General features: G+C 53.0%; 2 protein-coding genes and 1 pseudogene across 2 annotated transcripts; all 3 read right to left on the reverse strand.

Annotated features, from left to right (window-relative positions):
- Positions 1 to 17946: 17946 nt before the first annotated feature.
- serinc4 (serine incorporator 4) lies at positions 17947 to 66418 on the reverse strand. The gene is made up of 12 exons (XM_072492701.1): positions 66209 to 66418; positions 62175 to 62342; positions 56408 to 56586; positions 42569 to 42648; positions 37202 to 37295; positions 33455 to 33666; positions 32768 to 32863; positions 31701 to 31827; positions 24495 to 24567; positions 24029 to 24065; positions 21150 to 21294; positions 17947 to 19573 (listed from the first exon to the last, which is right to left on the reverse strand). Exons 1-12 carry the CDS (start codon positions 66233 to 66235, stop codon positions 19408 to 19410), a joined length of 1404 nt encoding a protein of 467 aa, XP_072348802.1. The 5' UTR covers positions 66236 to 66418; the 3' UTR covers positions 17947 to 19407.
- Positions 66419 to 67733: 1315 nt separating this feature from the next.
- Positions 67734 to 80897, reverse strand: LOC140404323 (huntingtin-interacting protein K-like; annotated as a pseudogene).
- Positions 80898 to 87242: 6345 nt separating this feature from the next.
- mfap1 (microfibril associated protein 1) lies at positions 87243 to 107159 on the reverse strand. The gene is made up of 9 exons (XM_072492702.1): positions 106976 to 107159; positions 101977 to 102193; positions 101252 to 101381; positions 95285 to 95472; positions 91666 to 91774; positions 91048 to 91208; positions 90484 to 90643; positions 89707 to 89796; positions 87243 to 87710 (listed from the first exon to the last, which is right to left on the reverse strand). The coding sequence occupies exons 1-9, from the start codon at positions 107055 to 107057 to the stop codon at positions 87528 to 87530; spliced, it is 1320 nt and encodes a 439-aa protein (XP_072348803.1). The 5' UTR covers positions 107058 to 107159; the 3' UTR covers positions 87243 to 87527.
- Positions 107160 to 143204: the final 36045 nt, after the last annotated feature.

Consider the following 143204-nt stretch of genomic DNA (forward strand, 5'->3'; position numbering starts at 1 on the left):
ATACGATCGGATTGTATGAAGTGTTCAGACGGAGTGGGTCTGAAATTCCTGACATTACAGGAGCTTCAGAACTGAGATTTCAAACCCCCGATCTATCCAGAGCCTCACTGGGAATGAAGAATGATGTGTTCCTCCTGACATAAACCTACCTGGAGGTTTGCAAACTACAATCCACCACAAGATGTTACTGCTCTATATTCAGTGACACAAACTGCTTGAGAAGACAATGGCCACTTTTGACCTTTCCCTCTCTATTTCTAGCCAATACTGCAATTAGTGCGTGCGTCTACATCCAGCCTAGCTTATTGGCACCTCTGTCAGAGGGTCAGTACTGAGGGAGTGCCGCACTGTCAGAGGGTCAGTACTGAGGGAGTGCCGCACTGTCAGAGGGTCAGTACTGAGGGAGTGCCGCACTGTCAGAGGGTCAGTACTGAGGGAGTGCTGCACTGTCAGAGGGTCAGTACTGAGGGAGTGCCACACTGTCAGAGGGTCAGTGCTGAGGGAGTGCTGCACTGTCAGAGGGTCAGTGCTGAGGGAGTGCTGCACTGTCAGAGGGTCAGTACTGAGGGAGTGCCGCACTGTCAGAGGGTCAGTACTGAGGGAGTGCTGCACGGTCAGAGGGTCAGTACTGAGGGAGTGCTGCACTGTCAGAGGGTCAGTACTGAGGGAGTGCCGCACTGTCAGAGGGTCAGTACTGAGGGAGTGCTGCACTGTCAGAGGGTCAGTACTGAGGGAGTGCCGCACTGTCAGAGGGTCAGTACTGAGGGAGTGCCGCACTGTCAGAGGGTCAGTGCTGAGGGAGTGCTGCACTGTCAGAGGGTCAGTACTGAGGGAGTGCCGCACTGTCAGAGGGTCAGTACTGCGGGAGTGCCGCACTGTCAGAGGGTCAGTACTGAGGGAGTGCTGCACTGTCAGAGGGTCAGTACTGAGGGAGTGCCGCACTGTCAGAGGGTCAGTACTGAGGGAGTGCCGCACTGTCAGAGGGTCAGTGCTGAGGGAGTGCTGCACTGTCAGAGGGTCAGTGCTGAGGGAGTGCTGCACTGTCACAGGGTCAGTACTGAGGGAGTGCTGCACGGTCAGAGGGTCAGTACTGAGGGAGTGCCGCACTGTCAGAGGGTCAGTACTGAGGGAGTGCTGCACGGTCAGAGGGTCAGTACTGAGGGAGTGCCGCACTGTCAGAGGGTTAGTACTGAGGGAGTGCTGCACTGTCAGAGGGTCAGTACTGAGGGAGTGCTGCACTGTCAGAGGGTCAGTACTGAGGGAGTGCTGCACTGTCAGAGGGTCAGTACTGAGGGAGTGTTGCACTGTCAGAGGGTCAGTACTGAGGGAGTGCCACACTGTCAGAGGGTCAGTCCTGAGAGAGTGCCGCACTGTCAGAGGGTCAGTACTGAGGGAGTGCTGCACGGTCAGAGGGTCAGTACTGAGGGAGTGCCGCACTGTCAGAGGGTCAGTCCTGAGAGAGTGCCGCACTGTCAGAGGGTCAGTACTGAGGGAGTGCTGCACGGTCAGAGGGTCAGTACTGAGGGAGTGCCGCACTGTCAGAGGGTCAGTACTGAGGGAGTGCCGCACTGTCAGAGGGTCAGTGCTGAGGGAGTGCTGCACTGTCAGAGGGTCAGTACTGAGGGAGTGCCGCACTGTCAGAGGGTCAGTACTGAGGGAGTGCCGCACTGTCAGAGGGTCAGTACTGAGGGAGTGCTGCACTGTCAGAGGGTCAGTACTGAGGGAGTGCCGCACTGTCAGAGGGTCAGTACTGAGGGAGTGCCGCACTGTCAGAGGGTCAGTGCTGAGGGAGTGCTGCACTGTCAGAGGGTCAGTGCTGAGGGAGTGCTGCACTGTCACAGGGTCAGTACTGAGGGAGTGCTGCACGGTCAGAGGGTCAGTACTGAGGGAGTGCCGCACTGTCAGAGGGTCAGTACTGAGGGAGTGCTGCACGGTCAGAGGGTCAGTACTGAGGGAGTGCCGCACTGTCAGAGGGTCAGTACTGAGGGAGTGCTGCACTGTCAGAGGGTCAGTACTGAGGGAGTGCCGCACTGTCAGAGGGTCAGTACTGAGGGAGTGCTGCACTGTCAGAGGGTCAGTACTGAGGGAGTGCTGCACTGTCAGAGAGTCAGTAATGAGAGAGTGCTGCACTGTCAGAGGGTCAGTACTGAGGGAGTGCTGCACTGTCAGAGGGTCAGTACTGAGGGAGTGCTGCACTGTCAGAGGGTCAGTACTGAGGGAGTGTTGCACTGTCAGAGGGTCAGTACTGAGGGAGTGCCACACTGTCAGAGGGTCAGTCCTGAGAGAGTGCCGCACTGTCAGAGGGTCAGTACTGAGGGAGTGCTGCACGGTCAGAGGGTCAGTACTGAGGGAGTGCCGCACTGTCAGAGGGTCAGTCCTGAGAGAGTGCCGCACTGTCAGAGGGTCAGTACTGAGGGAGTGCTGCACTGTCAGAGGGTCAGTACTGAGGGAGTGCTGCACTGTCAGAGGGTCAGTACTGAGGGAGTGCTGCATGGTCAGAGGGTCAGTACTGAGGGAGTGCCGCACTGTCAGAGGGTCAGTACTGAGGGAGTGCTGCATGGTCAGAGGGTCAGTACTGAGGGAGTGCCGCACTGTCAGAGGGTCAGTACTGAGGGAGTGCTGCACTGTCAGAGGGTCAGTACTGAGGGAGTGCCGCACTGTCAGAGGGTCAGTACTGAGGGAGAGCTGCACTGTCAGAGGGTCAGTACTGAGGGAGTGCCGCACTGTCAGAGGGTCAGTACTGAGGGAGTGCCGCACTGTCAGAGGGTCAGTACTGAGGGAGTGCTGCACTGTCAGAGGGTCAGTACTGAGGGAGTGCTGCACTGTCAGAGGGTCAGTACTGAGGGAGTGCCGCACTGTCAGAGGGTCAGTACTGAGGGAGTGCTGCACTGTCAGAGGGTCAGTACTGAGGGAGTGCTGCACTGTCAGAGGGCCAGTACTGAGGGAGTGCTGCACTGTCAGAGGGTCAGTACTGAGGGAGTGCTGCACGGTCAGAGGGTCAGTACTGAGGGAGTGCCGCACTGTCAGAGGGTCAGTCCTGAGAGAGTGCCGCACTGTCAGAGGGTCAGTACTGAGGGAGTGCTGCACGGTCAGAGGGTCAGTACTGAGGGAGTGCCGCACTGTCAGAGGGTCAGTACTGAGGGAGTGCTGCACTGTCAGAGGGTCAGTACTGAGGGAGTGCTGCACTGTCAGAGGGTCAGTACTGAGGGAGTGCTGCACTGTCAGAGGGTCAGTACTGAGGGAGTGCTGCATGGTCAGAGGGTCAGTACTGAGGGAGTGCTGCACTGTCAGAGGGTCAGTACTGAGGGAGTGCTGCACTGTCAGAGGGTCAGTACTGAGGGAGTGCCGCACTGTCAGAGGGTCAGTACTGAGGGAGTGCCGCACTGTCAGAGGGTCAGTACTGAGGGAGTGCCGCACTGTCAGTGGGTCAGTACTGAGGGAGTGCCGCACTGTCAGAGGGTCAGTACTGAGGGAGTGCCGCACTGTCAGAGGGTCAGTACTGAGGGAGTGCTGCACTGTCAGAGGGTCAGTACTGAGGGAGTGCCGCACTGTCAGAGGGTCAGTACTGAGGGAGTGCCGCACTGTCAGAGGGTCAGTACTGAGGGAGTGCCGCACTGTCAGTGGGTCAGTACTGAGGGAGTGCCGCACTGTCAGAGGGTCAGTACTGAGGGAGTGCCGCACTGTCAGAGGGTCAGTACTGAGGGAGTGCCGCACTGTCAGAGGGTCAGTACTGAGGGAGAGCTGCACTGTCAGAGGGTCAGTACTGAGGGAGTGCCGCACTGTCAGAGGGTCAGTACTGAGGGAGAGCTGCACTGTCAGAGGGTCAGTACTGAGGGAGTGCCGCACTGTCAGAGGGTCAGTACTGAGGGAGAGCTGCACTGTCAGAGGGTCAGTACTGAGGGAGTGCTGCACTGTCAGAGGGTCAGTACTGAGGGAGTGCCGCACTGTCAGAGGGTCAGTACTGAGGGAGTGCCGCACTGTCAGAGGGTCAGTACTGAGGGAGTGCCGCACTGTCAGAGGGTCAGTACTGAGGGAGTGCCGCACTGTCAGAGGGTCAGTACTGAGGGAGCGCCGCACTGTCAGAGGGTCAGTACTGAGGCAGCGCCGCACTGTCAGAGGGTCAGTACTGAGGGAGTGCCGCACTGTCAGAGGGTCAGTACTGAGGGAGCGCCGCACTGTCAGAGGGTCAGTACTGAGGGAGTGCTGCACTGTCAGAGGGTCAGTACTGAGGGAGTGCCGCACTGTCAGAGGGTCAGTACTGAGGGAGTGCCGCACTGTCAGTGGGTCAGTACTGAGGGAGTGCTGCACTGTCAGTGGGTCAGTACTGAGGGAGTGCCGCACTGTCAGAGGGTCAGTACTGAGGGAGAGCTGCACTGTCAGAGGGTCAGTACTGAGGGAGTGCTGCACTGTCAGTGGGTCAGTACTGAGGGAGAGCTGCACTGTCAGAGGGTCAGTACTGAGGGAGAGCTGCACTGTCAGAGGGTCAGTACTGAGGGCGTGCCGCACTGTCAGAGGGTCAGTACTGAGGGAGTGCGGCACTGTCAGAGGGTCAGTACTGAGGGAGTGCCGCACTGTCAGAGGGTCAGTACTGAGGGAGAGCTGCACTGTCAGAGGGTCAGTACTGAGGGAGCGCTGCACTGTCAGAGGGTCAGTACTGAGGGAGTGCTGCACTGTCAGAGGGTCAGTATTGAGGGAGTGCCGCACTGTCAGAGGGTCAGTACTGAGGGAGTGCTGCACTGTCAGAGGGTCAGTACTGAGGGAGTGCCGCACTGTCAGAGGGTCAGTCCTGAGAGAGTGCCGCACTGTCAGAGGGTCAGTACTGAGGGAGTGCTGCATGGTCAGAGGGTCAGTACTGAGGGAGTGCTGCACTGTCAGAGGGTCAGTACTGAGGGAGTGCTGCACGGTCAGAGGGTCAGTACTGAGGGAGTGCCGCACTGTCAGAGGGTCAGTACTGAGGGAGTGCTGCACTGTCAGAGGGTCAGTACTGAGGGAGTGCTGCACTGTCGGGTGTGTCAGTGCTGAGGGAGTGCTGCACTGTCAGAGGGTCAGTACTGAGGGAGTGCCGCACTGTCAGAGGGTCAGTCCTGAGAGAGTGCCGCACTGTCAGAGGGTCAGTACTGAGGGAGTGCTGCACTGTCAGAGGGTCAGTGCTGAGGGAGTGCCGCACTGTCAGAGGGTCAGTACTGAGGGAGTGCCGCACTGTCAGAGGGTCAGTACTGAGGGAGTGCTGCACTGTCAGAGGGTCAGTACTGAGGGAGTGCTGCACGGTCAGAGGGTCAGTACTGAGGGAGTGCCGCACTGTCAGAGGGTCAGTACTGAGGGAGTGCTGCACTGTCAGAGGGTCAGTACTGAGGGAGTGCTGCACTGTCGGGTGTGTCAGTGCTGAGGGAGTGCTGCACTGTCAGAGGGTCAGTATTGAGGGAGTGCCGCACTGTCAGAGGGTCAGTCCTGACAGAGTGCCGCACTGTCAGAGGGTCAGTACTGAGGGAGTGCTGCACTGTCAGAGGGTCAGTGCTGAGGGAGTGCCGCACTGTCAGAGGGTCAGTAATGAGGGAGTGCCGCACTGTCAGAGGGTCAGTGCTGAGGGAGTGCCGCACTGTCAGAGGGTCAGTACTGAGGGAGTGCCGCACTGTCAGAGGGTCAGTGCTGAGGGAGTGCCGCACTGTCAGAGGGTCAGTACTGAGGGAGTGCTGCACTGTCAGAGGGTCAGTGCTGAGGGAGTGCCGCACTGTCAGAGGGTCAGTGCTGAGGGAGTGCCGCACTGTCAGAGGGTCAGTACTGAGGGAGTGCCGCACTGTCAGAGGGTCAGTGCTGAGGGAGTGCCGCACTGTCAGAGGGTCAGTACTGAGGCAGTGCCGCACTGTCAGAGGGTCAGTACTGAGGGAGTGCCGCACTGTCAGAGGGTCAGTACTGAGGGAGTGCTGCACGGTCAGAGGGTCAGTACTGAGGGAGTGCCGCACTGTCAGAGGGTCAGTACTGAGGGAGTGCTGCACTGTCAGAGGGTCAGTACTGAGGGAGTGCTGCACTGTCGGGTGTGTCAGTGCTGAGGGAGTGCTGCACTGTCAGAGGGTCAGTACTGAGGGAGTGCCGCACTGTCAGAGGGTCAGTCCTGAGAGAGTGCCGCACTGTCAAAGCGTCAGTACTGAGGGAGTGCTGCACTGTCAGAGGGTCAGTGCTGAGGGAGTGCTGCACTGTCAGAGGGTCAGTACTGAGGGAGTGCCGCACTGTCAGAGGGTCAGTGCTGAGGGAGTGCCGCACTGTCAGAGGGTCAGTACTGAGGGAGTGCCGCACTGTCAGAGGGTCAGTGCTGAGGGAGTGCCGCACTGTCAGAGGGTCAGTACTGAGGGAGTGCTGCACTGTCAGAGGGTCAGTGCTGAGGGAGTGCCGCACTGTCAGAGGGTCAGTACTGAGGGAGTGCCGCACTGTCAGAGGGTCAGTGCTGAGGGAGTGCCGCACTGTCAGAGGGTCAGTACTGAGGGAGTGCCGCACTGTCAGAGGGTCAGTACTGAGGGAGTGCCGCACTGTCAGAGGGTCAGTGCTGAGGGAGTGCCGCACTGTCAGAGGGTCAGTCCTGTCGAGAAAGGGGGTTTGCCCACAGCCAATAATTATCTCTCAAATAATAATCTCAAACGGAGGATGTCATGGTGGCACAGTGGTTAGCACTGCTGCCTCACGGCGCCGAGGTCCCGGGTTTGATCCCGCCCTGGGTCTATCTCCGTGTGGAGTTTACACATTCTCCCCGTGTCTGCGTGGGTTTCACCCCCACAACCCAAAGATGTGCAGGGCAGGTGGATTGGCCACGCTAAATTGTCACTTAATTGGAAAAATAAAATAATTGGGCACTCTGAAAAATAATCTAACACAGATGGTCTGATCGTTATCACATTGCTGTTTGTGGGAGCGTGCTCTGAGGAGATATGCTTCAATGTTTCCTGCAGTGACTGCGTTACAGAACACTTTGAGATGCACAAGACTCAAGTTAATAAATGACCTCTGTCATGATATTCAGGTGAACATCATGGTGCAAACATACATACACACTGATGGACAGATCAACGGACCATCAATACACACACAACATCACAGCCAATCACAGTCAAGAGCATACACACTATAAAACGGGGAGCACGACACTTCCCGCTCATTCCAGCAGGAGACAGCTCAGGGCACAGAGCTCACAGCAAGCTACTCAGACATCCACCATGTGCTGAGTGCCACTCCAAGATAGTGTTAGGGATAGGTCCACAGATTCAAGGGTAATGAACGAACCTCAGTAACCAGTTTACCATTGTAAATATTGTTAGTAATAAAACTGAGTTGTACCATCCGCAACCGTGTTGGTTTGTCTGTGTAGCAGAGTACCCAACACAACAACCTCCATTTAAGGGGCAATTTAAAAAAAAAAATTTAGAGTACCCAATTATTTTTTCTTCCAATTAAGTGACAATTTAGCGTGGCCAATCCACCTACCCTGCACATCTTTGGGTTGTGGGGCGAAACCCACGCAAACACGGGGAGAAAGTGCAAACTCCACATGGACAGTGAGTCAGGGCCGGGTTTCGAACACGGGTCCTCGGCGCCGTGAGGTAGCAGTGCTAACCCACTGCGCCACCGGGCTGCCCTAACTCATAAACATTTACAAATCAAAGTTAGGACAGTTTACCTTGAAGAGGGAAAGGCTGAGAGATTTGATCGAGGTATTCAAAATCACGAAGGGTGTGGGCGGCGGAGAAAGGGGCAAACCCTTCCCATTGCTGAAAGGATCAGGAACGAGAGGGCCCAGGATTAAAGTGAGGGACAAAAGAAGCAAATGGGACACCAGGAAAATGTACTCCAGCCAGGAGGAGTGTGATGGGGGCAGGATCAATCGCAGAATTCCAAAATGAATTGAACTGTTATCCCGAAAGGAAGACTGGACAGGGTTACGGGGAGAAGGTGTGGGGAATTGCACAGAGGGCCAGCACTGACATGGTGGGCCGATTGGCCTCTTTCTGTGAGACCAGGAGGGGAAAGGCTGGGATCGGTGGCAAATCGCTGTTGAGGAAATCCTTCAACCTCACGTGAGCAGTGAATGCTGGGCTGGTGAAGACTATTTTCTAATCGTGTAATGTCCACATTGGTCTATATGGAACATGACTAAAGCCACATCCCACTGACCTGGCAGAAATGCAGTGAAAGCAGAGTAAATAACCATTAATATCTGTGCTGGGGGTGATGGGACGAGTCAGGGAGGGAGTGCATGACTCGAGGAGCCACAGGGTGAACCATCCACAGGACGAGTGCAGACTGACCATTTTAGGGATGAAAACCAAATTTATTTGCTCAAATGTTAAACTGCTAACTATCACAAAAACAGTGACTGCTTTGGCGTGGGGTCATTCTGTATTCGAAACGGAGAGTACAAATCCCTATTCAGATATCCGTGCACAGTTCAAATTATATCAAAGTATTTATTGGGGCACATACTTTATTTCAGTAATTGGATTTAATCGCGTTCATTAAATCTGAGAGAAATTCAAGCGATGGGCAGCTGGGGGAGGGGTGCAAGGCAAGGGAAGGGTATAAGAGGAATGGGGGGGGGGGGGGTGGTGGTGCAGAGGGGGGCTGGGAGAGGTGAGGGGTCCGGGGAGCTGCTGAGGGGGCTAGTGCGGGGCAGGAAAGAGGCAAAGCCACATATCAGGGGCTTCCTGGGCTGAGCGTCTTGTGGCCAGTCTGAAATGTGTCAACAATGCTGACTGCAGCAATTGGAACCCCATGTCTGCCTTGTAGCCAGCAAGAACGAATCCAATAAATATATTAGATTTTTTAAAAGCCTTGTTTCTTTCCCTACTGTGCATATTCTGTAGTGAGGAATAATTGCCTGTAAATAGCCCATTCTGCATCATTACAGACAAACATGTGAACATACGAATTAGGAGCAGGAGGAGGCCATTCAGCCCCTCGAGTCTGCATTCAATAAGATCATTGGCTGGTCTGATTGTATCCTCAACAAGACACTCCTGTCAACCCCGATAACCTTTCACCCCTGGTTAATCAACAATCTATCAGCTCTGCCTTAACAATATTCAAAGATTCACGGCGCCGAGGTCGCAGGTTCGATCCCGGCTCTGGGTCACTGTCCGTGTGGAGTTTGCGCATTCTCCCTGTGTTTGCGTGGGTTTCGCCCCCACGACCCAAAGATGTGCAGGGCAGGTGGATTGGCCACGCTAAATTGCCCCTTAATTGGAAAAAATGAATTGGGTACTGTAAATTTATAAAAAATATCCAAAGATTCTGCTTCCCCTGCATTCTAAGGAAGAGTTCCAGAGAGTCGAGGCTCTCTGGGAGAAAACAAATTATCCTCAGCTCCGTCTTAAATGAGTTGTCGTGTTGGGTGTTCCGATGCACAAATGATCCAACACGGCTGTAGATGGTACAACTCTGTTTTATTGTCTAATCAACGGTAACAACTAACTGCTGGCTTGGGTACGTGCTTCACCAGCTAACCTGTGGACTCAGCCCTATCACTATCTTAGTGATATTAGTCTGGTAAACCTTCTCTGAACTGCTTCCAATGCATTTACATCCTTCAATAAGGAGACTGATACTGTCCACAATACTCCAGATGTGATCTCACCAATGCCCTGGACAACTGAAGCACAACCTCCCTACTTTTGGGCTCCATGGTGGCACAGTGGTTAGCACTGTTGCCTCACAGCGCCAAGGTCCCAGGTTCGATTCCCGGCTTGGGTCATTGTCTGTGTGGAGTCTGCATGTTCTCCCCGTGTCTGCGTGGGTTTCCTCCGGGTGCTCCGGTTTCCTCCCATAAGTCCCGAAAGACGTGCTTGTTAGGTGAATTGGACATTCTGAATTCTCCCTCTGTGTACCCGAACAGGCGCTGGGGTGTGGCGACTAGGGGATTTTCACAGTAACTTCATTGCAGTGTTAGTGTGAGCCTACTCAATTCCCCTCATTAAATTATAATGTATTAGCTTTTCCTAATTACTTTCTGTAACTGTTTTATTGAGATCCATGCACTAGGACACCCAAGTCGCTACATTCTCCCCCCACGTCATCCTGTAGCACGGCGCCTTGGTCAGTCAGCTCGCCCAGCCTGCAGCCTCCATCCCTCATCCAAACCAGCTGGAAGAACTTCAAACCTGTCGGACAATTGCTGAGGGTCTCTGGGCCCTGTCACCTGCCTCAGCTGCAGTCACACCCTCCTGTCCCTGGCTGCCTGGCGAATCAGAAGACTCTGGGCGGGATTCTCCGATTGCCGACGCTGAAATCGCATTTGGCGATTGGCCGGAGAATCCGTTTTTCCGCCGAAATTGGGTGGGGGGGGGCGGGCGCCGTTTTTATGGGCAGTACGCCGTTCGCCCTCCCCGATGCTCCACCCGCGATGGGCCGACTTTCCGACGGCATCGCTCGCGTGTGCTCACACCGATCAGGGACTTCGCGTGGCAGCTGCGGACTGTGTCCAGCGCTCCACAGTCGGGGGGGGGGGGGGGAGCTGTCCCACTGGCCGGGGAGGGGGGGGATCTTCGGTGGGGGCTGGAGGGACATGGTCCAGGGGTGGCAAGGGGGGTTACAGGGGGGGCACTATCTGGCAGGCTGGGTCCCCGCACGGCCATCGCAGGTCGTCAATGTGCGTATGCGCAGCCCTGGACCGGGCAATTCTCCATCCATATCTGCAGGTGAAGCTGGGGGCTGCTAGTCCCGCACCGGGCGGAGCAGGGTTGGGCGCCAACGTTTTGGTCGTAAGACTAGACACAAGCTCCGGACATAGCCTCGAAATCAGAGAATGCAGCACTCTCTGTCTTATGGGGTGTGATCACCTCCTGATACCAAGCATCCAGGTGATTCTTGGCCTCCCTGTTGTGTTGCAGTGTTCCCAGCTCAGCCTCCAGCCCATTGACCTCGAGCCAAAGCTCCTCAAGCCGCAAACACTTACTGAAGATGTTTTCTTTGCGGATCACACTGGTATCCAGGAGTGCCCACATGCTGCAGCTGTGACACCTCACCCGTCCTACCACACTTAGTGCTTCAATTCATTGCTTCATTATTTTATTGATCTATTTATTTTCTTTTATTAATCTTCATAATTATAAATCATTATTAATCTTATCACAAATTCCGGTACTATTTTAAATCCCGGGAATAGAATAGACTTGATCACTTACCCGATTCTCACCAAGTCCTCACCACTCCCCCGCACATCGAGCAGGAAGCAATTCCGACCGAGTGGAAACAGTGTTTTCACAAAACAAAGACTTTTGTGACAGTGATTTTAACAGGTTGAAAAATAACCTGATTTTCCAATTTCTTTCCAAACTGTGAGGGGCTGAGACTAACAACAGACAATCGGTTTCTAGCTCAGGAAAGTAAATTATTTTAAACTTAATTCTTTAGCGGTTGACACACAAACAGGTGGTGAACACGGTGTAGAAACAGACAGCTGTTTGTGTAAAACAGTGTATGTGTCTGTCAGCTTATCTGTGTCAAAGTATTTGTGCCTGTCTGCCTGTTTCAGTTTGTGTCTGTCTGTTTCAGTGTGTGTCTGCCTGTTTCTCTGTGTGTGTCTGCCTGTGTTTGTTTCAGTGTGTGTCTGCCTGTGTTTGTTTGTGTGTGTCTGCCTGTGTCAGTGTGTCTGTCTCCCTGTGAATGTGTTTCGATGTATCTGCCTGTCAGTATGTCTGTCTGCCTGTGTCAGTGTGTGTCTGCCTGTTTCTGTGTGTGTGTCTGCCTGTGTTTGTTTCAGTGTGTGTCTGCCTGTGTCAGTGTGTCTGTCTCCCTGTGAATGTGCTTCGATGTATCTGCCTGTCAGTATGTCTGTCTGCCTGTTTCAGTGTGTGTCAGTCTGTTTCAGTGTGTGCGCGACTGCCTGTGTCAGTCTGTTTCAGCGTGTGTCTGCCTGTTTCAGTGTGTGTCTGCCTGTTTCAGTGTGTGTCTGTCTCCCTGTGTCTGTCTGTTTCAGTGTGTGTGCATCTGCCTGTTTCAGCATGTGTCTGTCTGCCTGTGTCAGTCTGTTTCAGTGTATGTGTGTCTGTATGTTTCAGTGTGTGTGACTGCCTGTATCTGTCTGTTTCACTGTGTCTGTCTGCGTGTGTCTGTCTTTTCAATGTGGGTGTCTGCCTGCGCCTGTCTGTTTCACTGTGTCTGCCTGTGCCTGCCTTTTCAATGTGCGTGCCTGTCTGTGTCTCTCGTTTCAATGTGCGTGTCTGCCTGTGTCTGTTTCAGTGTGTGTCTGTCTGTTTCAGTGCGTGTCTGTCTGCTTCAGTATGTATGTCTGCCTGTCTCAATGTGTGTCTGTCTGTTTCAGTGTGTGTCTGTCTGCCTATGTCTGTCTGTTTCAGTGTGTATGTCTGTCTGCCCGTGTCAGTCTGCCTGTATGTCTCTGTTTCACTGTGTCTATCTGCCTGTGTCTGTCTTTTCAATGTGCGTGTGTGCCTGTGCCTGTCTGTTTCAGATTGTATGTCTGCCTGTGTCAGTCTGTTTCAGTGTGTGTGTCTGCCTGTTTCAGATTGTATGTCTACCTATGTCAGTCTGTTTCAGTGTGTGTGTCTGCCTGTGTCAGTCTGTTTCAGTGTGTGTGTCTGCCTGTTTCAGATTGTATGTCTGCCTGTGTCAGTGTGTGAGTGTCTGCCTGTTTCACTGTGTCTGTCTGCCTGTGTCAGTCTGTTTCAGTGTTTATGCCTGCTGGTCTGTCTATGTCAGTGTGTGTCTGTCTGTGTTTTTCACTGTGCCTGTTTATCAGCGTGTCGCCCTCTGTGCCTATCTCTGTGTCGGTGCCGATGACTAGTTTGTCATCTTGAACTGGGTGAATCCTTAAACGCGAAGGGTTCCCTAAACAATCTGCAGGCTTTGTCCCCCAGGTTTGGTGTTGCCGTGCCAACAGCAGCCCAGGGCACAGTGCGGTGTTCGAGTGTGGAGCGTTATTCTCACTCCAAGAGGCTGCAATAGGCTCCGGGTTATCCTCAGCCTCAAGCCAACCCAATGTCCAGACATTTGGGGAATGTGGAAGGTAGATCATTTCACAATTGAGCAGTTTAAAAAGTAACCAGCAGTGGCTTTTATTGGCAAATTGCGAATATTTATTCTCTGACGTCGATTTGTGTTACGTGGCAGAGGGGAAATCAATTACAGTGCCCCTCCCTGCGGAAAGCTGGAGATTCCCAGGAAATGTGAGGGGAGGAGCCAATACTGAAGCTCAGTTAGAGTCAACAGGAGACGGCAGCATGGTGGCACAGTGGTTAGCACAGCTGCCTCACGGCGCCGAGGTCCCAGGTTCGATCCCGGCTCTGGGTCACTGTCTGTGTGGAGTTTGCACCTTCTCCCCGTGTTTGCGTGGGTCTCACCCCCACAACCCAAAGATGTGCAGGGTAGGTGGATTGGCCACGCTAAATTGCCCCTTAATTGGAAAAAATGTAATTACCTATCTCGTGGATGGGGTTAGTTGCCAGTGTATGGGGGTCAGTTGCCAGTGTATGGGGGTCAGTTGCCAGTGTATGGGGTTCAGTTGCCAGTGTATAGGGGTCAGTTGCCAGTGTATGGGGTTCAGTTGCCAGTGTATAGGGGTCAGTTGCCAGTGTATGGGGGTCAGTTGCCAGTGTATGGGGGTCAGTTGCCAGTGTATGGGGGTCAGCTGCCAGTGTATGGGGGTCAGCTGCCAGTGTCTGGGGGTCAGCTGCCAGTGTCTGGGGGTCAGCTGCCAGTGTCTGGGGGTCAGTTGCCAGTGTCTGAGGGTCAGCTGCCAGTGTATGGGGGTCAGTTGCCAGTGTATGGGGGTCAGTTGCCAGTGTATGGGGGTCAGTTGCCAGTGTATGGGGGTCAGTTGCCAGTGTATGGGGGCCAGTTGCCAGTGTATGGGGGTCAGTTGCCAGTGTATGGGGGTCAGTTGCCAGTGTATAGGGGTCAGTTGCCAGTGTCTGGGGGTCAGTTGCCAGTGTATGGGGGTCAGTTGCCAGTGTATGGGGGTCAGTTGCCAGTGTATGGGGGTCAGTTGCCTGTGTATGGGGGTCAGTTGCCAGTGTATGGGGGTCAGTTGCCAGTGTATGGGGGTCAGTTGCCAGTGTATGGGGGTCAGTTGCCAGTGTATGGGGGTCAGTTGCCAGTGTATGGGGGTCAGTTGCCAGTGTATGGGGGTCAGTTGCCAGTGTATGGGTGTCAGCTGCCAGTGTATGGGGGTCGGTTGCCAGTGTATGGGGGTCAGTTGCCAGTGTATGGGGGTCAGTTGCCAGTGTATGGGGGTCAGTTGCCAGTGTATGGGGGTCAGTTGCCAGTGTATGTGGATCAGTTGCCAGTGTATGGGGTCAGTTGCCAGTGTATGGGGGTCAGTTGCCAGTGTATGGGGTCAGTTGCCAGTGTATGGGGGTCAGTTGCCTGTGTATAGGGGTCAGTTGCCAGTGTATGGGGGTCAGTAGCCAGTGTATGGGGGTCAGCTGCCTGTGTATGGGGGTCAGTTGCCAGTGTATGGGGGTCAGTTGCCAGTGTATAGGGGTCAGTTGCCAGTGTATGGGGGTCAGTAGCCAGTGTATGGGGTTCAGTTGCCAGTGTATAGGGGTCAGTTGCCAGTGTCTGGGGGTCAGTTGCCTGTGTATGGGGGTCATCTGCCAGTGTATGGGGGTCAGCTGCCAGTGTATGGGGGTCAGCTGCCAGTGTCTGGGGGTCAGCTGCCAGTGTCTGGGGGTCAGCTGCCAGTGTCTGGGGGTCAGTTGCCAGTGTCTGGGGGTCAGTTGCCAGTGTATGGGGGTCAGTTGCCAGTGTATGGGGGCCAGTTGCCAGTGTATGGGGGTCAGTTGCCAGTGTATGGGGGTCAGTTGCCAGTGTATAGGGGTCAGTTGCCAGTGTCTGGGGGTCAGTTGCCAGTGTATGGGGGTCAGTTGCCAGTGTATGGGGGTCAGTTGCCAGTGTATGGGGGTCAGTTGCCTGTGTATGGGGTCAGTTGCCAGTGTATGGGGGTCAGTTGCCAGTGTATGGGGGTCAGTTGCCAGTGTATGGGGGTCAGTTGCCAGTGTATGGGGGTCAGTTGCCAGTGTATGGGTGTCAGCTGCCAGTGTATGGGGGTCAGTTGCCAGTGTATGGGGGTCAGTTGCCAGTGTATGGGGGTCAGTTGCCAGTGTATGGGGGTCAGTTGCCAGTGTATGGGGGTCAGTTGCCAGTGTATGTGGATCAGTTGCCAGTGTATGGGGTCAGTTGCCAGTGTATGGGGGTCAGTTGCCAGTGTATGGGGTCAGTTGCCAGTGTATGGGGGTCAGTTGCCTGTGTATAGGGGTCAGTTGTCAGTGTATGGGGGTCAGTAGCCAGTGTATGGGGGTCAGCTGCCAGTGTATGGGGGTCAGTTGCCAGTGTATGGGGGTCAGTTGCCAGTGTATAGGGGTCAGTTGCCAGTGTATGGGGGTCAGTAGCCAGTGTATGGGGGTCAGTTGCCAGTGTATGGGGGTCAGTTGCCAGTGTCTGGGGGTCAGTTGCCTGTGTATGGGGGTCAGCTGCCAGTGTATGGGGGTCAGCTGCCAGTGTATGGGGGTCAGCTGCCAGTGTATGGGGGTCAGCTGCCAGTGTATGGGGATCAATTGCAAGTGTATGGGGGTCAGTTGCCAGTGTATGGGTGTCAGTTGCCAGTGTCTGGGGGTCAGTTGCCAGTGTATAGGGGTCAGTTACCAGTGTCTGGGGGTCAGTTGCCAGTGTATGGGTGTCAGTTGCCAGTGGATGGGGGTCAGTTGCCAGTGTATGGGGGTCAGTTGCCAGTGTATGGGGGTCCGTTGCCAGTGTATGGGGGTCCGTTGCCAGTGTATGGGGGTCAGTTGCCAGTGTCTAGGGGTCAGTTGCCTCTGTATGGGGGTCAGTTGCCTGTGTATGGGGGTCAGTTGCCAGTGTATGGGGGCCAGTTGCCAGTGTATGGGGGTCAGTTTCCAGTGTATGGGGGTCAGCTGCCAGTGAATGGGGGTCAGTTGCCAGTGTATAGGGGTCAGTAGCCAGTGTATGGGGGTCAGTTGCCAGTGTATAGGGGTCAGTAGCCAGTGTATGGGGGTCAGTTGCCAGTGTATGGGGGTCAGCTGCCAGTGTCTGGGGGTCAGCTGCCAGTGTCTGGGGGTCAGCTGCCAGTGTATGGGGGTCAGCTGCCAGTGTATGGGGGTCAGTTGCCAGTGTATGGGGGTCAGCTGCCAGTGAATGGGGGTCAGTTGCCAGTGTATAGGGGTCAGTAGCCAGTGTATGGGGGTCAGTTGCCAGTGTATAGGGGTCAGTTGCCAGTGTATGGGGGTCAGTTGCCAGTGTCTGGGGGTCAGCTGCCAGTGTATGGGGGTCAGTTGCCAGTGTATGGGGGTCAGTTGCCAGTGTATGGGGGTCAGTTGCCAGTGTATGGCGGTCAGTTGCCAGTGTATGGGGGTCAGTTGCCAGTGTATGGGGGTCAGCTGCCAGTGTATGGGGGTCAGTTGCCAGTGTATGGGGGTCAGTTGCCAGTGTATGGGGGTCAGTTGCCAGTGTATGGGGGTCAGCTGCCAGTGTATGGGGGTCAGTTGCCAGTGTATGGGGGTCAGTTGCCAGTGTATGGGGGTCAGCTGCCAGTGTATGGGGGTCAGTTGCCAGTGTATGGGGGTCAGCTGCCAGTGTCTGCGAGTCAGTTGCCAGTGTATGGGGGTCAGTTGCCAGTGTATGGGGGTCAGTTGCCAGTGTCTGGGGGTCAGCTGCCAGTGCATGGGGGTCAGCTGCCAGTGCATGGGGGTCAGCTGCCAGTGTATGGGGGTCAGTTGCCAGTGACTGGGAGTCAGTTGCCAGTGTATGGGGGTCAGCTGCCAGTGTATGGGGGTCAGTTGCCAGTGTATGGGGGTCAGTTGCCAGTGTAAGGGGGTCAGTTGCCAGTGAATGGTGGTCAGTTGCCAGTGTATGGGGGTCAGCTGCCAGTGTATGGGGGTCAGTTGCCAGTGTCTGGGGGTCAGTTGCCAGTGTATGGGGGTCAGTTGCCAGTGTATGGGGGTCAGTTGCCAGTGTATGGGGGTCAGTTGCCAGTGTATGGGGGTCAGCTGCCAGTGTATGGGGGTCAGCTGCCAGTGTATGGGGGTCAGTTGCCAGTGTATGGGGGTCAGTTGCCAGTGTATGGGGGTCAGCTGCCAATGTATGGGGGTCAGTTGCCAGTGTATGGGGGTCAGCTGCCAGTGTATGGGGGTCAGTTGCCAGTGTATGGGGGTCAGTTGCCAGTGTATGGGGGTCAGTTGCCAGTGTATGGGGGTCAGTTGCCAGTGTATGGGGGTCAGCTGCCAGTGTATGGGGGTCAGTTGCCAGTGTATGGGGGTCAGTTGCCAGTGTATGGGGGTCAGTTGCCAGTGTATGGGGGTCAGTTGCCAGTGTATGGGGGTCAGTTGCCAGTGTATGGGGGTCCGTTGACAGTGTATGGGGGTCCGTTGCCAGTGTATGGGGGTCAGCTGCCAGTGTCTGGGGGTCAGTTGCCTGTGTATGGGGGTCAGTTGCCAGTGTCTGGGGGTCAGTTGCCTGTGTATGGGGGCCAGTTGCCAGTGTATGGGGGTCAGCTGCCAGTGTATGGGGGTCAGTTGCCAGTGTATAGGGGTCAGCTGCCAGTGTATGGGGGTCAGCTGCCAGTGTATGGGGGTCAGTTGCCAGTGTCTGGGGGTCAGTTGCCTGTGTATGGGGGCCAGTTGCCAGTGTATGGGGGTCAGTTGCCAGTATATGGGGGTCAGTTGCCAGTGTATGGGGGTCAGTTGCCAGTGTATAGGGGTCAGTTGCCAGTGTATGGGGGTCAGCTGCCAGTGTATGGGGGTCAGGAATATGCAGGAATAGACTCCACTGTGAAATAGAACAAATCTGATAAATAACCAAATTTGACAAATATAAAGCCTATTTGAATCAGTGTCAATGAAAAAATGAGAACAACATTGATGAATGGAAGGTGGGAGAGGGATAGTCAGCTGCAGTGATCTGAGCCCGTGTTGAATAATGTGAAATACACAAAACTGATGCAGCAGGTTTATCGAACTTGACAATGTTCAATTCATTGAACTCTCCCAGAGAATGTGTCCAGATGGGAGAGCTCTCCTTAAGGACATCTAATTGACTGGGTTCCCCTGGAAACACAGAGCGCCGTCACCCATCACCCGTTGTCTGGATTTGTAATGTCGAATGATTCCAGCGATGTTTGGAATGTCGTGTCGGGATACTGTATCGGAGTCCAAGCTGCTGGATCTTATGATGAACCATCAAAGTGATGGGGGCATCGGACAGCGAGGGTCCAGGGCCAACATCTCCACAGATTCCGCAAATCCCTAACTCTATCACAAATTCCCATTGTTGTCTCCTTGTTGCCCTGAGGACAGGCCTGTAGCTTTCATAGCACGATAGCTCCAGATGGAGACCACTCATATCTGTGCTGGCTCTTTGTAAGAGCTGTCCAGTGAATTCTGTAGTTTTTTTCTCCTTTAAGTGTTTATCCAGTTCCCTTTTGAAAGTTCCTATCGAACCTGATTCCACTCCCCCTTTCAGACAGCACCTTCCACAACACCCCAATCGCCGCGTAAAACATGTTTCCTCGTCGCATCTCTGGTTCTTTTGCTAAGCTCCTTAAACCAGACTTCCTCTGGTTAATAGTAATACCAAGCCTCATAGCTTTAAATTGAGGGGAGATAGATACAGGACAGATGTCAGAGGTAGGTTCTTTACTCAGAGAGTAGTAAGGGCGTGGAATGCCCTGCCTGCAACAGTAGTGGACTCGCAAACACTAAGGGCATTTAAATGGTCATTGGATAGACATATGGACGATAAGGGAATAGTGTAGATGGGCTTTAGAGTGGTTTCACAGGTCGGCGCAACATCGAGGGCCGAAGGGCCTGTACTGCGCTGTAATGTTCTATGTTCTATGTCCTGCCTGTACCTCCTTATTTACTCCATCCAAACCCTTCGGAACGTCCTTTTCCCTGTTGTGTGTGTACAAGTTGTTCAGTTGCTTCACAGGACGTGTAGGGTTAACACACACACACACACACACACACACACAGGGGACTGCAGTCACATGGAGGGCAGGCAGGATGAGAAGGGTAACAATTTCCCTTCGCTCGCCGATACTGATCAGCTGTTGGGGTTTTTTGTGCTACAATCCAGCTGATTTTTCTGGGTTTATGGTTTTGCTCCCGGCTCACCGAATGTCAGAATTTGGTCTCAGCTCGTCCTGGTGGGATTTGAACTCTCTGAGTTTCTCGACCAGTAACAGAGTCACAAGGCCTTCGTACCCGTTTCTACGGGAGAGCCAGCTGCTCTTTGCGATCTAAAGGTTCATTTCCAATCTGCCTCTCCGGGTCGTGTTGTGTGGCCCATGTCACCTGCTCGCCCGCAGGGAGAATCCGCGAGTTGACGCTCCCCGATTACTGGAAGATTCCGCCCGCCTCACTGTTGCCGCTAAAAGCGCTCAGTCCCGGTGAGCGGCTATTTCACATGGACCGAACGCCGCCTTTCACTGTCCACACAGCAGGGGGGAGCCAGGAGGATGAGCAGGTACAGCAGCAGGCACAGCCAACAGGAACAACTCTTCACCCAGAACGTCGACCAGCTGCCCTGTGAAAACACTGTCTCCAGGGTTGCAGATTCATAACTGGAGAGGGACAGGGAGAGAGACAGAAAGAGAGTCAGAGACAGCAGAGGGAGAGGGGGAGTGAGCGAGAAGAGCAAGATAGAGAGCAGAGAGAGTATTAACAGTGAAACAAGCCACCGAGGAAATCAGAAATGCTCCATAAACTGTTTCAAAATGTTACATAGAATCATAGAATTTACAGTGCAGAAGGAGACCATTCGGCCCATCGAGTCTGCACCGACCCTTGGAAAGAGCACCCAACACCCTATCCCCATAACCTAGTAACCCCACCTAACAGTTTTGGACACTAAGGGCAATTTAGCATGGCCAATCCACCTAACACATCTTTGGATTGTGGGAGGAAACCGGAGCACCCGGAGGAAACCCACGCACACACTGGGAGAACGTGCAGACTCCGCACAGACAGTGACCCAAGCCAGGAATCGAACTTGGGACCCTGGAGCTGTGAAGCAACTGTGCTAACCACTGTGCCACGGCGCTACAGCGTTACGGTGAGGTATTGACCTAGACCTTTGACAAAGGGTCATCTGGACTCGAAACGTCAGCTCTTTTCTCTCCCTACAGATGCTGCCAAACCTGCTGAGATTTTCCAGCATTTTCTCTTTGGTTTCAGATTCCAGCGTCCGCAGTAATTTGCTTTTATTCATTGACCTGGTCTGTCAGTGTCTGGTTTACACACTAAAAATGAAGAACAGGCACTGACCCCATCCACCCACCCCGGAGGAATTGATGAAATCTACACCCCACAAACAGGCCATTTGAAAATGAAATGAAAATCGCTTATTGTCACAAGTAGGCTTCAAATGAAGTTACTGTGAAAAGCCCCTAGTCGCCACATTCCGGCACCTGTTCGGGGAGGCTGGTGCGGGAATTGAACCCGTGCTGCTGGCCTGCCTGGGTCTGCTTTCAAAGCCAGCGATTTAGCCCAGTGTGCTAAACCAGCCCCATTTGCTCCAAGTATAGGCGATGGTCTCGGAGCGGCTCGTTATGTCCCACATAAACTTCGTCCCAAACCTACTTTCACCAAACTTTCTCAACATCTCCGAATCCTCCCCCCCCCCCCCCCCCCCCCCGCCCCCCCCCGACCCTTCGTGATCCCCCCAGCTGCCCCTTTATTTATTCCCCTCAACCATTCCCTGCGGGAGTGAGTTCCACATTCTCCACACTCCCCGAGAGGTTTCTCCTGATCTTTCAGTTGGATTTAACAGTGACCGTCTTACACTGGTGGCTCCGAGATCTGCTCCCCCTCACTCACTACACTGGGTGTTCCCTTGCTGAAACTTTCCCTCTCTTTGACTCTGACTCTCACTGGTACAGTCCCACCGTCTGGCTCCGCTCCCGAATCTCTCACAAGTGTCTAGACTCTAAGGGCACAGACTGGGAGGGTAGACAGGCGACTGCTACCCTACACAACTCTAATGGAGGTGCACACACATCCCCCACCGGACTCACTGCGCTACAGCTGTGTCCTGGGCCCGAGGGCACTGAGGACAAGTGCAGAGTCCCCTGCCTGACCCAGTACCACAACAGTGACCCCTTCAACACTTGGACTGAACTGTTTCCAGATTCAACTTACTTGAACCAGTTGGTCAATGTCATCATGACGTAGAGGGAGGCGAGAAAGAAGACAAAATGGAAGCAGGAGTAACTATACGTGACTTGCTCCCTCTCGTTGTGGATCACTTTCTGACCTCCGGTCTTCTCCACGTCATACTTGGGCACTGGAGGTCACACCAAAATTCAATTCAGGCAAGGAGACAAACACATGAATCTCCGGTATATACAGTGCACAGCTTTCTGGGGGAACACAACACTGAATAAACATTTATTTTAAAAAATAATTTAGAGTACCCAATTATTTTTTCCAATTAAGGGGCAATTTAGCGTGGCCAATCCACCTAGCCTGCACATCTTTGGGTTGTGGGGGTGAGACCCACGCAGACACGGGGAGAATGTGCAAACTCCACACGGACAGTGACCCAGAGCCGGGATCGAACCTGGGACCTCGGTGCCGTGAGGCAGCTGTGCCACCGTGCCGCCTTACTTAAGAAGCATTTCTAGCGCATATTACATAGGACCCACAGGAACTGTCCCTCAGTGAGAGTCGGCACCTTCAGGAACTGTGTCCCAGCGAGAGTCAGCACCTACAGGAACTGTATCCCAGCGAGTGTCAGCACCTACAGGAACTGTATCCCAGCGAGTGTCAGCACCTTCAGGAACTGTCCCCCAATGAGAGTCAGCACCTACAGGAACTGTGTCCCAGCGAGTGCCAGCACCTTCAGAAACTGTCCCCCAATGAGAGTCAGCACCTTCAGGAACTGTCCTCCAGTGAGAGTCAGCACCTTCAGGAACTGTGTCCCAGTGAGAGTCAGCACCTTCAGCAACTATGTCCCAGTGAGAGTCAGCACCTTCAGCAACTGTGTCCCAGTGAGAGTCAGCACCTTCAGGAACTGTGTCCCAGTGAGAGTCAGCACCTTCAGAAACTGTGTCCCAGTGAGAGTCAGCACCTCCAGGAACTGTGTCCCAGCAAGAGTCAGCACCTTCAGGAATTGTGTCCCAGTGAGAGTCAGCACCTTCAGGAACTGTCCCCCAGGGAGAGTCAGCACCTTCAGGAACTGTCCCCCAGTGAGAGTCAGCACCTTCAGGAACTGTCTCCCAGTGAGAGTCAGCACCTTCAGGAACTGTCTCCCAGTGAGAGTCAGCACCTTCAGGAACTGTCCCCCAGTGAGAGTCAGCACCTTCAGGAACTGTGTCTCAGTGAGAGTCAGCACCTTCAGATACTGTCCCCCAGTGAGAGTCAGCACCTTCAGGAACTGACCCCCAGTGAGAGTCAGCACCTTCAGGAACTGTCTCCCAGTGAGATTCAGCACCTTCAGGAACTGTTCCCCAGTGAGAGTCAGCACCTTCAGGAACTGTCTCCAGGGAGAGTCAGCACCTTCAGGAACTGTGTCCCAGTGAGAGTCAGCACCTTCAGGAACTGTCCCCCAGTGAGAGTCAGCACCTTCAGGAACTGTCCCCCAGTGAGAGTCAGCACCTTCAGATACTGTCCCCCAGTGAGAGTCAGCACCTTCAGGAACTGTCCCCCAGTGAGAGTCAGCACCTTCAGGAACTGTCTCCCAGTGAGAGTCAGCACCTTCAGGAACTGTCCCCTAGTGAGAGTCAGCACCTTCAGGAACTGTCTCCAGGGAGAGTCAGCACCTTCAGGAACTGTCTCCCAGTGAGACCCAGCACCTTCAGGAACTGTCCCCCAGTGAGAGTCAGCAGCTTCAGATACTGTCCCCCAGTGAGAGTCAGCACCTTCAGATACTGTCCCCCAGTGAGAGTCAGCACCTTCAGGAACTGTCCCCCAGTGAGAGTCAGTACCTTCAGTGACGGTCTCCCAGTGAGATTCAGCACCTTCAGGAACTGTCCCCCAGTGAGAGTCAGCACCTTCAGGAACTGTCTCCAGTGAGAGTCAGCACCTTCAGGAACTGTGTCCCAGTGAGAGTCAGCACCTTCAGGAACTGTGTCCCAGTGAGAGTCAGCACCTTCAGGAACTGTGTCCCAGTGAGAGTCAGCACCTTCAGATACTGTCCCCCAGTGAGAGTCAGCACCTTCAGGAACTGTCCCCCAGTGAGAGTCAGCACCTTCAGGAACTGTCTCCCAGTGAGAGTCAGCACCTTCAGGAACTGTCCCCCAGTGAGAGTCAGCACCTTCAGGAACTGTCTCTAGGGAGAGTCAGCACCTTCAGGAACTGTCTCCCAGTGAGAGTCAGCACCTTCAGGAACTGTGTCCCAGTGAGAGTCAGCACCTTCAGGAACTGTGTCCCAGTGAGAGTCAGCACCTTCAGGAACTGTGTCCCAGTGAGAGTCAGCACCTTCAGGAACTGTGTCCCAGTGAGAGTCAGCACCTTCAGGAACTGTCTCCCAGTGAGAGTCAGCACCTTCAGGAACTGTCTCCCAGTGAGAGTCAGCACCTTCAGGAACTGTCCCCCAGTGAGAGTCAGCACCTTCAGGAACTGTGTCTCAGTGAGAGTCAGCACCTTCAGGAACTGTGTCTCAGTGAGAGTCAGCACCTTCAGGAACTGACCCCCAGTGAGAGTCAGCACCTTCAGGAACTGTCTCCAGGGGGAGTCAGCACCTTCAGGAACTGTGTCCCAGTGAGAGTCAGCACCTTCAGGAACTGTGTCCCAGTGAGAGTCAGCACCTTCAGGAACTGTGTCCCAGTGAGAGTCAGCACCTTCAGATACTGTCCCCCAGTGAGAGTCAGCACCTTCAGGAACTGTCCCCCAGTGAGAGTCAGCACCTTCAGGAACTGTCTCCCAGTGAGAGTCAGCACCTTCAGGAACTGTCCCCCAGTGAGAGTCAGCACCTTCAGGAACTGTCTCCAGGGAGAGTCAGCACCTTCAGGAACTGTCTCCCAGTGAGACCCAGTCAGCACAATTGAGATAAACTCGATTGAAATTCTGTCCCTTACCTTCCTCATCGAGACAGCAGAAGCAACAGGAAGCTTTCTGTAACAGACAAGAGTGACATTGTGGGTGTGTGTAAAACCCAAGTGAAGGGAGAGAGACATGGCAATGTGGAAAGTGTCGAGATAAAATAAAAGCAGATTGGAGAAGAGACGAATATTGTGAGAATGAACTGAAAAATGTTCCGAAAATAAGAAACATTTGGAATGTTGCAGAACGATTTGCAGAAAACGCTTTGAAACTGGGATTTATTAAATAGTTTTTCGGCACAGGGTTCCGGGTAACAGACCAAGGTGGTAGATAGAATAAAGAAACCAGTCATCCATGATCTAAATGAATGCTGGAACAGACTCGAGGGGCAGAATGGCCTCCTGCTGTTCTAATGAGCATCCAGAGAAGTCGAGTGATGGAGGGATGAATAATCGCGGAGGACTGGGGTGAGGCAGGGTTAACAAGAGAGTAATTACTGACCTTGAACTCATATCTGTAAACTCGGAACATCCAGGTTGGTCCAAACACCTTGGCTAGGTAAGATGCTTCATTACTACCCAGGGGGCATTGAGAGGGTGAGAGACAGCCAATCAGATTGATTGAAAGGAGAGTAACGATTGGGTAATTATTGCAGAACAATCACACTGACAGCAAAAAATATTTGATTCCAATCACAATAACGTTCTTCACTTTCGCACCATTTTACCAGCTGACAGGAAACACTTAAAGGTTACACAAGAAACGCTGAAATAGGGCAGTCGCTCTTAGTCAGGATTTGTTTACTGAATTAGAAATTAAATTTACCACATCTGGATTCTCCGCTAACCACAGGGAACGAGCGGTTGACATTGGTCACAGCACCAGGCTGCAACTGGCAATGGCTGTACCCTTCACTCATCACTCCGTGTGGTGTAGGTGCACCCACCGTGCTGTCAGGGAGGGAGTTTCCAGGATTGTGACCCAGCGACAGTGAAGGAACGGCCGATATATTTCCAAGTCGGAATGGTGGGTGGGTTGGCGGGGAACCTCCAGGCGATGGATTCGTGAAGGGAAGATCATGCCTGACTAATCTTATTGAATTTTCTGAAGAAGTGACTAAAGTAGTGGACATGGATGTCGTTTATATCGACTTCCAGAAGACATTTGATAAAGTTCCACACAAGAGGCTGTTCACTAAAGTGGAAGCCCATGGAGTTGAGGGCAAATTATTGACATGGGTAGGAATTGGTTGAGTGACAGGCGACAGAGAGCGAGGATAATGGGTAATTACTCTAATTGGCAGGAGGTGACTAGTGATGTACCACAGGGATCTGTGTTGGGGCCTCAATTATTCACAGTATTCATTAATGACTTGGATGATAGCATAGAAAATCATATGTACAAATTTACCAATGATACAAAGTTAGGCAGCATTGCAGACAGCCGAGATGACAGCAGAAAAATACAAGGAGGTGTTAACAGGCTAGGCGAATGGGCAAAATTGTGGCAGATGGAATTGAATGCAAGTGTGAGGTTATCCGTTTTGAACCAAAAAAGGATAGAGCAGAGTACTTTCTGAATGGAAAGGGGTTAGGCACACTGGATGTCCAAAGAGACTTGGGGGGTTTAGGTGCATAAATCCTTAAAATGTCAGGAACAAGAGCAGCAAGTAATCAATAAGGCTAATGGAATGCTGGCCTTTATATCTATAGGATTATATAAAGACACAGGGGTTAAGCTGCAGCTTTACAAAACCCTGGTTAGACCGCACTCGGAGTCACTGGGAGCAGTTCTGGGCATCACACCTTAGGAAGGAGGATATTTTGACCTTGGAGGGAGAGCAACAGAAGTTTATTAAAATGATAACTGGATTACAAGGGTTGAGTTATGAGGAGGGATCACACAAATTAGGCCTGTTTTCATTAGAATTTAGATGGTTAAGGGGTGACCTGATCAAAGTCTTCAACATCCTAACTGGAAAAAACAGGGTAGATAAAGATAAACTATTTCTACCGGTTGGAGATTCTAAAATAGGGGGCAGTGTCTAAAAACTAGGGCTGGATTCAGGGGAGATGTTTGGAAGAACAGCTTCACTCAAAGGGTGGTAGAGATTGGGAACTCTCTCCCACAAACAGCAGCTGAAGCTGGATCAGTTGTTGATTTTAAATCTGAGATAGATTTTTGTTAAGCAAAGATATTAAGGGATATGTGCCATAAGAACCTAAGAAGTAGGAGCAGGAGTAGGCCATCTGGCCCCTCGAGCCTGCTCCGCCATTCAATGAGATCATGGCTGATCTTTCTGTGGACTCAGCTCCACTTACCCGCCCGCTCACCGTAACCCTTAATTCCTTTACTGCTCAAAAATCTATCTATCTTTGCCTTAAAAACAGTCAACGAGGTAGCCTCAACTGCTTCACTGGGCAGGGAATTCCACAGATTCACAACCCTTTGGGTGAAGAGGTTCCTCCTCAACTCGGTCCTAATTCTGCTCCCCTTTATTTTGAGGCTATGCCCCCTAGTTCTAGTTTCACCACCAGTGGAAACAACCTCCCTGTTTCTATCTTAACTATTCCCTTCATAATCTTATATGTTCCTATAAGATTTCCCCCCACATTCTTCGAAATTCCAATGAATATAGTCCCAGTCTACTCAGTCTCTCCTCATAAGCCAATCCTCTCAACTCCGGAATCAACCGAGTGAATCTCCTCTGCACACCCTCCAGTGCCAGTACGTCCTTTCTCAAGTAAGGAGACCAAAACTGTACACAGTGCCCAGGTGTGGCCTCACCAGCACCCTATACAGCTGCAACATAACCTCCCTGCTTTTAAACTCCACCCCTCTAACAAGAAAGGACAAAATTCCATTTGCCTTCTTAATTACCTGCAAACCAACTTTTTGCGATTCATGCACAAGGACACCCAGGTCTCTCTGCACAGCAGCATGCTGAAATTTTTTACTATTTAAATAATAGTCCAATTTGCTGTTATTCCTACCAAATAATGGATGACCTCACATTTATAAACATTGCACTCCATCTGTCAGACCCTAGCCCATTCACTGAAACTATCTATATCCCTCTGCAGACTTTCAGTGACCTCTGCACGCTTGGCTCTACCAGTCATTTTAGTGTCATCTGTGAACTTTGACACATTACAGGACAGCACGGTGGCGCAGTGGGTTAGCACAGCTGCCTCACGGTGCCGAGGTCCCAGGTTCAATCCCGGCTCTGGGTCACTGTCCGTGTGGAGTTTGCACATTCTCCCCGTGTCTGCCCCACAACTGTTTCACCCCCACAACCCAAAGATGTGCAGGCTACGTGGATTGGCCGCGCTAAATTGCCCCTTAATTGGAAAAAATGAATTGGGTACTCTAAATTTTTTTTTCTTAAACTTTGACACATTACACTTGGTCCCCAACTCCAGATCATTTGTGTAAATTGTGAACAATTGCAGACCCAATGCTGCACACCACTAGCCACCCAGAAAAACATCCATCCATCCACACTCTTTGCTTTCTGCCAATTAATCAATCCTCTATCCATGCTAATATATGACCTAAAAGCAGGTTTATGGAGTTAGGTCACAGATCAGCCATGATCTGATTATATGGCAGACAGACTCGAGGGGCTGAATGGCATGGACTACTCCTATTGCGAGGGATGCAGTTAGTGTCCCTGCTGATTTTACCTGCAGGAAGTGCTGCCATCTCCAGCTCCTCCAAGACCGAGTCAGGGAACTGGAGCTGGAGTTGGAAGAACTTCGGATCATTCGGGAGGCAGAAGGGGGTCATAGATAGCAGCTTTAGGGAATTAGTTACACCAAAGATTGGAGATAGATGGGTAACTGTAAGAGGGACTGGGAAGAAGCAGTCAGTGCAGGGATCCCCTGCGGTCGTTCCCCTGAGAAACAAGTATACCGCTTTGGATACTTGTGGGGGGGGGGCTTACCAGGGGTAAGCCATGGGGTACGGGCCTCTGGCACGGAGTCTGTCCCTGTTGCTCAGAAGGGAAGGGGGGAGAGGAGCAGAGCATTAGTAATTGGGGACTCTATAGTCAGGGGCACAGATAGGAGATTTTGTGGGAGCGTGAGAGACTCACGTTTGGTATGTTGCCTCCCAGGTGCAAGGGTACGTGATGTCTCGGATCGTGTTTTCCGGGTACTTGGGGGGAGGGGGAGCAGCCCCAAGTCGTGGTCCACATTGGCACTAACGACATAGGTAGGAAAGGGGACAAGGATGTCAGGCAGGCTTTCAGGCAGCTAGGATGGAAGCTCAGAACTAGAACAAACAGAGTTGTTATCTCTAGGTTGTTGCCCGTGCCACGTGATAGTGAGATGAGGAATAGGGAGAGAGAGCATTTAAACACGTGGCTACAGGGATGGTGCAGGCGGGAGGGATTCAGATTTCTGGATAACTGGGGCTCTTTCTGGGGAAGGTGGGACCTCTACAGACAGGATGGTCTACATCTGAACCTGAGGGGCACAAATATCCTGGGGGGGGAGATTTGTTAGTGCTCTTTGGGGGGGTTTAAACTAATGCAGCAGGGGCATGGGAACCTGGATTGTAGTTTTAGGGTAAGGGAGAATGAGAGTATAGAGGTTAGGAGCACAGATTTGACGTCGCAGGAGGGGGCCAGTGTTCAGGTAGGTGGTTTGAAGTGTGTCTACTTCAATGCCAGGAGTATACGAAACAAGGTAGGGGAACTGGCACCATGGGTTGGTACCTGGGACTTCGATGTTGTGGCCATTTCGGAGACATGGATAGAGCAGGGACAGGAATGGATGTTGCAGGTTCCGGGGTTTAGGTGTTTTAGTAAGCTCAGAGAAGGAGGCAAAAGAGGGGGAGGTGTGGCGCTGCTAGTCAAGAGCAGTATTACGGTGGCGGAGAGGATGCTAGATGGGGACTCTTCTTCCGAGGTAGTATGGGCTGAAGTTAGAAACAGGAAAGGAGAGGTCACCCTGTTGGGAGTTTTTTATAGGCCTCCTAATAGTTCTAGGGATGTAGAGGAAAGGATGGCGAAGATGATTCTGGATAAAAGCGAAAGTAACAGGGTAGTTATTATGGGAGACTTTAACTTTCCAAATATTGACTGGAAAAGATATAGTTTGAGTACAATAGATGGGTCGTTTTTTGTACAGTGTGTGCAGGAGGGTTTCCTGAAACAATATGTTGACAGGCCAACAAGAGGCGAGGCCACGTTGGATTTGGTTTTGGGTAATGAACCAGGCCAGGTGTTGGATTTGGAGGTAGGAGAGCACTTTGGGGACAGTGACCACAATTCGGTGACGTTTACGTTAATGATGGAAAGGGATAAGTATACACCGCAGGGCAAGAGTTATAGCTGGGGGAAGGGCAATTATGATGCCATTAGACGTGACTTGGGGGGGATAAGGTGGAGAAGTAGGCTGCAAGTGTTGGGCACACTGGATAAGTGGGGCTTGTTCAAGGATCAGCTACTGCGTGTTCTTGATAAGTATGTACCGGTCAGGCAGGGAGGAAGGCGTCGAGCGAGGGAACCGTGGTTTACCAAGGAAGTGGAATCTCTTGTTAAGAGGAAGAAGGAGGCCTATGTGAAGATGAGGTGTGAAGTTTCAGTTGGGGCGATGGATAGTTACAAGGTAGCGAGGAAGGATCTAAAGAGAGAGCTAAGACGAGCAAGGAGGGGACATGAGAAGTATTTGGCAGGAAGGATCAAGGAAAACCCAAAAGCTTTCTATAGGTATGTCAGGAATAAGCGAATGACTAGGGAAAGAGTAGGACCAGTCAAGGACAGGGATGGGAAATTGTGTGTGGAGTCTGAAGAGATAGGCGAGATACTAAATGAATATTTTTCGTCAGTATTCACTCAGGAAAAAGATAATGTTGTGGAGGAGAATGCTGAGCCCCAGGCTAATAGAATAGATGGCATTGAGGTACGTAGGGAAGAGGTGTTGGCATTTCTGGACAGGCTTAAAATAGATAAGTCCCCGGGACCTGATGGGATTTATCCTAGGATTCTCTGGGAGGCCAGGGAAGAGATTGCTGGACCTTTGGCTTTGATTTTTATGGCATCATTGGCTACAGGAATAGTGCCAGAGGACTGGAGGACAGCAAATGTGGTCCCTTTGTTCAAAAAGGGGAGCAGAGACAACCCCGGCAACTATAGACCGGTGAGCCTCACGTCTGTAGTGGGTAAAGTCTTGGAGGGGATTATAAGAGACAAGATTTATAATCATCTAGATAGGAATAATATGATCAGGGATAGTCAGCATGGTTTTGTGAAGGGTAGGTCATGTCTCACAAACCTTATTGAGTTCTTTGAGAAGGTGACTGAACAGGTAGACGAGGGTAGAACAGTTGATGTGGTGTATATGGATTTCAGCAAAGCGTTTGATAAGGTTCCCCACGGTAGGCTATTGCAGAAAATACGGAGGCTGGGGATTGAGGGTGATTTAGAGATGTGGATCAGAAATTGGCTAGCTGAAAGAAGGCAGAGGGTGGTGGTTGATGGGAAATGTTCAGAATGGAGTACAGTCACAAGTGGAGTACCACAAGGATCTGTTCTGGGGCCGTTGCTGTTTGTCATTTTTATCAATGACCTAGAGGAAGGCGCAGAAGGGTGGGTGAGTAAATTTGCAGACGATACTAAAGTCGGTGGTGTTGTCGATAGTGTGGAAGGATGTAGCAGGTTACAGAGGGATATAGATAAGCTGCAGAGCTGGGCTGAGAGGTGGCAAATGGAGTTTAATGTAGAGAAGTGTGAGGTGATTCACTTTGGAAGGAATAACAGGAATGCGGAATATTTGGCTAATGGTAAAGTTCTTGAAAGTGTGGATGAGCAGAGGGATCTAGGTGTCCATGTACATAGATCCCTGAAAGTTGCCACCCAGGTTGATAGGGTTGTGAAGAAGGCCTATGGAGTGTTGGCCTTTATTGGTAGAGGGATTGAGTTCCGGAGTAGGGAGGTCATGTTGCAGCTGTACAGAACTCTGGTACGGCCGCATTTGGAGTATTGCGTGCAGTTCTGGTCACCGCATTATAGGAAGGACGTGGAGGCTTTGGAGCGGGTGCAGAGGAGATTTACCAGGATGTTGCCTGGTATGGAGGGAAAATCTTATGAGGAAAGGCTGACGGACTTGAGGTTGTTTTCGTTGGAGAGAAGAAGGTTAAGAGGAGACTTAATAGAGGCATACAAAATGATCAGGGGGTTGGATAGGGTGGACAGTGAGAGCCTTCTCCCACAGATGGAAATGGCTGGCACGAGGGGACATAACTTTAAGCTGAGGGGTAATAGATATAGGACAGAGGTCAGAGGTAGGTTCTTTACGCAAAGAGTAGTGAGGCCGTGGAATGCCCTACCTGCTACAGTAGTGAACTCGCCAACATTGAGGGCATTTAAAAGTTTATTGGATAAACATATGGATGATAATGGCATAGTGTAGGTTAGATGGCTTTTGTTTCGGTGCAACATCGTGGGCCGAAGGGCCTGTACTGCGCTGTATCGTTCTATGTTCTATGTTCTATTCCTATGGTGGTCCCAGGTATCTGCTGCTCCTGACGTTCTAGATGGTAGAAGTCGTGGGTTTGGAAGGTGCTGTCTGAGGAGCCTTGGTGAGTTACGGCAGTGCGTGTAGATGGTCCACACGGCTGCCCCTGTGTGTCGGTGGTGGAGGGAGTGAATGTTTAAAGGAGAATGTGGAGATTAATCAATTCATTCACAAGAAGACTCACCAAGCAAAGAGGACGCAGCAATACATGATGACAGCTCCGATGATTGCAACAATCTTTCCCTCTTTCTGAACTCCATCGTCACTGACATTGGGGAGACAGATACTGATGTTCTGACCCTGAAATTCCACTGAGAAAATGTGAGAACATTACTCTGCACTCATTCACAAAAACATGTGCAAAGCGATCTCCTGTGTGACCCACTCGGTTTCACACCCATCTGATTACAGGGTGCACACCCCACCCAGTACCGGCTCAAGGCTGACGCGTCCTGTGATGAGGGGGTGACGCACTGTCAAAGATGCCCCCTGATTTTAAACAAATACTCTCTCTGCCCTCTCTGTAAAAGATCCCGTGACACTATTTTGAAGAACAGCAGAGTCTCCTGACCCTAACCCGAACAGCACTCCTTCAGCAAACATCATCAGAAACAGATTAGCTCTGAGACCTTGCTGTGCACAAAATGGCTGTGCTAGTCACCTACATAATATCAGTTACTACACTTTAAATTAATTAATTATCCATGATTGAACCTCTCCCCATGTCCCACCCCACCCCATGCCCCACCCCCTCACCATGCCCCACCCCCTCCCCCGTGTCCCACCCCCTTCCCCGTGCCCCACCCCCTCCCCCGTGTCCCACCCCCTCCCCCGTGTCCCACCCCCTTCCCCGTGTCCCACCCCCTCCCCCGTGTCCCACCCCCTCCCCCGTGTCCCACCCCCTCCCCCATGTCCCACCCTCCCTCCCCCATGTCCCACCCTCCCTCCCCCATGTCCCACCCCCTCCCCATGTCCCACTCCCTCCCCATGTCCCACCCCTTCCCCATGTCCCACCCTCCTTCCCCATGCCCCACCCTCCTTCCCCATGCCCCACCCTCCTTCCCCATGCCCCACCCCCTCCCCATGTCCCACCCCTTCCCCATGCCCCATCCCCTTCCCCATGTCCCACCCTCCTTCCCCATGTCCCACCCCCTCCTCATGTCCCACCCCTTTCCCATGCCCAATCCCTTCCCCATGCCCAATCCCTTCCCCATGCCCAATCCCTTCCCTGGGATCCTGCTGTGTACTAACCTGTTTCTGGGGGGCGGCTGGAGAGTGCAGAGAAGGTCAGGTACATAACGTAGCAGCTGATGATGGAGGCTTGGAGCAAACTGCTGTGTGTCTGCCCTGAAATCAAAGCCCAAAGATTGATCAGGAAGGGGAGAGTTTGGGAAACACCATCCCCAGATTGCCCTCTGTCTCAGAGGTGTCAACTCCCCCTCGGGGACAAGGGAGGGGCACACACCCCAGCCCCACTAACACCTCACTCTAGACTCTGTGAACAGGAGTATTCACCGGACATCACTCTCTCTCTCGTTCACTCTTTCTCTCTCGTTCACTCTTTCTCTCTCGTTCACTCTCTCTCTCTCTCGTTCACCCTTTCTCTCTCTCGTTCACCCTTTCTCTCTCGTTCACTCTCTCTCTCTCGTTCACTCTCTCTCTCTCCCTCGTTCACTCTCTCTCTCTCGTTCACTCTCTCTCTCTCGTTCACTCTCTCTCCCTCGTTCACTCTCTCTCCCTCGTTCACTCTCTCTCTCTCCCTCGTTCACTCTCTCTCTCACTCACTCACTCTAGTTCTCTCTCTCTTGACTGAGCCTTTACTCACCTGACCCAGTGTCTCCAGAACTGGCTCAGTGACAAACAGTGTTTGGCCCTCCTCCAGATGCTTGTCTCTGTTAAAGGTGCTATTTAAATGTAAGTTGTTGTTGTGTTACTCACTCTGCTGTACACACTGGCTCCTGGATAAGAAAGTCACGAAGAAACAGAGGCTGATATTGAGGATCAGGAGAGCTTTGTTAATCAGACAGCCTGCTGGGTGGGTGTAGAACCTGTACATCAGGGAGAACGCAGTGACAGCAATGATGTAGAAAAGCAGCGTGACAGCCAGCACAGCAAGACTCCACAACTTCCCATCAGCAGCTCCAGTCATCCTGTTGGAGACACACAGAACATTCAATGGCAGCCACAAGTGGTCAATAATAAAACACATCGCCCAGTCCCACCTCATTCACCATTCAGTCTTCTCCCCTGCTAAACAGGAGACTGATAGGCAGGAGAGAGAGATGATACAGAGTAAAGCTCCCTCTACACTGTCCCCATCAAACATTCCCAGGACAGGTACAGCACGGGGTTAGATACAGAGTAAAGCTCCCTCTACACTGTCCCCATCAAACATTCCCAGGACAGGTACAGCACGGGGTTAGATACAGAGTAAAGCTCCCTCTACACTGTCCCCATCAAACACTCCCAGGACAGGTACAGCACGGGGTTAGATACAGAGTAAAGCTCCCTCTACACTGTCCCCATCAAACACTCCCAGGACAGGTACAGCAAGGGGTTAGATACAGAGTAAAGCTCCCTCTACACTGTCCCCATCAAACACACCCAGGACAGGTACAGCACGGGGTGAGATACAGAGTAAAGCTCCCTCTACACTGTCCCCATCAAACACTCCCAGGACAGGTACAGCACGGGGTTAGATACAGAGTAAAGCTCCCTCTACACTGACCCATCAAACACTCCCAGGACAGGTACAGCACGGGGTTAGATACAGAGTAAAGCTCCCTCTACACTGTCCCCATCAAACACACCCAGGACAGGTACAGCACGGGGTGAGATACAGAGTAAAGCTCCCTCTGCACTGTCCCCATCAAACACTCCCGGGACAGGTACAGCACAGGGTTAGATACAGAGTAAAGCTCCCTCTACACTGTTCCCATCAAACACTCCCAGGACAGGTACAGCACAGGGTTAGATAGAGAGTAAAGCTCCCTCTACACTGACCCATCAAACACTCCCAGGACAGGTACAGCACAGGGTTAGATAGAGAGTAAAGCTCCCTCTACACTGACCCATCAAACACTCCCAGGACAGGTACAGCACGGGGTTAGATACAGAGTAAAGCTCCCTCTACACTGTCCCCATCAAACACACCCAGGACAGGAACAGCACGGGGTTAGATACAGAGTAAAGCTCCCTCGACACTGTCCCCATCAAACACTCCCAGGACAGGTACAGCACGGGGTTAGATACAGAGTAAAGCTCCCTCTACACTGTCCCCATCAAACACTCCCAGGACAGGTACAGCACGGGGTTAGATACAGAGTAAAGCTCCCTCTACACTGTCCCCATCAAACACTCCCAGGACTGGTACAGCACGGGGTTAGATACAGAGTAAAGCTCCCTCGACACTGTCCCCATCAAACACTCCCAGGACAGGTACAGCACGGGGTTAGATACAGAGTAAAGCTCCCTCTACAGTGTCCCCATCAAACACTCCCAGGACAGGTACAGCACGGGGTTAGATACAGAGTAAAGCTCCCTCTACAGTGTCCCCATCAAACACTCCCAGGATAGGTACAGCACGGGGTTAGATACAGAGTAAAGCTCCCTCTACACTGTCCCCATCAAACACTCCCAGGACAGGTACAGCACGGGGTTAGACACAGAGTAAAGCTCCCTCTACACTGTCCCCATCAAACACTCCCAGGACAGGTACAGCACGGGGTTAGATACAGAGTAAAGCTCCCTCTACACTGTCCCCATCAAACACTCCCAGGACAGGTACAGCACAGGGTTAGATACAGAGTAAAGCTCCCTCGACACTGTCCCCATCAAACACTCCCAGGACAGGTACAGCACGGGGTTAGATACAGAGTAAAGCTCCCTCTACAGTGTCCCCATCAAACACTCCCAGGACAGGTACAGCACGGCGGTAGATACAGAGTAAAGCTCCCTCTGCACTGTCCCCATCAAACACTCCCAGGACAGGTACAGCACGGGGTTAGACACAGAGTAAAGCTCCCTCTACACTGTCCCCATCAAACACTCCCAGGACAGGTACAGCACGGGGTTAGATACAGAGTAAAGCTCCCTCTACACTGTCTCCATCAAACACTCCCAGGACAGGTACAGCACGGGGTTAGACACAGAGTAAAGCTCCCTCTACACTGTCCCCATCAAACACTCCCAGGACAGGTACAGCACGGGGTTAGACACAGAGTAAAGCTCCCTCTACACTGTCTCCATCAAACACTCCCAGGACAGGTACAGCACGGGGTTAGACACAGAGTAAAGCTCCCTCTACACTGTCCCCATCAAACACTCCCAGGACAGGTACAGCACGGGGTTAGATACAGAGTAAAGCTCCCTCTACACTGTCTCCATCAAACACTCCCAGGACAGGTACAGCACGGGGTTAGACACAGAGTAAAGCTCCCTCTACACTGTCCCCATCAAACACTCCCAGGACAGGTACAGCCCAGGGTTAGATACAGAGTAAAGCTCCCTCTACACTGTCTCCATCAAACACTCCCAGGACAGGTACAGCACGGGGTTAGACACAGAGTAAAGCTCCCTCTACACTGTCCCCATCAAACACTCCCAGGACAGGTACAGCCCAGGGTTAGATACAGAGTAAAGCTCCCTCTACACTGTCTCCATCAAACACTCCCAGGACAGGTACAGCATGGGGTTAGATACAGAGTAAAGCTCCCTCTACACTGTCCCCATCAAACACTCCCAGGACAGGTACAGCACGGGGTTAGATACAGAGTAAAGCTCCCTCGACACTGTCCCCATCAAACACTCCCAGGACAGGTACAGCACGGGGTTAGATACAGAGTAAAGCTCCCGCTACACAGTCCCCATCAAACACTCCCAGGACAGGTACAGCATGGGGTTAGATACAGAGTAAAGCTCCCTCTACACTGTCCCCATCAAACACTCCCAGGACAGGTACAGCACAGGGTTAGATACAGAGTAAATCTCCCTCTACACTGTCCCCATCAAACACTCACAGGACAGTTACAGCACAGGGTTAGATATTGAGTAAAGCTCCCTCTACACTGTCCCCATCAAACACTCCCAGGACAGGGACAGCACGGGGTTAGATAGAGAGTAACGTTGTGAAGAGAGGATCACAGTAAAGCTAATACTGTAAACTATCTGTAATCTCTGCGTTTCTCCAATTCCGGCCTCTTGCCGATTTCCCATGCTGCACCATTGGCGGCCTGCCTTCAGCTGCTGGGCCCAGCTTTGGACCTCCCTGAAGCTCTCAGTCTCTCAGCCTATTCAAAGGAGTTCCTCAAAGCCCTAACTCTCTGAATGAACATCTGGTTATCCGTCCCAAGAGCTCCTTAACGTGACAGCGTCCAATTGTTGTTTAATTATCGCTCCTGTGAGGCTCCTCGAGGTGTTTCTCTCTGCTGTAAACCCCAGTTTTTATTCTGGTTGGCCTCCGCACTGGCCCTTGCAGCTGGGGTCACTGCTGGGTGACCTTGGGCTGTCCTGTCGCTGGCCAATCCCCGAGGGTACTGAGCACAGCCCTGCTCACTGACCCCCGCTGACAGCAGTATCGTGGCCACAATGCTGGGGTCTATCTGTCCTCAGCGATTCTGAATGGAGAATTCCCCCACCTCCAGAACGATTGGGAAAGGCCAGAGGGACCATGACCAATAAACTCACCAGTTCTTGTTCCAGAAGTGTGCGAAGACGGTGATGAGAGAGAGCTGCATCAGGATGAAGAGCAGAGCGCCGGACACACCGACATAACGCCAAACTGTCCGTCACACAGCGACCCAATCCACAAGAGAGAGACAGGGGAGAAAAGAGGAACATTCGTTAGACAAGAATGAAGAACTGCAGGTGGGGGATGCGATCCGAATTGCTGGACCAAAGTAAAATTAACCTTCCATCATCCCGATAGTCACACCATACAACAATGATGGAGTTGTTGACTAATCACAGCGATTAATGAGTTTACAACCGACCCAGACATGAGGTGGGAGAAACCTCACAGTGTTGGAGAGATTTGGGAAGCAGAGGTCCAAAATCCTTTTCAAATTATCCCGACTGGTTACAACCTTGGCCCCTCCCCTCCTGGGGCTGTTCTCACTCGAACCTTCCTCCCCCTCACATACTATCCCCTCTCTGAGCTCATGGATTCTTGGGTATTCCTGGATTCTCATCGGGAGCAGGGGGAAATCAGCCAGGGTTCCTGTCTCCCATTGAAAGCCCATTGGCTGCCAGAAGTTGGATTTGAGTCTGATGCTTCTATGGTGGAATAGCAAACGCCTGTCACCATTTGGCCCCAAACCAGAACCACTTGAAACCATTTATCGCACTAAAGCTAGTGCTTTAAGAGGGGAGGGGAAGAGCGAGATGTTTCTGATCCGGGTGCGGGGTCAGGAAAGGAGACAGAGGGAGTTACAGTTTAAAGGGGTGACCGGGAGTTTTAGATATTTAGGGATTCAAGTGGCTAAAGAGTGGGGGCAGCTCCACAAGTTAAATCTGGACAAAGCGGTCGACCAAATGAAAAGGGATTTCCACAGATGGGACATGCTCCCGCTAACGCTAGCGGGAAGGGTCCAGACGGTGAAGATGACAGTCCTTCCAAACCTGCTTTTCTTTTTTCAATGCCTTCCGATTTTTGTCCCAAAGGCTTTTTTTACAAAAATAAATGCAGCGATTACAGGTTTTGTGTGGGCAGGGAAAACCCCCGAGAGTAAAGAGGGCACTTCTAGAGCGGGGTCGCGGAGAGGGGGGCCTGGCCCTCCTGAGCTTTATTAACTATTACTGGGCGGCCAGCGTATCGATGGTCAGGAAGTGGGGGAGGGGTCGGCCTGGGAGCGAGTGGAAGCGGCATCCTGCAAGGGTACGGGATTGGAGGCTTTACTGACGGCGCCCCTGCCGTTCTCGCCGGCTCGGTACTCCACAGCCCTGTGGTGATGGCAGCCCTGAGGGTGTGGGGGCAATGGAGGCAGCACATGGGATAGGAGGGGGCGTCAGTGTGGTTTCCGATCTGTAACAATCACCGGTTTATCCCGGGGAGGCTGGATGGGGGCTTCAGGAGGCGGCAGCAGGCAGGGATCGAGAGATTTGGGGACTTATTTATCCAGGAGGGCTTTCCGACCTTGGAGGCACTAGAGGAGGAGTTTGAGTTACCGGATGGGAATGGGTTTCGATATTTTCAGGTATACAGTATATTCTGTATACTCAGTATACAGGTAGCTGGGAAATAGGCCGTGGGCAGTTGGGGACATTGTGGGTTTTTGGGGTTCTTTTTAAAATATATATACATGTGTCGGCCCACGCTACTGTTTAAGAAACGTTAATGTGCTAAACTGTGAAAATATTAAATGCTTCAATAAAATATTTTCTAAAAAAAAAAGAGGGGGGGGGGGGGGGGGGGAGGCACGGGACCCAGAGCAACAAAGTCTTTGATAATTCCTCCACAGCTGATGTGATGCACTCCCTGGTCGCAGGGAGACTCCCCACATATTCCAGCTGGATATATATACCTGAATCTCCCAGTAACAGAGTCATTCCTCCATTAGGCTTCGATAGAAATCGCTCAGCCTGAACCTTATCGCTGTTTAGATTTCAGTGCAATTTATTCTTCAACTGATCTGTGCCAATTGTGAAATGGGAGTTTTTTGTATTCCGGCTCCTTCCGACACACATTCCCTTCTGGAGGTGTGAGAAACCCACCCTCAGTACCTTAACTGGGGGCCATTCCTCTGGCCAGTGCTTCGAGAGTGGGCACTGGCCAGCTATTTGACTGTGGTGGCATCACAGCAGCACCTAGTCCACTAAATCTAAAATTCAAAGAGAGCTTGCATTTACGCAGCACCTCACAACCCCCCAAAGCATATTTCAGCCACTGTGTTTTCAAGTGGAGTCACTGTTGAAATGAAGGGAAGGTGGCGGCAAATCTGTGCACAGCAAGATCCCATAAACAGCAATGTGATCACGAGCAGCTGATCTGTTTCTGTGATTTTGATTGATTGAGGGATACATTTTGGAGAGGAGACTTCTCTTTGTTGAAATGATCTCATGGCACCTCAGCGAGCAGAGAGTGTAACCCTTCACCTGAAAGATGGCACCTCTGACCGTGCGGCACCCCCTCAGTACATCAGCCTGGAATTCATGCCGGCTTCTTTGGAGTGGGATTTGAACCCACAATCTTCTGACTTTTTAAAAATAAATTTAGAGTACCCAATTCATTTTTTTCCAATTAAGGGGCAATTTAGCGTGGCCAATCCACCTACCCTGCACATCTTTGGGTTGTGGGGGCGAAACCCACGCAGACACGGGGAGAATGTGCAAACTCCACACGGACAGTGACCCGGGGCCGGGATCGAACCTGGGACCTCGGCGCCGTGAGGCAGCAGTGCTAACCCACTGCGCCACCGTGCTGCCCTGCAATGTTCTGACTTAGCGGCGGGCGAATCACACTGACACCAATACAAATGCCCTCCAATGGAGCAGAGGACTGGGGGGAGGTGGGTGTGCGGAATATTAAGAGCTGGAACCCTAGGCTCCTTACTCAACAGGTGCCGAGGCTCAGGTCCACTCTGCAGCACATGGCACAGGGCAATCCAGTTAGCGACTGGAGAGGAGGAGGAGCTGGGCCTGGCAGGTGGGGTGGACAGATGACGTCGGCAAGTGAAGTTGGCAGGTGTGGTGGGAAGATGGGGTTGGCAGGTAAGGTGGGCAGGCGGGTGGGCAGGTGGGTGGGCAGGTGGTTGGGCAGGTGGGGTGGACAGTATAGAACGGCACTGATTTAATTGGTCTCAGCTGTGTGCGGCCCTTGTCGGGGGGGCGGCAACAACCTGAGATGTGAGGAAGGGGAAAGGGTGTTGGAGGGAAACTGGTTGTGATTTTGGTGCTTTCCTGCCATCTGCTGGTCAACAGTTGACAATGCAACAGCTTTAAATTCCAATAACCCTTCGAGCACAAGAAATAAGCCACTCGGCAGAGTCAGTCCATGCCGGTGATTATGCTTCACATTAGCCAGTTCTACACAGAATACACATGGCACCTGGAGATAAAAGCTTCAATTCTCTTTCATTCCAGCTCTCCATAAGGCAGGAAGAAGTTAATACAAAAGCAAGCCAGCACTCCTCACAGTGAAATAAAGAACAAGACAGAAATGAGAGATAAACAGACTGGCAGGAAAGTGAATCACTGGTCACAGCTCAGACGGAGGTCATTTGGCACATCATGTCTGTGCTAACTCCCGTGGCATTCTGCCCACTCTTCCTTTTCCAATAATTATCCAATTCTCTTTTGAAAGCCTCCACCGCGCTCTTCGGCCGTGCATTCCTGATCCGAGCCCCTCGCTGTGTGGGAAAGTTTCCCCCACGTCGCAATTGCCTCTTTTGCCAATTGCCTTAAATCCGTGCCCTCCGGTGCCACCTTCAGTGATTTATACACCTGTACACCCAGGTCCCTCTGCACTTCCCTTTACAATTGTACCTTTTTTGTAAATATTGTCTCTCCGTGTCCTTCCGACAAAACTGAACCAATTCACATTTCTCCGCGTTGGATTTCATCTACCAATTGTCTGCCAATCCCACCAACCTGTCTATTTCCTTTTGTCCTCCTCACATTTCACAATACTTCAGAAGTTATACAGTCTGGAAATTGTGTCCTGGTCGTCAATATATACATCAGGAAGAGTGGGGGCCGTAACATCGATCCCTGGGGAACTCCATTACAAACCCTTGTCCAGTCTGTCATGTGAGAGTACCTTTAAGAAATGGGTGTTTATAAATGGGGTGTATATAAATATCTGTAGTGAGAGTACCTTTAAGAAATGGGTGTTAATTACTGCAGTGATGTCAGAGAGTGGGGGGAGCTGGGCTGCCTGTCAGCTTTTTACTTTTGTTTTAGGCTGTTTGCTGCAGGGTGTGTTTTAGTTTTGTTTTCAGAGCTGGATAGCTGCAGTCACAGCCAGAAGGGGTATTAGTCTCTCTCTCTGTAATCTAAAAACTGTAAATCGATCCTTTGGTGATTTAAAACTAACAACTGCTCTCAATAGTGTCTTTAACCTGATGTGCTTCTGTTAAAAGTTCTTTTTTAAGTCTTAATGGATGTTAAAAGGTCAGCATAAGCATTACTTAGTGTTGTAGTCTTTGGGGGTTGTATTTGAATTAATGGTTGCTAAGATGTTCACTGTATGTTTTAAAAAGGTTAACTTGAGTTCATAGAATAAACATTGTTTTGCTTTAAAAAATACTTTTCCATTTCTGCAGTCCCACACCTGTAGAGTGGGCCGTCTGCTCCCCATATCACAATCTATAAAAAATTGTGGGTCAGGTGATCTCCATGATACACTTTGGGGTTCTCGAAACCCTGGCCCATAACAAGTCCAAACAAAACTCACCGGCTACTACCCTCTGTTTCCTGCCACTCAGCCAATCTCGTATCCATCTTGCTACACTCCCTCTTATTCCAGGAGCTGTAGCTTTGCCCAAAAGTCTGTTGTGCGGCACTGGTTAAAAGGCCTTCTGGACACCACATCAACAGCATTATCCTCGTCAACCCTCTCTGTTACCTCTTCAAAAAACTCCACAAATTTAATTGAACACAAATTGTGCTTCACAAATCCTCTCCTTAATTAACCCAGATTTGTCCATGTGGCTATTAATTCTGTCCTGGATTATTGTTTCCAGGAGCTTCCTCCCCTTCACGATGACTGGCCCAACATTGCCCTTGGTAAAGATAGAGGGCGAGAGATACACAGATCTTAGACAAGGTTAGGGGATGAGACTATCTGGTAGACCATTGCAGGGCTATTGCATAAGAGCAGGAAGATAAGAAATAGGAGTGGACCATTCGGCCCCTTATGTTTGCTCCACTTCACCACGATCACGGCTCATTATTAGCTTCAACCCCATTTCCCTGCCCGTTCCCCGTTTCCAGAAATCAGAAATCTGTCTGTTACGGCCTTAAATATTTTCAACAATGAAACATTCACACCCTCTGGGGTGCAGAATTCCAAATTTCACACAGTTGTCGGAACTCTTGCTTTGTAATTTCACTTACCGTGAAGGAATGATTCATCGGGGATAAAAAAGGCTGCAGCTGATATCCCGACGAGGATCAGGAACTTCAAAAACCAGAACCTGCAGCAGAGACAGCACAGTGACTGAGAAACACAGTGACTGAGAAACACCGCGACTGAGAAACACCGAGACTGAGAAACACCGCGACTGAGAAACACCGAGACTGAGAAACACTGAGACTGAGAAACACCGAGACTGAGAAACACCGTGACTGAGAAACACCGCGACTGAGAAACGCCGAGACTGAGAAACACTGAGACTGAGAAACACCGCGACTGAGAAACACTGAGCCTGAGAAACACCGCGACTGAGAAACACCGCGACTGAGAAACACTGAGCCTGAGAAACACTGAGACTGAGAAACACTGAGACTGAGAAACACTGAGGCTGAGAAACACAGTGACTGAGAAACACAGTGACTGAGAAACACAGTGACTGAGAAACACAGTGACTGAGAAACACAGTGACTGAGAAACACCGCGACTGAGAATCACTGAGACTGAGAAACACTGAGACTGAGAAACACTGAGACTGAGAAACACTGGGACTGAGAAAAACTGAGACTGAGAAAAACCGCGACTGAGAAACACCGAGACTGAGAAACACCGAGACTGAGAAACACCGAGTCTGAGAAACACAGACTGAGAAACACCGCAACTGAGAAACACCGCAACTGAGAAACACCGCGACTGAGAAACACCGCGACTGAGAAACACTGAGACTGAAAAACACCGCGACTGAGAAACACCGCGACTGAGAAACACTGAGACTGAGAAACACCGCGACTGAGAAACACTGAGACTGAGAAACACAGCGACTGAGAAACACTGAGACTGAGAAACACCGCGACTGAGAAACACCGCGACTGAGAAACACCGAGACTGAGAAACACCGAGAGTGAGAAACACAGCGACTGAGAAACACAGCGACTGAGAAACACTGAGACTGAGAAACACCGCGACTGAGGAACACTGAGACTGAGAAACACAGACTGAGAAACACAGACTGAGAAACACCGCGACTGAGAAACACCGAGACTGAGAAACACCGCGACTGAGAAACACCGCGACTGAGAAACACCGCGACTGAGAAACACTGGGACTGAGAAAAACTGAGACTGAGAAAAACCGCGACTGAGAAACACCGAGACTGAGAAACACCGAGACTGAGAAACACCGAGTCTGAGAAACACTGAGACTGAGAAACACTGAGACTGAGAAACACTGAGACTGACAAACACCGGGACTGAGAAACACTGAGACTGACAAACACTGAGACTGACAAACACCGCGACTGAGAACCACTGAGACTGAGAAACACTGACTGAGAAACACCGCGACTGAGAAACACTGAGACTGAGAAACACCGCGACTGAGAAACACCGCGACTGAGAAACACCGAGACTGAGAAACACAGACTGAGAAACACCGCGACTGAGAAACACCGCGACTGAGAAACACAGACTGAGAAACACCGCGACTGAGAAACACAGACTGAGAAACACAGACTGAGAAACACCGGGACTGAGAAACACCGCGACTGAGAAACACTGAGACTGAGAAACACCGCGACTGAGAAACACAGACTGAGAAACACTGAGACTGAGAAACACCGAGACTGAGAAACACAGACTGAGAAACACCGAGACTGAGAAACACTGAGACTGAGAAACACTGAGACTGAGAAACACCGAGACTGAGAAACACCGAGACTGAGAAACACCGAGACTGAGAAACACCGAGACTGAGAAACACCGAGACTGAGAAACACCGAGACTGAGAAACACCGAGACTGAGAAACACAGACTGAGAAACACCGCGACTGAGAAACACCGCGACTGAGAAACACAGACTGAGAAACACCGCGACTGAGAAACACCGCGACTGAGAAACACAGACTGAGAAACACAGACTGAGAAACACCGGGACTGAGAAACACCGCGACTGAGAAACACTGAGACTGAGAAACACCGCGACTGCGAAACACAGTGACTGAGAAACACTGAGACTGAGAAACACCGAGACAGAGACTGAGAAACACTGAGACTGAGAAACACTGAGACTGAGAAACACTGAGACTGAGAAACACTGAGACTGAGAAACACTGAGACTGAGAAACACCGAGACTGAGAAACACCGAGTCTGAGAAACACAGACTGAGAAACACCGCAACTGAGAAACACCGCAACTGAGAAACACCGCGACTGAGAAACACCGCGACTGAGAAACACTGAGACTGAAAAACACCGCGACTGAGAAACACCGCGACTGAGAAACACTGAGACTGAGAAACACCGCGACTGAGAAACACTGAGACTGAGAAACACAGCGACTGAGAAACACTGAGACTGAGAAACACCGCGACTGAGAAACACCGCGACTGAGAAAAACCGAGACTGAGAAACACCGAGAGTGAGAAACACAGCGACTGAGAAACACAGCGACTGAGAAACACTGAGACTGAGAAACACCGCGACTGAGGAACACTGAGACTGAGAAACACAGACTGAGAAACACAGACTGAGAAACACCGCGACTGAGAAACACCGAGACTGAGAAACACCGCGACTGAGAAACACCGCGACTGAGAAACACCGCGACTGAGAAACACTGGGACTGAGAAAAACTGAGACTGAGAAAAACCGCGACTGAGAAACACCGAGACTGAGAAACACCGAGACTGAGAAACACCGAGTCTGAGAAACACTGAGACTGAGAAACACTGAGACTGAGAAACACTGAGACTGACAAACACCGGGACTGAGAAACACTGAGACTGACAAACACTGAGACTGACAAACACCGCGACTGAGAACCACTGAGACTGAGAAACACTGACTGAGAAACACCGCGACTGAGAAACACTGAGACTGAGAAACACCGCGACTGAGAAACACCGCGACTGAGAAACACCGAGACTGAGAAACACAGACTGAGAAACACCGCGACTGAGAAACACCGCGACTGAGAAACACAGACTGAGAAACACCGCGACTGAGAAACACAGACTGAGAAACACAGACTGAGAAACACAGACTGAGAAACACCGCGACTGAGAAACACTGAGACTGAGAAACACCGCGACTGAGAAACACAGACTGAGAAACACTGAGACTGAGAAACACCGAGACTGAGAAACACAGACTGAGAAACACCGAGACTGAGAAACACTGAGACTGAGAAACACTGAGACTGAGAAACACTGAGACTGAGAAACACCGAGACTGAGAAACACCGAGACTGAGAAACACCGAGACTGAGAAACACCGAGACTGAGAAACACCGAGACTGAGAAACACAGACTGAGAAACACCGCGACTGAGAAACACCGCGACTGAGAAACACAGACTGAGAAACACCGCGACTGAGAAACACCGCGACTGAGAAACACAGACTGAGAAACACAGACTGAGAAACACCGGGACTGAGAAACACCGCGACTGAGAAACACTGAGACTGAGAAACACCGCGACTGCGAAACACAGTGACTGAGAAACACTGAGACTGAGAAACACCGAGACAGAGACTGAGAAACACTGAGACTGAGAAACACTGAGACTGAGAAACACTGAGACTGAGAAACACTGAGACTGAGAAACACCGAGACTGAGAAACACCGAGACTGAGAAACACAGACTGAGAAACACCGCGACTGCGAAACACAGTGACTGAGAAACACTGAGACTGAGAAACACCGAGACAGAGACTGAGAAACACTGAGACTGAGAAACACTGAGACTGAGAAACACCGCGACTGAGAAACACAGACTGAGAAACACCGCGACTGCGAAACACAGTGACTGAGAAACACTGAGACTGAGAAACACCGAGACAGAGACTGAGAAACACTGAGACTGAGAAACACTGAGACTGAGAAACACTGAGACTGAGAAACACCGAGACAGAGACTGAGAAACACTGAGACTGAGAAACACCGCGACTGAGAAACACTGAGACTGAGAAACACAGTGACTGAGAAACACTGAGACTGAGAAACACCGAGACAGAGACTGAGAAACACCGCGACTGAGAAACACTGAGACTGAGAAACACAGACTGAGAAACACAGACTGAGAAACACCGGGACTGAGAAACACCGCGACTGAGAAACACCGCGACTGAGAAACACCGAGACTGAGAAACACCGAGACTGAGAAACACTGAGACTGAGAAACACCGAGACTGAGAAACACAGACTGAGAAACACAGACTGAGAAACACCGGGACTGAGAAACACCGCGACTGAGAAACACCGCGACTGAGAAACACCGAGACTGAGAAACACCGAGACTGAGAAACACTGAGACTGAGAAACAGTGACTGAGAAACACCGCGACTGAGAAACACCGAGACTGAGAAACACAGTGACTGAGAAACACCGAGGCTGAGAAACACCGAGACTGAGAAACACCGAGTCTGAGAAACACCGAGACTGAGAAACACAGTGACTGAGAAACACCGAGACTGAGAAACACCGAGACTGAGAAACACCGAGATTGAGAAACACCGAGATTGAGAAACATCGAGACTGAGAAACACCGAGACTGAGAAACACCGAGACTGAGAAACACCGAGACTGAGAAACACCGAGACTGAGAAACACCGAGACTGAGAAACACAGAGACTGAGAAACACCGAGACTGAGAAACACCGAGACTGAGAAACACCGAGACTGAGAAACACCGAGACTGAGAAACACCGAGACTGAGAAACACCGAGACTGAGAAACACCGAGACTGAGAAACACCGTGACTGAGAAACACCGAGACTGAGAAACACCGAGACTGAGAAACACCGCGACTGAGAAACACCGAGACTGAGAAACACCGAGACTGAGAAACACCGAGACTGAGAAACACCGAGACTGAGAAACACAGCGACTGAGAAACACTGAGACTGAGAAACACCGTGACTGAGAAACACAGCGACTGAGAAACACCGAGACTGAGAAACACCGAGACTGAGAAACACCGAGACTGAGAAACACAGTGACTGAGAAACACCAAGACTGAGAAACACAGTGACTGAGAAACACCGAGACTGAGAAACACCGAGACTGAGAAACACAGTGACTGAGAAACACAGTGACTGAGAAACACCGAGACTGAGAAACACCAAGACTGAGAAACACAGTGACTGAGAAACACAGTGACTGAGAAACACTGAGACTGAGAAACACCGAGACTGAGAAACACCGAGACTGAGAAACACCGAGACTGAGAAACACAGCGACTGAGAAACACAGCGACTGAGAGACACAGCGACTGAGAGACACCGAGACTGAGAAACACCGAGACTGAGAAACACCGTGACTGAGAAACACCGCGACTGAGAAACACTGAGACTGAGAAACACCGCGACTGAGAAACACTGAGACTGAGAAACACCGCGACTGAGAAACACTGAGACTGAGAAACACCGAGACTGAGAAACACCGAGACTGAGAAAAACCGAGACTGAGAAACAGTGACTGAGAAACACCGAGACTGAGAAACACCGAGACTGAGAAACACCGAGACTGAGAAACACCGAGACTGAGAAACACCGAGACTGAGAAACACCGAGACTGAGAAACACCGAGACTGAGAAACACCGAGACTGAGAAACACCGAGACTGAGAAACACCGAGACTGAGAAACACAGTGACTGAGAAACACAGTGACTGAGAAACACCGAGACTGAGAAACACCAAGACTGAGAAACACAGTGACTGAGAAACACAGTGACTGAGAAACACAGTGACTGAGAAACACCGAGACTGAGAAACACCGAGACTGAGAAACACCGAGACTGAGAAACACCGAGACTGAGAAACACAGCGACTGAGAAACACAGCGACTGAGAGACACCGAGACTGAGAAACACCGAGGCTGAGAAACACCGAGACTGAGAAACACCGTGACTGAGAAACACCGCGACTGAGAAACACTGAGACTGAGAAACACCGCGACTGAGAAACACTGAGACTGAGAAACACCGCGACTGAGAAACACGGAGACTGAGAAACACCGAGACTGAGAAACACCGAGACTGAGAAAAACCGAGACTGAGAAACAGTGACTGAGAAACACCGAGACTGAGAAACACCGAGACTGAGAAACACCGAGACTGAGAAACACCGAGACTGAGAAACACCGAGACTGAGAAACACCGAGACTGAGAAACACCGAGACTGAGAAACACCGAGACTGAGAAACACCGAGACTGAGAAACACCGAGACTGAGAAACACTGTGACTGAGAAACACCGAGACTGAGAAACAGTGACTGAGATACACCGAGACTGAGAAACACCGAGACTGAGAAACACCGAGACTGAGAAACAGTGACTGAGAAACACAGTGACTGAGAAACACCGGGACTGAGAAACACTGAGACTGAGAAACACAGTGACTGAGAAACACCGAGACTGAGAAACACCGAGACTGAGAAACACCGAGACTGAGAAACACCGAGACTGAGAAACACCGAGACTGAGAAACACCGAGACTGAGAAACACCGAGACTGAGAAACACCGAGACTGAGAAACACCAAGACTGAGAAACACAGCGACTGAGAAACACAGACTGAGAAACACAGTGACTGAGAAACACCGAGACTGAGAAACACCGAGACTGAGAACCACCGAGACTGAGAAACACAGCGACTGAGAAACACAGCGACTGAGAAACACAGTGACTGAGAAACACTGAGACTGAGAAACACCGAGACTGAGAAACACTGGGACTGAGAAACACAGCGACTGAGAAACACTGGGACTGAGAAACAGTGACTGAGAAACACAGCGACTGAGAAACACCGAGACTGAGAAACACCGAGACTGAGAAACAGTGACTGAGAAACACAGCGACTGAGAAACACCGAGACTGAGAAACACCGAGACTGAGAAACACCGAGACTGAGAAACACCGAGACTGAGAAACACCGAGACTGAGAAACACAGTGACTGAGAAACACCGAGACTGAGAAACACTGAGACTGAGAAACACCGAGACTGAGAAACACCGAGACTGAGAAACACAGTGACTGAGAAACACCGAGACTGAGAAACACTGAGACTGAGAAACACCGAGACTGAGAAACACAGCGACTGAGAAACACAGCGACTGAGAAACACAGTGACTGAGAAACACTGAGACTGAGAAACACCGAGACTGAGAAACACTGGGACTGAGAAACACAGCGACTGAGAAACACTGGGACTGAGAAACAGTGACTGAGAAACACAGCGACTGAGAAACACCGAGACTGAGAAACACCGAGACTGAGAAACAGTGACTGAGAAACACAGCGACTGAGAAACACCGAGACTGAGAAACACCGAGACTGAGAAACACCGAGACTGAGAAACACCGAGACTGAGAAACACCGAGACTGAGAAACACCGGGACTGAGAAACATTGAGACTGAGAAACACCGCGACTGAGAAACACTGAGACTGAGAAACACTGAGACTGAGAAACACTGACTGAGAAACACTGAGGCTGAGAAACACCGAGACAGAGAGACACCGAGACTGAGAAACACTGAGACTGAGAAACACCGGGACTGAGAAACACCGAGACTGAGAAACACCGAGACTGAGAAACACTGAGACTGAGAAACACCGAGACTGAGAAACACCGAGACTGAGAAACAGTGACTGAGAAACACAGCGACTGAGAAACGCCGAGACTGAGAAACAGTGACTGAGAAACACAGCGACTGAGAAACACCGAGACTGAGAAACACCGAGACTGAGAAACAGTGACTGAGAAACACAGACACTGAGAAACACAGCGACTGAGAAACACAGCGACTGAGAAACACAGCGACTGAGAAACACAGCGACTGAGAAACACAGCGACTGAGAAACACAGCGACTGAGAAACACAGTGACTGAGAAACACAGCGACTGAGAAACACAGCGACTGAGAAACACCGAGACTGAGAAACAGTGACTGAGAAACACAGACACTGAGAAACACAGCGACTGAGAAACACCGAGACTGAGAAACACCGAGACTGAGAAACACCGAGACTGAGAAACACAGCGACTGAGAAACACTGCGACTGAGAAACACTGCGACTGAGAAACACAGCGACTGAGAAACACTGCGACTGAGAAACACCGCGACTGAGAAACACCGAGACTGAGAAACACCGCGACTGAGAAACACTGAGACTGAGAAACACTGAGACTGAGAAACACCGCGACTGAGAAACACCGAGACTGAGAAACACCGCGACTGAGAAACACCGAGACTGAGAAACACCGAGACTGAGAAACACAGCGACTGAGAAACACCGAGACTGAGAAACACTGAGACTGAGAAACACTGAGACTGAGAAACACTGAGACTGAGAAACACCGAGACTGAGAAACACCGAGACTGAGAAACACCGAGACTGAGAAACACAGTGACTGAGAAACACCGAGACTGAGAAACATTGAGACTGAGAAACACAGCGACTGAGAAACACCGAGACTGAGAAACATTGAGACTGAGAAACACAGCGACTGAGAAACACCGAGACTGAGAAACATTGAGACTGAGAAACACTGAGACTGAGAAACACCGAGACTGAGAAACACCGAGACTGAGAAACACCGAGACTGAGAAACACTGAGACTGAGAAACACCGACTGAGAAACAGTGACTGAGAAACACCGGGACTGAGAAACACCGAGACTGAGAAACACCGAGACTGAGAAACACCGAGACTGAGAAACACTGAGACTGAGAAACACCGAGACTGAGAAACACCGCGACTGAGAAACACCGCGACTGAGAAACACCGCGACTGAGAAACACCGCGACTGAGAAACACTGAGACTGAGAAACACCGAGACTGAGAAACACTGAGACTGAGAAACACCGAGACTGAGAAACACTGAGACTGAGAAACACTGAGACTGAGAAACACCGAGACTGAGAAACACCAAGACTGAGAAACACCGAGAATGAGAAACACTGAGACTGAGAAACAGTGACTGAGAAACACCGAGACTGAGAAACACCGAGACTGAGAAACACCGAGACTGAGAAACACCGAGACTGAGAAACACCGAGACTGAGAAACACTGAGAAACACCGAGACTGAGAAACACCGAGACTGAGAAACACAGCGACTGAGAAACACAGCGACTGAGAAACACAGCGACTGAGAAACACTGAGAAACACCGAGACTGAGAAACACTGAGACTGAGAAACACCGAGACTGGGAAACACTGAGACTGAGAAACACTGAGAAACACTGAGACTGAGAAACACCGAGACTGAGAAACACAGCGACTGAGAAACACAGCGACTGAGAAACACTGAGAAACACCGAGACTGAGAAACACTGAGACTGAGAAACACCGAGACTGAGAAACACCGAGACAGAGAAACACCGAGACTGAGAAACACCGAGACTGAGAAACACCAAGACTGAGAAACACTGACTGAGAAACACCGAGACAGAGAAACACCGAGACTGAGAAACACAGCGACTGAGAAACAGCGAGACTGAGAAACACCGAGACTGAGAAACACCGAGACTGAGAAACACCGAGACTGAGAAACACCGCGACTGAGAAACACCGCGACTGAGAAACACCGCGACTGAGAAACACCGCGACTGAGAAACACCGCGACTGAGAAACACCGAGACTGAGAAACACCGAGACTGAGAAACACTGAGACTGAGAAACACCGAGACTGAGAAACACCGAGACAGAGAAACACCGAGACTGAGAAACACCGAGACTGAGAAACACCGAGACTGAGAAACACCAAGACTGAGAAACACTGACTGAGAAACACCGAGACAGAGAAACACCGAGACTGAGAAACACAGCGACTGAGAAACAGCGAGACTGAGAAACACCGAGACTGAGAAACACCGAGACTGAGAAACACCGCGACTGAGAAACACCGCGACTGAGAAACACCGCGACTGAGAAACACCGAGACTGAGAAACACCGAGACTGAGAAACACCGAGACTGAGAAACACCGAGACTGAGAAACAGTGACTGAGAAACACCGAGACTGAGAAACACTGGGAAGATAAACACGGGGACTGAGAAAGACAGGGACTGAGAAACACAGTGACTGAGAAACACAGCGACTGAGAAACACAGCGACTGAGAAACACAGCGACTGAGAAACAGTGACTGAGAAACACAGACACTGAGAAACACAGCGACTGAGAAACACAGCGACTGAGAAACACTGCGACTGAGAAACACTGCGACTGAGAAACACAGCGACTGAGAAACACTGCGACTGAGAAACACTGCGACTGAGAAACACTGCGACTGAGAAACACCGAGACTGAGAAACACCGCGACTGAGAAACACCGAGACTGAGAAACACCGAGACTGAGAAACACAGCGACTGAGAAACACCGAGACTGAGAAACACTGAGACTGAGAAACACTGAGACTGAGAAACACTGAGACTGAGAAACACCGAGACTGAGAAACATTGAGACTGAGAAACACAGCGACTGAGAAACACCGAGACTGAGAAACACCGAGACTGAGAAACACCGAGACTGAGAAACACCGAGACTGAGAAACACTGAGACTGAGAAACACCGAGACTGAGAAACAGTGACTGAGAAACACCGAGACTGAGAAACACTGAGACTGAGAAACACTGAGACTGAGAAACACCGGGACTGAGAAACACCGAGACTGAGAAACACCGGGACTGAGAAACACCGAGACTGAGAAACACCGAGACTGAGAAACACCGAGACTGAGAAACACCGAGACTGAGAAACACCGAGACTGAGAAACACTGAGACTGAGAAACACCGAGACTGAGAAACACCAAGACTGAGAAACACCGCGACTGAGAAACACCGCGACTGAGAAACACCGAGACTGAGAAACACTGAGACTGAGAAACACCGAGACTGAGAAACACTGAGACTGAGAAACACTGAGACTGAGAAACACCAAGACTGAGAAACACCGAGAATGAGAAACACTGAGACTGAGAAACAGTGACTGAGAAACACCGAGACTGAGAAACACCGAGACTGAGAAACACCGAGACTGAGAAACACCGAGACTGAGAAACACCGAGACTGAGAAACACTGAGACTGAGAAACACCGAGACTGAGAAACACAGCGACTGAGAAACACCGAGACTGAGAAACACTGAGACTGAGAAACACTGAGACTGAGAAACACCGAGACTGGGAAACACTGAGACTGAGAAACACTGAGAAACACTGAGAAACACTGAGACTGAGAAACACTGAGAAACACCGAGACTGAGAAACACTGAGAAACACCGAGACTGAGAAACACTGAGACTGAGAAACACCGAGACTGGGAAACACTGAGACTGAGAAACACTGAGAAACACTGAGACTGAGAAACACCGAGACTGAGAAACACCGAGACTGAGAAACACCGAGACTGAGAAACACTGAGAAACACCGAGACTGGGAAACACCGAGACTGAGAAACACAGCGACTGAGAAACACCGCGACTGAGAAACACTGAGAAACACCGAGACTGAGAAACACTGAGACTGAGAAACACCGAGACTGGGAAACACTGAGACTGAGAAACACCGAGACTGAGAAACACTGAGACTGAGAAACACCGAGACTGAGAAACACCGAGACTGAGAAACATTGAGACTGAGAAACACAGCGACTGAGAAACACCGAGACTGAGAAACACCGAGACTGAGAAACACCGAGACTGAGAAACACCGAGACTGAGAAACACTGAGACTGAGAAACACCGAGACTGAGAAACAGTGACTGAGAAACACCGAGACTGAGAAACACTGAGACTGAGAAACACTGAGACTGAGAAACACCGGGACTGAGAAACACCGAGACTGAGAAACACCGGGACTGAGAAACACCGAGACTGAGAAACACCGAGACTGAGAAACACCGAGACTGAGAAACACCGAGACTGAGAAACACCGAGACTGAGAAACACTGAGACTGAGAAACACCGAGACTGAGAAACACCAAGACTGAGAAACACCGCGACTGAGAAACACCGCGACTGAGAAACACCGAGACTGAGAAACACTGAGACTGAGAAACACCGAGACTGAGAAACACTGAGACTGAGAAACACTGAGACTGAGAAACACCGAGACTGAGAAACACCAAGACTGAGAAACACCGAGAATGAGAAACACTGAGACTGAGAAACAGTGACTGAGAAACACCGAGACTGAGAAACACCGAGACTGAGAAACACCGAGACTGAGAAACACCGAGACTGAGAAACACCGAGACTGAGAAACACTGAGACTGAGAAACACCGAGACTGAGAAACACAGCGACTGAGAAACACCGAGACTGAGAAACACTGAGACTGAGAAACACTGAGACTGAGAAACACCGAGACTGGGAAACAGTGAGACTGAGAAACACTGAGAAACACTGAGAAACACTGAGACTGAGAAACACTGAGAAACACCGAGACTGAGAAACACTGAGAAACACCGAGACTGAGAAACACTGAGACTGAGAAACACCGAGACTGGGAAACACTGAGACTGAGAAACACTGAGAAACACTGAGACTGAGAAACACCGAGACTGAGAAACACCGAGACTGAGAAACACAGCGACTGAGAAACACAGCGACTGAGAAACACTGAGACTGAGAAACACTGAGAAACACCGAGACTGGGAAACACCGAGACTGAGAAACACAGCGACTGAGAAACACCGCGACTGAGAAACACTGAGAAACACCGAGACTGAGAAACACTGAGACTGAGAAACACCGAGACTGGGAAACACTGAGACTGAGAAACACTGTGACTGAGAAACACTGAGACTGAGAAACACCGCGACTGAGAAACACTGAGAAACACCGAGACTGAGAAACACTGAGACTGAGAAACACCGAGACTGAGAAACACAGCGACTGAGAAACACAGCGACTGAGAAACACTGAGAAACACCGAGACTGAGAAACACTGAGACTGAGAAACACCGAGACTGAGAAACACCGAGACTGAGAAACACCGAGACTGAGAAACACCGAGACAGAGAAACACCGAGACTGAGAAACACCGAGACTGAGAAACACCGAGACTGAGAAACACCAAGACTGAGAAACACTGACTGAGAAACACCGAGACAGAGAAACACCGAGACTGAGAAACAGCGAGACTGAGAAACACCGAGACTGAGAAACACCGAGACTGAGAAACACCGCGACTGAGAAACACCGCGACTGAGAAACACCGCGACTGAGAAACACCGAGACTGAGAAACACAGACTGAGAAACACCGCGACTGAGAAACACCGAGACTGAGAAACACCGCGACTGAGAAACACCGCGACTGAGAAGCACCGAGACTGAGAAACACCGAGACTGAGAAACACCGAGACTGAGAAACACCGAGACTGAGAAACACCGAGACAGAGAAACACCGAGACTGAGAAACACCGAGACTGAGAAACACAGTGACTGAGAAACACTGACTGAGAAACACCGAGACAGAGAAACACCGAGACTGAGAAACACAGCGACTGAGAAACAGCGAGACTGAGAAACACCGAGACTGAGAAACACCGAGACTGAGAAACACCGCGACTGAGAAACACCGAGACTGAGAAACAGTGACTGAGAAACACCGAGACTGAGAAACACCGAGACTGAGAAACAGTGACTGAGAAACACCGAGACTGAGAAACACTGGGAAGATAAACACGGGGACTGAGAAAGACAGGGACACAGTGACTGAGGAACATTGGGACATGGTGCGCATTTGATTTCATGATGGTTCAGAATGCAGGCTCTCTCTCTCTCTCTCTCTTACAGACACAGATCAGGTTAGTCCAGTTACCCATTGTGGATTAAAGCCCTGACATCCCGACTCGACTTGACATTGAAGAGAAAGACACACAGCAGCAGGTAGAAGCAGGACGTTCCGAAACAAACCCTGTACACGGCTGAATATCCAATTAACATGTCACAGTCGGAGCCAGGTTGCAGATGCTCACAGAACATCCTGAAGAAAGGCACCTGAAACAGAGAAAGAATCAAATTCTGTGAACAGGAGCTGGGACGGGAGCTGGGATGGGAGCGGGGACGGGGGCTGGGATGGGGGCTGGGACGGGAGCTGGGACGGGGGCTGGGACGGGAGCGGGGACGGGGGCTGGGATGGGAGCTGGGACGGGGGCTGGGACGGGAGCTGGGATGGGAGCTGGGACGGGAGCGGGGATGGGGGCTGGGACGGGGGCGGGGACGGGAGCGGGGACGGGGTCTGGGACGGGAGCTGGGACGGGGGCTGGGATGGGAGCTGGGACGGGAGCTGGGACGGGGGCTGGGCTGGGAGCTGGGACGGGAGACGGGAGCTGGGACGGGGGCTGGGACGGGAGCTGGGACGGGAGTCTGGGACGGGGGCTGGGACGGGGGCTGAGATGGGAGCTGGGACGGGGGCTGGGTCGGGGGCTGGGATGGGAGCTGGGACGGGGGCTGGGATGGGAGCTGGGACGGGAGCTGGGATGGTGGCTGGGATGGGAGCTGGGACGGGAGACGGGAGCTGGGACGGGAGCTGGGATGGTGGCTGGGATGGGGGCTGGGACGGGGGCTGGGACGGGAGCTGGGACGGGAGTCTGGGACGGGGGCTGGGACGGGGGCTGAGATGGGAGCTGGGACGGGGGCTGGGTCGGGAGCTGGGACGGGGGCTGGGATGGGAGCTGGGACGGGGGCTGGGCTGGGAGCTGGGATGGGAGTCTGGGACGGGAGCTGGGACGGGAGCGGGGACGGGGGCTGAGATGGGAGCTGGGACGGGGGCTGAGATGGGAGCTGGGACGGGAGCGGGGACGGGGGCTGAGGTGGGAGCTGGGACGGGTGCTGGGACGGGAGCTGGGACGGGAGCGGGGACGCGAGCTGGGATGGGGGCTGGGATGGGGGCTGGGACGGGAGCTGGGACGGGAGCGGGGACGGGGGCTGGGTCGGGAGCTGGGACGGGAGCTGGGACGGGTGCTGGGACGGGGAGCTGGGACGGGAGCGGGGACGGGGGCTGGGTCGGGGGCTGGGACGGGAGCTGGGACGGGGGCTGGGACGGGAGCGGGGACGGGGGCTGGGACGGGAGCTGGGACGGGGGCTGGGAGCTGGGACGGGAGCGGGGACGGGAGCTGGGCTGGGTGCTGGGACGGGGGCTGGGACGGGAGCTGGGACGGGGTCTGGGACGGGAGCTGGGCTGGGTGCTGGGACGGGAGCTGGGACGGGAGCGGGGACGGGTGCTGGGACGGGGAGCTGGGACGGGAGCGGGGACGGGGGCTGGGTCGGGGGCTGGGACGGGAGCTGGGACGGGGGCTGGGACGGGAGCGGGGACGTGGGCTGGGAGCTGGGACGGGAGCGGGGACGGGAGCTGGGCTGGGTGCTGGGACGGGGGCTGGGACGGGAGCTGGGACGGGGTCTGGGACGGGAGCTGGGCTGGGTGCTGGGACGGGAGCTGGGACGGGAGCGGGGACGGGAGCTGGGCTGGGTGCTGGGACGGGAGCTGGGACGGGAGCGGGGACGGGAGCTGGGACGGGAGCGGGGACGGGAGCTGGGACGGGAGCGGGGACGGGGGCTGGGATGGGGGCTGGGACGGGAGCTGGGACGGGGGCTGGGACGGGGGGCTGGGACGCGAGCTGGGACGCGAGCTGGGATGGTGTCTGGGACGGGAGCTGGGACGGGGGCTGGGATGGGAGCTGGGACGGGGGCTGGGACGGGAGCTGGGATGGAGGCTGGGACGCGAGCTGGGATGGGGGCTGGGATGGGAGCTGGGACGGGAGCTGGGATGGGAGCTGGGACGGGAGCTGGGACGGGAGCTGGGACGCGAGCTGGGCTGGGAGCTGGGATGGGAGCTGGGACGCGAGCTGGGATGGGGGCTGGGCTGGGAGCTGGGATGGGAGCTGGGACGGGAGCTGGGATGGGGGCTGGGATGGGAGCTGGGATGGGACCTGGGATGGGACCTGGGATGGGGGCTGTGACGGGAGCTGGGATGGGAGCTGGGATGGTGGCTGGGATGGGGGCTGGGATGGGGGCTGGGACGGGAGCTGGGATGGGGGCTGGGATGGGGGCTGGGATGGGAGCTGGGACGCGAGCTGGGACGGGGGCTGGGATGCGAGCTGGGACGGGAGCTGGGATGGGAGCTGGGATGGTGTCTGGGACGGGAGCTGGGACGGGGGCTGGGATGGGGGCTGGGATGGGAGCTGGGACGGGGGCTGGGACGGGAGCTGGGATGGAGGCTGGGACGCGAGCTGGGATGGGGGCTGGGATGGGGGCTGGGATGGGAGCTGGGACGGGAGCTGGGATGGGAGCTGGGACGGGAGCTGGGACGGGAGCTGGGCTGGGAGCTGGGATGGGAGCTGGGACGCGAGCTGGGATGGGGGCTGGGCTGGGAGCTGGGATGGGAGCTGGGACGGGAGCTGGGACGGGGGCTGGGATGGGACCTGGGATGGGACCTGGGATGGGGGCTGTGACGGGAGCTGGGATGGGAGCTGGGATGGTGGCTGGGATGGGGGCTGGGATGGGGGCTGGGACGGGAGCTGGGATGGGGGCTGGGATGGGGGCTGGGATGGGAGCTGGGACGCGAGCTGGGACGGGGGCTGGGATGCGAGCTGGGACGGGAGCTGGGATGGGAGCTGGGATGGGACCTGGGATGGGACCTGGGATGGGGGCTGGGACGGGAGCTGGGATGGGAGCTGGGATGGTGGCTGGGATGGGGGCTGGGATGGGGGCTGGGACGGGAGCTGGGTCGGGAGCTGGGATGGGGGCTGGGACGGGAGCTGGGTCGGGAGCTGGGATGGGGGCTGGGTCGGGAGCTGGGATGGGGTCTGGGTGGGAGCTGGGATGGGGGCTGGGTGGGAGCTGGGACGGGAGCTGGGACGGGGGCTGGGTGGGAGCTGGACAAGGATGAACCAAACATACGGAGGATAAACATCTACCCTTCACAGTATCCCGAACCAACACTGACCTTTAGAAAGACATTCGCATGGGAATGGTAGACACCAGAGGGAGGAAACGGAATTCTGCCCATCTTCCTCATCCTGCCCCACCCCCATGTACACTCTCCCCTATCACTGTCTACGCCCCCATTCACTCCCCTCCCACACCCCCATGTACACTCTCCCCTATCACTGTCTACCCCCCCATTCACTCCCCTCCCACACCCCCATGTACACTCTCCCCTATCACTGACTCTACCCACCCATTTAATCCCCTCCCACACCCCCATGTACACTCTTCCCTATCACTGACTACCCCCCATTCACTCCCCTCCCACACCCCCATGTACACTCTCCCTTTTCACTGACTACCCACCCATTTAATCCCTTCCCGCACCCCCATGTACACTCTCCCCTGTCACTGACTCCCCACCCATTTAATCCCTTCCCACACCCCCATGTACACTCTCCCCTATCACTGACTCCCCACCCATTTAATCCCTTCCCACACCCCCATGTACACTCTCCCCTGTCACTGACTCCCCACCCATTTAATCTCCTCCCACACCCCCATGTACACTCTCCCCTATAACTGACTCTACCCACCCATTTAATCCCCTCCCACACCCCCATGTACACTCTCCCCTATCACTGACTCTACCCACCCATTTAATCCCCTCCCACACCCCCATGTACACTCTCCCCTATCACTGACTCTACCCACCCATTTAATCCCCTCCCACACCCCCATGTACACTCTCCCCTATCACTGACTCTACCCCCCAATCACTCCCCTCCCACACCCCCATGTACACTCTCCCCTATCACTGACTCTACCCACCCATTCACTCCCCTCCCACACCCCCATGTACACTCTCCCCTATCACTGACTCTACCCCCCCATTTAATCCCCTCCCACACCCCCATGAACACTCTCCCCTATCACTGACTCTACCCACCCATTCGCTCCCCTCCCACACCCCCATGTACACTCTCCCCTATCACTGACTCTACCCACCCATTTAATCTCCTCCCACACCCCCATGTACACTCTCCCCTATCACTGACTCTACCCCCCATTCACTCCGCTCCCACACCCCCATGTACACTCTCCCCTATCACTGACTCTACCCACCCATTTAATCCCCTCCCACACCCCCATGTACACTCTCCCCTATCACTGACTCTACCCACCCATTCACTCCCCTCCCACACCCCCATGTACACTCTCCCCTATCACTGACTCTACCCACCCATTCACTCCCCTCCCACACCCCCATGTACACTCTCCCCTATCACTGACTCTACCCCCCCATTTAATCCCCTCCCACACCCCCATGAACACTCTCCCCTATCACTGACTCTACCCACCCATTCGCTCCCCTCCCACACCCCCATGTACACTCTCCCCTATCACTGACTCTACCCCCCCATTTAATACCCCCCCACACCCCCATGTACACTCTCCCCTATCACTGACTCTACCCACCCATTTAATCTCCTCCCACATCCCCATGTACACTCTCCCCTATCACTGACTCTACCCCCCATTCACTCCGCTCCCACACCCCCATGTACACTCTCCCCTATCACTGACTCTACCCACCCATTTAATCTCCTCCCACACCCCCATGTACACTCTCCTCCACAGGTGGAACAACAGAAATTTGGGATGCGTGCAGGCACATTTGAGATATCTCGGGGGGGTTGTCGGGCTGATGGAGATTCGGGATGTCAGTGAGGCCTACATCAGCTGGTGGGTGGCTGATTGACGAGGTTACAAGTTACAGAGGGACATAGATAAGCTGCAGCGCTGGGCTGAGAGGTAGCAAATGGAGTTTAATGCAGAAAAGTGTGAGGTGATTCATTTTGGAAGGAACAACAGGAAGACAGAGTACTGGGCTAATGGTAAGATTCTTGGCAGTGTGGATGAGCAGAGAGATCTCGGTGTCCATGTACATAGATCCCTGAAAGTTGCCACCCAGGTTGAGAGGGTTGGTAAGAAGGCGTACGGTGTGTTAGCTTTTATTGGTAGAGGGATTGAGTTTCGGAGCCATGAGGTCATGTTGCAGCTGTACAAAACTCTGGTGCGGCTGCATTTGGAGTATTGCGTGCAATCCTGGTCGCCGCATTATAGGAAGGATGTGGAAGCATTGGAAAGGGTGCAGAGGAGATTTACCAGAATGTTGCGTGGTATGGAGGGAAGATCTTATGAGGAAAGGCTGAGGGACTTGAGGCTGTTTTCGTTAGAGAGAAGGTGGTTAAGAGGCGACTTAATTGAGGCATACAAGATGATCAGAGGATTAGATAGGGTGGACAGTGAGAGCCATTTTCCTCAGATGGTGATGTCTAGCACGAGGGGACATAGCTTTAAATTGAGGGGAGAAAGATATAGGACAGATGTCAGAGGTAGGTTCTTTACTCCGAGAGTAGTAAGGGTGTGGAATGCCCTGCCTGCAACAGTAGTGGACTCGCCAACACTAAGGACATTCAAATGGTCATTGATTAGACATATGGACGATAAGGAAATAGTGTAGATGGGCTTTAGAGTGGTTTCACAGGTCGGCGCAACATCGAGGGCCGAAGGGCCTGTACTGCGCTGTAATGTTCTATTTTCTATGAGGTACATGGCAAGGCTACGGTGGAGGTGGGTCCAGGGTTGGTACTTACACTCTCCCTCACTGACTCTGTGACGGTTCTGGAGAGCAGGAGGCAGCAGCCAGTTGAGCTGACGATATGATACAGGGTGTACATCATCCGGGTGCCGGACGACACTTTAACACCTGGGAGAAAAGGGCAGCAGAGAGAGCAGGGGGAGGGGCCACAGCAGCAGCAGATCTGTGGCAGGAAGAAAAGACACAGCTGGTTACACGAGACAACATGTGAAAGATAATCTCTACACTGTCCCCATCAAACACTCCAAGGACAGGTACAGCACGGGGTTAGATACAGAGTAAAGCTCCCTCTACACTGTCCCCATCAAACACTCCCAGGACAGGTACAGCACGGGGTTAGATACAGAGTAAAGCTCCCTCTACACTGTCCCCATCAAACACTCCCAGGACAGGTACAGCACGGGGTTAGATACAGAGTAAAGCTCCCTCTACACTGTCCCCATCAAACACTCCCAGAACAGGTACAGCACGGGGTTAGATACAGAGTAAAGCTCCCTCTACACTCTCCCCATCAAACACTCCCAGAACAGGTACAGCACGGGGTTAGATAGAGAGTAAAGCTCCCTCTACACTCTCCCCATCAAACACTCCCAGGACAGGGACAGCACGGGGTTAGATACAGAGTAAAGCTCCCTCTACACTCTCCCCATCAAACACTCCCAGGACAGGTACAGCACAGGGTTAGATACAGAGTAAACCTCCCTCTACACTCTCCCCATCAAACACTCCCTGGACAGGTACAGCACGGGGTTAGATACAGAATAAAGCTCCCTCTACACTGTCCCCATCAAACACTCCCAGGACAGGTTCAGCACGGGGTTAGATACAGAGTAAAGCTCCCTCTACACTGTCCCCATCAAACACTCCCAGGACAGGTACAGCACGGGGTTAGATACAGAGTAAAGCTCCCTCTACACTGTCCCCATCAAACACTCCCAGGACAGGGACAAATTCCCCTGCACTGTCCTCAGTCTCTACCTTGGCAAAGCTCCGATAACTGGACCGGTGTGATATTTCTCAGTTCCCTATCCTGTGGCCTCCCCACATCAGTAACAGGTTTGAGCCCTTGCCCACTGGGCCGAGACTTGGCAAATGGCTCAGAGGAAGAGTCGTACGGAATCGACACGTTAACTCTATTTCTTTCTCGACAGTTGCTGACGGACCTGATGGGTTTCTCCAGCATTTTGTGTTTCTATCTCAAATTCCCAGCATCCTCAGTATTTTGCTTCTAATTTCACACGGGGCCCCTAACAGCTGGGAGGGACCCAACATTTAATCTTTTCTGCTGATGCAGAACGGGGTGGAGGAGTAAACCTGACCGTTCCTCTCCCTGGGGCTGCGGGACCAGCTGTACAGTTGCTGCGTTCTGCCTCTGGCACAATGTGCAGGACAGGCCTGGAAAACAGGCACCGATCCACTCAGGAACCACGTTTGTTGGTCATGAGTCAATGGTTCTACATCTCCGATATGAAGAAGCAAAGTGCTGGCCATGAGTTCAAATCCCATCTTCATTTCATCTGACAATTTGCAAAACTGGCATCAGAAAGCTGGGTTGAAATTTTCCCGGTTCTATAATCTATAATGTGCCCAGGAAATGTCCTTCAGAAAACACCATCAATACTTCCTCTGAACCACTGGGAAACTTCACCATGTGGTTAAATCAATATCTCGGCAAGAGGTTTAACAAGTGACCAGTCACAAACACCACTTAGGCAACGAAGTGATACTTTAAGATATTGTCATGTCCCAAGGACAGTAAACGCACCGCCACACTGGCTTAATGTTCATCTAATTTTAACCTGGGGTGTAAGGTTGTTTCAGATAATGCGGAGTAGAAATTCCCATGAAGGTGCTGACTCTCACTTGGGGGACAGTCCCTGAAGGTGCTGACTCTCACTGGGGGACATTTCCTGAAGGTGCTGACTCTCACTTGGGGGACAGTCCCTGAAGGTGCTGACTCTCACTGGGGGACAGTTCCTGAAGGTGCTGACTCTCACTTGGGGGACAGTTCCTGAAGGTGCTGACTCTCACTGGGACACAGTTCCTGAAGGTGCTGACTCTCACTGGGACACAGTTCCTGAAGGTGCTGACTCTCACTGGGGAACAGTTACTGAAGGAGCTGACTCTCACTGGGGAACAGTCCCTGAAGGTGCTGACTCTCACTGGAGAACAGTCACTGAAGGAGCTGACTCTCATTGGGGGACAGTTCCTTAAGGAGCTGACTCTCACTGGGACACAGTTCCTGAAGGTGCTGACTCTCACTGGGGGACAGTTCCTTAAGGAGCTGACTCTCACTGGGACACAGTTCCTGAAGGTGCTGACTCTCACTGGGGAACAGTTACTGAAGGTGCTGACTCTCACTGGGGGACAGTTACTGAAGGTGCTGACTCTCATTGGGGGACAGTTCCTTAAGGAGCTGACTCTCACTGGGACACAGTTCCTGAAGGTGCTGACTCTCACTGGGACACAGTTCCTGAAGGTGCTGACTCTCACTGGGACACAGTTCCTGAAGGAGCTGACTCTCACTGGGACACAGTTCCTGAAGGTGCTGACTCTCATTGGGGGACAGTTCCTGAAGGTGCTGACTCTCACTGGGACACAGTTCCTGAAGGTGCTGACTCTCACTGGGGAACAGTTACTGAAGGAGCTGACTCTCACTGGGACACAGTTCCTGAAGGTGCTGACTCTCACTGGGGGACAGTTCCTGAAGGTGCTGACTCTCACTGGGACACAGTTCCTGAAGGTGCTGACTCTCATTGGGGGACAGTTCCTTAAGGAGCTGACTCTCACTGGGACACAGTTCCTGAAGGAGCTGACTGCCACCCACAGCCCCTAGGTCTGCATTAGCCAAGATAAATAAACTCAGTACTGGTTAAAGATTGAGCCTAGTTTGTGTCCACCTAGAAGGTGCACCTTTCCAATGAGGCAGCAAGGTTGATGACTGAGCTAATGTTAAAGAAAGGATTGTCACCGACATAAATCAGAAATTCTACAGCTAAATGAAGAATTTGCCTTTACATAGCACCTTCTATAAACAAGGGTCATCCAAAAGTGCTTTACAGCCAATTAATTATTTCTTGACACGGAGTCGCTGTCATAAAAAAGCACTGCCTCATTCCCCCCCAAACAGTGCAGCACTCCCTTAGTACTGACCCTCTGACAGTGCAGCACTCCCTCAGTACTGACCCTGACAGTGCGGCACTCCCTCAGTACTGACCCTCAGACAGTGCAGCACTCCCTCAGCATTGACACTCTGACACTGCAGCACTCCCTCAGTACTGACCCTCAGACAGTGCAGCACTCCCTCAGTACTGACCCTCTGAGAGTGCAGCACTCCCTCAGTACTGACCCTCTGAGAGTGCAGCACTCCCTCAGTACTGACCCTCTGACAGTGCGGCACTCCCTCAGAACTAACCCACTGACAGTGCAACACTCCCTCAGTACTGACCCTCTGACAGGACGGCACTCCCTCAGTACTGATCCTCTGACAGTGCGGCACTCCCTCAGTACTGACCCTCTGACAGTGCAGCACTCCCTCAGTACTGACCCTCTGACAGTGCGGCACTCCCTCAGTACTGACCCTCTGACAGTGAGGCACTCCCTCAGTACTGACCCTCTGACAGTGCGGCACTCCCTCAGTACTGACCCTCTGACAGTGCAGCACTCCCTCAGTACTGACCCTCTGATAGTGCAGCACTCCCTCAGTACTGACCCTCTGACAGTGCGACACTCCCTCAGTACTGACCCTCTGATAGTGCAGCACTCCCTCAGTACTGACCCTCTGACAGTGCGGCACTCCCTCAGTACTGACCCTCTGACAGTGCGGCACTCCCTCAGTACTGACCCTCTGACTTTCCCTTCATCTAAACGGACTCATTCTTCCCTCATTGAGAAATCAGACTCATCTCTGACTCTAATCCATTCTCTCTGAAGACTGGGGACCTGCTCCCATCCATCGGCCTTCTCTGCCTCCTAAACCCCAACTCCCCCTTAGCCTTGTCCCCTTCCCCGTCCAAGCCCGCCATTTACCTGTGCTCGAAAACTGCGCTCACACATTCCCCCACAGTCGAAGAGCTCGGGGTTCAGGGCACCCACAAGTCGAATGCACCCCGATTTCGTCCTAGGCTCTTTTGTAACAGGCTGTGCAGTCTCGGGAATCCCAACACCATGCTGCAGTGAAGCACCACAAAAATCACGAGCTGGCAAAATCAGACTCTCCCAACTCCAATAACGACCAGCAACTGTCGATGAAAAGGGTTTTGCAGCCCGGCAGTGGGGATGAGATGTGGACGGACCCTGAACTTCCAATCGGAATGTCAAACTGTGTCGAACGAGCATTAAAGAAGAGATTAACTGCAAATCCTTTGAGGCTCTTTAAACCAGCTTATTATACGGAAATAGAACTTGGGACAACACTTTAAAACCCTCAGCACACCAATGGCCTGGAGGTTGTTCAATAGACGACGCAGGCTGAAATGGATTCTGAAATCACACTGTGCTCCCCTTGGTCATTTTACCTTGCAGAAGCTGTGGTCATGTTACAGCGCATGATGTTCCTCTTCTCCACTCTGGGCAAACAAACCGGAACCTTTTGGGATAATTGCATTTTAAAACCACAATAACTAGACAAGGCGATCTCCTTTATTTAAATTAATTCTCAGGATGTGGGAACCATTGGCAGGACCAGCATTTGCTGCCCACCACTAATTGCCCTCGAGACGGCAGTGCTGAATCATTGAATATGTGCAGATGAATAAGGAGGAGTGGACCATTCGGCCCCTCGCGGCTGTTCCGCCATTCAATAAGTTCACGGTTGGCCGTATTGTAACTCAGCCCCACATTCCTGCCGATCCCCGATAATCCTCGTTAATCAAGGATCTATCAAGCTCTACCTTACAAATATTCCAGGACACCTGCTTCCAGAGGAAGAGAGCTCCAGAGGCTCTCAAACCTCAGAGAAAGAATTTGCACCTTCTGAGTTAAATGAGCGACCTCGTATTTTTAAGCTGTGATCCTGAGTTATAGATTCTCCGACAAGAGGAAACATCCTCTCCACATCCAGTATACCTTCTGAACTGCTTCCAATGCATTTACATCCTTCCTTGAATAAGGAGGCCGATACTGTCCACAATACTGCAGTTGTTGTCTCACCAATGCCCTGTACATCCACAGCATAACCTCTTTACTTTTGTAATCAGCTCCTCTCACTATAGACAAAACATTCTATTCACTTTCCTAATTACTCGCTGTACCTGCAGACTAACATTTTGCAATGCATGCACTAGGTCACCCAGATCCCTCTGCATCTCGGAGCTCTGCAATCTCTCCCCATTTGGATAATAAGCTTGTTTATTCTTCCTGCCAAAGTGGATAATTTCCCATTTTCCAACGTTATACTCCATTTGCCAGATCTTTGCCCACTGACCTAACCTATCAATGTCCCTTTGCAGCCTCCTTCTGTCCTCTTCACAACTTACTTCCCTACCTATCTTTCTGACATCGGCAAGTTTAGCAACCTGACCATTGGTCCCATCATTCAAGCCATTTATATAAATTGTAAAGTTTTTAGAAATATATTTTTATTCAGCTTTTTCAAATTTTATACATCGCAACAACAAAAACAGGTAATAACAAACACCACCCCAACCCCTAAAAAATGTGTAGGACCGCCGACATGGTGCCAAAGGAGACGACCCAGAAACCCACAAGCTTAGGACACGACCAGAACATGGTTAGCCGGCCCCTCCCACAACACTCACCCCCGCAAATAGCCTGCTCATCCTGGACTTGGTCAAAGGAGCCCCATGCACTCCCTTCAACTCTATCAGCCCTAACCTCACACATGATGTTACGTTCACCCCCCCCCCCCCCGCAGACTCTCACGCCATACCCCCTCCTCCAACTCCATCCCCAACTCCTCCTCCCACTTGGCTTTCACCCCTTTCAAGTCAAGGTGGTGTGTGGCTTGGAGGGGAACTGGCTGTTGCTGGTCAAGGCTGGATGGTGACAGAGGGTTCAGCCATGGTAATGCGGATGAACTTCCAAGGGAAGGTGGTTAGATTCTCTCGTTAGAAATAATCATTGCCTGGCAGTGGTGTAGTGTGACTGTTACTTGCTACTTCTCAGGTGAAGCCTGTGGTCGTTCAGGAAATGTTACCTGTGGGCATGGATCAATTCGGTAAGTGCGGCGTTGCAAATGGATATGCACACATTTGCAGAAACTGGGATCCGTTTATGACTTTGAATACATGGTCTATGCCAGTGTGTGAGGGGGGGGGGGGGGGGGGGGGGGGAAGACAACGTGCGGCCCACCTGGGTTGAGCCCCATGAGACATTTTGACCGTTGCCCGTGCAGAATGTCGCCATATTCCACTGATTCCTGTCCGTGTAGTTTTCTTCCTACCAGTATGACTGAAATGGTTCTCACGTAAAGCGAGGGCGTGTGAAGTGAGGAGCGTGTTGATTGCTCACAACATTGACTGTGAGTGCCGTGTGTCCAAAGTTTAAATGTTTCTTTTGTTTTTTCCACTTGAAGTTGGTGACAGTTCTATGAATATATTAATTATTAAGCATGTTCTATAACTCGTTCTGAAATATTTGGCGTGTATTAAATGTATCCAATCTTATTCATGGGGTCATGATGAGTGAACCAGCCCCGATTTCAATCTCACAACCCACAGGTGACGGAGGGTCACTCATGCGGCCCATCCTAGGTCTATGCACTGTTCCTGCATAGGAGGGAATTGGGGACCCTTGTATAACTGCATTTTGAATCAAATACAAATTACAACATGGAATCTGCCCGTTAGTGTTTGTTTTCCATCTGAGAAGTCGCTCGTCACACATCCCTTTATTCCCCTTGCCTTTAACCATCTATTTTTAAACGTTGACACTTTCAGTCGCTAGCCCCACAAGCTCTCAAACATGGGTGTAAAGAAGTCTACCGTAGATCTTTCGGTGTAACCTTTCCCTCTTGTTCTAGAACTCTCTATCACTGGAAATGTATTACTATCTCCTCTGCTCCATCAGTCCATGTTTCAGCACCTCGGTCTTTCGAATTCTCTCCGTTTTAATTGTTCACATGGCAAATTTGCTCCTCGCTATCTCTGCACCATCCAGATGGCAATCTACTCAAAGGCTGTGGCTGCACTAAGATTTTATAGATTCCCCGTTACGTCCTGACTTTTATATCCCGTACTTCCATTACCAAACCCAGCACTCTATGGTCATCCACTTGGAACAGCTCCTTTTAATATTGTGTGAAACTTTTTTTTTTTTTTTTTTAAATGTATTATTGTTTTTTAGAGCACCCAATTATTTTTTTTCTAATTAAGTGGCAATTTAATAATCGCTTATTGTCACAAGCAGGCTTCAATGAAGTTACTGTGAAAAGGCCCTAGTCGCCACATTCCGGTGCCTGTTCGGGGAGGCCGGTACGGGAATTGAACCCGCGCTGCTGGCATTGTTCTGCATTACAAGCCAGCTGTTTAGCCCACTGTGATAAACCAGCCCAATTTAGTGTTGCCAATCCACCTACCCTGCACAAATTTTTATGGGCTGTGCGGGTGAAACCCATGCAAACACGGGGAGTGTGTGCAAACTCCATGCGGACAGTGACCCAGGGCTGGGATCGAACCTGGGTCCTCGGTGCCGTGAGGCAGCAGTGCTAACCACTGTGCCACCCGAATATTGTGTAAAACACGACCCCCAATCACTCTGCCCTTCCAGTGCATCCATTCTGCCACCGTCCAACTTGCTCACCATAACGTACTGCCTCATATTCACCAACACCGAATTCGACCCGACAGGAATTTTTGTCCAGTCCACAACCTTAATATCCTTCATTTTGTTCTCCATGTTAGGTACCGCACTTCCTATTTTATAGAGATTTACACAAGAATGAGGAGTGGGCCATTGAACCATCCAAGTCTGCTCCGCCATTCAATGAGGTCACAGCTGATTTGATCCGCGCCTCCCCATAACCCAAGGTTTGTAGCCCAGAACCATGGACAGTTAAGGTAAAGGCTCCAACTTCCTTCCTTCACACGGCCGATCAGGGATTCCTCCCACTCTTACCAGCTGCCATTGGCATGTGATTTGCAGGTTGATTCTCAACCGGTTATGAACTCGCCTTCCTCAGCCTGGGCTGGGACTCAAATCCCCAGCCTCTGGCTCAAAAGGGCAGGGCCCTTACCCACTGCACCACAAGACCTAACAACACTCCCTCAAAATTATATATTTTTAAATAACTTTAGAGTACCCAATTCATTTTTTCCGATTAAGGGGCAATTTAGCGTGGCCAATCCACCTAACCTGCACATCTTTGGGTTGTGGGGGTGAGACCCACGCAGGCACGGGGAAAAAGTGCAAACCCCACACGGACAGTGGCCCAGAGCCAGGATCGAACCTGGGACCTTGGCACCGTCAGACAGGAGTACCAACCTCTACGCCACCGTGCAGCCCACTCCCTCAAATTATTGATGAACAGCTGTCTTAGAAAACCCTGTGGGACACCACCAAACATCTCCAACCACTGAGAATCTTCTGGTCTCGGCATCTTTCCCCAAATAGAGGGAAATGATATATGTTGATTGGACTAAGGGGAAGTGAAAAAATAGAGCCAGTTGGGCGTCACGGTGGTTAGCACTGCTGCCTCACGGCACCGAGTACCTGGGTTCAATCCCGGCCCCGGGTCACTGTCTGTGTGGAGTTTGCACATTCTCCGTGTCTGCGTGGGTCTGGCCTCCCATAGCCCAAAGATGTGCAGGGTAGGTGGATTGGCCACGCTAAATTGCCCCTTAATTGGAATAATTAAAAAGAAAAATAGAGCCAGGTCTTTCAGCAGTGAAGTTAAGAAACACACCAAAGGCGGTAGACGTTTGAAACTACCTTCCACAAACAGGGCCACATCAGCGAATCATTTAAATCTGAGGTTGGTGAGATTTTTGTTATGTACGGGTCAAAGTTGTCACAGACCAGCCATGGTCTCATTAAACCAGTAAAATGGAGTGTCCCGATTCCAATGGTTTTTGAACGGTTTATGCCGCACTCCCATGCTTTTCTCCTGTGCGTTATTGTGACAACGGCTTTTTGAAAGACCAAGGCTGCATAATGGGGCCAGCTGGGGTCCTGGGACGATGAGGGGCTCAGTCTGTGCATTAAAAAAGGGGTAATCGAGGTACAGCAGAGGTGGAATACAATCAGGGACTCTTAGAGGCAGGACAGCCAGAAATAACAGGACCTGAATACAACCAAGACAGGTGGCTATCCTGTCCAAACTGCCCAGCGCTCGGGTCTGACTGATCTGCAGTCCAGAGACTTTACCAACACGGATACGAGGAAATTACTCCAAACTGCAGAGGAGGTGCAGAGAGGAGAGAAGCTGACCCCTCAGTTTGAGGGATTGAATTAGAGGAAAGAGCAGAGAAACATTTATTTTTTCAGCCAAGATAAAAGAGGTCGTAGCAAGGTTTAAAATAATTGGAAAGAGGTCCAGAAGATTACTTTAAATTGAGAAGCTGAAGAAGAAATTACTGTTTCAAACTGGTAATGGGCGAATGTCGTGCTGATCGAGCATTCTTCACACTAAGAATCATCTTCGCCCCCTCATTGTTAAATCTCCAAAGGCAAGTGGACATCAAGGCCTGGTTTGAGTAAATGAGTTTGTATTTTATTGATTCAAGTCCTTTTGTTCCTACCCATTCGGAAGGTTTTGCCCATCTTAAGGATTCAGTGTCGGATCTTGAGTAGCACTTGCGCCAGCAAAGCATTCACCTCACCGAGACCATCCCAGCCCTGTCACCGAACAGTGGGTAGTGTTTGCACAGATGGATGGACCTCCAATTCCATCCACCCCTTCCCCCAATCTCTTTGCAGTTCCCCCCCCCCTCCCTCACCAACATGTCCGAAACAGTCCCAGGAAACACAGCGTGACCTCAGTCGGTGAGAGCGATCAAAGCTTCGACGACGTTGCCCAAATGTTCCCGCAGACCTCGCTCGGCTGCATTTCGAGAGATCTCCATCTCGTTCATCTGGAGAAAAATGACAAACAAATGTGTCACGGGGGTGGCGTTGACATGGTTTCCCCTCACCTTCAGTGGCTCGTGCTGGACCTGTTTTTGTGGAGACTTTTAAAAATATACTGAGTTTTTAATGATGTGGTGACGACAGCAGAATCAATAACTTCAAATTCAATAAATATTAAAGGGGGGGGGGGGAATGCACAACTATGGGGAAAGAAGAGGGGCGTGGGACTAACGGATTACTCTTTCAAAGAGCTACCGCAGGGGTGATGAGCTGAATGGCCTCCTCTTGTCACAAGATTCGATAAAGTTAAGAAAGCCCTGCGTTATTCCAATATGACAACATGTCAGGCCAGCACCCATATTCTTCCAGCAATTGGTTGTTGTTCAAAAACCGCAGCCACTCTGCTTCAGGTGAAGCAGTAGGGTCATGGATTCTTAAAACCCACCTGACGTGGCAGACAGAGCCTGGGTTTAATGGTGTACCAGTAAAACGGCATTTCTTAGAATTTGTCAGTCCCTCGGCACTGCAATAAAAACATTAGATACGGGTCCACGTTCTGGGGTGGTGCTCAAACCCACATCCTCCTGTGGTGGGAACACAGACTGAAGCAGACAAACAATTTTTTTTCTGATTCCACATTGAGTTAATTGGACTGAAGCCACTATTAAATTGGAATGGTTAATTGGGCCCAAACCCTTGCACTACACAATGAACTGACTGCAACATAGAATATAGAAGCAGGAGGCCATTCGGCCCTTCGAGCCTGTTCCACCATTTGTCATGATCATAGCTGATCATCCAACTCAGTAACATGTTCCCGCTTTCCTCCCATATCCTTTGATCCCATTAGCCCTAAGAGCGATATCTAGCTCCTTCTTGAAAACGTAATGTTATGGCCGCAACTACTTTTTGTGGTAGCGATTTCCACTGGCTCACCACTCGAGTGAAAACATTTCCCCTCATCGCTCTCCTAAATGGTCTACCCTGTAACCTCAGGCTGTGACCCCAGGTTCTGGACTCCCCGCCATCGGGAACATATCTTTCCTGCCTCTACCCTGTCTAATCCTGTTACAATTTTAAAAGTTTCAATGAGATCCCCGCTCATTCTTCTGAACCCCAGTGAATATAATCCTAACTGACTCAACCTCCTAATGCGTCAGTCCCGCCATCCCAGGAATCAGTCTGGTAAACCTTCGCTGCGCTCCCTCGAGAGCAAGAACAACCTTCCTCAGAGAAGGAGACCAAAACTGCCCACAATACTCCAGGTGTGGCCTCACCAAGGCCCTGTACAATTGCAGCAACACATCCCTGCTTCTATACTCGAAACCTCTCGCTCTGAATGGCAAGGTACCATTTGCCTTCTTTACCAACTGCTGTACCTTTCAGTGACTGATGTAGAGACACTCGGGTCTCGTTGCACATTCTCTTCCCTCAATCTATAGCCATTCAATAATAGTCTGCCTTCCTGTTTTTTGCTACCAAAGTGGATAACCTCATTTTATCCAATTATACAGCATCTGCCATGCATTTTCCCACTCACTCAGCTTGTCTAAATCACACTGAAGCATCTCTGCATCCTCCTCACAGCTCACCCTCCCACCCAGCTTTGTGTCACCTGCAAATTTGGAGATATTACATTTAGTTCCCTCATCTAAATCACTAATATATAGTGAACAGCTGGGGTCCTAGCTCCGATCCCTGTGATACCCCACTATTAGCTATCATCCAATCTCTAGGATCTAACTAGCTTGCAAAAAATATTTTCAACATTTACATAAGATTTGCCAAATCAATCCCACCACCATGCTGGTGTTTCTAGGCCATCAAGCATCCTCCCTCCATCTCCCCATGCTATTCCTTTCCCCCTCATGCAGTTACCTAAATGCATCTGTTCTGCTGAGTCTTTGCTGAAGGACAGATGCAACCAGACACTGAGTGCTGAGCAGGAAACTCTGCCCATTTTATTTTGCATGGGGTTTTCTTTTGCCCGGTCTACAATGAACATCAGCATTGAGCAGGAACCTCCCATGTTTAACGTGGCACGGGATCAAACAGGGGACCTGGCAGATAAAGCTGTTTTGAATCATTAAAATAAATGCTTTGTATAATTGCAAACATGACTTACTATCAATTCGACATCTTCCTTCCTGATGGTCACTTTTGCCAGCTCTTTCTCCCTGAAGGGAAAGGGGGGGAAAAATTAACCGCAGTTCTTACCCAGGCTGACTAATACAAGGCACAGCGAACTGGAATAATGAACTTTCACCTCTCGGATGAAAGCGATCGGTCTGAAAGCCTTAAACACAGCAGGACAGCCCAAGAAGCTGGATCAGGGAGGAGAAAGAGTGCTGATCACGCGAAAAGACTGAGAATGTGGGTGAGGTAAGTACTGCTTAACAACTTCCTTACCTTGCAGGTCAGCTGGTAGTTCGGGAGAGAGAGAGAGAGCCGGGACTTCGGAAACAGCGCGGGAGATTGAAAAAGCGCGGGAGCTGCGAGGCAGAGGGGACAGTTTAAAAGGTTGCGGCGTGGGTGAGGTAAGTGCTGCTTAACAACTTCCTTACCTTGCAGGTCAGCTGGTAGTTCGGGAGAGAGAGAGAGCCGGGACTTTGGAAACAGCGCGGGAGATTGAAAAAGCGCGGGAGCTGCGAGGCAGAGGGGACAGTTTAAAAGGTCGCGGCGTGGGTGAGGTAAGTACTGCTTAACAACTTCCTTACCTTGCAGGTCAGCTGGTAGTTTCGGGAGATCAGTTTTGGGAGCAGGCCTATTGGCTGACTGTAAATCAGGAAGGATACAAAGGGTGTGGCTGAAGTGCCTATAGAAACAGAGTGCTGGAGGCAAACAGAGTGTATCTGAGTTTGGGTAAGGCTGAGTTCGGGTAAGAGGTGAGTGAGGGCTGTGTTTTTTTGGAGTTTGGTGTTGAGTTTCCCCCCCCAAAAAAATGTCCAATTAATTAACCAGTTAAGGGAATTTGGTGCTCATCTTAAGGAGGTGCAGAGAAGCAGACCTGTGAGGGAGTCTCGGGAGCAATTACATCACAGTCAGCAGGTAAGTGATTGGCTTGTGACTGGTAAGTGATTTCTCTCTCTTTGACTTTCTCTTAGCTGTGTAGTGTAGTTCAAATTTAACTTCAGGTTTAAGTCATGGCAGGAGAGCTCAGACCCGTGTCATGCTCCTCTTGTGAGATGTGGCAAGTCAGGGAGCCTTCTGGTGTCCCTTACTCCTTCATCTGCAAGAAGTGTGTCCAACTGCAGCTCCTGTTAGACCGCTTGACGGCTCTGGAGCTGCGGATGGACTCACTTTGGAGCATCCGCGATGCTGAGAAAGTTGTGGATAGCACATTCATTGAGTTGGTCACACCGCAGATTAAAATGACTGAGGCAGATAGGGAATGGGTGACCAACAGACAGAGGAAGAGTAGGAAGGCAGTGCAGGGATCCCCTGCGGTCATCTCCCTCCAAAACAGATTTACCGTTTTGGAAACTGTTGGGGGAGATGGCTCACCAGGGGAAGGTGGCAGCAGCCAGGTTCATGGCACCGTGGCTGGCTCTGCTGCACAGAAGGGCGGGAAAAAGAGTGGCAGAGCTATAGTGATAGGGGATTCAATTGTAAGGGGAATAGACAGGCGTTTCTGCGGACGCAAACGAGAATCCAGGTTGGTATGTTGCCTCCCTGGTGCAAGGGTCAAGGATGTCTCGGAGCGGCTGCAGGGCATTCTGGAGGGGGAGGGTGAACAGCCAGCTGTCGTGGTGCATATAGGCACCAACGATATAGGTAAAAAACGGGATGAGGTCCTACAAGCTGAATTTAGGGAGTTAGGGGTTAAACTAAAAAGTAGGACCTCAAAAGGTAGTAATCTCAGGATTGCTACCAGTGCCACGTGATAGTCAGAGTAGGAATGACAGGATAGCTAGGATGAATACGTGGCTTGAGAGATGGTGCAAGAGGGAGGGTTTCAAATTCCTGGGACATTGGGACCGGTTCTGGGGGAGGTGGGACCTGTACAAATCGGACGGTCTGCATCTGGGTGGGACCGGAACCAATGTTCTCAGGGGTGTGTTTGCTAGTGCAGTTGGGGAGGGTTTAAACTAATGTGGCAGGGGGATGGGAACCGATGTAGGAAATCAGTGGGGACAGAAACAAAAGGCAGGAAGGGAGAGTGTGTAAAGCATAACCAGAGAAAGCAGGGCAGAGAGCAAGGAAAGTCTACATTAAACTGCATTTATTTCAATGCAAGGGGCCTGACGGGCAAAGCGGATGAACTCAGGGCATGGACGGGCACATGGGACTGGGATATTATAGCTATGACTGAAACATGGCTAAGGGAGGGGCAGGACTGGCAGCTCAATGTTCCGGGGTACAGATGCTATAGAAAGGATAGAACAGGAGGTAAGAGAGGAGGGGGAGTGGCGTTTTTGATTAGGGAGAACATCACGGCAGTACTTAGAGGGGATATATCCGAGGGTTCGCCCACTGAGTCTATATGGGTGGAACTGAAAAATAAGAAGGGAGAGATCACCTTGGTAGGACTGTACTACAGGCCCCCAAATAGTCAGCGGGAAATTGAGGAGCAAATATGTAAGGAGATTACAGATAGCTGCAAGAATAATAGGGTGGTAGTAGTAGGGGACTTTAACTTTCCCAACATTGACTGGGACAGCCATAGCATTAGGGGCTTGGATGGAGGGAAATTTGTTGAGTGTATTCAGGAGGAATTTCTCATTCAGTATGTGGATGGACCGACTAGAGAGGGGGCAAAACTTGACCTCGTCTTGGGAAATAAGGAAGGGCAAGTGACAGAAGTGCTAGTGAGGGATCACTTTGGGACAAGTGACCATAACTCCATTAGTTTTAAGATAGCTCTGGAGAATGATAGGGCTGGCCCAAGAGTTAAAATTCTTAATTGGGGCAAGGCCAATTTTGATGGTATCAGACAGGAACTTGCAGAGGTAGATTGGGGGAGACTGTTGGCAGGCAAAGGGATGGCTGGTAAATGGGAGGCTTTTAAAAATGTGTTAACCAGGGTGCAGGGTAAGCACATTCCCTTTAGAGTGAAGGGTAAGGCTGGTAGAAGTAGGGAACCCTGGGTGACTCGAGATATTGAGACTCTGGTCAAAAAGGAGACATATGACGTACATAAGCAACTGGGATCAAGTGGATCCCTTGAAGAGTATAGAGATTGTCGAAATAGAGTTAAGTGGGTAATCAGGAGGGCAAAAAGGGGACATGAAATTGCTTTGGCAAATAATGCAAGGGAGAATCCAAAGAGATTCTACAGATACATAAAGGGGAAAAGAGTAACTAGGGACAGAGTAGGGCCTCTTAAGGATCAACAAGGACATCTATGTGCAGAGCCACAAGAGTTGGGTGAGATCCTGAATGAATATTTCTCATCGGTATTCACGGTGGAGAAAGGCATGGATGTTAGGAAACTAAGGGAAATAAATAGTGATGTCTTGAGAAGTGTGCATATTACAGAGGAGGAGGTGCTGGAAGTCTTAAAGCGCATCAAGGTAGATAAATCCCCGGGACCTGATGAAATGTATTCCAGGATGTTGTGGGAGGCTAGGGAGGAAATTGCGGGTCCCCTAACAGAGATATTTGAATCATCGGCAGCCACAGGTGAGGTGCCTGAAGATTGGAGAGTGGCGAATGTTGTGCCCTTGTTTAAGAAGGGCAGCAGGGAAAAGCCTGGGAACTACAGACCGGTGAGCCTAACGTCTGTAGTAGGTAAGTTGCTAGAAGGTATTCTGAGAGACAGGATCTACAAGCATTTAGAGAGGCAAGGACTGATTCGGGGCAGTCAGCATGGCTTTGTGCGTGGAAAATCATGTCTCACAAATTTGATTGAGTTTTTTGAGGGGGTGACCAAGAAGGTAGATGAGGGCAGTGCAGTAGACGTTGTCTACATGGACTTTAGCAAAGCCTTTGACAAGGTACCGCATGGTAGGTTGTTGCAGAAGGTTAAAGCTCACGGGATCCAGGGTGAGGTTGCCAATTGGATTCAAAATTGGCTGGACGACAGAAGGCAGAGGGTAGTGGTAGAGGGTTGTTTTTCAAACTGGAGGCCTGTGACCAGTGGTTTGCCTCAGGGATCGGTGCTGGGTCCACTGTTATTTGTGATTTATATTAATGATTTGGATGAGAATTTAGGAGGCATGGTTAGTAAGTTTGCAGATGACACCAAGATTGGTGGCACAGTGGATAGTGAAGAAGGTTATCTAGGATTGCAACGGGATCTTGATCAATTAGGCCAGTGGGCCGACGAATGGCAGACGGAGCTGGACTAAAGTTGGAAGGTTTCTCATTTCCCGGTACCATTCCTGCTTCCCCTCCTTCACCAACCCCCAAAGAGTAACCTGCAAATCGAATGGGTGATTCAGACCTTTCCTGTTTAGCTTTCTGTTCGCACGACCTTCTGTCTCCAATGACGGACATCGCCTGTGAACAGAAACACACACCAGTCACAATCCACATTCACTGTTGTAAATAATCCCTCCTCAGCCATGTTATCACACCACCCCCAGCATTGTCCTCCCCTTTCAAATTCCTCATTGTTGATATATTCACGGTGGAGTTAGACAGATTTTCGATAAGACAAGGGAGTCAAAGGTTACAGAGACAGACAGATTAGTGGAATTGACACTAGCAAACAGATCAGCTATAATCTTATTGAATGGTCTCTGCCTGCCAGAAAGTCCTGTGAGAGTATGGCAGGGCAATGAGATTGGGAGTTAATGGGAGGGGGAGAGGAGAATGGGAATTCAATCTCCCTCTCCCCCTATTTACAACTGTCACCCTCCCCTCCGACTCTCACCGATCACCATACTCTCAGCTCCCTCTCCTTACCCTACCCTCAATTCCCCAGAACCTCCTTCATAGTCATTCACTTTCTAAGGCCCCTCCACCTCTCCCCCCCCCCCTCTCCCCCAGAACCGCCTCCCCACAAAACCCCATACCTCTCTGAACCTCCTCCCCACAAAACATCATATCTTTCTGAACCTCCTCCCTCCCAACCCTATAACTCCAACCCCCCCCCCCGACCCCATACCTCTCTGAATCCACTCCCCGCTATAGCCCCTCACCCCCCCTCCCCTCCCCATCTCTCCTCCCTCCCCCCCATACCCTCCTCCCGTCCCCTCCCCATACCCTCCTCCCTCCCTCCTCCCCTCCCCTCCTCCCCCATCTCCTCCTGCCCCTCCCCCTCCCCCATACCCTCCTCCCTCACCCATCTCTCTTCCCCCCCTCCCCCATACCCTCCTTTCCCCCCCTCCCCTCCCCATACCCTCCTCCCCCTCGCCCCATACCCCTCCTCCCCCTCCCCCTCCCCCATACCCTCCTTTCCCCCCTCCCTCCCCCAACCCTCCTCCCCCTCCCCCATAACCCTCCTCCCCCCCCCTCCCCCATACCCTCCTCCCCTCCCCCTCCCCCATACCCTCCTCCCCCCTCCCCATCCCCTCCTCCTCCCCATCCCCCTCCTCCCCATCCCCTCCTCCTCCCATCCCCTCCTCCTCCCCATCCCCCATACCCCATCCCCCTCCCCCATACCCTCCACCCCATCCCCTCCTCCCCCCATACCCTCCTCCCCATCCCCTCCTCCCCATCCCCCCATACCCTCCTCCCCCTCCCCTCCTCCCCTCCCCTCCTCCCCCTCCCCCATCCCCTCCTCCCCTATACCCTCCTCCCCATCCCCCTCCCCCCCATATCCCCCTCCCCCCATATCCCCCTCCCCCCCATCCCCCTCCTCCCCATCCCCCTCCCCCCATACCCTCCTCCCCATCCCCCTCCCCCATACCCTCCTCCCCATCCCCCTCCCCCCATACCCTCCTCCCCATATACCCTCCTCCCCATCCCCTCCCCCATACCCTCCTCCCCATACCCTCCTCCCCATCCCCCTCCTCCCCATACCCTCCTCCCCATCCCCCTCCCCCCATACCCTCCTCCCCATCCCCTCCCCCAATACCCTCCTCCCCATCCCCCTCCCCCCATACCCTCCTCCCCATCCCCCTCCCCCCACTACCCTCCTCCCCATCCCCTCCCCCCATACCCTCCTCCCCATCCCCCTCCCCCATTCCCTCCTCCCTCATCCCCTCCTCCCATCCCCCTCCCCCCATACCCTCCTCCCCATCCCCCTCCCCCCATACCCTCCTCCCCCCATACCCTCCCCCCATACCCTCCTCCCCATCCCCCTCCCCCATACCCTCCTCCCCATCCCCCTCCCCCCATACCCTCCTCCCCATCCCCCTCCCCCCATACCCTCCTCCCCCCCATCCCCTCCTCCCCCCCATCCCCCTCCCCCCATACCCTCCTCCCCCTCCCCCTCCCCCCATACCCTCCTCCCCCTCCCCCCATACCCTCCTCCCCTCCCCCCATACCCTCCTCCTCCCCCATACCCCTCCTCCTCCCCCCATACCCTCCTCCCCCTCCCCCATACCCTCCTCCTCCCCCCATACCCTCCTCCCCAGGCCCTCACCGTCTCCAGGTCCGAGCTGAGAATCTCTTTCTCCTCCGCATAGTCGGTCACCCTCTCAGATCCGCCGCTCCGCTGTCCGTGTTTCCAGCGGTTTCTCCGCCGGCCGCTCGGTCTCCTCATTCTCCAGGTCCAGGTCCCCGTCAGCCTCCGCCATCTGCCCCGCTGCTGCTGCGCGCCGCGCCGCCGGATACACGTCAGCACCCCCGCGCCGGAAGTGTGTCAGCGCGCAGACCCGCCGCCGGAAACTACGTCCACAGGAAGAAGTCTGACTACACCAGGTTAAAGTGCACAGGTTTGTCTCAAACACTAGCTTTCGGAGCGCTGCTCCTTCCTCAGGTGAATGAAGAGGTAGGTTCCAGAAACATATATATAGACAGATTCAAAGATGCCAGACATTAAATCTTTACAGATCCAGAGATGGGGTAACCCCAGGTTAAAGAGGTGTGAATTGTCTCAAACCAGGACGGTTGGTAGGATTTCACAGGCCAGATGGTGGGGGGTGAATGTAATGCGACATGGAGCGGCGCATTACATTCACCCCCCACCATCTGGCCTGGCTTGCCCGCCCCCGCCACCGCTGCTTCCGGGTTGTACTCCGTCTCAGCTCCAACCCTGTCAGTGTTGGTCACCCTGGTGTGGAACTGGAGGCTCCAAACTCCTGATTCCATTCACTGCTCATCCAGGTTTACTTCAGTTTAAAACACAATTCGGAAATAACATTCTGGAAATGTTTCCAAAAACATTTCAAATAAGTGAGGTTGGAATAAAACTGAGAAACACCGAGCAGCAACTCTCAGAGGCCCTGGACCAGTGACCAACACAATCTGGAAATGATCAACAACACATACCAGTAGGGAGGGGGACACAAAAACTGTCCAGGCATTGATAGTGGAGAGGACTGCTATCCAATGGTATCAATTGTTTAGTTGAGTGGGCGGAGAAGTGGCAAATGCAATTCAGTCTGGAAAAGTGTGAGGTAATGCATTTGGGGGAGGGCAAACAAAACAAGGGAATACTCAATAAACGAGAAGATATTGAGGGGTTGAGGAAGCACGAGACCTTGGACTACATGTCCACAGCTCCCTGAAGGTGTGACACGAATGTATGAATTTCATATATATATATATATATATATATGTATTTGGTGCTGGAAGGGGTAACAGCCTGGTTTAGTGTCTGTATGACTGCCGCAATAGTGTTTTCAAAAAAACAGGTTTGCAAGACAGCTCGGATTCAGGGGAGCCTAAGGTGCAATTAAAGCGTGGTAAAAGTTTGGGCTAATGGATTTTTGCTTATATGAAGAGGGTTCCCTGCAGAGTGGATTATTAGAGACATTGTGTTCAGTTCAGTGAGATGATATAGTTAATGGGAGAAGCCAGGGTTAAAGCAGTCAGATGTTAAGGTTCAGAGTTTGTCTTTGTGTGGAAGGCAAGCTGTGAGATAGTTTCTGACGAAATACAGCCAGAGATTATGCACGGTTTTGACATGTTCAGGTTTATCTTTTCAAACAGTCTCAAAAGACATCTCCGTACAGCAAGTATTCATGAGTCTGCTAACTATTTAAAAGCGGATTGTAACCGGAGATCTTCAGTTGTTGGAGTGGATGTAAAGATAGCAGTTAAGGGTTACGGTATTCACTGTAGTATTAACATTGTTTAAGGGGTAAATTGTAAGCTATTGTCATGTGTGATGTAAAGATATTTTAATACTGTGTCAGTAATAAAGTTTGTTTTAATTTACCATCTCCCTATTTTGTGTGAATCACACCTGGAGTGCGGTATCCTTTCCTCACAGACTTACAAAATTTAAATAAAATATTGATGTTTCTGTACAGCATCCTAGCCACTGTTGGGGTCTGGTCTGCGATCATAATGGATAGCAGGAAAGGTGGACAAGGTGGCCAGAAAAGGACATGGAATGATTTCCTTTATTGCACAAGGTATAGAATACAAAAGCAGGGATAACAATGATGAGCTGTATGAAACATTAGTTAGGCTACAGCTGGAGTTGTGTACACAGTTCTGGTCACCACATTACTCAGGAGAGTGCACAGAGGAGATTTACAAGAATGTTGCCAGGCTTGAAAATTGCAGCTGTAAGAGATTGGATAGGCTTGGGGTTGTTCTACTTGGATCAGAGGGGGCGGAGGGTTGGCCTAATTGAGGGTGTACAAAATCATGAACGGCTGAGATAGAGTAGACAAGAAAAAAAAAAAAATTGTCCAGAGCCGAGGGTCCAATTACCAGGTGGCAAAATCTGAGGGGACATGAGGGGAAACATTTTCACCCAGTGGGTGTCTGGAATTCCCTTGGGCAAGTTGACAATTGAGGCTGAAAACGCTCAATTCATTTCAAAGATACCTGGATCTGCAACCAAAGTGCCGCAACCTGCAAGGCCATGGACCAGGTGCTGGAAAGTGGGATTAAAATGAGTAGCTAGTTTCTTTGTTTCTATATTGGCCAGCATGGACCGAATGGCCTCTTTCTGCACCATAACCTTTCTTTGGTTCTATGCGAAGCACTGTAGTCAGATCTGACCCCCATACCCACCCCCCCCCCCCGACTTCCGGTTGCGTGATGTAGGTGAAGCATGCACACACGGTATCTTCCCCTGACATTCTCGCTACTTATGGTGCCACAAACACCGCAAGACCCACTGCAGACGAACAACAACAAACTGCTTCAAAAAAAAAAGTAAAGAATTTTAGCCAAAGAAGTTTGACTGATATAGATACCCCTGCCGATTTGGATGCAACCAAGATGGCAGCTGCCTCTCCTGCGTTATTAACATCCTATACTCGGAGCAAAATTCTGATCAAATACGAGCCAAACCGAAAACCCTCTGGAGGCGACGCTGGATCCTATCCGATCGTCCCTTCGCCTAACCGTTGACTCCCACGCCAGCACCGTCATGGATATGGCGACGGCAGTGACAGGATCACTGCACTGGAGTCGGAGCAGGCTGCAGCGGTTAAAGAGAATGTGGCGTTATGGATCAGAATCAATGATCTAGAGAACCAGTCCTGATGAAATAAGGGAGAGTATCAAGTTGAAGGAAAAAACATACAAAGTAGCAAAGATCAGTGGGAGACTAGAGGACTGGGAAATCTTTAGGGGGCAACAGAAAGCTACTAAAAAAGCTATAAGAGTAAGATAGATTATGAGAGTAAACTTGCTCAGAATACAAAAACAGATAGTAAAAGCTTCTACAAATATATAAAACAAAAAGAGTGGCTAAGGTAAATATTGGTCTTTGGAAGATGAGAAGGGAGATTTAATAATGGGAGATGAGGAAATGGCTGAGGAACTGAACAGGTATTTTGGGTCGGTCTTCACAGTGGAAGACACAATAACATGCCAGTGACTGATGGAAATGAGGCTATGACAGGTGAGGACCTTGAGAGGAATGTCATCACCAAGGAGCTTGTGATGGTAAGCTAATGGGGCTAAAGGTAGACAAGTCTCCTGGACCTGATGGAATGCATCCCAGAGTGCTAAAAGAGATGGCTAGGGAAATTTGCAAATGCACTAGTGATAATTTACCAAAATTCACTAGACTCTGGGGTGGTCCTGGCGGATTGGAAATTAGCAAACGTGACACCACTGTTTAAAAAAAAGAGGTAGGCAGAAAGCGAGTGATTATAGGCCAGTGAGCTTAACTTCGGTAGTAGGGAAGATGCTGGAATCGATCAAGGAAGAAATAGCGAGGCATCTGGATGGAAATTGTCCCATTGGGCAAACACAGCATGGGTTCATAAAGGGCAGGTCGTGCCTAACTAATTTAGTGGAATTTTTTGAGGACATTAACAGTGCGGTAGATAACGGGGAGCCAATGGATGTGGTATATCTGGATTTACAGAAAGCCTTTGACAAGGTGCCACACAAAAGGTTGTTGCATAAGATAAAGATGCATGGCATTAAGGGGAAAGTAGTAGCATGGATAGAGGATTGGTTAATTAATAGAAAGCAAAGAGTGGGGATTAATGGGTGTTTCTCTGGTTGGCAATCAGTAGCTAGTGGTGTCCCTCAGGAATCAGTGTTGGGCCCACAACTGTTCACAATTTACATAGATGATTTGGAGTTGGGGACCAAGGGCAATGTGTCCAAGTTTGCAGACGACACTAAGATAAGTGGTAAAGCAAAAAGTGCAGAGGATACTGGAAGTCTGCAGAGGGATTTGGATAGGCTAAGTGAATGGGCTGGGGTCTGGCAGATGGAATACAATATTGACAAATGTGAGGTTATCCATTTTAGTAGGAATAACAGCAAAAGGGATTATTATTTAAATGATAACATATTAAAACATGCTGCTGTGCAGAGAGACCTGGGTGTGCTAGTGCAGGAGTCGCAAAAAGTCGGTTTACAGGTGCAACAGGTGATTAAGGCCGCAAATGGAATTTTGTCCTTCATTGCTAGAGGGATGGAGTTTAAGACTAGTGAGGTTATGCTGCAATTGTATAAGGTGTTAGTGAGGCCACACCTGGAGTATTGTGTTCAGTTTTGGTCTCCTTACTTGAGAAAGGACATACTGGCACTGGAGGGTGTGCAGAGGAGATTCACTAGGTTAATCCCAGAGCTGAAGGGGTTGGATTACGAGGAGAGGTTGAGTAGACTGGGACTGTACTCGTTGGAATTTAGAAGGATGAGGGGGGGATCTTATAGAAACATATAAGATTATGAAAGGAATAGATAGGATAGCTGCGGGCAGGTTGTTTCCACTGGCGGGTGAAAGCAGAACTAGGGGGCATAGCCTCAAAATAAGGGGAAGTAGATTTAGGACTGAGTTTAGGAGGAACTTCTTCACCCAAAGGGTTGTGAATCTATGGAATTCCTTGCCCAATGAAGCAGTTGAGGCTCCTTCATTAAATGTTTTAAGGATAAAGATAGATAGCTTTTTGAAGAATAAAGGGATTAAGGGTTATGGTGTTCGGGCCGGAAAGTGGAGCTGAGTCCACAAAAGATCAGCCATGATCTCATTGAATGGTGGAGCAGGCTCGAGGGGCCAGATGGCCTACTCCTGCTCCTAGTTCTTATGTTCTTATGATAGATCTGGGCGGGATAGCAGATAACATGGAAAAGATTTCCTTGCTAAGCTCAATATGGGGAATAGGACAAGGGGAGAGTGTTTAAGTCGGAGATCAAGGAGTTCTTTGACGCCCTGACCAGCACCTGGAATATCAGCTTAAGTGAAGTCGAAAACCTGTGGAAACATTTCTGGAGGAATTGGATCATGTATTGGGAAATGGTGGGCAGCACGGTGGTGCAGTGGGTTCGCCCTGCAGCCTCACGGCGCCGAGGTCCCAGGTTCGATCCTGGCTCTGGGTCACTGTCCGTGTGGAGTTTGCACATTCTCCCAGTGATTGCGCGAGTTTCACCCCCACCACCCAAAGGATGTGCAGGCAAGGTGGATTGGCCACACTAAATTGCCCCTTAATTGGAAAAAATGAATTGGGTACTCTACATTTTTTTTTAATGTATTGGGAAATGGTGAGAGTTTTTTCTGAAGGAATGAAAATGAGTGAGTTCACTCACCTTGCCTGTATCTAGTGACCAATTTAGTATCTTCTCCATTAGAAATTCCCAATAACTCGTAAAATAAGTAATATATTTACCACCCTCTGTGTAAAAAAAACTTGCCTCGCACATTTGTCCTAAACTTTTCCCCACGCACTGTAAACCTATGTCCCCTAATACTTGACTCTCCTACCCTAGGAAAGAGCATCTGACGATCCACTCTGTCCATGCCACTCAATCTTGCAGACTGTGCCACTGTCCTGCCCCTAAGCTGGTTTCATGACCCCAATGTAAAATGTTCCTTTCTTTCAGAGCCTTCCCTGACCACCTGCTGGTCGTGAGGCCTTGACTCTGACATGTATCGGAGTTCTCTCTCTCTCTATCCCTGCAAAAGGTGGTGTGCATTTCATTTCAACCAGGAGCTGGCAACATCAAACTACCAAATTCTCCTGTAACCATAACCGTAGAATCATACAGCAGAGGAAGCTATTAGTCCATTATAGAGGGTGCGGTTGGGGATCATATCTGATCAGTCATGAACTCGAATGGCAGAACAGACTCGATGGGCCGAGTGGCCTACTTCTGCTCTTGTATCTTATGGTATTATTATGCCCATACACCTATACACCAAAAAATATTTGCAGTACCAAGTATTCCCTGCACAGCCAGACCATTCAACTCCACTAGTCCACGGTGGTAGTTACCCTGCACACAAGTCTCCTCACCACCGGCCAGCTTAGTCCCGCCCTGTCCTTCTGATCCTTGCTCCCTTAATTGCATCAGATACAATTTCCTTGAAAATTACGAGAGAATCTTGAAAATTACGAGAGAATCTGGTTCTCCCACCCCTTCAAGCAGTGCCTACCAGATCATAAAGCGCTATATATTTTCCTGATGTTATGTTAGAATTTCTATGGATCTTGGGAAGGGGCATGGATAAATTAAACCCAGGGTTCTAATTTACCGTGTGCAGGCTCACTGAACACCAATGATTCTCTTTCCAGATGGTGTGTGGCCCATCCCACAAGAATGAAACAAGATTAGAAATAGATTCACTAACTCACTATTTTTATCCTCCTTGACAAAAACAACAGGAAGGGGAAGAGGATACATGATTACAAAGTTGTAAACTTTCCAGAAAATAGGTTTTTAAAAAGCAAGTTTTAAATTACACGGGAACAGCACTTTTGCCAGGGGAAACAATCTTTGAACAGAAGGTGACTTAAGAGTTTTAGAAACTGGAGCTCCGGGGTGGTAGGGTTCACCATGTCAAAGATATAACGCTTGGCCTAAAACACAAAGTTCATATGGCCACAATGGCCCTGCTGCCCCAAGATTAAGTGGTCTTCCTCTTCTTGGCTGACGGCCTCTCAAAGACGTCGCGCACGCCAGCTGCCCGCTGCTTGAAGAATTTGCTGTTCTGAGCAGACTCCTGGGCCCATGCAGAATCAAAAGAGGTGGTGTCCTGGTCAACCAGGTGAGTGTATTTGGTCCGGCCTGAACGGCCAAAGTTTTTGACCTGGTGGAGAGAGCAAAACGAGGCCCAAGCTTAGTTTAATCAGCCAAACAGATCTGTTCAAACAGCAGCAAAACAAACTTGACAAAGTACTGGAAATACACAACCCATTGGTCACAGAATTGCACAGCACAGGAGGCCATTCACCCCAACACGTCTGTGCTATACAATTAATTCCACTCCCGGCTCTTTCCCTATAATCACAATTTTCCTTCAAGTATTTATTGAGGGCAGCACGGTGGCGCAGTGGTTAGCACTGGGACTGCGACGCTGAGGACCCGGGTTCGAATCCCGGCCCTGGATCACTGCCCGTGTGGAGTTTGCACATTCTCCCAGTGTCTGCGTGGGTTGCGCCCCCACAACCCAAAAGATGCGCAGGCTAGGTGGATTGGCCGCGCTCAATTGCCCCTTAGTTGGAAAAAAAAAATTGGGTACTCTAAAATTAAAAAAATATTTATTGAATTCCCTTTAGGAGGCTACTGTTCAATCATCACTAATCATTTACTAATCGTTTAGGCAGCACATTCCATACAGAATTCCTACAGTTCAGAAGGAGGCCATTCTGCCCATTGAGACCCTCTGAAACAGCACCGTAACTAGGCCCACTCCCCCACCCTAACCTGTAACCCCACTTAACCTATACATCTTTGGACACTAAGGGTAATTTAGCACGGCCAATCCAACTAATCTGCACATCTTTGGACTGTGGGAGGAATCCAGAGCACCCGGAGGGAACCCACGCAGACGCGGGGAGAAAGTGCAAACTCCACACAGACAGTGACCCAAGGCCGGAATTGAACCCAGGTCCCTGGTGCTGTGAGGCGTTATTAACCACTGTGCCAACGTGATGCCCATCGCTTAGCATAACTCACTGAACACTTTTGATCAGCATTTTCCTCTCTCAGTAACTAACATTTCTAAAGTCTGAATTAAAGGCTTAAAACAAAAGTACAGATAGAGGGATCGTATATCGTGAAGTTTCTGGTGTCTCTTTCATCGGCTCCGATTTCAGCCCTCGCAACTTTCTCATGTGGGGAAACATGACCCAGTTAATCATTCTTTACACACTTGATGAATGAGATTTCCCATTGCTCTATCCGTCACAACGGGCTGGTAATAGTGCCAGGAAAATGCACAGCGGAGGTCAACTGACATCTGAAGAGCGGTTTTAAAGCTACTGCTCCATCGAAACAGACGGCATTCTGATAGAGACTGCACAGCAAACCAAGTCAGCTTCTTTCTTTCAAATTATTATTTTTTTTTAAAAATCGTTCATGGGACGCGGGCGATGCAGGATGTGCCAGCATTTATTGCCCACCCCAATCCCTCGAGGGGGCAGTTAAGACCACATTGTTGTGGGTCTGGAGTCACATGGCGGCCAGACAGGTTAAGGACGGCAGATTGCCTTCTCTAAAGTGAACCAGGTGGGTTTTTACGACAATGGTTTCATGGTCACTTGTAATTCCAGATTGAATTCAATATTTCACCCTCTGCCGTGGTGGGATTTGAACCTAGGTCTCCAGAGCATGTCCCTGGGTCTCTGGTTTACTAATCCAGTGACAATACCACTATGCCACCACCTCCCCTGATGCTGATTGATGTGCTCTGCATTTTATTAACTGGAAGTGTAGGTCAGTGAGACGGTGAGTAAGTTTCCCACTTGAGTCTTGCTCCTCTTGTCCTCTAGGTTCTCAGGGTCCAGTGGGACCTCAGCAATAACCTTAATCCACCTGAGCGCAGGGCACTCTGCTGATCCCCAGCTTGATCTCCACTCGAGCATCCAGAGCTGCTGCTGGCTCTGAACACCAGTTACTTTGGCATTGTCACAATATCTCCCAATATTTGCATTCTTCCCCCCACCCCCCCACCACCACAATAAGGGTACCCCTCAGGTACTCTGGGGCATCCAGTTATCTAAGGGGAGTGTTGCAGGAAGGCATGCGCTTGTTGAGCAGTGTCTTGTGGGCACACAGCCTCGAGTAATACAGCTGGACTGTACCTGCATGACTTTGGGCAGGATGGTCTTGTTGAAATGATCCTCCAGTGTTGGGGAACTGAAGTCGCGTTTGTAGAGATCCTCCTCTTCATCCTGGTAAACAAGAGAGTCAGTTAGTGTAAGACACTAGAGGGTGTTTGACATCTATTAACAAATGGTACATATCCCAGGATAGACAAATATAATTTGTAATAAAATAAAACCCATCCAATCCCTCCCATGGCCCAGTTTATGCAAATAATTGGCACTTGTTCAAACATTCCTCGAGAGATTAATGCTTTCATTAATGCATCTCACTGTGGGCTGGTATCACATGCAGCCAGTGTCCTTCACAACTCTTGTGAATAACTATTACTGTTGGGTCACAGCAGTCGGTGAATGTCAGCAAGCTTTTAAGAAGAAATTCCAATTAAGGGGCAATTTAGCCCGGCCAATCCACCTGCCCTGTACATCTTTGGGTTGTGGGGTTGAGACCCACGAAGACACGGGGAGAATGTGCAAACTCCACACAGACAGTGACCCGGATCTGGGATCAAACCCAGGTCCTCGGCACCGTGAGGCAGCAGTGCTAACCACTGTATCACCGTGCCGCCCAGAACGCCAGCAGGTTAACCTGGCGTATACGCCGTCACACTGGAGCCCAATCCTGTCCCCAATAGCAGTTACTGAATATTAACAAGGAGCATGTGCACAGGCTGATGCATCTACTGCCAGACTACCAGAGAACCCCAACACACTGGCGTTTGTGGTTAGAGTTGGCTGAAATCAGCCCCTACTCACCATGAAGAAAGCTCCTCTGTGGTAGTATTTTTGCAGGAACTTGTACTTCCCTTTGCTGGCTTTGTTGGTGATGGCTTTGCTGTTGGCTCGAAGCTCTGCTCGTCTCTCCTCCTCTGTCAGATTGTGCATGCGATCAATCTCAGCTTTCTCTTTCTCCATGCTGTGAAATGGGAAGGTAATTAAACAAGGAATGACCCATCACACCACAAAATAATCATTTCATCCACAGCGAGAGAGAGCGAGAGAGACAGAGAGAGGGAGAAAGATGGAAAGACGCACAGAAAATCAGATGAAGAGGGGGGAAAGATGAATTCTATTCAAAGTCATAATTATCGCACTTACTACATATAAACACTCACTGAAGGAAAGTAAAAACTGATGCATTGGACACAGATTGCTCAAAGAAGTGCCCAACTTACTTGTATATTGGGCAAGGATTCAGCAAAGAGTGAGTTGGCTATGCAGCATATATATTGGTATCATGTTTCTGCACGATTTAAGGTAGATGGGGAGGGTGCGGCAGTAATAAAGAGGTGGTACATAGTGATTAAATACAGTACTCACGATTCCCGCTCTTCACGGTCACGTTTAATGCGTTTAAGTTCCCGAACTTTCCACGATTCGTATTCCTCTTCATCGTTCTCATCATCGGTGTTCAGTGCATCAAGAGCTGACAATGTTCTCCGTGACTCCTCGATCTCCCGCCTGGCCTCCTCCTCCACAATCTGCAAAACGGCAACACATGTCTCAGTAATACACCATGGTAACCACTGGTACTCTCTCTCTGCCCTCACTCGAACCACCCATCCCCAACCCAGTGGTACTGCCCTCCCTCAACCAGTGCCATCCCTTTGAAATGAAATGAAATGAAAATCGCTTATTGTCACAAGTAGGCTTCAAATGAAGTTACTGTGAAAAGCCCCTAGTCGCTACAATCCGGCGCCTGTTCGGGGAGGCTGGTACGGGAATTGAACCGTGCGGCTGGCCTGCTTTAAAAGCCAGCAATTTATCCCTGAGCTAAACCAGCCCCTAGTTGTATTGCCCAACTAGACCCCCCCCCCCACCCCGGAGCACGCTTCCCACAATGGTTCCGACGTGCATGAAACTTGATCACCATTCTGTGACCAGTGCTGGAGGGCAGGATTTCACACTGCACACAGGTCCGCAGCCTGCACTCAGTACCTTCAGCGTATACTTGCGTTGCTCCTCGCTCAAGCGTTTTGCCTCCACCTCCAGCTCCTTCTGCTTTATGGCCACAGCCTCACGTTCCTGCACAGTAACACGGTCCTTTCTGGGGAAAAATCGAAAGGGGGCGTGCATCAAAAGACCTCCACAGATAAGCTCATAATACAAACTCAGATAAAGAAAATTGGCTAAAATAGTTTGAACATCCCCAAAGCCAATTGTTTTTTTTGATTTTTTTTTCATGGGACGACAGCGTCACTGGTTAGGTCAGCGTTTATTACCCATCCCGAATTGTCCTCAACAAGGTGGTGGTGAGCCGTCTTCTTGAACCGCTGCAGCCCACGGGGTGTAGGCACACCCACAGTGCTGTTAGGGAGAAGGTTCCCAGATTCTGATCCAGCGACAGTGAAGGAACGACAATGTAGATCCAAGTCAGGATGGTGTGGGGCTCGAAGGGGATCTTGCAAGTGACGGTGTATCTACTGCCTTTGTCCTTCCAGGTGGCAGAGGTTGTGGGTTTGGCAGGTGCTGTCAAAGCAGTCTCGGTGGGACAGCACGGCGGCGCAGTGGTTAGCACTGCTGCCTCACGGCACCGAGGTCCCAGGTTCAATCCCGGCTCTGGGTCACTGTCCCTGTGGATTTTGTACTTTCTCCCCGTGTTTGTGTGGGTTTCGCCCCCACAACCCAAAGATGTGCAGGGTAGGTGGATTGACCACGCTAAATTGCCCCTTAATTGGAAAAAAAGAACTGGGTACTCTAAATTTGTAAAAAATAAAAAAAGAGTCTTGGTGAGTTGCTATAGTGCATCTTGTAGATGGTACACAGCTGCCACTGTGCTTCCGTGGTGGAGAGAGTGTTTGTGGATGAAGTGCCAATCAAATGGGCCCTGGATGGTGTCAAGAGTCTGGAGTGTTGTTGGAGCCGCATTCATCCAGGCAAGTGGAGAGTATTCCATTACACTCTTGACTTATGCCTTGTAGATGGTGAACTTGCTTTGGGAAGTTAGGGCAGCACAAGTGGATAGCACTGTGGCTTCACAGCGCCAGGGACCCAGGTTCGATTCCCCGCTGGGTCACTGTCTGTGCGGAGTCTGCACGTTCGCCCCGTGTCTGTGGGTTTCCTCCGGGTGCTCCGGTTTCCTCCCACAGTCCAAAGACATGCAGGTTAGGTGGATTGGCCATGATAAATTGCCCTTAGTGACCAAAAAGTTTAGGAGGGGTTATTGGGTTACGGGGATAGGGTGGAAGCGAGTGCTTAAGTGGGTCGGTGCAGACTCGATGGGCCGATTGGCCTCCTTCTGCACTGTATGTTCTAAGTCGGGAGGTGCATTACCCACCGCAGGATTCCCAGTCTCTGACCTGCTCTTGTAACCACAGTATTTTTATAGCTGATGCAGTTTAGTTTCTGGCCAATGGTAGCCCCCAGGTTGTTGAGAAATTCAGCGATGGTAATGCCATTGAATGAAGTACTTATGGTGTAGTCATTGTTCTAATTTAGGAACCACAGCAGCAAATATTTGCACAGCAAGATCCCACAAATAATCTGATAATAATCAGCTGATATGTTTTATAGTCATGATGTGGGGATGTCGGCGTTGGACTGGGGTGAGCACGGTAAGAAGTCTTACAATACCAGGTTAAAGTCCAACAGGATTGTTTCAAAACACTAGCTTTCGGAGTACTGCTCCTTCCTCAGATTCACCCAAGGAAGGAGCAGTGCTCCAAAAGCTAGTGTTTTGAAACAAACCTGTTGGACTTTAACCTGGTGTTCGAAGGCTTCTTTCTATGTTTTATAGTGATATTGATTGAGGGATAACTATCTCAAGACATGTCAGGATCAAACACTCCCAGGACAGGTACAGCACGGGGTTAGATACAGAGTAAAACTCCCTCTACACTGTCCCCATCAAACACTCCCAGGACAGGTACAGCATGGGGTTAGATACAGAGTAAAGCTCCCTCTGCACTGTCTCCATCAAACACTCCCAGGACAGGTACAGCACAGGGTTAGATACAGAGTAAAGCTCCCTCTACACTGTCCCCATCAAACACTCCCAGGACAGGTACAGCATGGGGTTAGATACAGAGTAAAGCTCCCTCTACACTGTCCCCATCAAATCCTCCCAGGACAGGTACAGCACGGGGTTAGATAGAGTAAAGCTCCCTCTACACTGTCCCCATCAAACACTCCCAGAACAGGTACAGCACGGGATTAGATACAGAGTAAAGCTCCCTCTACACTGTCCCCATCAAACACTCCCAGGACAGGTACAGCACGGGATTAGATAGAGTAAAGCTCCCTCTACACTGACCCCATCAAACACTCCCAGGACAGGTACAGCACGGGATTAGATACAGAGTAAAGCTCCCTCTACACTGTCCTCATCAAACACTCCTAGGACAGGTACAGCACGGGATTAGATACAGAGTAAAGCTCCCTCTACACTGACCCCATCAAACACTCCAACAACACTGAAGCTTGAAACCACCCATGTCAAAGCAGCCCACTTGATTGGCATCCCATCCACAAACATTTAATCCCTGTACCACCGACGCACAGTGGCAGCAGTGTGTACCATCTGCAAGATGCACTGCAGAAACTCAAAGGTTCCTTCGCTAGCACCTTCCAAACCCACGACCACTACCACCTGGGAGACCAAGGACAGCAGACACATGAGAAGACCATCACCTCCAAGTTCCCCTCCAAATTACTCACCATCCTGACAGTTCCTTCAGTGTCGCTGGGTCAAAATCCTGGAACTGCCTCCCTAACAGAACCTACACCTGTACCTACACCACATGGATTGCAGCAGGTTCAAGAAGGCATCTCACCACCACTTTCTCAAGGGCAATTAGGGATGGGCAATAAATGCCAGCCTATCCAGAGATTGCCACATCCCGTGAATGGATTTAAAAAATGGAGTCAAGTATTCACGGCACAGTGGTTAGCACTGCTGTCTCACAGCACCAGGTACCCCGGTTCGATTCCAGCCTTGAGTGACTGTCTGTGCGGAGTTTGCACTTTCTCCCCGTGTCTGCGTGGGTTTCCTCCGGGTGCTCCGGTTTCCTCCCCCACAGACCAAAGGCGTGCAGGTTAGGTGTTTGGCCATGATAAATTGCCCGTAGTGTCTAAAAAGGTTAGGTGGGGTTACTGGGATACGGGATAGTATGTAGGCATGGGCTTGGGTAGGGTAGCTTTCCAAGGGCCGGTGCAGACCCGATGGGCCGAATGGCCTCCTTTTGCATTGTAAATTATATGAAATCTATGAAACTGTCTCCGCTTCATTCCCAGGAGAGCCTCCCTTACTGCAAGAGTTTGATCAGGGGTCACGGGAGAAGGCAGGAGAATGGGGATGAGAAAAATATCAGCCATGATTGAATGGTGGAGCAGACTCGATGAGCCGTGTGGTCCAATTCTGCTCCTATGTCTTATGTTCTCTGGACAATGTTACTATTTCTGGAACAAGCCGAGTGAATTGCTGAATGTTCACCTGATTGTTGGTCAGTTTAAGATGGTATTGTCCCCTGTGCCCCCACACACTGCAGGCCCTTTTCCCACACTTGCTTCTTTGCGTGAGAAAGGTTATGTGTCAGGCAGTTTCACAGATCAATCATACCTTCTTATAAAGACAGGCTTTAGCCTGGGTTCAGTTTCATCCTCACTGTCTGTATATTCTTCGTACTCTGACTCCTCCTCCGACTCTTCTCCGGATCGTCCCTCATCCTCCAGTTCCAACAGTTCCAATTCCTCGTTCTCCCTCTCCTGAGCCCGCTGTCTCATCATGGCACGGCGGCGCTCGATTTCCTGCCAGGGCGCGAAGGGGACAACTGTAAATCTGCCTGGATTCCTTCACTACAATAACTGATCAAAGCTGTCCGCACACAGTCACAACTCTTTCCACTCGCCAGAAGCGAGGCCATCAATACAAGATTGTCACTATCATATCCAGTCGGGAATTCAGGAGAAACTTCCTTCCTCAGTGTGGTGGGAATGTGGAACTTGTCACTACAAGAAGCGGTTAAGGTGAATAGAGTTGACACACTTGAAGGGAAGCTGGATGAACACGAGGGGAAAAAAGAACAGAACAGTCTCATTGAATGGCAGAGAAGAGGGGCCGAATGGTTATTTCTGCTCCTATTTCAAAGCTTATATGTTTTGATATGAATTTTGGTGGAGGCTCGTGCAGAGCAGAAACCCCAGCACAGACCAGCCGGGCTGAATGTGCTCCAAATGATTTCTAAAGACATCCACTGATCCAAAGGACAATGAATCAGTTCCATTCTCTCCCGTCGCCCTAATCTTGTCCAGCCAACTTTACCCAACCTACCTGCAGACACTGACCATTTCTTGTTCCCCCAGTCAAGTGGCCTTAACTTGTTAACCCAGTAAAGCTATTTGACTGTGGCGGATATTCAGAGCCTGACCATGTCCTCATCACACCACAGCCTCAGCCGGAGCCCTGGTTCTTGCATTGCTCAAGGGAAGTTAACTGCAGTCTATCTACTTGCATCTCAGCTGCATTGAGCTAATTCGGCCAAGGTGCCAGCACCTTCCTGGGTAGGGCTGCTCAGTTTTACACCCATTACCTACATCCAGTGTCAGTGGGGGCAAAAGTCCCTGATCATACACCCAAAAACACGGGTGGCAGCAGCTACAATCCGTCTGTCACGCACAGGGCAGAAACCGGCCATTCAGTCCAACAGCTCAGTCTGCGTTTTTACTTTCTGCTCTACTGTAGTCACTCGATCAGCATATCTTTCTATGCCTTGCTCACATGTTCCCATCTAGCTTCCTCTTCAATACGTTACGTTGTTTTTTTTCACAAATAATTTTTATTAAGGTTTTCATAAAATATCAATAACAAAATGAAAAAGGAACCCAACAGGGTTAAGTACAAAACACAGTCTAGAAAAGCAACCCTCCATACCCTCCTCCCCCCTGTACATAAATAATAAATTAGCATTAACACCCCGACTTAACACAACAGGTATATACACCCCCTCAGACCCTCCAGTGTAAATAACGAAAACAAAAATAAAAATAAAGAAAGTTGCTGCTGCCATTGACCAATGACTCCCGCTCTGCCAGGAAGTCTAAGAACGGTTGCCACCGCCTAAAGAACCCTTGTACCGACCCTCTCAAGGTGAATGTCACCCTCTCCAACTTAATAAACCCCGCCATATCACTGATCCAGGATTCCATGCTTGAGGGCCTCGCATCCTTCCACTGAAGAAGAATCCTTCGCCGGGCTACCAGGGACGCAAAGGCCAAAATTCCGGCCTCATTCGCCTCCTGCACTCCCGGCTCCTCTGCCACCCCAAATATTGCAAGCCCCCAGCCCGGTTTGACCCTGGATCCTACCACCCTCGACACCGTCCTCGCTACGCCCTTCCAAAATTCCTCCAGCGCTGGGCATGCCCAGAATATATGGGCATGATTTACTGGGCTCCCTGAGCACCTAACACACCTGCCCTCACCCCCAAAAAACCAGCTCATCCTTGTCCCGGTCATGTGAGCCCTGTGCAGCACCTTAAACTGTATGAGGCTGAGCCTCGCGCACGATGAGGAAGAGCTCACGCTCCCAGGGCATCTGCCCACGTCCCCTCTTCGATCTCCTCTCCCAACTCCTCCTCCCACTTGCCTTTCACCTCCACCACCGAGGCCTCCTCCTCCTCCTGCATCACCTGGTAAGTTTCCGAGATCTTCCCCACTCTCTCTCCCCCCCCCCCCCCCCCCCCCGAGAGCACCCTGTCCTGTATTGTGTGTAGCAGCAGCCGCGGGAATTCCACCACCTGCCGCCTGGCAAACGCCCTTACCTGTAAGTACCTGAAGGTGTTCCCTGAGGGGAGCCCATACATCTCCTCCAGCTCACCCAGGCTCGCGAACTTCCCGTCCACAAACAGGTCCCCCAACCTTCGTATCCCTGCCCTGTGCCACCCTGAAAACCCTCCATCTGTTCTCCCTGGGACGAACTGGTGGTTCCCCCGTAATGGGGTCCACACTGAGGCCCCAACCTCCCCCCTGTGCCGCCTCCACTGCCCCCAGATTTTGAGGGCAGCCACAACCACCGGGCTCGTGGTATACCTCCTTGGAGGGAACGGCAGTGGCACCGTTGCCAGCGCCACCAGACTCGTACCCACACAAGATGCCATCTCCAACCTCTTCCATGCAGCCCCCTCCCCCTTTATCACCCACTTGCGCACCATCGTCGCATTGGCGGCCCAGTAGTACCCACAGAGGTTGGGCAGCGCCAGCCCCCCCCTATCTCTACTCCCCTCCAGGAACACCCTTCTCACCCTCGGAGTCCCTCGCACCCACACAAACCCCATTATACTCCTGTTGACCCGCTAAAAAAGGCCTTCGGGATTATCACGGGGAGGCACTGGAACAGGAACAAAAACCTTGGGAGCACCGTCATTTTGACTGACTGCACCCTACCCGCCAAGGACAGTGGCAACGTGTCCCACCTCTTGAACTCCTCCTCCATTTGCTCCACCAGCCTTGTGAAATTAAGCCTATGCAGGGCCCCCCAGCTCCTGGCCACCTGGACCCCCAAATACCTGAAGCTCCTCTCCACCCTTTTTAATGGGAGCTCGCCAATCCCCCTCTCCTGGTCCCCTGGGTGAACCACGAACAGCTCTCTCTTCCCCATGTTGAGCTTGTACCCCGAGAAATCCCCGAATTCCCTAAAGATCCTCATTACCTCCGGCATTCCCCCCACCGGGTCCGCCACATATAGCAGCAAGTCGTCCGCATAGAGCGACACCCTATGCTCCTCCCCACCCCGCACCAACCCCCTCCAGTTCCTCGACTCCTCAGTGCCACAGCCAGGGGTTCAATCGCCAGTGCGAAGAGCAGGGGGGACAGGGGGCACCTCTGCCTCGTCCCTCGTTGCAACCAAAAGTACTCGGACCTCCTCCTGTTTGTGGCCACACTTGCCATCGGGACCTCATACAACAACCTAACCCACCTGACAAACTCCTCCCCAAACCTCTTCAGCACCTCCCACAGGTACCCTCACTCTACCCTATCGAAGGCTTTCTCAGCGTCCATCGCCACCACTATCTCCGCCTCCCCCTCCCTCGCCGGCATCATGATAACGTTCAAAAGCCTCCGCACATTCGTGTTCAACTGCCTCCCCTTCACGAACCCAGTCTGGTTTTTGTGGATGACGTGCGGCACACAATCCTCAATCCTCGTGTCTAAGACCTTCGCCAGTACCTTGGCATCTACGTTTAGCAACAAAATCGGCCTGTAAGACCCACACTGCAGGGGATCCTTGTCCCGCTTCAGGATCAAGGAGATCAGTGCCCGGGACATCGTCGGTGGCAAAGCCCCCCCCCCCCCCCCCCCTGCCTCATTGAAGGTCCTAACTAGCAACGGGCCCAAAAGGTCCATATATTTTTTATAGAATTCGACCGGGAAACCATCCGGCCCCGGTGCCTTCCCCGCCTGCATGCTTCCTATCCCTTTGGTCAGCTCCTCCAGCCCAATCAGGGCCGCCAATCCCGCCACCAGTCCCTCCTCCACCTTCGGAAACCTCAATTGGTCCAGGAAGCGGCCCATCCCTCCCTCCTCCAGTGGGGGCTCGGACCGGTACAATTCCTCATAGAAGTCCCTGAAGACCCCATTGATTCCAACCCCACTCCACACCATACTCCCTCCCCTGTCCTCAACTCCCCCGATCTCCCTAGCTGCGATCCGCTTCCGAAGCTGATGCGCCAGCATCCGGCTTGCCTTTTCCCCATACTCGTAAATCGCCCCCTGGGCATTCCTCCACTGCACCTCCGCCTTCCTGGTGGTCACCAGGTCGAATTCGGCCTGGAGGCTGCGCCTCTTCCTCAACAATCCTTCCTCGGGCACCTCCGCATACCTCCTGTCTACCCTCACCATCTCCCCCACCAGCCTCTTCCCCCCGCTCCCTCCGTCCTTGTGGGCCCTAATGGAGATCAGCTCTCCCCTCACCACCACCTTCAGTGCCTCCCATACCATCCCCACTCGGACCTCCCCGTTGTCGTTGGTCTCCAAGTACCTCTCTATACTTCCTCGGACCCGCTCGCTCACCTCCTCGTCCGCCAACAGCCCCACCTCCAAGCGCCACAATGGGCGCTGGTCCCTCTCCTCCCCCAGCTCTAAGTCCACCCAATGCAGGGCGTGGTCCGAAATGGCTATCGCCGAGTACTCGGTATCCTCTACTCTCGATATCAGCGCCCTGCTCAAAATAAAAAAGTCGATTCGGGAATAAGCCTTATGGACATGTGAGAAGAATGAAAATTCCCTAGCCCCCGGCCTTGCAAATCTCCAACGGTCCAACCCTCCCATCTGGTCCATAAACCCCCTCAGCACTCTAGCCGCCGCCGGCTTCCTACCCGTCCTACACCTGGAGCGATCCAGTGCAGGATCCAACACCGTGTTAAAGTCTCCTCTCAATATCAGGCCCCCCACTTCCAAGTCTGGGATCCGACCCAACATGCGCCGCATAAAACCCTCATTGTCGCAATTCGGGGCATACACATTGGCCAGTACCACCCTCTCTCCCTGCAGTTTACCACTTACCATTACGTACCTACCGCCATTGTCTGTCACAATGCTTGACGCCTCGAACGACACCCTCTTTCCCACCAAGATCGCCACCCCTCGATTTTTGGCATCCAGCCCCGAATGAAACACCTGACCTACCCACCCTTTCCTCAATTTTACCTGGTCTGCCACCTTCAGGTGTGTCACCTGGAGCATAACCACATCCGCCTTCAGTCCCTGAATGACCGGCCCATTCAGTCCCCTTACATTCCAGGTTATCAGCCGGATCAGGGGGCTGCCCGCCCCCCTCCCCCGCCGACTAGCCATGACCCCTCCTCGGCCAGCCGCTCGCTCACACCCCACACCCGGCCCGTTCCCCACAGCGGCATACCCCTGTCTCGACCCCCCCCCCCCCCCCACTCGCTCCAGCTCCCCCTTGACCATAGCAGCAGCAACTCGATTCACCCCCCCCACCCCCTGGGCTAGGACCCCTCCTAGCTGTTTTACTCCCCCCCATTGCACTTCCGCAAGTCAGCTGAACTGCTGACCCCGGCCACTCCCGCCTCTCCTTCGACTCCTCCCATTGTGTGACACACCCTCCTCTTCAGTTCCCCATCCACAGGCTCTCCCCCTCCCCTCCTATGCGCGGGAAACAACCCTCGCTTCCCCGCCCCGACCCGGCCCCCTCCAGTCTTCAGCGCGGGAAAAAGCCCGCGCTTTCCACCTGCCCGGCCCCGCCACCTCTGCCGCAGCTCCTTTTACAGGCCCAGTCCCCTCCCCCCCCCCCCCCCCCGACTCGGGCCTCCCCTTCCCCCGCGGGGCCCCATCTAATACGTTATGTTGTTTGCTTCTCGTGTTGCCTTTCTTCAACTGCAATAACTCAACAGTATTCTGAAGAAGAAAAAAAACGGTCAGCATCTAAAAAAAGAGACAGGCCTGTGATTCAGCTTAGAATCTGCACGAGTCCCATCTCTGCCCAATCTTCACTGCCACACACAAAGACTCCTGCTGTGGGTCTTCCGGCTTTTAAAATGTCATCGATCCCGGTGAGACCCATACACACCTCATCGTCCACCTCCTCCTCCTCTTCCTCGCTGGTATCTTCCCGATCCATGTGCCATGGCTCGCCTTCGTCCTCCGATTCCGCTTCCATCACCACCTCGGGCTCAACGATCATCCGATGCCTTGCCAGCCTGGAGAAAGGCAAGTAAAAACACAACAGTCATCTTCACAGAGAGCAACGGAGCTCGAACATTGATCATTTATGCAGCCCGTCTTACACTCAGGATGTCCAGAGTGAATGTTCGTCATTGTTGTGAAGACGGTAAATGCAGCAGCCGATCTGTACCATCCACAAGCAGCAATTAAATAAACTGTTAGTTTTGGTTGAAGCATAAATATTTGTCAGGAAAATCATGCCATGGGATCTTTGACATGGACTTAGATTGGCATTTTGGTTAACGTCACATTTGAAAGATGGCACCGTGGACAGCAATCCTCCTTCAGCCTGGTTTACGCTATGTTCAATTCTGGCTTGGGAACTGCAATCCTGGTGACTTTTCTTTAACTCCTTAACCGAGGGGCACTGAAATCACTAATCAGATCCCATTGCCTTCAACTGAGACCAGGCATTTCAACGGTGACCTTCTCTGGTCTGTACAGTTCGGGAGCAGGCTGTATGTTCAAGGGGGGAACCTGAAGTTTTATAAACAGAACAGAAATCACTAAAAATTAACAAGACCTGCCTGGCAGATCATGCAAGATCCCGGAGACGCGAGAGTCTCTTACCTCTCCTCCACATCCTCGGAGAGCCGATTCTGGAGACGCTTCAGACGCGGGTCATTTGCCAGCTCCTCTGTCACCTCGGGTTCTGCCTCCGCCTCCTTTGGCTTCTTAACAAACTGGAAGTCCTCCTCCTCCTCATCCGAGGACTCCATTGGGGCATAATCGGGTCGCTTACCAGAAACATAGCGTTTCACCTTCACCTTTTCCATCGACACCTCACCTGGGTTCAGTAAAGAGCATCACTACAGTAACTGGAGAATCATCAGCCACGAGGATCAAAATGGGTCGGGGTTTTAGGTCTCCCACCCCAGCCCCTGGGGGCTGGTTTAGCACAGTGGGCTAAATAGCTGACTTGTAATGCAGAACAAGGCCAGCAGCGCGGGTTCAATTCCCGTACCGGCCTCCCGAACAGGCGCCGGAATGTGGCGACAAGGGGCTTTCACAGTAACTTCATTGAAGCCTACTTGTGACAATAAGCGATTAATATTGCGTTACTGAACTTGGATATCGAGATTAAAGTAATCACGGATGAACTATCACAGAGCAGAAATATCATAGAATCTTTTCTCTTCTTTTTTTAATAAATTTAGAGTACCCAATTATTTTTTTTCTCCCAATTAAGGGGCAATTTAGAGTGGCCAATCCACCTGACCTGCACACCTTTGGGTTGTGGGGCAGACATGGGGAGAATGTGCAAACTCCACACGGACAGTGACCCGGGGCCAGGATCAAACCCAGGTCTTCAGCACCATAGGCAGCAGTGCTAACTACTGCGCCACCCCATAGAATCTTTAAAGTGCAGAAGGAGTTTGGTCACTGGAGTAAAACTAGGATGGTGTAGGGTGACATGAAAGTGTCTTAAAGGAAGAGTGTGAGGGGCTAAACCAGTGAGGTGTTCGAAGGAAGAAAAGGTGCCAAACTGGTGATTTGGTGTTGCGGGGGCAGGGGGTGGAATGTAGTCACATAGGAAAGTTCCTGTGAAACCCAGATATCAATGCAATCTTCCACAATTAGACGACATTCCATGAGAGGTACATAGAAACGTAGAAAATAGGAGCAGGAGGAGGAGGCCATTCGGCCCTTCGAGCCTGCACCACCATTCAATAGGATCATGGCTGATCATGCAAATTCAGTATCCCACTCCCGCTCTCTCTCTCCAGACCCCTTGATCCTTTTAGCCCCAAGGGCCACGTCCAGCTTGAATATATCCAACGAACTGGCCCCGACAGCTTTCTGAGGTAGAGAATTCCACAAGTTACCAACACTCTGAGAGAAGATGTTCTTCCTCATCTCAGTCCTGAATGGCTTACCCTTTATTCTTCGGCTGTGACCCCTAGTTCTGGACGTTCTCAACATCGGGAACATTCTTCCCATATCTAGCCTGTCCAGTCCCAACAGGATTTTATACATTTCTAGGAGATCCTCTCTTATTCTTCTAAACTCCAGTGAGTACAAGCCCAGTCGATCCAGTCCTTCTTCATATGTCAGTCCTGCCATCCCGGGAATTAGTCTGGTGAACATTCGCTGGACACCCTCAATAGCAAGAATGTCCTTCCTCTAACTAGGAGACCAAAACTGCGCACAATACTCAAGTTGTGGCCTCACCAAGGCCCTGTATACCTGCAGCAAGACATCCCTACTCCTATGCTCAAACCCTCTCGCTATGAAGGCCAGCATGCCATTAGCTTTCCTCACCGCCTGCTGTACCTGCATGCCCACCTTCAGCGACTGTTCCGGCATCACACCCAGGTCTCGTTGCACTTCCCCTTTTCCTGAACTGCCATCATTCATATAATAACCTGCCCTCTTGTATTTGCCACCAAAATGGATAACCTCACATTATATTACATTTGCCAAGTATTTGCTCTCTCAGCCAGCCTGTCCAAGTCACCCTGCAGCCTCTTTGAATCCTCCTCACAGCACACTGCCACCCAGCTTGGTGTTGTCTGCAAATTTTGAGATATTGCATGCAATTTCTTCATCCAAATCATGAATTTATATTGTAAATAGCTGGGTCCCAGCACTGAACCCTGCAGTACCCCACTAGTCACTGCCTGCCACTCTGAAAAGGACCCGTTTATTCCCACTCTCTGCTTCCTGTCTGCCAACCAGTTCTCGATCCTCGTCAATACATTACCCCCAACACCATGAGCTTCAATTTTGCTCACTAATCTCTTGAGTGGGACCTTGTCAAAAGCTTTTTGAAAGTCTAGACACACAACATCCACTGGTTCACCCGTGTCCACTCTCCTGTTCATATCCTCAAAAAATTCCAGGATATTTGTCAAGCATGATGTCCCTTTAGTGAATCCATGCCGACTTGGACCAATCCTGTCCCCACTTTCCAAATGCTCAGTTATTTCATCCTTAATAATTGACGACAGCATTTTCCCCACCACCGATGTCATGCTAACGATTTTGGCTTGGGTCAGTGTCTGTGTGGAGTCTGCACATCCTCCCAGTGTGTGTGGGTTTCCTCCGGGTGCTCCGGTTTCCTCCCAGTCCCAACAGGATGTGCAGGTTAAGTGGATTGGCCATGCTAAATTGTCCTTAGTGTCCAAAATTGCCCTTAGTGTTGGGTGGGGTTATTGGGTTATGGGGATAGGTGTTGACCTTGGGTTGGGTGCTCTTTCCAAGAGCTGGTGCAGACTCGATGGGCCGAATGGCCTCCTTCTGCACTGTAAATTCTATGATATTCTATGATAATTCCCCGTTTTCTCTCTCCCTCCTGTTTTAAAAAGTGGGGTTACATTAGCTACCTTCCAATCCATTGGAACTCTTCCAGAGTCCATATAATGCTGGAAAATGATCACCAATGAGTCCACGATATCTTGGACCTTAAGCACTCTGGAATGCCCTGGGGACTATCAATTTCCCCAATACAATTTCCTGATTAATAAGGATTTCCTTCAACCCCTCCTTCATGATAGACTCTCTGTCCCCTAGTATTTCTGGAAGGTTATTTGTGACCGCCTTAGTAAGACAGATCCAAATAAATTGTTCAACGAGTCTGCCATCTCTTTGTTGCTCACTATGAATCCACCTGATTCCAACTGTAAGGGACCTACATTTGTCTTCACCAGTCTTTTTCTCTTCACAAATCCATAGAAACGTTTGCAGTCAGTTTTTGTGTTTTCTGCAAGCTTACTCTCATTCTATTTCCCCCCTCCGAATTAAACCTTTGTCCTCCTCTGCTGAATCTATAAATTTCTCCCAGTCCTCAGGCTTGCTGCTTTTTCTGGCCAATTTATATGCCTCCTCTTTGTCTTTAACACTATCTCTTGTTAGCCATGGTTGGGTCATCTTCCCCTGTCTTACTCTTGTGCCAGACAGGGCTGTACAATTGTTGCAGTATTTAGAGAGACAGATGGCATTTGTTGCTCTGTTGTGGTGAAGGTTGATGACAGCGGGATCAATTGCCAATGAACACAAAGGGCAAGACAGTCTGATTTGTTTCCCACAAGGAGGAAGCAACATGGTCCTCAGGATAGAGGAAGCTTGGGGAGCTGGGGGGGGCGGGGAAGAGATTATCCAGGGAGAACACCAGGAGTTAGGGGCAAAAGTACAAAGAAAAAAAGAGATCTAGAAATACAGGGTCATAGCTCCTTGAAAGTGGAGTCACAGGTGGACAGGATGGTGATGAAAGAATTCCGCATGCTTGGGTTCATCGGTCAGAACATTGAATGCAGGAGTTGGGACGTCATGTTGAAGTTTAACAAGACATTAGTAAGGCCACACTTGGAATACTGTGTACAGTTCTGGTCACCCATTACAGAAAAGATATTACACTAGAAAGAGTGCGGAAAAGATTTACGAGGGTACTACCAGGAATTGATGGTTTGAGTTACAAGGAGAGGCTGGATAGACAGGGACTTTTTTCCAGGAGCATAGGAGGCTTAGGGGTGATCTTATAGAGGTCTATAAAATGATGAAGGGCATCGATAAGGTAGAGAATCAACATCTAGGGGGCATAGGTTTAACGTGAGAGATACAAAAGGGTTCAGAGGGGCAATTTTTTTCCACACAGAGGGTGGTGAGTGTATGGAATGAGCTGCGAAAGGCAGTAGTAGAGGCGGGTACAATTTTGTCTTTCAAAAAGCACTTAGACAGTTAAATGGGAAAGATGGGCAGACGAGGGATATGGGCCAAGTGCTGGAAAGTCAGATTAGAATAGTTAGGTGATTGTTTTTGACTGGCGCAGATGCAAAGGGCCTTTCCTCTGATGTCCCAGGTTCGATTTCTGGCACTGTCTGTGTGGAGTCTGCACATTCTCCCCATGCAGCAGGATAGCACAAGTGGATAGCACTGTGGCTTCACAGCACCAGGGTCCCAGGTTCGATTCCCTGCTGGGTCACTGTCTGTGCGGAGTCTGCACGTTCTCCCCGTGTCTGCGTGGGTTTCCTCCGGGTGCTCCGGTTTCCTCCCACAGTCCAAAGACGTGCAGGTTAGGTGGCTTGGCCAGGATAAAGTGCCCATAAGTGGCCAAAAGGTTAGGAGGGGTTATTGGGTTACAGGGATAGGGTGGAAGTGAGGGCTTAGGTAGGTCAGTGCAGACTCGATGGGCCGAATGGCCTCCTTCTGCACTGTTCTTTCTGTCTTTGTGGGTTTCCTCCCACAAGTGCTGTTAGGTGAATTGGACATTCTGAATTCTCCCTCGGTGCACACGAACAGGTGCCGGAATGTGGCGACTAGGGGATTCTCAGAGTAACTTCATTGCAGTGTTAATGGCAGCCTACTTGTGATATTAAAGATAATGTAGATGTCTAGGAGTCCGAAGGCGATGGCACTGACAGGGACCCGCTGTGGCTGGGTTCTGATTCTCTGGGGAAGGGGACGGAGTTGGCAGTGGCCGGACTGGGCTCACCTGAACCCGGGGCTCAGGCCTCCGCCCCTCCCCCAGGTCCTGAGCCGGGGTCGGGCCCCCTCGCCTGGGGTCCCCCTGAACCAAGAGCCCGGGGCTCGGGCCGCGCCTAGGCCCCAATTCCCGGGCTGGGCCGCTCACCTTTCTCATTGAGGACGGGCACGGCTCCGGCCGTGGACTGGATCGGCGGCTGTTTAGCGTTGAGTCCGAGCGAAGCCGCCATGATTGCGTCGCCGCTTCGGGAGAGAAAACCCGGCCGAGAAAGAACAACAACCGGATCAGAAACTGAGGCAGCTGGAGCGGGCGGCGCGCACTGATGATCTCATAAAGAAGCGCCCCCAACTCGCCTCGCCTCGCCTCGCCCCGCCCCTCTACGGCTATTGGTTGGTGGTGGGGGCCAGGGTTGTAAAGTCATATAACCGGGGGCGGCACTTATGGAATGGGCGGGGCTAATTGAATGGAGGCGGGGCGTGTGGAATGGAGGTTGGGCATGTGGAATGGGGGTGGGGCATGTGGAATGGAGACGGGGCATGTCGAATGGGGGTGGGGCATGTGGAATGGGGGTGGGGTGTGTGGAATGGGGGTGGGGCATGTGGAATGGAGACGGGGCATGTCGAATGGGGGTGGGGCATGTGGAATGGGGGTGGGGTGTGTGGAATGGAGGCGGGGCATGTGGAATGGAGGCGGAGCGTGTGGAATGGAGACGGGGCGTGTGGAATGGAGACGGGGCATGTCGAATGGGGGTGGGGCATGTGGAATGGGGGTGGGGTGTGTGGAATGGGGGTGGGGTGTGTGGAATGGGGGTGGGGTGTGTGGAATGGAGGTGGGGTGTGTGGAATGGAGGCAGGGTGTGTGGAATGGAGGCGGGGCGTGTGGAATGGAGGCGGGGCATGTCGAATGGGGGTGGGGCTTGTGGAATGGGGGTGGGGTGTGTGGAATGGGGGTGGGGTGTGTGGAATGGGGGTGGGGTGTGTGGAATGGAGGCGGGGCATGTGGAATGGAGGCGGGGCGTGTGGAATGGAGGCGGAGCGTGTGGAATGGAGACGGGGCATGTCGAATGGGGGTGGGGCATGTGGAATGGGGGTGGGGTGTGTGGAATGGGGGTGGGGTGTGTGGAATGGGGGTGGGGTGTGTGGAATGGAGGTGGGGTGTGTGGAATGGAGGCGGGGCATGTGGAATGGAGGCGGGGCATGTGGAATGGAGGCGGAGCGTGTGGAATGGAGACGGGGCGTGTGGAATGGAGACGGGGCATGTCGAATGGGGGTGGGGCATGTCGAATGGGGGTGGGGCATGTGGAATGGGGGTGGGGTGTGTGGAATGGAGGTGGGGTGTGTGGAATGGGGGCGGGGTGTGTGGAATGGAGGTGGGGTGTGTGGAATGGGGGCGGGGTGTGTGGAATGGAGGCGGGGCATGTGGAATGGAGGTGGGGCATGTGGAATGGAGATGGGGTGTGTGGAATGGAGGCGGGGCATGTGGAATGGGGGATGGGAATGTGGAATGTGGCAGGGCATGTGGAATGGAGGTGGGGTGTGTGGAATGGAGGCGGGGCATGTGGAATGGGGGTGAGGCATGTGGAATGGGGGTGGGGTGTGTGGAATGGAGGCGGGGCATGTGGAATGGAGGTGGGGTGTGTGGAATGGAGGTGGGGCGTGTGGAATGGAGGCGGGGCATGTGGAATGGGGGTGAGGCATGTGGAATGGGGGTGGGGTGTGTGGAATGGAGGCGGGGCATGTGGAATGGAGGTGGGGTGTGTGGAATGGAGGTGGGGCGTGTGGAATGGAGACGGGGCATGTCGAATGGGGGTGGGGCATGTGGAATGGGGGTGGGGTGTGTGGAATGGAGGCGGGGCATGTGGAATGGAGGCGGAGCGTGTGGAATGGAGACGGGGCGTGTGGAATGGAGACGGGGCATGTCGAATGGGGGTGGGGCATGTGGAATGGGGGTGGGGTGTGTGGAATGGGGGTGGGGTGTGTGGAATGGGGGTGGGGTGTGTGGAATGGAGGTGGGGTGTGTGGAATGGAGGTGGGGTGTGTGGAATGGAGGCGGGGCATGTGGAATGGAGGCGGAGCGTGTGGAATGGAGACGGGGCATGTCGAATGGGGGTGGGGCATGTGGAATGGGGGTGGGGTGTGTGGAATGGGGGTGGGGTGTGTGGAATGGGGGTGGGGTGTGTGGAATGGAGGTGGGGTGTGTGGAATGGAGGCGGGGCATGTGGAATGGAGGCGGGGCATGTGGAATGGAGGCGGAGCGTGTGGAATGGAGACGGGGCATGTCGAATGGGGGTGGGGCATGTCGAATGGGGGTGGGGCATGTGGAATGGGGGTGGGGTGTGTGGAATGGAGGTGGGGTGTGTGGAATGGGGGCGGGGTGTGGAATGGAGGTGGGGTGTGTGGAATGGGGGCGGGGTGTGTGGAATGGAGGCGGGGCATGTGGAATGGAGGTGGGGCATGTGGAATGGAGATGGGGTGTGTGGAATGGAGGCGGGGCATGTGGAATGGGGGATGGGAATGTGGAATGCGGCAGGGCATGTGGAATGGAGGTGGGGTGTGTGGAATGGAGGTGGGGCGTGTGGAATGGAGGCGGGGCATGTGGAATGGGGGTGAGGCATGTGGAATGGAGGCGGGGCATGTGGAATGGAGGCGGAGCGTGTGGAATGGAGGTGGGGTGTGTGGAATGGTGGCGGGGTGTGTGGAATGGGGGCGGGGTGTGTGGAATGGTGGCGGGGCGTGTGGAATGGAGGTGGGGCGTGTGGAATGGAGGTGGGGCATGTGGAATGGAGATGGGGTGTGTGGAATGGAGGCGGGGCATGTGGAATGGGGGATGGGAATGTGGAATGCGGCAGGGCATGTGGAATGGAGGTGGGGCGTGTGGGATGGAGGCGGGGCATGTGGAATGGAGGTTGGGCATGTGGAATGGAGGCGGGGTGTGTGGAATGGAGGTGGGGCATGACAAATTGAGGTGGGGCATGTGGAACAGGGGTGGGACATGTGGAATGGAGGCGGGGCATGTGGAATGGAGGTGGGGCATGTGGAACGGGGGTGGGGCATGTGGAATGGAGGTGGGGCGTGTGGAATGGAGGTGGGGCATGTGGAATGGAGGCGGGGTGTGTGGAATGGAGGTGGGGCATGACAAATTGAGGTGGGGCATGTGGAACAGGGGTGGGACATGTGGAATGGAGGCGGGGCATGTGGAATGGAGGTGGGGCATGTGGAACGGGGGTGGGGCGTGTGGAATGGGGGCAGGGCATGTTGAATGGAGGTGGGGCATGTGGAATGGAGGCGGGGCATGTGTAATGGGGTGGGGCATGTGGAATGGAGGTGGGGTGGGTGGAATGAGGGCGGGGCATGTTGAATGGAGGTGGGGCATGTGGAATGGGGGCGGGGCATGTGGAATGGGGGTGGGGCGTGTGGAATGGAAGTGGGGTGTGTGGAATGGGGGTGGGGCGTGTGGAATGGGGGTGGGGCGTGTGGAATGGAGGCGGGGCGTGTGGAATGGGGGCGGGGCATCGGGAATGGAAGTGGGGCGTGTGGAATGGAGATGGGACGTGTGTAATGGGGTGGGGCGTGTGGAATGGAGGTGGGGTGTGTGGAATGGGGGCGGGGCATGTGTAATGTAGGTGGGGCGTGTGGAACGGAGGTGGGGTATGTGGAATGGAGGTGGGGTGTGTGGAATGGAGGTGGGGCGTGTGGAATGGAGGTGGGGCATGTGGAATGTAGGCGGGGCATGTGGAATGGAGGCGGGGCATGTGGAATGGAGGCGGGCTGTGTGGAATGGGGCGGGGCACGTGGAATGTAGGTGGGTGGGGTGTGTGGAATGGAGGTGGGGCGTGTGGAATGGAGGTGGGGCATGTGGAATGTAGGCGGGGCATGTGGAATGGAGGCGGGACATGTGGAATGGAGGCGGGGCATGTGGAATGGAGGCGGGCTGTGTGGAATGGGGCGGGGCATGTGGAATGTAGGTGTGTGTGGAATGGAGGTGGGGCATGTGGAATGGAGGCGGGGCATGTGGAATGGAGGCGGGGCATGTGGAATGGAGGCGGGCTGTGTGGAATGGGGCGGGGCATGTGGAATGTAGGTGGGTGGGGTGTGTGGAATGGAGGTGGGGCGTGTGGAATGGAGGTGGGGCATGTGGAATGTAGGCGGGGCATGTGGAATGGAGGCGGGGCATGTGGAATGGAGGCGGGGCATGTGGAATGGAGGCGGGCTGTGTGGAATGGGGCGGGGCATGTGGAATGTAGGTGTGTGTGGAATGGAGGTGGGGCATGTGGAATGTAGGCGGGGCATGTGGAATGGAGGCGGGGCATGTGGAATGGAGGCGGGGCATGTGGAATGGAGGCGGGGTGTGTGGAATGGAGGTGGGGCGTGTGGAATGGAGGCGGGGCATGTGGAATGGAGGTTGGGCATGTGGAATGGAGGCGGGGTGTGTGGAATGGAGGTGGGGCATGACAAATTGAGGTGGGGCATGTGGAACAGGGGTGGGACATGTGGAATGGAGGCGGGGCATGTGGAATGGAGGTGGGGCATGTGGAACGGGGGTGGGGCATGTGGAATGGAGGTGGGGCGTGTGGAATGGAGGTGGGGCATGTGGAACGGGGTGGGGCATGTGGAATGGAGGTGGGGCGTGTGGAATGGGGGCGGGGCATGTTGAATGGAGGTGGGGCATGTGGAATGGAGGCGGGGCATGTGTAATGGGGTGGGGCATGTGGAATGGAGGTGGGGTGGGTGGAATGAGGGCGGGGCATGTTGAATGGAGGTGGGGCATGTGGAATGGGGGCGGGGCATGTGGAATGGGGGTGGGGCGTGTGGAATGGAAGTGGGGTGTGTGGAATGGGGGTGGGGCGTGTGGAATGGGGGTGGGGCGTGTGGAATGGAGGCGGGGCGTGTGGAATGGGGGCGGGGCATCGGGAATGGAGGTGGGGCGTGTGGAATGGAGGTGGGGTGTGTGGAATGGGGGCGGGGCATGTGTAATGTAGGTGGGGCGTGTGGAATGGAGGTGGGGCATGTGGAATGGAGGTGGGGTGTGTGGAATGGAGGTGGGGCGTGTGGAATGGAGGTGGGGCATGTGGAATGTAGGCGGGGCATGTGGAATGGAGGTGGGGCATGTGGAATGGAGGCGGGCTGTGTGGAATGGGGCGGGGCACGTGGAATGTAGGTGGGTGGGGTGTGTGGAATGGAGGTGGGGCGTGTGGAATGGAGGTGGGGCATGTGGAATGTAGGCGGGGCATGTGGAATGGAGGCGGGGCATGTGGAATGGAGGCGGGGCATGTGGAATGGAGGCGGGCTGTGTGGAATGGGGCGGGGCATGTGGAATGTAGGTGTGTGTGGAATGGAGGTGGGGCATGTGGAATGTAGGCGGGGCATGTGGAATGGAGGCGGGGCATGTGGAATGGAGGCGGGCTGTGTGGAATGGGGCGGGGCATGTGGAATGTAGGTGGGTGGGGTGTGTGGAATGGAGGTGGGGCGTGTGGAATGGAGGTGGGGCATGTGGAATGTAGGCGGGGCATGTGGAATGGAGGCGGGACATGTGGAATGGAGGCGGGGCATGTGGAATGGAGGCGGGCTGTGTGGAATGGGGCGGGGCATGTGGAATGTAGGTGTGTGTGGAATGGAGGTGGGGCATGTGGAATGTAGGCGGGGCATGTGGAATGGAGGCGGGGCATGTGGAATGGAGGCGGGGTGTGTGGAATGGAGGTGGGGCGTGTGGAATGTAGGTGGGGCATGTGGAATGGAGGTGGGGTGTGTGGAATGGAGGTGGGGCATGTGGAATGTAGGCGGGGCATGTGGAATGGAGGCGGGGCATGTGGAATGGAGGTGGGGTGTGTGGAATGGAGGCGGGGTGTGGAATGTGGACGGGGCATGTGGAATGGAGGCGGGGCATGTGCATTGGGGCGGGGCATGTGGAATGGAGGCGGGGCATGTGTAATGTAGGTGGGGTGTGTGGAATGGAGGTCGGGTGTGTGGAATGGAGGTGGGGTGTGTGGAATGGAGGTGGGGCATGTGCAATGGAGGTGGGCTGTGTGGAATGGAGGTGGAGTGTGTGGAATGGAGGCGGGGCATGTGCAATGGGGCGGGGCATGTGGAATGGCGGCGGGGCATGTGCAATGGAGGTGGAGTGTGTGGAATGGAGGTGGAGTGTGTGGAATGGAGGCGGGGCATGTACAATGGGGCGGGGCATGTGGAATGGAGGTGGGGCATATGGAATGGAGGTGGGGCATGTGCAATGGAGGTGGGGTGTGTGGAATGGAGGTGGGGCATGTGGAATGGAGGCTGGGCATGTGGAATGGAGGTGGGGCATGTGCAATTGGGGCGGGGCGTATGGAATGGCGGTGGGGTGTGTGTAATGGAGGCGGGGCATGTGGAATGGAGGCGGAGCATGTGGAATGGAGGTGGGGCGCGTGTAATGGAGGCGGGGCATGTGGAATGGAGGCGGGGCATGTGGAATGGAGGTGGGGTGTGTGGAATGGAGGCGGGGCATGTGGAATGGAGGCGGGGTGTGTGGAATTGAGGCGGGGGTGTGCAATGGGGGCGGGGCATTTGGAATGGAGGTGGGGCATGTGGAATGGTGGTGGGGCGTGTGGAATGGAGGCGGGGTGTGTGGAATTGAGGCGGGGGGGGGCGTGGAATGGAGGTGGGGCATGTGGAATGGAGTCGGGGTGTGTGGAATGGAGGCGGGGCGTGTGGAATTGAGGCGGGGGTGTGCAATGGGGACAGGGCATGTGCAATGGAGGTGGGGAGTGTGCAATGGGGGCGGGGCATGTGGAATGGAGGTGGGGCTTGTGGAACGGAGGTGGGTGTGTGGAATGGAGGTGGGGCGTGCGGAATGGAGGTTGGTGTGTGGAATGGAGGCGGGGCGTGTGGAATGGGGCAGGGCATGTGGCATGAAGGCGGGGCATGTGGAATGGAGGTGGGGTGAGTGGAATGGAGGTGGGGCATGTTGAATAGAGGTGGGGCATGTGTAATGGACGCGGGGCATGTGGAATGGAGGTGGAGTCTGTGGAATGGAGGCTGGGCATGTGGAATGGAGGCGGAGTGTATGGAATGTAGGCGGGGCATGTGGAATGGAGGTGGGGTGTGTGGAATGGAGGCGGGGCGTGTGGAATGGAGTCAGGGCATGTGGCATGAAGGCGGGGCATGTGGAATGGAGGTGGGGTGAGTGGAATGGAGGTGGGGCGTGTGGAATGGGGCAGGGCATGTGGAATGGAGGCGGGGCGTGTGGAATGGAGTCAGGGCATGTGGCATGAAGGCGGGGCATGTGGAATGGAGGTGGGTGTGTGGAATGGAGGTGGGGCGTGTGGAATGGAGGTGGGGTGTATGGAATGGAGGCGGGCATGTGGAATGGAGGTGGGGCGTGTGGAATGGAGGTGGGGTGTGTGGAATGGAGGTGGGGTGTATGGAATGGAGGTGGGGTGTATGGAATGGAGGTGGGGTGTATGGAATGGAGGTGGGGTGTGTGGAATGGAGGCGGGCATGTGGAATGGAGGTGGGGCATGTGGAATGGAGGTGGGGTGTATGGAATGGAGGCGGGGCATGTGGAATGGAGGTGGGGCGTGTGGAATGGAGGTGGGGTGTGTGGAATGGAGGTGGGGTGTATGGAATGGAGGCGGGGCGTGTGGAATGGAGGCGGGGCATGTGGAATGGAGGCGGGGCATGTGGAATGGAGGTGTGGTGTATGGAATGGAGGTGGGGTGTATGGAATTAGGCGGGGCATGTGGAATGGAGGCGGGGCATGTGGAATGAAGGCGGGGCATGTGGAATTGAGGTGGGGTGTGTGGAATGGAGATGGGGTGTATGGAATGTAGGCGGGGTGTAAAGAATGTAGGCGGGGCAAGTGGAATGGAGGCGGGGCATGTGGAATGGAGGTGGGGTGTGTGGAATGGAGGCGGGGTGTGGAATGGAGGTGGGGCATGTGGAATGGAGGCGGGGTGTGGAATGGAGGCGGGGTGTGTGGAATGGGGGCGGGGCATGTGGAATGGAGGTGGGGTGTGTGGAATGGAGGTGGGGTGTATGGAATGTAGGCGGGGTGTAAAGAATGTAGGCGGGGCAAGTGGAATGGAGGCGGGGCATGTGGAATGGAGGTGGGGTGTGTGGAATGGAGGCGGGGTGTGGAATGGAGGTGGGGCATGTGGAATGGAGGCGGGGTGTGGAATGGAGGCGGGGCATGTGGAATGGAGGCGGGGCATGTGGAATGGATGTGTGGTGTATGGAATGGAGGTGGGGTGTATGGAATATAGGCGGGGCATGTGGAATGGCGGCGGGGCATGTGGAATGAAGGCGGGGCATGTGGAATGGAGGCGGGGCGTGTGGAATGGAGGTGGGGTGTGTGGAATGGAGGCGGGGTGTGGAATGGAGGTGGGGCATGTGGAATGGAGGCGGGGTGTGGAATGGAGGCGGGGTGTGTGGAATGGGGGCGGGGTGTGTGGAATGGATGTGGGGTGTGTGGAATGGAGGTGGGGCGTGTGGAATGGAGGCGGGGTGTGTGGAATGGAGGTGGGGCGTGTGGAATGGAGGCGGGGTGTGTGGAATGGAGGTGGGGCGTGTGGAATGGAGGCGGGGTGAATGGATTGGGTTTGTTCAGGGGCAGCAGTTATTGGCTCATATCCAGTGGGTGTTGAATGTTGGCCTCTGCCCCCTCTTTAGCCCCTGATGGAAATTGTCCCTTTGGGCAGACGCAGCATGGGTTCATAAAGGGAAGGTCGTGCCTAACTAATTTAGTGGAATTTTTTGAGGACATTAACAGTGCGGTAGATAACAGGGAGCCAATGGATATGGTATATCTGGATTTCCAGAAAGCCTTTGAAAAGGTGCCACACGAAAGGTTGCTGCATAAGATAAAGATGCATGGCATTAAGGGGAAAGATAGAGGATTGGTTAATCAATAGAAAGCAAAGAGTGGGCATTAATGGGTGTTTCTCTGGTTGGCAATCAGTAGCTAGTGGTGTCCCTCAGAGATCAGTGTTGGGCCCACAACTGTTCACAATTTACATAGATGATTTGGAGTTGGGGACCAAGGGCAATGTGTCCAAGTTTGCAGACGACACTAAGATGAGTGGTAAAGCAAAACGTGCAGAGGATACTGGAAGTCTGCAGAGGGATTTGGATAGGCTAAGTGAATGGGCTAGGGTCTGGCAGATGGAATACAATATTGACAAACGTGAGGTTATCCATTTTGGTAGGAATAACAGCAAAAGGGATTATTATTTAAATGATAAAATATTAAAACATGCTGCTGTGCAGAGAGACCTGGGTGTGCTAGTGCATGAGTCGCAAAAAGTTGGTTTACAGGTGCAACAGGTGATTAAGAAGGCAAATGGAATTTTGTCCTTCATTGCTAGAGGGATGGAGTTTAAGACTAGGGAGGTTATGCTGCAATTGTATAAGGTGTTAGTGAGGTCACACCTGGAGTATTGTGTTCAGTTTTGGTCTCCTTACTTGAGAAAGGATGTACTGGCACTGGAGGGTGTGCAGAGGAGATACACTAGGTTAATCCCATAGCTGAAGGGGTTGGATTACGAGGAGAGGTTGAGTAGACTAGGACTGTACTCGTTGGAATTTAGAAGGATGAGGGGGGATCTTATAGAAACATATAAAATTATGAAGTGAATAGATAGGATAGATGCGGGCAGGTTGTTTCCACTGGTGTGTGAAAGCAGAACTAGGGGGCATAGCCTCAAAATAAGGGGAAGTAGATTTAGGACTGAGTTTAGGAGGAACTTCTTCACCCAAAGGGTTGTGAATCTATGGAATTCCTTGCCCAGTGAAGCAGTAGAGGCTCCTTCATTAAATGTTTTAAAGATAAAGATAGATAGTTTTTTGAAGAATAAAGGGATTAAGGGTTATGGTGTTCGGGCCGGAAAGTGGAGCTGAGTCCACAAAAGATCAGCCATGATCTCATTGAATGGCGGAGCAGGCTCGAGGGGCCAGATGGCCTACTCCTGCTTCTAGTTTTTGTGTTGGCACTGATTTTGGATGAGGATGTGTGGGGTGAGGCCCTTCTTAGTTGAACTCCACTTCCTCCTGTGCGTACCTCAGCCTGGTTCAGCTTCAGGTAGTACATAGAGCTCACCTGACTAAGGCTAGGATGAGTGGGTTCTTTGCGGGAGTGGAAGACAAGCGTGAGCGGTGCTCTCTCGGGCCTGCTAATCACCCCGACACTGTTCTGGTTGTGCCATGTCAGTGATTCTTAACATTGATTTGAAGTCTTGTCCGTTGGTGGTGATTTCTGGGGTGACGGACTCGTCAGGGCTGCAGGCCGGGACGATGGCGGATGTTTTTGCCTTCGCCTCGTTGATAGCCGGAGGTGAGTTCTGCTGGGGTGGAGATCTTCTGCTCGGCCCAGTGCCTGGGCCTGGTTGGGTGATCTGATGGAATTGTTATATCTGATAAAAGTCAAATTCACCGTTAGGGGGTCAGTTGCGGGTTCCATCTGAGGTGGCGGCCATTCATTTCCGACTTTAAAGAGTTAATCACCATCAACTGTGAAGGAGGGGGGAGATGGTGGGGGGGTAGTTATTAATATTGGAGATGGGTTATTTTTGTTGTTCTTTGGGTGGAAGTTATAAATTTTGACTTTTGTACGATATTGTACGATTTGATATTCGTTATCTGGGCTGTTTGGTGTTAATGTTATCTTTGTTATAAATGAAAAATTTTCAATAAAAATATATTTCTGAAAAAGGTGAAACACTTTACACTGCTAAATTCCTCTATTGGGAAATTAAATGAGGTGGGATTGAGTCGGTTAGGATTGTATTGGCTGGAGTTTGGAAGATTTGAAGTGTTGGATACTCTGATACACAGACGAACCAACACAGTTGCGAATGGTACAACACAGTTTTATTTCAATGAACTATTAACACATTAAACTCTGATATTCAGCACATGCTGAACCTCTGAGTGGCTGGCAATGAGGTCAGTGCCCTGAGCCCTCTCCTGCTCGAGTGCCCAGGAAGTGTCGTGTTCCCTGCTTTGTACTGTGCATGCTCTTGTCCGTGATTGGCTGTCGTGTTTTGTGTGTTGATTGGTCCGTTGATCTGTCCATCATTATGTGTGTATGTATGTGCTGTGATGTTCACCTGAATATCATGACAAGAATGAGGGGGGGATCTCAGAGAAACCTATAATATTCTAACTGGACTGGACAGGGTAGATGTAGGAAGGATGTTCCCGATGGGAGGGAGGAGCTTGTCCAGAACCAGGGGCCACAGTCTGAGGATATGGGGGAGACCATTTAGGAATGAGATGAGGAGAAATTTCTTCACCCAGAAAGTGGTGTGCCTACGAAACTCGGGACCACAGAAAGCAGTTGGGGCCAAAACATTGTATGTTTTCAAAAAGCAGTTAGATATTGTACTTGGTGCGAAGAGTCGCAAACATTATGGGGAAGGCGGGATTAGGCTATTGAGTTGGTTGATCAGCCATGATCATAATGAATGGCGGAGGGGTGGCATGTGGCGCAGTGGATAGCACTGGGACTGCAGCGCTGAGGACCCGGGTTCGAATCCCGGCCCTGGGTCACTGTCCGTGTGGAGTTTGCACATTCTCCCCGTGTCTGCGTGGGTTTCGCCCCCACAACCCAAAGATGTGCAGGGTAGGTGGATTGGCCACGCTAAATTGCCCCTTAATTGGAAAAACAATTGGGTACTCTAAATTTATTTCAAAAAAATGAATGGTGGAGCAGGCTCCTATTTTCTATGTTTCCATGAAATAACTTTTAAAATAAAATAACTTATAAAATGTAAAAAAAGGTGGTAACTTTCTACTTACAGTACCTCCCACTCGCTGCCAATCCTGATCGTCACACATCCTGTTTCCTGACCCTCCTGGTTGCTTTGGGTCCTTCTTCAACCCACCAACCGGTCCACGGCCTCTCCAGCTCCGGAACACACCCTCTCATTGACCCATCCTCTCAATGATCCACGCTGACTCTCCAACTTGCCTCTTCCATCTCCTGAAGCCTCACTGTGACGATGGGCTCTGAAGATGAGCAGCGAGAGACAGGAGGAGCAGCTTTGACTTGGGAGGAAATAAGTTCTCTTCAAGTCGAATTGAAACAACTTGAAAACAAATCATGTGATGCAGAGCATCAATACAGACATTATTTGCACGTTCTCCCCATGTTTGCATGGGTTTCGCCATCACAACCCAAAATGTGCAAGGTAGGTGGATTGAACACTCTAAATTGCCCCTTAATTGGAAAACAAAGTGAATTGGGTACACTAAATGTATTTTTTAAAAATACAGACATCACTACGCCTGTGCGGAGTCTGCACGTTCTCCCCGTGTGTGCGTGGGTTTCCTCCGGGTGCTCCGGTTTCCTCCCACAGCCCAAAGATGTGCAGGTTCGGTGGATTGGCCATGAGAAATTGCCCTTAGTGTCCAAAAAGGTTAGGAGGGATTATAGGGTGGAAGTGAGGCGGGAAGTGGGTCGGTGCAGACTCGATGGGCCGAATGGCCTTCTTCTGCACTGTATGTTCAATGTTCTATTATCTGATGAACAATAAGCGAAACAACGTGGATCAGAGCAACGTTAGAAAAGGGACGGAGGGACACTGATGGTGAGACACCAGTGCGTGCAGTGAGGCAGGTAATCCAGAAGAACTCTCAATAGGTGGGGCTATTAGGTTAATAAATTACATTTGTTCATTTCCCTATGAATTGAAGACTCTCTAATGGGAGAAAATTGCATCTTTTTTACATGCAACAACATTTGAGGTTTTCGTTAATACAATAAATCTGCAAAGAAAAGTGCCCATATCCCAGTTAGAGTCAGTGTGTGTGGAACCCATACCCCAGTGAGAGTCAGCGTGTGTGGGACCCGTACCCCAGTGAGAGTCAGTGTGTGTGGGACTCGTACCCCAGTGAGAGTCAGTGTGTGTGGGTCCTGTACCCCAGTGAGAGTCAGTGTGAGTGGGACCTGTACCCCAGTGAGAGTCAGTGTGTGTGGGACCCGTACCTCAGTGAGAGTCAGTGTGTGTGGGACCCGTACCCCAGTGCGAGTCTGTGTGTGTGGGTCCTGTACCCCAGTGAGAGTCAGTGTGTGTGGGACCCATACCCCAGTGAGAGTCAGTGTGTGTGGGACCCGTACCCCAGTGAGAGTCAGTGTGTGTGGGACCCGTACCCCAGTGAGAGTCAGTGTGTGTGGGACCCGTACCCCAGTGAGAGTCAGTGTGTGAGTGTCCCGTACCCCAGTGAGAGTCAGTGTGTGTCGGACCCGTACCCCCGTGAGAGTCAGTGTGTAAGTGTCCCGTACCCCAGTGAGAATCAGTGTGTGTGGGACCCATACCCCAGTGACAGTCAGTGTGTGTGGGACCCATACCCCAGTGAGAGTCAGTGCGTGAGGGACCCGTACCCCAGTGAGAGTCAGTGTGTGTGGGACCTGTACCCCAGTGAGAGTCAGTGTGAGTGGGACCAGTACCCCAGTGAGAGTCAGTGTGTGTGGAACCCGTACCCCAGTGAGAGACAGTGCGTGTGGGACCGTTACCCCAGTAAGAGTCACTGTGTGTGGGACCCGTACCCGAGTGAGAGTCAGTGTGAGTGGGACCAGTACCCCAGTGAGAGTCAGTGTGTGCGGAACCCATACCCCAGTGAGAGTCAGTGTGTGCGGAACCCGTACCCCAGTGAGAGACAGTGCGTGTGGGACCGTTACCCCAGTGAGAGTCACTGTGTGTGGGTCCTGGACCCCAGTGAGAGTCAGTGTGAGTGGGACCAGTACCCCAGTGAGAGTCAGTGTGTGTGGAACCCGTACCCCAGTGAGAGACAGTGCGTGTGGGACCCGTACCCCAGTGAGAGTCAGTGTGTGGGACCCGTACCCCAGTGAGAGTCAGTGTGCGTGGGACCCGTACCCCAGTGAGAGTCAGTGTGTGTGGGACCCGTACCCCGGTGAGAGTCAGTGTGTGTGGGACCCGTACGCCAGTGAGAGTCTGTGTGTGTGGGACCCGTACCCCAGTGAGAGTCAGTGTGTGTGGGATCAGTCACCCCAGTGAGAGTCAGTGTGTGTGGGACCTGTACCCCAGTGAGAGTCAGTGTGTGTGTGTGTCCCGTACCCCAGTGAGAGTCAGTGTGTGTCGGACCCGTACCCCCGTGAGAGTCAGTGTGTAAGTGTCCCGTACCCCAGTGAGAGTCAGTGTGTGTGGGACCCGTACCCCAGTGAGAGTCAGTGTGTGTGGGACCCATACCCCAGTGAGAGTCAGTGTGTGTGGGACCCGTACCCCAGTGAGCGTCAGTGTGTGTGGGACCTGTACCCCAGTGAGAGTCAGTGTGAGTGGGACCAGTACCCCAGTGAGAGTCAGTGTGTGTGGGACCCGTACCCCAGTGAGAGTCAGTGTGTGTCGGACCCGTACCCCAGTGAGAGTCAGTGTGTGTCGGACCCGTACCCCCGTGAGAGTCAGTGTGTAAGTGTCCCGTACCCCAGTGAGAGTCAGTGTGTGTGGGACCCGTACCCCAGTGAGAGTCAGTGTGTGTGGGACCCATATCCCAGTGAGAGTCAGTGTGTGTGGGACCCGTACCCAAGTGAGAGTCAGTGTGTGTGGGACCCGTACCCCAGTGAGAGTCAGTGTGTGTGGAACCCGTACCCCAGTGAGAGTCAGTGTGTGTGGGACACGTACCCCAGTGAGAGTCGGTGTGTGGGACCCGTACCGCAGTGAGAGTCAGTGTGTGTGGGACCCGTACCCCAGTGAGAGACAGTGCGTGTGGGACCGTTACCCCAGTAAGGGTCACTGTGTGTGGGACCCGTACCCCAGTGAGAGTCAGTGTGAGTGGGACCAGTACCCCAGTGAGAGTCAGTGTGTGCGGAACCCATACCCCAGTGAGAGTCAGTGTGTGCGGAACCCGGACCCCAGTGAGAGACAGTGCGTGTGGGACCGTTACCCCAGTGAGAGTCACTGTGTGTGGGTCCTGTACCCCAGTGAGAGTCAATGTGACTGGGACCAGTACCCCAGTGAGAGTCAGTGTGTGTGGAACCGGTACACCAGTGAGAGACAGTGCGTGTGGGACCCGTACCTCAGTGAGAGTCAGTGTGTGGGACCCGTACCCCAGTGAGAGTCAGTGTGCGTGGGACCCGTAACCCAGTGAGAGTCAGTGTGTGTGGGACCCGTACCCCAGTGAGAGTCAGTGTGTGTGGGACCCGTACCCCAGTGAGAGTCAGTGTGTGTGGGACCCGTACCCCAGTGAGAGTCAGTGTGTGTGGGACCCGTACCCCAGTGAGAGTCAGTGTGTGTGGGACCCGTACCCCAGTGAGAGTCAGTGTGTGCGGAACCATACCCCAGTGAGAGTCAGTGTGTGTGGGTCCTGTACCCCAGTGAGAGTCAGTGTATGTGGGACAAGTACCCCAGTGAGAGTCAGTGCGTGTGGGACGCGTACCCCAGTGAGAGTCAGTGTGTGTGACCCGTACCCCAGTGAGAGTCAGTGTGCGTGGGACCCGTACCCCAGTGAGAGTCAGTGTGTGTGGGACCCGTACCCCAGTGAGAGTCAGTGTGTGTGGGACACGTACCCCAGTGAGAGTCAGTGTGTGGGACCCGTACCGCAGTGAGAGTCAGTGTGTGTGGGACCCGTACCCCAGTGAGAGTCAGTGTGTGTGGGACCCGTACCCCAGTGAGAGTCAGTGTGTGTGGAACCCGTACCCCAGTGAGAGTCAGTGTTTGTGGGACCCGTACCCCAGTGAGAGTCAGTGTGTGTGGAACCCGTACCCCAGTGAGAGTCGGTGTGTGTGGGACCCGTACCCCAGTGAGAGTCAGTGTGTGTGGGACCCGTACCCCAGTGAGAGTCAGTGTGTGTGGGACCTGTACCCCAGTGAGAGTCAGTGTGAGTGGGACCAGTACCCCAGTGAGAGTCAGTGTGTGTGGGACCCGTACCCCAGTGAGAGTCAGTGTGTGTGGGACCCGTACCCCAGTCAGAGTCAGTGTGTGTCGGACCCGTACCCCAGTGAGAGTCAGTGTGTAAGTGTCCCATACCCCAGTGAGAGTCAGTGTGTGTGGGACCCGTACCCCAGTGAGAGTCAGTGTGTGTGGGACCCATACCCAAGTGAGAGTCAGTGTGTGTGGGAACCGTACCCCAGTGAGCGACAGTGCGTGTGGGACCGTTACCCCAGTAAGAGTCACTGTGTGTGGGACCCGTACCCGAGTGAGAGTCAGTGTGAGTGGGACCAGTACCCCAGTGAGAGTCAGTGCGTGCGGAACCCATACCCCAGTGAGAGTCAGTGTGTGCGGAACCCGTACCCCAGTGAGAGACAGTGCGTGTGGGACCGTTACCCCAGTGAGAGTCACTGTGTGTGGGTCCTGGACCCCAGTGAGAGTCAGTGTGAGTGGGACCAGTACCCCAGTGAGAGTCAGTGTGTGTGGAACCCGTACCCCAGTGAGAGACAGTGCGTGTGGGACCCGTACCCCAGTGAGAGTCAGTGTGTGGGACCCGTACCCCAGTGAGAGTCAGTGTGCGTGGGACCCGTACCCCAGTGAGAGTCAGTGTGTGTGGGACCCGTACCCCGGTGAGAGTCAGTGTGTGTGGGACCCGTACGCCAGTGAGAGTCTGTGTGTGTGGGACCCGTACCCCAGTGAGAGTCAGTGTGTGTGGGACCAGTCACCCCAGTGAGAGTCAGTGTGTGTGGGACCTGTACCCCAGTGAGAGTCAGTGTGTGTGTGTGTCCCGTACCCCAGTGAGAGTCAGTGTGTGTCGGACCCGTACCCCCGTGAGAGTCAGTGTGTAAGTGTCCCGTACCCCAGTGAGAGTCAGTGTGTGTGGGACCCGTACCCCAGTGAGAGTCAGTGTGTGTGGGACCCATACCCCAGTGAGAGTCAGTGTGTGTGGGACCCGTACCCCAGTGAGCGTCAGTGTGTGTGGGACCTGTACCCCAGTGAGAGTCAGTGTGAGTGGGACCAGTACCCCAGTGAGAGTCAGTGTGTGTGGGACCCGTACCCCAGTGAGAGTCAGTGTGTGTCGGACCCGTACCCCAGTGAGAGTCAGTGTGTGTCGGACCCGTACCCCCGTGAGAGTCAGTGTGTAAGTGTCCCGTACCCCAGTGAGAGTCAGTGTGTGTGGGACCCGTACCCCAGTGAGAGTCAGTGTGTGTGGGACCCATATCCCAGTGAGAGTCAGTGTGTGTGGGACCCGTACCCAAGTGAGAGTCAGTGTGTGTGGGACCCGTACCCCAGTGAGAGTCAGTGTGTGTGGGACACGTACCCCAGTGAGAGTCGGTGTGTGGGACCCGTACCGCAGTGAGAGTCAGTGTGTGTGGGACCCGTACCCCAGTGAGAGACAGTGCGTGTGGGACCGTTACCCCAGTAAGGGTCACTGTGTGTGGGACCCGTACCCCAGTGAGAGTCAGTGTGAGTGGGACCAGTACCCCAGTGAGAGTCAGTGTGTGCGGAACCCATACCCCAGTGAGAGTCAGTGTGTGCGGAACCCGGACCCCAGTGAGAGACAGTGCGTGTGGGACCGTTACCCCAGTGAGAGTCACTGTGTGTGGGTCCTGTACCCCAGTGAGAGTCAATGTGACTGGGACCAGTACCCCAGTGAGAGTCAGTGTGTGTGGAACCGGTACACCAGTGAGAGACAGTGCGTGTGGGACCCGTACCTCAGTGAGAGTCAGTGTGTGGGACCCGTACCCCAGTGAGAGTCAGTGTGCGTGGGACCCGTAACCCAGTGAGCGTCAGTGTGTGTGGGACCCGTACCCCAGTGAGAGTCAGTGTGTGTGGGACCCGTACCCCAGTGAGAGTCAGTGTGTGTGGGACCCGTACCCCAGTGAGAGTCAGTGTGTGTGGGACCCGTACCCCAGTGAGAGTCAGTGTGTGTGGGACCCGTACCCCAGTGAGAGTCAGTGTGTGCGGAACCATACCCCAGTGAGAGTCAGTGTGTGTGGGTCCTGTACCCCAGTGAGAGTCAGTGTATGTGGGACAAGTACCCCAGTGAGAGTCAGTGCGTGTGGGACGCGTACCCCAGTGAGAGTCAGTGTGTGTGACCCGTACCCCAGTGAGAGTCAGTGTGTGTGGGACTCGTACCCCAGTGAGAGTCAGTGTGTGTGGGTCCTGTACCCCAGTGAGAGTCAGTGTGAGTGGGACCTGTACCCCAGTGAGAGTCAGTGTGTGTGGGACCCGTACCTCAGTGAGAGTCAGTGTGTGTGGGACCCGTACCCCAGTGCGAGTCTGTGTGTGTGGGTCCTGTACCCCAGTGAGAGTCAGTGTGTGTGGGACCCATACCCCAGTGAGAGTCAGTGTGTGTGGGACCCGTACCCCAGTGAGAGTCAGTGTGTGTGGGACCCGTACCCCAGTGAGAGTCAGTGTGTGTGGGACCCGTACCCCAGTGAGAGTCAGTGTGTGAGTGTCCCGTACCCCAGTGAGAGTCAGTGTGTGTCGGACCCGTATCCCCGTGAGAGTCAGTGTGTAAGTGTCCCGTACCCCAGTGAGAATCAGTGTGTGTGGGACCCATACCCCAGTGACAGTCAGTGTGTGTGGGACCCATACCCCAGTGAGAGTCAGTGCGTGAGGGACCCGTACCCCAGTGAGAGTCAGTGTGTGTGGGACCTGTACCCCAGTGAGAGTCAGTGTGAGTGGGACCAGTACCCCAGTGAGAGTCAGTGTGTGTGGAACCCGTACCCCAGTGAGAGACAGTGCGTGTGGGACCGTTACCCCAGTAAGAGTCACTGTGTGTGGGACCCGTACCCGAGTGAGAGTCAGTGTGAGTGGGACCAGTACCCCAGTGAGAGTCAGTGTGTGCGGAACCCATACCCCAGTGAGAGTCAGTGTGTGCGGAACCCGTACCCCAGTGAGAGACAGTGCGTGTGGGACCGTTACCCCAGTGAGAGTCACTGTGTGTGGGTCCTGGACCCCAGTGAGAGTCAGTGTGAGTGGGACCAGTACCCCAGTGAGAGTCAGTGTGTGTGGAACCCGTACCCCAGTGAGAGACAGTGCGTGTGGGACCCGTACCCCAGTGAGAGTCAGTGTGTGGGACCCGTACCCCAGTGAGAGTCAGTGTGCGTGGGACCCGTACCCCAGTGAGAGTCAGTGTGTGTGGGACCCGTACCCCAGTGAGAGTCAGTGTGTGTGGGACCCGTACCCCAGTGAGAGTCAGTGTGTGTGGGACCCGTACCCCAGTGAGAGTCAGTGTGTGCGGAACCATACCCCAGTGAGAGTCAGTGTGTGTGGGTCCTGTACCCCAGTGAGAGTCAGTGTATGTGGGACAAGTACCCCAGTGAGAGTCAGTGCGTGTGGGACGCGTACCCCAGTGAGAGTCAGTGTGTGTGACCCGTACCCCAGTGAGAGTCAGTGTGTGTGGGACTCGTACCCCAGTGAGAGTCACTGTGTGTGGGTCCTGGACCCCAGTGAGAGTCAGTGTGAGTGGGACCAGTACCCCAGTGAGAGTCAGTGTGTGTGGAACCCGTACCCCAGTGAGAGACAGTGCGTGTGGGACCCGTACCCCAGTGAGAGTCAGTGTGTGGGACCCGTACCCCAGTGAGAGTCAGTGTGCGTGGGACCCGTACCCCAGTGAGAGTCAGTGTGTGTGGGACCCGTACCCCGGTGAGAGTCAGTGTGTGTGGGACCCGTACGCCAGTGAGAGTCTGTGTGTGTGGGACCCGTACCCCAGTGAGAGTCAGTGTGTGTGGGACCAGTCACCCCAGTGAGAGTCAGTGTGTGTGGGACCTGTACCCCAGTGAGAGTCAGTGTGTGTGTGTGTCCCGTACCCCAGTGAGAGTCAGTGTGTGTCGGACCCGTACCCCCGTGAGAGTCAGTGTGTAAGTGTCCCGTACCCCAGTGAGAGTCAGTGTGTGTGGGACCCGTACCCCAGTGAGAGTCAGTGTGTGTGGGACCCATACCCCAGTGAGAGTCAGTGTGTGTGGGACCCGTACCCCAGTGAGCGTCAGTGTGTGTGGGACCTGTACCCCAGTGAGAGTCAGTGTGAGTGGGACCAGTACCCCAGTGAGAGTCAGTGTGTGTGGGACCCGTACCCCAGTGAGAGTCAGTGTGTGTCGGACCCGTACCCCAGTGAGAGTCAGTGTGTGTCGGACCCGTACCCCCGTGAGAGTCAGTGTGTAAGTGTCCCGTACCCCAGTGAGAGTCAGTGTGTGTGGGACCCGTACCCCAGTGAGAGTCAGTGTGTGTGGGACCCATATCCCAGTGAGAGTCAGTGTGTGTGGGACCCGTACCCAAGTGAGAGTCAGTGTGTGTGGGACCCGTACCCCAGTGAGAGTCAGTGTGTGTGGGACACGTACCCCAGTGAGAGTCGGTGTGTGGGACCCGTACCGCAGTGAGAGTCAGTGTGTGTGGGACCCGTACCCCAGTGAGAGACAGTGCGTGTGGGACCGTTACCCCAGTAAGGGTCACTGTGTGTGGGACCCGTACCCCAGTGAGAGTCAGTGTGAGTGGGACCAGTACCCCAGTGAGAGTCAGTGTGTGCGGAACCCATACCCCAGTGAGAGTCAGTGTGTGCGGAACCCGGACCCCAGTGAGAGACAGTGCGTGTGGGACCGTTACCCCAGTGAGAGTCACTGTGTGTGGGTCCTGTACCCCAGTGAGAGTCAATGTGACTGGGACCAGTACCCCAGTGAGAGTCAGTGTGTGTGGAACCGGTACACCAGTGAGAGACAGTGCGTGTGGGACCCGTACCTCAGTGAGAGTCAGTGTGTGGGACCCGTACCCCAGTGAGAGTCAGTGTGCGTGGGACCCGTAACCCAGTGAGCGTCAGTGTGTGTGGGACCCGTACCCCAGTGAGAGTCAGTGTGTGTGGGACCCGTACCCCAGTGAGAGTCAGTGTGTGTGGGACCCGTACCCCAGTGAGAGTCAGTGTGTGTGGGACCCGTACCCCAGTGAGAGTCAGTGTGTGTGGGACCCGTACCCCAGTGAGAGTCAGTGTGTGCGGAACCATACCCCAGTGAGAGTCAGTGTGTGTGGGTCCTGTACCCCAGTGAGAGTCAGTGTATGTGGGACAAGTACCCCAGTGAGAGTCAGTGCGTGTGGGACGCGTACCCCAGTGAGAGTCAGTGTGTGTGACCCGTACCCCAGTGAGAGTCAGTGTGTGTGGGACTCGTACCCCAGTGAGAGTCAGTGTGTGTGGGTCCTGTACCCCAGTGAGAGTCAGTGTGAGTGGGACCTGTACCCCAGTGAGAGTCAGTGTGTGTGGGACCCGTACCTCAGTGAGAGTCAGTGTGTGTGGGACCCGTACCCCAGTGCGAGTCTGTGTGTGTGGGTCCTGTACCCCAGTGAGAGTCAGTGTGTGTGGGACCCATACCCCAGTGAGAGTCAGTGTGTGTGGGACCCGTACCCCAGTGAGAGTCAGTGTGTGTGGGACCCGTACCCCAGTGAGAGTCAGTGTGTGTGGGACCCGTACCCCAGTGAGAGTCAGTGTGTGAGTGTCCCGTACCCCAGTGAGAGTCAGTGTGTGTCGGACCCGTATCCCCGTGAGAGTCAGTGTGTAAGTGTCCCGTACCCCAGTGAGAATCAGTGTGTGTGGGACCCATACCCCAGTGACAGTCAGTGTGTGTGGGACCCATACCCCAGTGAGAGTCAGTGCGTGAGGGACCCGTACCCCAGTGAGAGTCAGTGTGTGTGGGACCTGTACCCCAGTGAGAGTCAGTGTGAGTGGGACCAGTACCCCAGTGAGAGTCAGTGTGTGTGGAACCCGTACCCCAGTGAGAGACAGTGCGTGTGGGACCGTTACCCCAGTAAGAGTCACTGTGTGTGGGACCCGTACCCGAGTGAGAGTCAGTGTGAGTGGGACCAGTACCCCAGTGAGAGTCAGTGTGTGCGGAACCCATACCCCAGTGAGAGTCAGTGTGTGCGGAACCCGTACCCCAGTGAGAGACAGTGCGTGTGGGACCGTTACCCCAGTGAGAGTCACTGTGTGTGGGTCCTGGACCCCAGTGAGAGTCAGTGTGAGTGGGACCAGTACCCCAGTGAGAGTCAGTGTGTGTGGAACCCGTATCCCAGTGAGAGACAGTGCGTGTGGGACCCGTACCCCAGTGAGAGTCAGTGTGTGGGACCCGTACCCCAGTGAGAGTCAGTGTGCGTGGGACCCGTACCCCAGTGAGAGTCAGTGTGTGTGGGACCCGTACCCCGGTGAGAGTCAGTGTGTGTGGGACCCGTACGCCAGTGAGAGTCTGTGTGTGTGGGACCCGTACCCCAGTGAGAGTCAGTGTGTGTGGGATCAGTCACCCCAGTGAGAGTCAGTGTGTGTGGGACCTGTACCCCAGTGAGAGTCAGTGTGTGTGTGTGTCCCGTACCCCAGTGAGAGTCAGTGTGTGTCGGACCCGTACCCCCGTGAGAGTCAGTGTGTAAGTGTCCCGTACCCCAGTGAGAGTCAGTGTGTGTGGGACCCGTACCCCAGTGAGAGTCAGTGTGTGTGGGACCCATACCCCAGTGAGAGTCAGTGTGTGTGGGACCCGTACCCCAGTGAGCGTCAGTGTGTGTGGGACCTGTACCCCAGTGAGAGTCAGTGTGAGTGGGACCAGTACCCCAGTGAGAGTCAGTGTGTGTGGGACCCGTACCCCAGTGAGAGTCAGTGTGTGTCGGACCCGTACCCCAGTGAGAGTCAGTGTGTGTCGGACCCGTACCCCCGTGAGAGTCAGTGTGTCAGTGTCCCGTACCCCAGTGAGAGTCAGTGTGTGTGGGACCCGTACCCCAGTGAGAGTCAGTGTGTGTGGGACCCATATCCCAGTGAGAGTCAGTGTGTGTGGGACCCGTACCCAAGTGAGAGTCAGTGTGTGTGGGACCCGTACCCCAGTGAGAGTCAGTGTGTGTGGAACCCGTACCCCAGTGAGAGTCAGTGTGTGTGGGACACGTACCCCAGTGAGAGTCGGTGTGTGGGACCCGTACCGCAGTGAGAGTCAGTGTGTGTGGGACCCGTACCCCAGTGAGAGACAGTGCGTGTGGGACCGTTACCCCAGTAAGGGTCACTGTGTGTGGGACCCGTACCCCAGTGAGAGTCAGTGTGAGTGGGACCAGTACCCCAGTGAGAGTCAGTGTGTGCGGAACCCATACCCCAGTGAGAGTCAGTGTGTGCGGAACCCGGACCCCAGTGAGAGACAGTGCGTGTGGGACCGTTACCCCAGTGAGAGTCACTGTGTGTGGGTCCTGTACCCCAGTGAGAGTCAATGTGACTGGGACCAGTACCCCAGTGAGAGTCAGTGTGTGTGGAACCGGTACACCAGTGAGAGACAGTGCGTGTGGGACCCGTACCTCAGTGAGAGTCAGTGTGTGGGACCCGTACCCCAGTGAGAGTCAGTGTGCGTGGGACCCGTAACCCAGTGAGAGTCAGTGTGTGTGGGACCCGTACCCCAGTGAGAGTCAGTGTGTGTGGGACCCGTACCCCAGTGAGAGTCAGTGTGTGTGGGACCCGTACCCCAGTGAGAGTCAGTGTGTGTGGGACCCGTACCCCAGTGAGAGTCAGTGTGTGTGGGACCCGTACCCCAGTGAGAGTCAGTGTGTGCGGAACCATACCCCAGTGAGAGTCAGTGTGTGTGGGTCCTGTACCCCAGTGAGAGTCAGTGTATGTGGGACAAGTACCCCAGTGAGAGTCAGTGCGTGTGGGACGCGTACCCCAGTGAGAGTCAGTGTGTGTGACCCGTACCCCAGTGAGAGTCAGTGTGCGTGGGACCCGTACCCCAGTGAGAGTCAGTGTGTGTGGGACCCGTACCCCAGTGAGAGTCAGTGTGTGTGGGACACGTACCCCAGTGAGAGTCAGTGTGTGGGACCCGTACCGCAGTGAGAGTCAGTGTGTGTGGGACCCGTACCCCAGTGAGAGTCAGTGTGTGTGGGACCCGTACCCCAGTGAGAGTCAGTGTGTGTGGAACCCGTACCCCAGTGAGAGTCAGTGTTTGTGGGACCCGTACCCCAGTGAGAGTCAGTGTGTGTGGAACCCGTACCCCAGTGAGAGTCGGTGTGTGTGGGACCCGTACCCCAGTGAGAGTCAGTGTGTGTGGGACCCGTACCCCAGTGAGAGTCAGTGTGTGTGGGACCTGTACCCCAGTGAGAGTCAGTGTGAGTGGGACCAGTACCCCAGTGAGAGTCAGTGTGTGTGGGACCCGTACCCCAGTGAGAGTCAGTGTGTGTGGGACCCGTACCCCAGTCAGAGTCAGTGTGTGTCGGACCCGTACCCCAGTGAGAGTCAGTGTGTAAGTGTCCCATACCCCAGTGAGAGTCAGTGTGTGTGGGACCCGTACCCCAGTGAGAGTCAGTGTGTGTGGGACCCATACCCAAGTGAGAGTCAGTGTGTGTGGGAACCGTACCCCAGTGAGCGACAGTGCGTGTGGGACCGTTACCCCAGTAAGAGTCACTGTGTGTGGGACCCGTACCCGAGTGAGAGTCAGTGTGAGTGGGACCAGTACCCCAGTGAGAGTCAGTGCGTGCGGAACCCATACCCCAGTGAGAGTCAGTGTGTGCGGAACCCGTACCCCAGTGAGAGACAGTGCGTGTGGGACCGTTACCCCAGTGAGAGTCACTGTGTGTGGGTCCTGGACCCCAGTGAGAGTCAGTGTGAGTGGGACCAGTACCCCAGTGAGAGTCAGTGTGTGTGGAACCCGTACCCCAGTGAGAGACAGTGCGTGTGGGACCCGTACCCCAGTGAGAGTCAGTGTGTGGGACCCGTACCCCAGTGAGAGTCAGTGTGCGTGGGACCCGTACCCCAGTGAGAGTCAGTGTGTGTGGGACCCGTACCCCGGTGAGAGTCAGTGTGTGTGGGACCCGTACGCCAGTGAGAGTCTGTGTGTGTGGGACCCGTACCCCAGTGAGAGTCAGTGTGTGTGGGACCAGTCACCCCAGTGAGAGTCAGTGTGTGTGGGACCTGTACCCCAGTGAGAGTCAGTGTGTGTGTGTGTCCCGTACCCCAGTGAGAGTCAGTGTGTGTCGGACCCGTACCCCCGTGAGAGTCAGTGTGTAAGTGTCCCGTACCCCAGTGAGAGTCAGTGTGTGTGGGACCCGTACCCCAGTGAGAGTCAGTGTGTGTGGGACCCATACCCCAGTGAGAGTCAGTGTGTGTGGGACCCGTACCCCAGTGAGCGTCAGTGTGTGTGGGACCTGTACCCCAGTGAGAGTCAGTGTGAGTGGGACCAGTACCCCAGTGAGAGTCAGTGTGTGTGGGACCCGTACCCCAGTGAGAGTCAGTGTGTGTCGGACCCGTACCCCAGTGAGAGTCAGTGTGTGTCGGACCCGTACCCCCGTGAGAGTCAGTGTGTAAGTGTCCCGTACCCCAGTGAGAGTCAGTGTGTGTGGGACCCGTACCCCAGTGAGAGTCAGTGTGTGTGGGACCCATATCCCAGTGAGAGTCAGTGTGTGTGGGACCCGTACCCAAGTGAGAGTCAGTGTGTGTGGGACCCGTACCCCAGTGAGAGTCAGTGTGTGTGGGACACGTACCCCAGTGAGAGTCGGTGTGTGGGACCCGTACCGCAGTGAGAGTCAGTGTGTGTGGGACCCGTACCCCAGTGAGAGACAGTGCGTGTGGGACCGTTACCCCAGTAAGGGTCACTGTGTGTGGGTCCTGTACCCCAGTGAGAGTCAATGTGACTGGGACCAGTACCCCAGTGAGAGTCAGTGTGTGTGGAACCGGTACACCAGTGAGAGACAGTGCGTGTGGGACCCGTACCTCAGTGAGAGTCAGTGTGTGGGACCCGTACCCCAGTGAGAGTCAGTGTGCGTGGGACCCGTAACCCAGTGAGCGTCAGTGTGTGTGGGACCCGTACCCCAGTGAGAGTCAGTGTGTGTGGGACCCGTACCCCAGTGAGAGTCAGTGTGTGTGGGACCCGTACCCCAGTGAGAGTCAGTGTGTGTGGGACCCGTACCCCAGTGAGAGTCAGTGTGTGTGGGACCCGTACCCCAGTGAGAGTCAGTGTGTGCGGAACCATACCCCAGTGAGAGTCAGTGTGTGTGGGTCCTGTACCCCAGTGAGAGTCAGTGTATGTGGGACAAGTACCCCAGTGAGAGTCAGTGCGTGTGGGACGCGTACCCCAGTGAGAGTCAGTGTGTGTGACCCGTACCCCAGTGAGAGTCAGTGTGCGTGGGACCCGTACCCCAGTGAGAGTCAGTGTGTGTGGGACCCGTACCCCAGTGAGAGTCAGTGTGTGTGGGACACGTACCCCAGTGAGAGTCAGTGTGTGGGACCCGTACCGCAGTGAGAGTCAGTGTGTGTGGGACCCGTACCCCAGTGAGAGTCAGTGTGTGTGGGACCCGTACCCCAGTGAGAGTCAGTGTGTGTGGAACCCGTACCCCAGTGAGAGTCAGTGTTTGTGGGACCCGTACCCCAGTGAGAGTTAGTGTGTGTGGAACCCGTACCCCAGTGAGAGTCGGTGTGTGTGGGACCCGTACCCCAGTGAGAGTCAGTGTGTGTGGGACCCGTACCCCAGTGAGAGTCAGTGTGTGTGGGACCTGTACCCCAGTGAGAGTCAGTGTGAGTGGGACCAGTACCCCAGTGAGAGTCAGTGTGTGTGGGACCCGTACCCCAGTGAGAGTCAGTGTGTGTGGGACCCGTACCCCAGTCAGAGTCAGTGTGTGTCGGACCCGTACCCCCGTGAGAGTCAGTGTGTAAGTGTCCCATACCCCAGTGAGAGTCAGTGTGTGTGGGACCCGTACCCCAGTGAGAGTCAGTGTGTGTGGGACCCATACCCCAGTGAGAGTCAGTGTGTGTGGGAACCGTACCCCAGTGAGAGTCAGTGTGTGTGGGACCTGTACCCCAGTGAGAGTCAGTGTGAGTGGGACCAGTACCCCAGTGAGAGTCAGTGTGTGTGGAACCCGTACCCCAGTGAGAGACAGTGCGTGTGGGACCGTTACCCCAGTAAGGGTCACTGTGTGTGGGACCCGTACCCCAGTGAGAGTCAGTGTGGGTGGGACCAGTACCCCAGTGAGAGTCAGTGTGTGTGGGACCCGTACCCCAGTGAGAGACAATGCATGTGGGACCCTTACCCCAGTGAGAGTCACTGTGTGTGGGTCCTGTACCCCAGTGAGAGTCAGTGTGAGTGGGACCAGTACCCCAGTGAGAGTCAGTTTGTGTGGAACCCGTACCCCAGTGAGAGACAGTGCGTGTGGGACCCGTACCCCAGTGAGAGTCAGTGTGTGGGACCCGTACCCCAGTGAGAGTCAGTGTGTGTGGGACCCGTATCCCAGTGAGAGTCAGTGTGTGTGGGACCCGTACCCCAGTGAGAGTAAGTGTGTGTGGGACCCGTACCCCAGTGAGAGTCAGTGTGTGTGGGACCCGTACCCCAGTGAGAGTCAGTGTGTGTGGGACCCGTACCCCAGTGAGAGTCAGTGTGTGTGGGTCATGTACCCCAGTGAGAGTCAGTGTAAGTGGGACCAATACCCCAGTGAGAGTCAGTGCGTGTGGGACCCGTACCCCAGTGAGAGTCAGTGTGTGGGACCCGTACCGCAGTGAGAGTCAGTGTGTGGGACCCGTACCCCAGTGAGAGTCAGTGTGTGTATGACCTGTACCCCAGTGAGAGTCAGTGTGTGTGGGACCCGTACCGCAGTGAGAGTCAGTGTGTGTGGGACCCGTACCCCAGTGAGAGTCAGTGTGTGTGGGACCCGTACCCCAGTGAGAGTCAGTGTGTGTGGAACCCGTACCCCAGTGAGAGTCAGTGTTTGTGGGACCCGTACCCCAGTGAGAGTCAGTGTGTGTGGGACCTGTACCCCAGTGAGAGTCAGTGTGTGTGGGACCCGTACCCCAGTGAGAGTCAGTGTGTGTGGGACGCGTACCCCAGTGAGAGTCAGTGTGTGTGGAACCCGTACCCCAGTGAGAGTCAATGTGTGTGGGACCCGTACCCCAGTGAGAGTCAGTCTGTGTGGGACCCATACCCCAGTGAGAGTCAGTGTGTGTGGGACCTGTACCCCAGTGTGAGTCAGTGTGTGGGACCCATACCCCAGTGAGAGTCAGTGTGTGTGAGACCTGTACCCCAGTGAGAGTCAGTCTGTGTGGGACCCGTACCCCAGTGAGCGTCAGTATGTGTTGGACCCCGTACCCCAGTGAGAGTCAGTGTGTGTGGAACCCGTACCCCAGTGAGAGTCAGTGTGTGCGGAACCCATACCCCAGTGAGAGTCAGTGTGTGCGGAACCCGTACCCCAGTGAGAGACAGTGCGTGTGGGACCGTTACCCCAGTGAGAGTCACTGTGTGTGGGTCCTGTACCCCAGTGAGAGTCAATGTGACTGGGACCAGTACCTCAGTGAGAGTCAGTGTGTGTTGAACCCGTACACCAGTGAGAGACAGTGCGTGTGGGACCCGTACCCCAGTGAGAGTCAGTGTGTGTGGGACCTGTACCCCAGTGAGAGTCAGTGTGTGTGGGACCCGTACCCCAGTGAGAGTCAGTGTGTGTGGGACCCGTACCCCAGTCAGAGTCAGTGTGTGTGCGACCTGTACCCCAGTGAGAGTCAGTGTGAGTGGGACCAGTACCCCAGTGAGAGTCAGTGTGTGTGGAACCCGTACCCCAGTGAGAGACAGTGCGTGTGGGACCGTTACCCCAGTGAGAGTCACTGTGTGTGGGTCCTGTACCCCAGTGAGAGTCAGTGTGAATGGGATCAGTACCCCAGTGAGAGTCAGTGTGTGTGGAACCCGTACCCCAGTGAGAGTCAGTGTGTGTTGAACCCGTACCCCAGTGAGAGTCAGTGTTTGTGGGACCCGTATCCCAGTGAGAGTCAGTGTGTGTGGGACCCGTACCCCAGTGAGAGTCAGTGTGTGTGCGACCCATACCCCAGTGAGAGTCAGTGTGTGTGGAGCCCGTACCCCAGTGAGAGTCAGTGTGTGTGGAACCCATACCCCAGTGAGAGTCAGAGTGTGTGGGACCCGTACGCCAGTGAGAGTCTGTGTGTGTGGGACCCGTACCCCAGTGAGAGTCAGTGTGTGTGGGACCCGTCACCCCAGTGAGAATCAGTGTGTGTGGGACCTGTACCCCAGTGAGAGTCAGTGTGTGTGTCCCGTACCCCAATGAGAGTCAGTGTGTGTCGGACCCTTACCCCCGTGAGAGTCAGTGTGTAAGTGTCCCGTACCCCAGTGAGAGTCAGTGTGTGTGGGACCCGTACCCCAGTGAGAGTCAGTGTGTGTGGGACCCATACCCCAGTGAGAGTCAGTGTGTGTGGGACCCGTACCCCAGTGAGAGTCAGTGTGTGTGGGACCTGTACCCCAGTGAGAGTCAGTGTGAGTGGGACCAGTACCCCAGTGAGAGTCAGTGTGTGTGGGACCCGTACCCCAGTGAGAGTCAGTGTGTGTCGGACCCGTACCCCAGTGAGAGTCAGTGTGTGTCGGACCCGTACCCCCGTGAGAGTCAGTGTGTAAGTGTCCCGTACCCCAGTGAGAGTCAGTGTGTGTGGGACCCGTACCCCAGTGAGAGTCAGTGTGTGTGGGACCCATACCCCATTGAGAGTCAGTGTGTGTGGGACCCGTACCCCAGTGAGAGTCAGTGTGTGTGGGACCTGTACCTCAGTGAGAATCTGTGTGAGTGGGACCAGTACCCCAGTGAGAGTCAGTGTGTGTGGAACCCGTACCCCAGTGAGAGACAGTGCGTGTGGGACCGTTACCCCAGTAAGGGTCACTGTGTGTGGGACCCGTACCCCAGTGAGAGTCAGTGTGAGTGGGACCAGTACCCCAGTGAGAGTCAGTGTGTGCGGAACCCATACCCCAGTGAGAGTCAGTGTGTGCGGAACCCGTACCCCAGTGAGAGACAGTGCGTGTGGGACCGTTACCCCAGTGAGAGTCACTGTGTGTGGGTCCTGTACCCCAGTGAGAGTCAATGTGACTGGGACCAGTACCCCAGTGAGAGTCAGTGTGTGTGGAACCCGTACACCAGTGAGAGACAGTGCGTGTGGGACCTGTGCCCCAGTGAGAGTCAGTGTGTGGGACCCGTACCCCAGTGAGAGTCAGTGTGCGTGGGACCCGTAACCCAGTGAGAGTCAGTGTGTGTGGGACCCGTACCCCAGTGAGAGTCAGTGTGTGTGGGACCCGTACCCCAGTGAGAGTCAGTGTGTGTGGGACCCGTACCCCAGTGAGAGTCAGAGTGTGTGGGACCCGTACCCCAGTGAGAGTCAGTGTGTGTGGGACCCGTACCCCAGTTAGAGTCAGTGTGTGTGGGTCCTGTACCCCAGTGAGAGTCAGTGTAAGTGGGACCAGTACCCCAGTGAGAGTCAGTGCGTGTGGGACCCGTACCCCAGTGAGAGTCAGTGTGTGTGACCCGTACCCCAGTGAGAGTCAGTGTGCGTGGGACCCGTACCCCAGTGAGAGTCAGTGTGTGTGGGACCCGTACCCCAGTGAGAGTCAGTGTGTGTTGGACACGTACCCCAGTGAGAGTCAGTGTGTGGGACCCGTACCGCAGTGAGAGTCAGTGTGTGTGGGACCCTTACCCCAGTGAGAGTCAATGTGTGTGGGACCCATACCCCAGTGAGGGTCAGTGTGTGTGGAGCCCGTACCCCAGTGAGAGTCAGTGTGTGTGGAACCCATACCCCAGTGAGAGTCAGAGTGTGTGGGACCCGTACGCCAGTGAGAGTCTGTGTGTGGGACCCGTACCCCAGTGAGAGTCAGTGTGTGTGGGACCCGTCACCCCAGTGAGAGTCAGTGTGTGTGGGACCTGTACCCCAGTCAGAGTCAGTGTGTGTGTGTCCCGTACCCCAGTGAGAGTCAGTGTGTGTCGGACCCGTACCCCCGTGAGAGTCAGTGTGTAAGTGTCCCGTACCCCAGTGAGAGTCAGTGTGTGTGGGACCCGTACCCCAGTGAGAGTCAGTGTGTGTGGGACCCATACCCCAGTGAGAGTCAGTGTGTGTGGGACCCGTACCCCAGTGAGCGTCAGTGTGTGTGGGACCTGTACCCCAGTGAGAGTCAGTGTGAGTGGGACCAGTACCCCAGTGAGAGTCAGTGTGAGTGGGACCAGTACCCCAGTGAGAGTCAGTGTGTGTGGGACCCGTACCCCAGTGAGAGTCAGTGTGTGTCGGACCCGTACCCCAGTGAGAGTCAGTGTGTGTCGGACCGTACCCCCGTGAGAGTCATTGTGTAAGTGTCCCGTACCCCAGTGAGAGTTAGTGTGTGTGGGACCCGTACCCCAGTGAGAGTCAGTGTGTGTGGGACCCATACCCCAATGAGAGTCAGTGTGTGTGGGACCCGTACCTCAGTGAGAGTCAGTGTGTGTGGGACCTGTACCCCAGTGAGAGTCAGTGTGAGTGGGACCAGTACCCCAGTGAGAGTCAGTGTGAGTGGGACCAGTACCCCAGTGAGAGTCAGTGTGTGTGGGACCCGTATCCCAGTGAGAGACAGTGCGTGTGGGACCGTTACCCCAGTAAGGGTCACTGTGTGTGGGACCCGTACCCCAGTGAGAGTCAGTGTGAGTGGGACCAGTACCCCAGTTAGAGTCAGTGTGTGCGGAACCCATACCTGAGTGAGAGTCAGTGTGTGTGGGACCCGTCACCCCAGTGAGAATCAGTGTGTGTGGGACCTGTACCCCAGTGAGAGTCACTGTGTGTGGGTCCTGTACCCCAGTGAGAGTCAATGTGACTGGGGCCAGTACCCCAGTGAGAGTCAGTGTGTGTGGAACCCGTACACCAGTGAGAGACAGTGCGTGTGGGACCCGTACCTCAGTGAGAGTCAGTGTGTGGGACCCGTACCCCAGTGAGAGTCAGTGTGCGTGGGACCCGTAACCCAGTGAGAGTCAGTGTGTGTGGGACCCGTACCCCAGTGAGAGTCAGTGTGTGTGGGACCCGTACCCCAGTGAGAGTCAGTGTGTGTGGGACCCGTACCCCAGTGAGAGTCAGTGTGTGTGGGACCCGTACCCCAGTGAGAGGCAGTGTGTGTGGGACCCGTACCCCAGTGAGAGTCAGTGTGTGCGGAACCCATACCCCAGTGAGAGTCAGTGTGTGTGGGTCCTGTACCCCAGTGAGAGTCAGTGCGTGTGGGACCCGTACCCCAGTGAGAGTCAGTGTTTGTGACCCGTACCCCAGTGAGAGTCAGTGTGTGTGGGACCTGTACCCCAGTGAGAGTCAGTGTGAGTGGGACCAGTACCCCAGTGAGAGTCAGTGTGTGTGGAACCCGTACCCCAGTGAGAGACAGTGCGTGTGGGACCGTTACCCCAGTAAGAGTCACTGTGTGTGGGACCCGTACCCGAGTGAGAGTCAGTGTGAGTGGGACCAGTACCCCAGTGAGAGTCAGTGTGTGCGGAACCCATACCCCAGTGAGAGTCAGTGTGTGCGGAACCCGTACCACAGTGAGAGACAGTGCGTGTGGGACCGTTACCCCAGTGAGAGTCACTGTGTGTGGGTCCTGGACCCCAGTGAGAGTCAGTGTGAGTGGGACCAGTACCCCAGTGAGAGTCAGTGTGTGTGGAACCCGTACCCCAGTGAGAGACAGTGCGTGTGGGACCCGTACCCCAGTGAGAGTCAGTGTGTGGGACCCGTACCCCAGTGAGAGTCAGTGTGCGTGGGACCCGTACCCCAGTGAGAGTCAGTGTGTGTGGGACCCGTACCCCGGTGAGAGTCAGTGTGTGTGGGACCCGTACGCCAGTGAGAGTCTGTGTGTGTGGGACCCGTACCCCAGTGAGAGTCAGTGTGTGTGGGACCAGTCACCCCAGTGAGAGTCAGTGTGTGTGGGACCTGTACCCCAGTGAGAGTCAGTGTGTGTGTGTGTCCCGTACCCCAGTGAGAGTCAGTGTGTGTCGGACCCGTACCCCCGTGAGAGTCAGTGTGTAAGTGTCCCGTACCCCAGTGAGAGTCAGTGTGTGTGGGACCCGTACCCCAGTGAGAGTCAGTGTGTGTGGGACCCATACCCCAGTGAGAGTCAGTGTGTGTGGGACCCGTACCCCAGTGAGCGTCAGTGTGTGTGGGACCTGTACCCCAGTGAGAGTCAGTGTGAGTGGGACCAGTACCCCAGTGAGAGTCAGTGTGTGTGGGACCCGTACCCCAGTGAGAGTCAGTGTGTGTCGGACCCGTACCCCAGTGAGAGTCAGTGTGTGTCGGACCCGTACCCCCGTGAGAGTCAGTGTGTAAGTGTCCCGTACCCCAGTGAGAGTCAGTGTGTGTGGGACCCGTACCCCAGTGAGAGTCAGTGTGTGTGGGACCCATATCCCAGTGAGAGTCAGTGTGTGTGGGACCCGTACCCAAGTGAGAGTCAGTGTGTGTGGGACCCGTACCCCAGTGAGAGTCAGTGTGTGTGGGACACGTACCCCAGTGAGAGTCGGTGTGTGGGACCCGTACCGCAGTGAGAGTCAGTGTGTGTGGGACCCGTACCCCAGTGAGAGACAGTGCGTGTGGGACCGTTACCCCAGTAAGGGTCACTGTGTGTGGGACCCGTACCCCAGTGAGAGTCAGTGTGAGTGGGACCAGTACCCCAGTGAGAGTCAGTGTGTGCGGAACCCATACCCCAGTGAGAGTCAGTGTGTGCGGAACCCGGACCCCAGTTAGAGACAGTGCGTGTGGGACCGTTACCCCAGTGAGAGTCACTGTGTGTGGGTCCTGTACCCCAGTGAGAGTCAATGTGACTGGGACCAGTACCCCAGTGAGAGTCAGTGTGTGTGGAACCGGTACACCAGTGAGAGACAGTGCGTGTAGGACCCGTACCTCAGTGAGAGTCAGTGTGTGGGACCCGTACCCCAGTGAGAGTCAGTGTGCGTGGGACCCGTAACCCAGTGAGAGTCAGTGTGTGTGGGACCCGTACCCCAGTGAGAGTCAGTGTGTGTGGGACCCGTACCCCAGTGAGAGTCAGTGTGTGTGGGACCCGTACCCCAGTGAGAGTCAGTGTGAGTGGGACCAGTACCCCAGTGAGAGTCAGTGTGTGTGGGACCCGTATCCCAGTGAGAGACAGTGCGTGTGGGACCGTTACCCCAGTAAGGGTCACTGTGTGTGGGACCCGTACCCCAGTGAGAGTCAGTGTGAGTGGGACCAGTACCCCAGTTAGAGTCAGTGTGTGCGGAACCCATACCCCAGTGAGAGTCAGTGTGTGTGGGACCCGTCACCCCAGTGAGAATCAGTGTGTGTGGGACCTGTACCCCAGTGAGAGTCACTGTGTGTGGGTCCTGTACCCCAGTGAGAGTCAATGTGACTGGGGCCAGTACCCCAGTGAGAGTCAGTGTGTGTGGAACCCGTACACCAGTGAGAGACAGTGCGTGTGGGACCCGTACCTCAGTGAGAGTCAGTGTGTGGGACCCGTACCCCAGTGAGAGTCAGTGTGCGTGGGACCCGTAACCCAGTGAGAGTCAGTGTGTGTGGGACCCGTACCCCAGTGAGAGTCAGTGTGTGTGGGACCCGTACCCCAGTGAGAGTCAGTGTGTGTGGGACCCGTACCCCAGTGAGAGTCAGTGTGTGTGGGACCCGTACCCCAGTGAGAGGCAGTGTGTGTGGGACCCGTACCCCAGTGAGAGTCAGTGTGTGCGGAACCCATACCCCAGTGAGAGTCAGTGTGTGTGGGTCCTGTACCCCAGTGAGAGTCAGTGCGTGTGGGACCCGTACCCCAGTGAGAGTCAGTGTTTGTGACCCGTACCCCAGTGAGAGTCAGTGTGTGTGGGACCTGTACCCCAGTGCGAGTCAGTGTGAGTGGGACCAGTACCCCAGTGAGAGTCAGTGTGTGTGGAACCCGTACCCCAGTGAGAGACAGTGCGTGTGGGACCGTTACCCCAGTAAGAGTCACTGTGTGTGGGACCCTTACCCGAGTGAGAGTCAGTGTGAGTGGGACCAGTACCCCAGTGAGAGTCAGTGTGTGCGGAACCCATACCCCAGTGAGAGTCAGTGTGTGCGGAACCCGTACCACAGTGAGAGACAGTGCGTGTGGGACCGTTACCCCAGTGAGAGTCACTGTGTGTGGGTTCTGGACCCCAGTGAGAGTCAGTGTGAGTGGGACCAGTACCCCAGTGAGAGTCAGTGTGTGTGGAACCCGTACCCCAGTGAGAGACAGTGCGTGTGGGACCCGTACCCCAGTGAGAGTCAGTGTGTGTGGGACCCGTACCCCGGTGAGAGTCAGTGTGTGTGGGACCCGTACGCCAGTGAGAGTCTGTGTGTGTGGGACCCGTACCCCAGTGAGAGTCAGTGTGTGTGGGACCAGTCACCCCAGTGAGAGTCAGTGTGTGTGGGACCTGTACCCCAGTGAGAGTCAGTGTGTGTGTGTGTCCCGTACCCCAGTGAGAGTCAGTGTGTGTCGGACCCGTACCCACGTGAGAGTCAGTGTGTAAGTGTCCCGTACCCCAGTGAGAGTCAGTGTGTGTGGGACCCGTACCCCAGTGAGAGTCAGTGTGTGTGGGACCCATACCCCAGTGAGAGTCAGTGTGTGTGGGACCCGTACCCCAGTGAGCGTCAGTGTGTGTGGGACCTGTACCCCAGTGAGAGTCAGTGTGAGTGGGACCAGTACCCCAGTGAGAGTCAGTGTGTGTGGGACCCGTACCCCAGTGAGAGTCAGTGTGTGTCGGACCCGTACCCCAGTGAGAGTCAGTGTGTGTCGGACCCGTACCCCCGTGAGAGTCAGTGTGTAAGTGTCCCGTACCCCAGTGAGAGTCAGTGTGTGTGGGACCCGTACCCCAGTGAGAGTCAGTGTGTGTGGGACCCATATCCCAGTGAGAGTCAGTGTGTGTGGGACCCGTACCCCAGTTAGAGTCAGTGTGTGTGGGTCCTGTACCCCAGTGAGAGTCAGTGTAAGTGGGACCAGTACCCCAGTGAGAGTCAGTGCGTGTGGGACCCGTACCCCAGTGAGAGTCAGTGTGTGTGACCCGTTCCCCAGTGAGAGTCAGTGTGCGTGGGACCCGTACCCCAGTGAGAGTCAGTGTGTGTGGGACCCGTACCCCAGTGAGAGTCAGTGTGTGTTGGACACGTACCCCAGTGAGAGTCAGTGTGTGGGACCCGTGCCGCAGTGAGAGTCAGTGTGTGTGGGACCCTTACCCCAGTGAGAGTCAATGTGTGTGGGACCCATACCCCAGTGAGGGTCAGTGTGTGTGGAGCCCGTACCCCAGTGAGAGTCAGTGTGTGTGGAACCCATACCCCAGTGAGAGTCAGAGTGTGTGGGACCCGTACGCCAGTGAGAGTCTGTGTGTGTGGGACCCGTACCCCAGTGAGAGTCAGTGTGTGTGGGACCCGTCACCCCAGTGAGAGTCAGTGTGTGTGGGACCTGTACCCCAGTCAGAGTCAGTGTGTGTGTGTCCCGTACCCCAGTGAGAGTCAGTGTGTGTCGGACCCGTACCCCCGTGAGAGTCAGTGTGTAAGTGTCCCGTACCCCAGTGAGAGTCAGTGTGTGTGGGACCCGTACCCCAGTGAGAGTCAGTGTGTGTGGGACCCATACCCCAGTGAGAGTCAGTGTGTGTGGGACCCGTACCCCAGTGAGCGTCAGTGTGTGTGGGACCTGTACCCCAGTGAGAGTCAGTGTGAGTGGGACCAGTACCCCAGTGAGAGTCAGTGTGAGTGGGACCAGTACCCCAGTGAGAGTCAGTGTGTGTGGGACCCGTACCCCAGTGAGAGTCAGTGTGTGT

Source organism: Scyliorhinus torazame, chromosome 30 (genome assembly GCF_047496885.1).
Source record: "Scyliorhinus torazame isolate Kashiwa2021f chromosome 30, sScyTor2.1, whole genome shotgun sequence".
NCBI lineage: Eukaryota > Metazoa > Chordata > Chondrichthyes > Carcharhiniformes > Scyliorhinidae > Scyliorhinus > Scyliorhinus torazame.

Bases quoted from the DNA above. Each gene is read 5' to 3' on its own strand.
- mfap1 (XM_072492702.1), bottom strand. From the start codon at position 107,057: ATGGCGGCTTCGCTCGGACTCAACGCTAAACAGCCGCCGATCCAGTCC. The intron at 95,473-101,251 runs GTGTGTATGGGT...GCGCCCTGGCAG, and splicing joins AGGAGGAGGTGGACGATGAG to GAAATCGAGCGCCGCCGTGC. The intron at 91,775-95,284 runs GTATGATTGATC...ATTTTTCCCCAG, and splicing joins AAGCCTGTCTTTATAAGAAG to AAAGGACCGTGTTACTGTGC.
- serinc4 (XM_072492701.1), bottom strand. From the start codon at position 66,235: ATGTGTGAGCGCAGTTTTCGAGCACAG. The intron at 62,343-66,208 runs GTAAATGGCGGG...TTCCTGCCACAG, and splicing joins AGCGCAGTTTTCGAGCACAG to ATCTGCTGCTGCTGTGGCCC. The intron at 56,587-62,174 runs GTAAGTACCAAC...TCTCTGTTTCAG, and splicing joins CAGAGTCAGTGAGGGAGAGT to GTGCCTTTCTTCAGGATGTT.